The sequence below is a fragment of the Castor canadensis genome, chromosome 18, assembly GCF_047511655.1.
Source record: "Castor canadensis chromosome 18, mCasCan1.hap1v2, whole genome shotgun sequence".
NCBI classification, from domain to species: domain Eukaryota; kingdom Metazoa; phylum Chordata; class Mammalia; order Rodentia; family Castoridae; genus Castor; species Castor canadensis.
In genome coordinates this window covers 14,324,149-14,467,372 of record NC_133403.1, presented here as the reverse complement: position 1 = coordinate 14,467,372, position 143,224 = coordinate 14,324,149, and the positions used below count along the sequence as shown (strand labels likewise).

The 143,224-nt window shown below is 44.2% G+C and overlaps 4 protein-coding genes across 6 annotated transcripts; 3 read left to right on the top strand and 1 right to left on the bottom strand.

Moving 5' to 3' along the window:
• The first annotated feature begins 24,822 nt into the window (after window positions 1-24,822).
• LOC109684337 (PRAME nuclear receptor transcriptional regulator) lies at window positions 24,823-28,254 on the top strand. The gene is made up of 3 exons (XM_020160653.1): window positions 24,823-25,112; window positions 25,455-26,066; window positions 27,702-28,254. Exons 1-3 carry the CDS (start codon window positions 24,823-24,825, stop codon window positions 28,252-28,254), a joined length of 1,455 nt encoding a protein of 484 aa, XP_020016242.1.
• Window positions 28,255-51,650: 23,396 nt separating this feature from the next.
• Window positions 51,651-77,532, top strand: Top3b (DNA topoisomerase III beta). Of its 3 annotated transcripts, none has more exons than XM_020160769.2 (19): window positions 51,651-52,006; window positions 58,066-58,118; window positions 59,650-59,833; window positions 60,987-61,118; window positions 62,894-63,000; window positions 63,836-63,910; window positions 65,306-65,502; window positions 65,978-66,134; window positions 66,887-67,000; window positions 68,473-68,563; window positions 69,791-69,945; window positions 70,059-70,164; window positions 70,829-70,975; window positions 71,067-71,240; window positions 72,726-72,854; window positions 73,443-73,592; window positions 73,936-74,036; window positions 74,491-74,692; window positions 75,584-77,532. In XM_020160769.2, exons 3-19 carry the CDS (start codon window positions 59,764-59,766, stop codon window positions 76,063-76,065), a joined length of 2,589 nt encoding a protein of 862 aa, XP_020016358.1. In that variant the 5' UTR covers window positions 51,651-52,006; window positions 58,066-58,118; window positions 59,650-59,763; the 3' UTR covers window positions 76,066-77,532. The 3 variants fall into 3 exon arrangements, with proteins under 3 accessions (XP_020016358.1, XP_073917039.1, XP_020016359.1); XM_074060938.1 differs by having other exon boundaries at window positions 58,066-58,127; window positions 71,067-71,234; XM_020160770.2 differs by having other exon boundaries at window positions 58,066-58,127.
• A 2,506-nt stretch (window positions 77,533-80,038) lies between these two features.
• Window positions 80,039-110,744, top strand: Ppm1f (protein phosphatase, Mg2+/Mn2+ dependent 1F). The gene is made up of 9 exons (XM_020160767.2): window positions 80,039-80,119; window positions 80,542-80,672; window positions 86,319-86,588; window positions 91,450-91,592; window positions 96,252-96,454; window positions 97,495-97,683; window positions 100,184-100,327; window positions 105,757-105,850; window positions 106,613-110,744. Exons 3-9 carry the CDS (start codon window positions 86,419-86,421, stop codon window positions 106,918-106,920), a joined length of 1,251 nt encoding a protein of 416 aa, XP_020016356.1. The 5' UTR covers window positions 80,039-80,119; window positions 80,542-80,672; window positions 86,319-86,418; the 3' UTR covers window positions 106,921-110,744.
• A 6,627-nt stretch (window positions 110,745-117,371) lies between these two features.
• On the bottom strand, window positions 117,372-118,805 carry Babam1 (BRISC and BRCA1 A complex member 1). The gene has a single exon (XM_020160651.2). The coding sequence runs from the start codon at window positions 118,669-118,671 to the stop codon at window positions 117,673-117,675; it is 999 nt and encodes a 332-aa protein (XP_020016240.1). The 5' UTR covers window positions 118,672-118,805; the 3' UTR covers window positions 117,372-117,672.
• Between the last annotated feature and the right edge of the window lie 24,419 nt (window positions 118,806-143,224).

The window sequence follows — 143,224 nt, the reverse complement described above, 5'->3', positions numbered from 1 at the left end:
ACTATAGCTGTTTATGGTGTCTAAGAGTTTTTGGGTAGAGTTTTTTGGGTCTTTAAGGTATAGGATCATGTCATCTGCAAATAGGGATATTTTGACAGTTTCTTTACCTATTTGTATTCCTTTTATTTCTTCTTCTTGCCTAATTGCTCTGGCTAGGAATTCCAGTACTATGTTGAATAGGAGTGGAGATAGTGGGAATCCTTGTCTGGTTCCTGATTTTTGAAGGAATGGTTTCAGTTTTTCTCCATTAAGTATAATGTTGGCTGTAGGTTTGTTGTATCTAGCCTTTACAATGTTGAATTACTTTCCTTCTATTCCTAGTTTTCTCAGAGCTTTTATCATGAAGTGGTGTTGGATCTTATCAAAGGCTTTCTCTGCATCTATTGAGATGATCAAGTGGTTTTTGTCTTTGCTTCTATTGTGCTGTATTACATTTATTGATTTGTGTATGTTGAACCACCCCTGCATTGCTGGGATGAAGCCTCCTTGGTCATGATGGATGATCTTTCTGATGTGCTGTTGAATTCTGTTTGCCATTATTTTATTGAGTATTTTTACATCAATGTTCATTAAAGAGATTTGCCTATAGTTCTCCTTTTTGGAGGTGTCTTTGTCTGGTTTTGGGATGAGTGTAATATTAGCTTCATAAAATGAGTTAAGCAGTATTCCTTCCCTTTCTATTTTGTGGAACAGTTTAAGGAGGGTTGGTATTAGTTCTTCTTTAAATGTCTGATAGAATTCAGCAGAGAATCCACTGGTCCTGGACTTTTCTTTTTTGGGAGGCTCTTAATTGCTGCTTCAATTTCATTTTGTGTTATAGATCTATTCAGTTTATTAATATCTTCTTGGTTCAGTTTTGGATGGTCATGAGTATCGAGAAATCTGACCATTTCTTCACAATTTTCAAATTTGTTAGAATATAGGTTCTCAAAGTAGTCTCTGATGATTTCCTGGATTTCCATGGTATTTGTTGTTATCGCCCCTTTAGAATTTCTGATTTTACTGATTTGGGTTTATTTTTTTTCTCTCCTCATTTTAGTCAGGTTTGCCAGAGGTCTGTCAATCTTGGTTATTTTTTCAAAGAACCAACTTTTTGTTTCATTGATTCTTTATATTATTTTTTGTTGATGTTTCTATTTCATTGATTTCAGCTCTTATTTTTATTATTTCTCACCTGTTCATTTTGGGATTTGCTTGTTCTTGTTTTTCTAGGAGTTTGAGATGTAGCTTTAGGTCATTGATTTGAGATCTTTCTGTCCTTTTAATATATGCACTCATGGCTAAAAACTTTCTTCTCAGGACTGCCTTTGCTGTGTCCCATAGGGTCCAGTAGGTCATGTTTTCATTTTCATTAACTTCCAGGAAGCTTTTAATTTCTTCTTTTATTTTATCAATGACCCATTTGTCATTGAGCTATGTGTTGTTCAGCTTCCAATTGTTTGCATTTTTTTACTGCTGTTTTTGTTGTTGATTTCTAGTCTTAATGCATTGTGATCAGATAGAATGCATGGTATTATTTCTATTCTCTTATATTTGCTGAGGCTTGCTTTGTGCTTTAAGATATGATCAATTTTGGAGAAAGTTCCATGGGCTGCTGAGAAGAATGTATATTGTGCAGAAGTTGGATGAAATATTCTGTAGACATCAGCTAGGTCCATTTGATCTATGGTGTGATTTAGATCTAGGATTTCTTTAATGATTTTTTGTTTGGATGATCTATCTATTGGTGATAGGGGAGTATTAAAGTCTCCCACTACCACTGTGTTGGAGTTTATATATGTTTTTGAGTACTTCAGAGTATGTTTGATGAAATTGGGCGCATTGATGTTGGGTGCATATAGGTTGATAATTGTTACTTCCTTTTGGTGTATTTCCCATTATATTAGTATGGAATGTCCTTCTTTATCTCATTTGATCAATGTAGGTTTGAAATCTACTTTGTCTGAGATAAGTACTGCTACTCCTGCCTGTTTTCGGGGACCATTGGCTTGGTAAATCTTCTTCCAACCTTTCACCCTAACCAATGCTTGTTTCTATCGATGAGATGGGTCTCCTGTTAACCACAGATTGTTGGATCTTCCTTTTTAATCCAGTTTGTCAAACAGTGTCTTTTGATGGGGGAATTAATTCCATTCACATTCAGAGTTAGTGTTGATACATCTGTCGTGATTCTTGTCATTTAGTTGTCTATTGTTTAAGGGCTTGATTGTGTGCACCTAAATCAATGTTACTCTCTACTTTCTTGCCTTCTCTTCTCCTGTGGTTTGGTACTGCCTGTCCTTTCATGGTTCTGTATGCTTTCATTTTCTGAGTGCAGGATTCTTTGAAGAGTCTTTTGTAGTGGTGGCTTGGTGGTCACTTACTGTTTTAGCTTTTGCTTATCATGGAAGACTTTTATTGCTCCATCTATTTTGAATGATAGTTTTGCTAGGTAGAGAATCCTGGGGTTGAAGTTATTTTCATTCAGTGCCCGGAAGATCTCACCCCACGCTCTTCTTGCTTTTAATGTTTCTGTTGAGAAGTCTGCTGTGATTTTGATGGGTTTACCTTTGTATGTTATTTGTTTTTTCTCTCTTACAGCCTTCAATATTCTTTCCCTAGTTTCTGAACTTGTTGTTTTAATGATGATATGTTGTGGGTAGTTCTATTTTGATCTGGTCTGTTTGATATTCTGGAGGCTTCCTGTACTTGAATGGGCATAGTTTTCTCTAGATTTGGGAAATTTTCTGTTATTATTTTGTTGAATATATTACGAATTTCTTTTGCTTGCACCTCTTCTCCTTCTTCAATACCCATGATTCTCAACTTTGGTCTTTTGATGAAGTCAGTGAGTTCTTGCATATTCCTTTCACAGGTTTTGAATTGTTTGAGTAATAGTTCTTTGGTTTTTCCTTTAATTTCCATTTCTTCTTCAAGTTCTGAGATTCTGCCTTCTGCTTGTTCTAGTCTGCTGGAGTGGCCTTCCATTGTGTTTTGTATTTCTATTTCATTTTTTTTCTGAGATTTTCCATATCACATGGAGAGCAGCTCCTTGCTACTCCCCACTTCTCCAGTGCACTCAGAGCACCCTGCTCTCTCTGCTGCATGTCCTTTTCAGTTCCTTGTTTATTATTCAGTTTTTTGTTTGTTTGTTTGTTTTTTGCGGGGTGGGAATCAGTCTGTCCAGGGGTCTATGCTGGTTTATCCCAGGGATGGCTGTGAGAGTACAACGTGCTGCTTATTTGCTCACCTATTGGTCTGTGTCTCCCAAACAAGTTTGGAGCCAGTGTCTGGCGGTGCGGGAGCCCTCCGGGTTCCTCAGCATAACATGGCATGGAGAAGCTTTGTGCAGGCTGGGGGTTCAGGATGTCAGAGTTTTGCTTCTTCTTGGTGGTTTTTTTCCTGCCAAGTGTGGCTCCAGCATCTCAGCAAGGTTTTTGATTTGTGGAGCTCATGCTGTCTGCTTCCTTCCTCTAGTCGCCATCTTGGATCCTCCTCACAGACCGACTTCTTGAAGAATAAAGTTCAGAGTAGTTTTACAGTCTCTGATACACTTTCATGAAAATGATGCAATAAAGCAGATTGTTGTCCACAAGTTTTCTTTTAGTCCTTTTGAATATTGAGGTTTTGCCCCTTTTTGAAAGTGATTTAACTTTTTAACTTTACTAATCTCTTTTTAAGGTCAGATAGCCAGAGCCCAGAGGCTATCACCATGAGATGGAATCTTAGTGTTATTTTGATTTGTGTTTCCTTTATGGCCAGGGATGGTGAGCACTTTTTCATGTGGTTTTTAACCATTTGGATTTCTTCCTTTGAAAAAGTTCTGTTTAGTGCTGTTGCCTATTTCTTTATTGGTTCATTGATTTGGGGGGGAGTTAGTTTTTTGAGCTCCCTGTATATTCTGGTCATCAGCCCTTTGTCTGATGTATTGTTAGCAAAGATTTTCTCCCACTCTGTGGGTGGTCTCTTCAATATACAGACCGTTTCTTTTGTTGTGCAGAAGCTTTTTTATTTCATGTATTCCCATTTGTCCATTCTTTCTCTTAGTTGCTGACCCACTGTGTTCTGCTGAAGAAGTCCCTGCCTATGACTATTGCTTCCAGTGTATTCCTTGCTTTTTCCTGTACTACCTTCAAGGTTTCAGGTCTGATATTAAAGTCTGTACTCCACTTTGAGTTGATATTGGTACAGGGTGACAGACATGCATCTAGTTTTAGTTTTCTGCAGGCAGATATCCAGTTTTCCCAGCAACATTTGTTGGAGAGACTATCTTTTCTCCATTGCATGTTTTTGGAATCTTTGTCAAAAATTAGGTGGGTGTAGCACTGTGGATTCATATCTGGGTCCTCTATTCTGTTCCACTGGTCTTCATTTCCACTTTTGTGCCAGTACCATGCTGCTTTTATTGCTTTGGCCCTGTCGTATAGTTTGTAGTCAGGTATTGTGATACCTCCAGCGTTGCTCTTTTTGCTGAGTATTGCCTTAGCTCTTTGCAGTCTTTTGTGTTTCCAAATGATTTTAGAGTAGGTTTTTCAATCTCTGTGATGAATGCCATTGGAATTTGATGGGAATTGCATTAAACATGTAGATTGCTTTTAGTAGTATAGCCATTTTTACTATGTTGGTTCTGCCAATCCATGAGCATGGGAGATCTTTCCATCTTCTATAGTCTTCCTTAGTGTCTTTCTTCAATGGTTGCAGTTCTCCTTGTAGAGGTCATTTACATCCTTTGCTAATTATTCCTACATATTTGATTTTTTGAGGCTATTGTAAATGAAATTGTTTCCTATATTCTTTCTCAATATGTTCATTTTTGGTGTGTAGAAAGGCCATTGATTTTTGTGTACTGATTTTGTATCCTGCTACTTTGCTGAAGCTGTTTATGGTACCTATGACTTTTTTGGTGCAGTTTTTCAGATCTTTTAGGTATAAGATCATATCATCTGCAAATAGGCATAGTATGACTTCTTCTTTACCTGTTTGTATTCCTTTTATTTCTTCTTCCTACCTTATTGCTCGGGTGAGGAATTCCAAAACTATGTTGAATAGGAATGGGGAGAGTGGGCACCCTTGTCTCATTCTTGACTTTAGGGGAAATGGATTCTGTTTTTCCCCATTAGGTATGATGTTAGCTATAGGTTTGTTGTACATAGCCTTTATTATGTTGAAGTACATTCCCTCTACTCCTAGTTTCATCAATGCTTTTATCGTGAAATGGTGTTGAATTTTATTGAAGGCTTTCTCTGCTTCTATTGAGATGATATGGTGGTTTTTGTCTTTGCTTCTGTTAATATGCTGTATAACATTTAATGATTTGCATATGTTGAATTATCCCTGCATCCCTGTGATGAAGCCAACTTGGTTATGGTGAATGGTCTTTCTGATACATTGTTGGTTTCAGTTTACCATTATTTTAGTAAGGATTTTTGCATCAATATTCATTAAGGAGATTGACCTGTAGTTCTCTTTTTTTGGATGGGTCCTTGTTCAGTTTGGGGATGAGTACAATACTGGTTTCATAGAATGAGTTAGTGTCCCATTTCTTTCTATTTCATAGAAAAGTTTAAGGAGAGTTGGTATTAGTTCTTTTTTAAAGGTCTGGTAGAATTCAGCAGAGAATCCATCAGGTCCTAGCCTTTTCTTTTTGCGGATACCCTTTGTTGCTTCAATTTCATTACATGTTATAGATCTGCTCAGGTGATTAATATTCTCTTGGTTCAGTTTTGGATGGTTGTGTATATCTAGAAATTTGTCCCATTTCTTCAAGATTTTCAAATTTATTATAATATAGGTTCTCAAAGTAGTCCCTAATGATTCCCTGAATTTCCTTGGTGTTTGCTCTTATCTCCCTTTTTTGTTTCTGATTTTATTGAGTTGTTTCCCTTCTCATTTCAGTCAGATTTGCCAGAGGCTTGCCAATCTTTTCAGCTTTTTGTTTCATCAGTTCTTTGGGGGTTTAGTGTGTGTGTGTGTGTGTGTGTGTGTGTGTGTGTGTGTGTGTGTGTGTGTATGTGTGTCTACTTCATTGATTTTTGTCCTTATTTTTATTATTTCTCTCCTTCTACTTGTTTTGGGTTTTACTTGTTCTTGTTTTTCTAGGAGTTTGAGATGTAGTATTAGGATGTTCATTTGAGATTTTTCTGTGTTTTAAAGATACGCACTCATGGCTATAAACTTTCCTCTTAGGATTGCCTTTGCTGTATCCCATAGGTTTTTTTTTAATTAACATGTGCATACAATATTTGGGCCATTTCTCCCCTCTTTCCCCCACCCCCTCCCTTACCCCCCACCCCCTCCCTCTCCACCCATCCCCATGCTACCTGGCAGAAACTTTTTTGCCCTTATCTCTAATTTTGTTGAAGAGAGAGTATAAGCAATAATAGGAAGGACCAAGAGTTTTTGCTAGTTGGGGTAAGGATAACTATACAGGGAATTGTCTTCCATTGATTTCCTGTGCATGTGTGTTACCTACTAGGTTAATTTTTCTTGATCTAAACTTTTCTCTAGTTCGTGGTCCCCTTCCCCTATTGGCCTCAGTTGCTTTAAAGTATCTGCTTTAGTTTCTCTGCGTTAAGGGCAACAAATGCTATCTAGCTTTTTAGGTGTCTTTTTTGTGTGTGTGAGCAAATTTTATTTTCTTTTATTTTATTTTTATTGTTTTACTATATTTATTAGCATACATTAAAATAGTACAAGGGGGTTTCATTGTGATAATTCCATAGATGTGTACAGTGTACTTTGAACTTTGTTTTAATTGTTTTATTATTCATATATGTATACAATGCTTGGGTCATTTCTCCCCCCTGCCCCCACCCCCTCCCTTACCAAACACTCTCCCCCTCCCTCTCCCTCTCCCCCCCCACCCCTCAATACCCGGCAGAAACTATTTTGCCCTTATCTCTAATTTTGTTGAAAAGAGAGTATAAGCAATAATAGGAAGGAACAACGGTTTTTGCTAGTTGAGATAAGGATAGCTATACAGGGAGTTGACTCACATTAATTTCCTATGCATATGTCTTACCTTCTAGGTTAATTCTTTTTGATCTAACCTTTTCTCTAGTTCCTGGTCCCCTTTCCTATTGGCCTCAGTTGCTTTTAAGGTATCTGCTTTAGTTTCTCTGCGTTAAGGGCAACAAATGCTAGATAATTTTTTAGGTGTCTTACCCATCCTCACCCCTCCCTTGTGTGCTCTCGCTTTTATCATTTGCTCAAAGTCCAATCCCTTTGTTGTGCTTGCCCTTGATCTAATGTCCACATATGAGGGAGAACATATGATTTTTGGTCTTTTGGGCCAGGCTAACCTCACTCAGAATGATGTTCTCCAATTCCATCCATTTACCAGCGAATGATTACATTTCATTCTTCTTCATGGCTGCATAAAATTCCATTGTGTATAGATACCACATTTTCTTGATCCATTCGTCGGTAGTGGAGCATCTTGGATGCTTCCATAACTTGGCTATTGTGAATAGTGCTGCAATAAACATGGGTGTGCAGGTGCCTCTGGAATAACCTGTGTCACAGTCTTTTGGGTATATCCCCAAGAGTGGTATTGCTGGATCAAATGGTAGATCAATGTCAAGCTTTTTAAGTAGCCTCCAAATTTTTTTCCAGAGTGGTTGTACTAGTTTACATTCCCAGCAACAGTGTAAGAGGGTTCCTTTTTCCAGCATCCTCGCCAACACCTGTTGGTGGTGGTGTTGCTAATGATGGCTATTCTAACAGGGGTGAGGTGGAATCTTAGTGTGGTTTTATTTTGCATTTCCTTTATTGCTAGAGATGGTGAGCATTTTTTCATGTGTTTTTTGGCCATTTGATTTTATTCTTTTGAGAAAGTTCTGTTTAGTTCACTTGCCCATTTCTTTATTGGTTCATTAGTTTTGGGAGAATTTAGTTTTTTAAGTCCCCTATATACTCTGGCTATCAGTCCTTTGTCTGATGTGTCACGGGCAAATATTTTCTCTAACTCTATGGGTGTTCTCTTCAGTTTAGAGGCCATTTCTTTTGATGAACAGAAGCTTTTTAGTTTTATGAGGTCCCATTTATCTATGCTATCTCTTAGTTGCTGTGCTGCTGGGGTTCCATTGAGAAAGTTTTTACCTATACCTATTAATTCCAGAGTATTTCCTACTCTTTCCTGTACCAACTTTAGTGTTTGGTGACTGATATTAAGATCTTTCATCCATTTTGAGTTAATGTTGGTATAGGGTGATATACATGGATCTAGTTTCAGTTTTTTGCAGACTGCTAACCAGTTTTCCCAGCAGTTTTTGTTGAAGAGGCTGTCTTTTCTCCATCATGTATTTTTAGCACCTTTCTCAAAGACAAGTTGGTTATAGTTGTGTGGCTTCATATCTGGGTCCTCTATTCTGTTCCACTGGTCTTCATGTCTGTTTTTGTACCAGTACAATGCTGTTTTTATTGTTATTGCCTTGTAATATATTTGAAGTTGGGTATCATGATACCTCCACCATTGTTCTTTATACTGAGTATTGCCTTGACCTTTCATGGCCTCTTGTGTTTCCATATAAATTTAACAGTAGATTTTTCAATCTCTTTAATGAATGTTATTGGAATTTTGATGGGAATTGCATTAAACATGTAGATTACTTTTTGGAGTATCGACATTTTTACTATGTTGATTCTACCAATCCATGAGCATGGGAGATCTCTCCAATTTCTATACTCTTCCTCAGTCTCTTTCTTCCGAAGTTTATAGTTTTCCTTGTAGAGGTCGTTCACATCTTTTGTTAGGTTTACACCTAGGTATTTGATTTTTTTTGAGGCTATTGTAAATGGAATTGTTTTCATACATTCTTTCTCAGTTTGTTCATTATTAGTGTATAGAAATGCTAATGATTTTTCTATGTTGATTTTATATCCTGCTACCTTGCTATAGCTATTGATGGTGTCTAGGAGCTTTTGAGTAGAGTTTTTTGGGTCTTTAGGGTACAGGATCATGTCATCTGCAAATGGAAATATTTTGACAGTTTCTTTACCTATTTGTATTCCTTTTCTTCCTTCTTCTTGCCTAATTGCTCTGGCTAGGAATTCCAGTACTATGTTGAATAGGAGTGGAGATAGTGGACATCCTTGTCTAGTTCCTGATTTTAGAGGGAATGGTTTCAGTTTTTCTCCATTAAGTATAAGCTGGCTGTAGGTTTGTCATATATAGCTTTTATAATATTGAGGTACTTTCCTTCTATTCCTAGTTTTCTTAGAGCTTTTATCATAAAATGGTGTTGGATCTTATCAAAGGCTTTTTCTGCATCTATTGAGATGATCAAGTGGTTTTTGTCTTTGCTTCTGTTCATGTGGTTCATTACGTTTATTGATTTTCATATGTTGAACCACCTCTGCATTCCTGCGATGAAGACTACTTGGTCATAGTGAATGATCTTTTTGATGTGTTGTTGAATTCGGTTTGCCGTTATTTTATTGAGGATTTTTGCATCAATGTTCATTAAGGAGATTGGCCTATAGTTCTTCTTTTTGGAGGTGTCTGCCTGGTTTTGGGATAAGTGTAATACTGGCTTCATAAAATGTGTTAGGCAGTTTTCCTACCCTTTCTATTTCAAGGAACAGTTAAAGGAGGGTTGGTGTCAGTTCTTCTTTAAAGGTCTGATAGAATTCAGCAGAGAATCCATCAGGTCTTGGACTTTTCTTTTTGGAGAGACTCTTGATTGCTGCTTCAATTTCATTTTGTGTTATAGATCTATTCAGGTGATTAATTTCCTCTTGGTTCAGTTTTGGATGATCATATGTATCTAGAAATCTGTCCATTTCTTTAAGATTTTTGAATTTATTTGAATATAGGTTCTTGAAATAGTCTCTGATGATTTCCTGGACTTCCATGGTGTTTGTTGTTATCTCCTCTTTTGCATTCCTGATTCTACTAATTTGGGTTTTTTTCTCTCCTCATTTTAGTCAAGTTAGCCAGGGGTCTGTCAATCTTGTTTATTTTTTCAAAGAACCAACTTGTTTCATTAATTCTTTGTATGGTTTTTTTGGTTTCTATTTCATTCATTTCAGCTCTTATTTTTATTATTTCTCTCCTATTTGTTTTGGGATTTGCTTGTTCTTGTTTTTCTAGGAGTTTGAGATGTATCATTAGGTCATTGATTTGGGATCTTTCAGTCTTTTTAATATATGCACTCATGGCTATAAACTTTCCTCTCAGGACTGCCTTTGCTGTGTCCCGTAGGTTCCGGTAGGTTGTGTTTTCATTTTCATTGACTTCCAGGAACTTTTTAATTTCCTCTTTTATTTCATCAATGACCCATTGTTCATTAAGCAATGAGTTATTCAGTTTCCAACTGTTTGCATGTTTTTTGTCTTTACTTTTGCTGTTGAGTTCTAGTTTTATTGCATTGTGACCAGATAGAATGCATAGTATAATTTCTATTTTCTTATATTTGCTGAGGCTTGCTTTGTGCCATAGGATAAGATCTATTTTGGAGAAGTACCATGCCCTGCTGAGAAGAATGTATATTGTGTAGAAGTTGGATGAAATGTTCTGTAGGCATCAAGTAGGTCCATTTGATCTATTGTATATTTTAGATCTTGGATTTCTTTATTGATTTTTTGTTTGGATGACCTATCTATTGATGATAATGGGGTGTTAAATTCTCCCACAACCTCTGTGTTGGAGTTAATATATGCTTTTAGGTCCTTCAGGGTATGTTTGATGAAATTGGGTGTGTTGACATTGGGTGCATATAAGTTAATTGTTATTTCCTTTTGGTCTATTTCCCCTTTTATTAGTATGGAATGTCCTTCTTTATCTCGTTTGATCAATGTAAGTTTGAAGTCTACTTTGTCAGAGATAAGTATTGCTACTCTTGCCTGTTTTGGGGGGCCATTGGCTTGGTAAATCTTCTTCCAGCCTTTCATCTTAAGCCTATGCTTATTTCTGTTGGTGTGATGTGTCTCCTGTAAGCAACAAATTGTTGGATCTTCCTTTTTAATGCATTTCATCAAATGGTGCCTTTTGATGGGAATTAAGTCCATTAACATTAAGTGTTAGTACTGATAGGTATGTGGTGATTCCTGTCATTTAGTTGTCTTAGTCGTTTGAAGGTTTGATTGTGTGTACCTAAGTTGAGGTTACTCTCTACTTTCTTGCTTTTTCTTTTCTTGTAGTTTGGTGCTGCCTGCCCTTTCATGGTTAAGTTGGGTTTCACTTTCTGTGTGCAGAATCCCTTGAAGAATCTTTTGTAGTGGTGGCTTTGTGGTTACATATTGTTTGAGTTTCTGCTTATCATGGAAGACTTTTATTGCTCCATCTATTTTGAATGATAGTTTTGCTGGTTAGAGTATGCTGGGGTGAAGTTATTTTCATTCACTGCCTGGAAGATCTCACCCCAAGCTCTTCTTGCTTTTAATGTTTCTGTTGAATAGACTGCTGTGATTTTGATGGATTTACCTTTGTATGTTATTAGTTTTTTCTCTCTTACAGCCTTCAGTATTCTTTCTTGGGTCTCTGTTTTTGTTGTTTTAATGATAATATGCCATGGGGTAGAACTATTTTGATCTGGTCTGTGTGATGTTCTGGAGACCTCTTGCATCTGTATGGGAATAGATTTCTTTAGATTTGGGAAATTTTCTGTTATTATTTTGTTGAATATATTACTCATTCTATTTGCTTGCACCTCTTCTCCTTCAATGCCCATGATTCTCAGGTTTGGTCTTTTGATGGAGTCAGTGAGTTCTTGCATTTTCTTTTCACAGGTCTTGAGTTGTTTAACTAATAGTTCTTTGGTTTTTCCTTTAATTACCATTTCATCTTCGAGTTCTGAGATTCTGTCTTCTGTTTGTTCTTCTGCTGGATTGCCCTTCCATTTTGTTTTGCAATTCTGTTTTGTTCTTTTTTCTGAGGTTTTCCATATTCCTCTTTAATGTTGTCTATTTTTGTCCTGAGTTCATTTATCTGTTTATTAATCGTGTGCTTTGTTTCACTTTGGTGTTTATACAGTGCTTCTATAGTTTCTATTTTTTCCTCTTGTGCTTTTTCAAATTCTCTATTTTTGTTGTCTTGGAATTTCTTGAGTGTCCCCTGTACATTTTGGTTGACCATATCCAGTATCATCTCTATAAAATTCTCATTAATTACCTGTAGGATTTCTTCTTTTAGGTTATTCTTGTGGGCTTCATTGGGTCCTTTGGCATAGTTTATCTTCTTTTTGTTGGAGTCTGGATCTGAGTATGTGTTTTTTTCATTTCCCTCTAGTTCCTGTACTAATTTTTGGGTGTGGGGAAACTGGTTTCCCTGTTTTTTCTGTCTTCCTGTCATTGCCCTTGGTGTTATTATTGTCCCTGTACTGGGTGCAATTAAGTATTTTCTAGCTTGTAATAATAACAATGGTAATATTTAGAACGGAAGTGTGTAAGGAGATGGAAAGCAAAGAAGTTCAAGAAAAAGTGAAAAACAAAAAAAAAACAAGTAGAAAAAAACAAAACAAACAAACCAAAAAAAACTTTCAAAGATATAAACAGGGAGAGATAGTGTACTAATCAACAGTAAGCTGAATGGGCATTAGAGAGACAGAGAGAGGTTTGAAAAAAAATAAGTACATGAAAAAAAAATCTCCAAGTTCAAATGCAATAAAGTTTCAGTCTTAATAATTTTGGTGTTAGTCCCTAAGCCTCCAATCTTGGAGATGGTGTCTCAGAAGTAGTTCTGTCATTGTCTCATCAAAGGGGAGAAAAACCAAAAAAAAACAAAACAACACAAAACCAAAAAGAAACCCACAAAGTGTCCCAAGCTCAAATGCAATACAGTTTCAGTAAGTTTTTCAGCATGCAGGTGTAGTTCAGTTGTTGTCTCATCAAAGGAAGAGAGGGAAAAAAAGAGTCTGGAGACAGTTCTGTGAATGGCTATCTGAGGCTGCGGCTCACCTGCCCACTGCTGTCAGCCTGCTGCTGCTGGAGGCATTATTTATGCAGATCTCAGGAGTGAGCTTAACACTCGCCTATCCCCTCAGGCTTTGTTTACTCAGAGTTCTTCTGTGTGTGAGCCACTGCTACAAGCTTTCCCCTTTCCAAGCACACTGGGGGAGGTGACACTGCACCTGCTTTCTCAGGGCTGCATGTTTATTTACAGTTCACGTGGGAAGTGGGTGTTCCCCCACTCCTGTGGAGTTTTCCTCCCACTGCTGCTTTTACAAGTTTTCCCACACCTGGTTGCTGGGCATGTGCCGCCTCTCCTGCCTTCTCCAGCCAGCTTGTTGTGAGGGATTTCCCCTCCCCCTCCCATTCGGCACTCAGGGCACCCCGCCCTCTTTGCTACATGTCTTTTTTGTTGTTATTGCTTATTATTCAGGGTTTTTTTTCTTTTTTCCCTGGGTGGGGGTCAGTCTGTCCAGGGGGCTATGCTGATCTGGCCCAGGGTTGTCTTTGGGAGTACTGAGTGCTGCTTAGCTCACCTTGTGGTCAGTGTCTTCCCAAGCCATCTGGGTGCTGCCGTCTGGCGGTGGTGCAGGAGCCCTCCTGGTTTCTCTGTTTAATGTGAAGTGGAGATGCTATGTGCAAGCTGGAGGTGTGGAGGAGTCAAAGTTTTGCCTCTTCTTGGTGGTATTTCCTGTAAGGTGTATCTCCAGCGTCTCTCCAAGATTTTACTTCAGGAGCCACACTTTCTGCTTCCTCCCTCTAGCTGCCATTGGAATCTTCCCATAGGTTTTGATAGACTGTTTTCATTTGCATTAAATTCCAGGATCTTTTTTATTTCCTCCCTTATTTATTCTATGACTCACTAATCGTTGAGCAATGTATTGTTCAGCCTTCAATTGTTTGAGTATTTTCTACTGCTGCTTTTGTTGTTGAGTTCTAGTTTTATTGCATTGAGATCAGATAGGATGCAGTGGGTTAGTTCAATTTTCTTATATTTGTTGAGGCTTGCTTTGTGCCCTAAGATATGATCAATTTTGGAGAAAGTTCCATGGGCTGCTGAGAAGAATGTATATTGTGCTGTTGCAAGATGGAATACTCTGTAGATACCTGTCAGTTCCATTACATCTATGGTATCATTTAGTTCTAGCATATCTTTGTTGATTTTTTTGTCTTGTTGACCTATCTATTGTAGATAGAGGAGTATTAAAGTCTCCCACTACCACTGTGTTGAGGTCTTTATGTGGTTTTAAGTCCTTTAGTGTAAGTTTAATGAAGTTGGGTCCACTGACTTTGGGTGCATATAAATTGATCATTGTTATTTAATCTTGATGTATTTCTCCTTTTATTAGTATTAAGTGACATTTTTGGTCTCTTTTGAGTAATTTAAGTTTGATGTCCACTTTATTTGATATAAGTATTGCTACTCCATGTTTTCAGGGACCAGTAGCTTGGCAAATTGTCTTCCAGCCTTTCACCCTAAGCCAGTGTTTGTTTCTGCCAATAAGGTGGGTCTCTTGTAAACAACAGTTTGTTAGGTCTCCCTTTTTAATCCAGTTTGCCAAGTGCTGTCTTTTGATGGAGTCCATTAACATTCAGTGTTAGTATTGATAGGTATGTGGTGATTCCTGCATTTAGTTTTTGGTTTTTAAGGATTTGAGTGTATGCAGCTGATTCACTGCTACTCTCTGAATGTTTGTTCTTATGAGGCTTAATACTTCCTTTCATGGTTTGTTTGTTTTCATCTTCTGTGTGTAGGATTCCTTTCAGAATCTTCTGTAGTGGTGGTTTGGTTGTCATATATTGTTTTAGTTTCTGTCTATCATGGAAGACTTTCATTCCTCCATCAATTTTGAATGATAGTTTTGCTGGGTAGAGTATCCTAGGACTGAAATTGCTTTCTTTCAGTGCTCATAAAACCTCACTCTTGCTTTTAAGGTTTCAGTTAGAAGTCCACTGTTATTTTGATGGTTTACCTTTATATGTTATTTTGGGTTTTTTTTCTCTCTTACAGCTTTCAATATTCTTTCTCTGTTCTCTGTGCTAGTTGTTTTAATGATAATATGCCATAGAGAGGTTCTATTTTGGTCATGTCTGTTTGGTATCCTGGAGTCTTATGCCTGAATGGACAACTCTTTCTCGAGATTTGGGAAATTTTCTGCTGTTATTTTGTTAAATATATTACATAAACCTTTAATTTGCACCTCTTCTCCTTCTTCAATGTCTGTTATTTGCAGGTTTGGTCTTTTGATGGTTGCTGAGTTCTTGCACATTCCTTTCACAGCTTTTGAGTCTTTTGTCTAAGAGTTCTTCTGTTTTTTCTTTAACATCTATTTTTTCTTCAAGTCCTGAGATTCTGTATTCCACTTGTTCTAATGCTGGAGTGGCTTTCCTCTATATTTTTATTTGATTTAAGGAACTTTTTATTTCCAGTGTTTCTGCTTGGTTATTTTTTCTGAGGTTTTCCATATCTTTGTTAAATTCCTCTTTCATATCTTGTGTTGTCTTCTTTATTTCATATATCTCTTGTATAGTCTTCTTTGTTTCACTTTGGAATTTGTTGAAGTCCTTTCTGAGTTCATTTAGTTGTTTCTGTGTCTTCTCTAGTTTTTTTATTTGTGGTGTCTTAATATTTCTTGAGTGCATCTTGTACTTTCTTGTTAATCATGTCTTGTAGCTTCCCCGTGAGTTTCTCAGTGATCTCGTGCATAATTTCCTCTTTGAGAGATATTTTGTGGCATCACTGAGCTCATTGGTTATATTTATCATTGTTCTATTGGGGTCAGGAACTAGGTATTCACTTTCTTCATTTCTTACTAAATCCTCTTTTGAACTGTTGGTCTTTTGGGGGTTAGGATTTCCTGGCCTCTTTCTTCTCCCCATGCCTCTATGATGTGTTGTGCTTCTATGTTGTTAAGTGGCTAATTGGGGATTTTAATCACCTGTTATCTTCCCCCTGACTCAATTACAGTGCTATGACTGGCTTAGTCATTAGCTAGGTTGATGTACTATTTCTGTTCCCTGACTAGGCAGTATAAATCAGCAATAACAAATTCATTGATTTACAAAAATAACAAAAAGTTATTTACAAAATATGTAGCGAGCCTCTTGGTGATATTATCTATAAGCCATGGAGATTAGGGGGATACTGGTTGCTTGGGTAGAGGTGGATACTTAGCTATTGAAAGAGCTGGTGCTGGAGGAAGTGGCAGGAAGGGGGTATGAGGTGAGTGTGGAGAGGTGTGAGGTGTGGGGGGTCTAGGATACTAAGTCCTTAGTGTGTATCAAGGTATAGTTCAGTCGCTGTGGAAGAGGGTGCTGTTGTCTGGGACTGCCAAGGAATAGGAAGGATGGGGTAGTGTGTAAAGTTGGTATAACAGACTATTCAATGGGTGGTACATTTTGAAGAGGCTGAAGTAGTGAAGGGAGAGAGAGAAGGAGAGGAAGGTGAGGAGGGGGAGAAGATGGAAAGAGGTGAGAAACAAAACACTGGAGTAGAGAAAGGAAAGTGGGGCAATAGAGGGCTGAGTGGGTTAGTGTTAGGACAGAATGGAAAAGGGAGTTAGGTAACAATAAGATGGAAGAAAATATACGTTAAAATTAAAAATTTTTAAAATACAAAAAAGTAAAGTAAAGTAAAAAAGATTTTTTTTTCAGTTCAATGAATGTTCTGAACTCTTTCCTCTGATTTGAGGTTGAGGTGATGACACTTTTATTTTTCATAGGGACTTTGGCCATGACTGTCCTTTCTTTTTGTCTTTTTCTTTTTTTAGTGCTGGGATTGAACCCAGGACCTCATGCATGCTAGGCAAGCACTGTGCCACTGAGCTACATCCCAGCCCTATGACTGTCCTTTCTTAAGGTTGTTATGTTGGGTTGCATATGAGTGTTGCTTTTCCCTATCAGACAACTTTTGGGGAGCTCAGCTTTGGGTGTTTGAACCCGGGCTTCCTTAGTGGAGTGGGGCCTCCGGAGCAGTCAGTTTCTCAAAAGTGGTCCCATGAGAGGTTGGTAAGTGAGCAGTCACCAGCCCCTTCCACTCATGGGGCAAACCTGTGAGTTAAAAGTGAGCTTTTCTGTTAGACTGTCAGTTTCAGCTTGCTCCCAGTTTCTCCAAGGCAGTACTGTGTCTGGCTTTCCCCACAGTGGCTGCTGAGTCACTACTCCCCTGTACAGGCTTTTTCAGAAAAACATTCTGCCCCTTCCCCCGACCCCCAGCCAGGTAGAGGGGAAATGTTCCCTCCATGTATTTGGTCACAAATTTTGTCTATATGGGATGCAATAGGCTCTCCAGCTGTGCTAGAATATGAGGTACCCTCCCAAATAGTGTGTTGCACTCACCTGGTGGGTTAGCAGATTCATTTGGTTGAAAACAGATCAGCTACAGGGTAGCACAGGAAGACGGCAGACAGAGGTTTTGTGTCTCCTTGTGTTTGGTAATCCCAGTCTTCCCAGATGCTTGCAGCTGCTCTCTTTCTGCAGTTCTCTGCATTGCATTATTATTGGTGAGGTTGCAGACACACTAAGGCAGGTCTGTGCAGGTGGGTGACAATCGAAGAATCTGTATCTGCACGTATTATGGTGGTTCATATACTCCCAGATGCTTGCAAATCTCTGCCATTCTCTGTGTTGTGTTTTAGCCAATCCTTGCTGCCACAAAAATCTGGGGTAATTGTTTGAAATTGTGCAGGTCAAGGTCCCAGGGTGTGTCAGCTATCTGCCATCTTGATTTCTCTCTTAAGATTAGTATCTCTTGAGTATTAATGTCTTAGTTGTTCTTTTGCCATTTCTTCTAGATTAAAGCTACATATTTATTTAGACAGATTACTCAAAATTTCCTGACTACAGTAATATTTATATCTTTTCAATATTTGTTCATTCAATCCACTTACATGTGTGTCCTTTATTTTACTCTATTATATTAATATTTTGTTGTTCTTTTTCTGGTACTGGGGATTGAGCCCAGGGCCTTGCACATGCTAGGCAAGTACTCTACCACTAAACTATATCTGCAGCCCTTGTTTTGAGGTAGAGTCTTGCTATGTAGCCAAGGTCTTGAACTCTCAGTCCTGCTTCAGTCTCCCAAATGCTAGGGTTATAGGCATGTACCACTACACCTGGCAATATTTTGTTACTTTTAATACTGCTTCCACATATTTACCATTAATGTCATCCTTAGATGACGGAAAAGTGAGAGAGTATATAAGTCAGGGCTGCCATTATACATTTACTATTCAATTGTTGTTGGGCATGCTGTACATTTCTATATGGTTACATCAGTATAAATAGTCCCATTAGTCATGGAATTCTCCCCTATTTTATCTGTGTTTAAGCTTCTTAACATTTGAATACAATTTTCAGAAAAAGGTTAGAATCTTGACTTTTATAAAGATAGAAAAATGAACATATTTTAAAGCATTGATTTTGCTCATACACTGTGAAGTACAAGGCAGATGTTAAATCTGATCCAGAAGGAAAGTCTCAACAGGGATGTTGAGATCAATTGCAAATGGAGACAGATGGGTTTTTCTAAAGATGGATGTTGGGGGAAAATCACTACCAGATCAGAGGGAAATTTACATATCTGTCAGCTATCAACTATATATGCAACTATAAAGGGACCAATTGAACAATTTTCCTCTTAGGTGTATCCAATTGAAAATTTTTTCCCTGGATATTTGTACTAAAAACAAAAGTCAAAACACCCTATTAGTTAACAGGAAATTGTTCTGATATATGCAGTAAAGGGAAATTAAAATTTTCAAGTCAATCACATCTCATGTACTCAACCAAACATGATTCTACCAAATTGTAATGAGATCCTTTCAGAGGCTTGAACTTTGCTCTACATTTGTTCCAGTAGGACACCATGTTTCGGGAATGCACACAAAGAGGAAGCACAAAATGGAAGTGGTGATGGCTATTGTTAGCCTAGCCGTGTTGGAAACCAACATGATACCCACATGCATGTGATATGCACAGACCATGAATCAGAGTAAATAGTAGAACCAGACTGCAGCAAAGTCTAGACAGAATGATCACCAGCAATTTCCAAATAACCAATAGCTTATTAAAAAGTAGTATCTATGAGACCAAAAGCCCACATTTCAATCTCTGATGCATAGTCATGGTGATACTTGATTTTGTGGCTTAAACAGCATCTGTTGATTTGCAGATGCACTTCAAAGTATTGCTTTCCTACTTCACAACAGAAATTGTACATATTGAGCACAGAATGAGCTGTGACTTCCTTAGACCATAAAAATAAAAGATGAACCCACATTTTCAGTTCGTGACATGAAGAATATTTGAAGCATTAGCAATAACATGCAACAGTGTTTCTTGAGATAAATCTATACATTAGGATAAGTGAAATGAAAATTTTCTCAAAAATAAAACCGTGACTGTGCACAATGGCTCACACCTGTAATCCTAGCTACTCAGGAGCCAAGATTGGGAGGATCACAGTTCAAGGCCAGATAAGCAGGACCAAAACATTTGCAAGACCCCATCTTAACCAATAAAAAGCTAGGTGTGATGTTGCACACCTGTCATCCCAGCAGTGGTGAGAAGCATAAATACAAGGATCACAGTCCAGGCTGGCCCAGGCATAAATATGAGACCCTACTTGAAAAAATAACTAAAATCAAAAAAGGTTTGGAGGTGTGGATCAACAGGGAGAGTGTCCATCATCAAAACACCACTAACAACATGTGTTGGTGAGGATGTGGAGAAAAAGGAACCCTCATACACTGCTGGTGGGAATGCAAGCTGGTGCAACCACTCTGGAAAAAAATTTGGAGGCTTCTTAAAAATTTAAACATACATCTGCCATATGATCCAGCAATCCCACTCCTGGGGATACACCCAAAGGACTGCGACAGAGGTTACTCCAGAGGCACCTGCACACCCATGTTTATTGCAGTGCTATTCACAATAGCCAAGTTATGGAAACAGCCAAGAGGCCCCACTATTGACAAATAGATTAAGAAAATGTGGTATTTATACACAATGGAATTCTAATCAGCCATGAAAAAGAATGAAATCTTATCATTCGCAAGTAAATGGATGGAACTGGGGAACATCTTCCTGAGCGAGGTCAGCCAGGCTCAGGAGACCAAAAATCGTATGTTCTCCCTCCTACGCGGACTTCAGATCCAGGGCAAATGCAGCAACATTGTTGGACTTGGGTCACATGACAAGGGGAGAGCACTTACGGGAGGTATGAGGACAGGTAAGAAACCCAAAACATGAAAGTGTTTGATGTCCCCACTGCAGAGGAGCTAATACAGATACCTTAAAGTGACAGAGGTCAATATGGGAAGGTAATTGGGAACTAGTAAAAAAAGTCAGGTAGAGATGAATCAACTTGGGTTGTAACACATTTGTACATGGAAGCAATGCTAGGAATCTCTCTGTATAGCTGTCCTTAACAAGAAAAAACGCTTTGTCTTTCTTATTATTGCTTATGTCTTCTCCAACAAAATTAGGGATAAGGGAAGAACAGGTTCTGCCTAGATGTGAAGGGGGTGGGGGGGAAGGGGGAGTGGAGGGCAGTGGGGAGAAATGCCCCACACAGTGTATTCACTTGTGAATAAATGAATTTTAAAAAGAGGTAGAGTGTCTAGCTAGCAAGCACATTCCCTGAGTTCAAACCTAGTCCACAAAATAAATAAACAAAACCACTAAAAAGTTAAAATTTCACTTTAACCTGCAGGTGTTGATTACAACTGAGAAATTTGACTCATGGGGGAAAATTGTTCAATTAATTCTTATAAAGTTGCAAAATTGCTCAAAGGTAATAAGCAATGCTAAAATCTGTTGATCCAAAGGGTATATTATAGAGGATACATGGTTTTCTTCCACCTGGGAGAAAAAATAATACCCTTTCCTCACCTATCATGAGAATTATCATGGCTGAGGCCCTATAACAAAAGACAGATTAGGACCAGGCATGGTAGTTCCTTCCTGTAATCCCAGGTACACAGGAGATGGATTGAGTGCAATTCAAGGCCATTACAGGCAAAAAAGTTAATAAGGCCCAATCTCAAAGAATAAGTCAGGCATATTGGTTCATGACTGTAATCCCAGCTTCATGGGAGGAAAAGGTAGGAGAATCATGCTCTGGGCAAAAACTATAAGACCCTATCTGAAAAATAAACTAAAGCAAAAAAGAGCTGGATGTGTGGCTCAAGTGGTAGAGTGCTTACCTAGCAAATGCAAGACTCTTACCTAGCAAGTTCAAAGCTGGAGGTCTGACTGAAGTGGTAGAGCACCTACTTTCCAAGTTTAAAGCCCTGGGTTCAAACTCCAGTCCCACCAAAAAAAAAAAGTCTGAGTTCAAACTCCAGTACTGTCAAAAAGTAAAAACAAAAGGCATTAACAAGAGAAAAGAACAACAAATTTATGTAAACATAAAAATAAAGGTTTACATGGCACGGGAACTTTCAGAAGGGAAGACCCAAAGACTCAGGAAGAACTGTATTTTTATGCTTAGGTTCAATGAAGACACAGTCACGAAGAAGAAAAATTGGAATAGGTAAAGGGAAGGAAACCTAAAACTTGAATGTGGTTGATTAAAAAAAAAAGTTTGAACTAATGGGAATAAACTGAAAACTTGGTCCAAAGACTTAGTTCCAAGTTGTAACTTGATGCTACTCAAAAAGAGAAAAGTTTTATTTTTCCTTTGAGCCAAGACAGTTAACTTGTATGTCATACATTGTCTATGCCTACTTAGCTCAAAGGGCAAGACTTCCTTCTGTCTTTGCAATCCCTTTAGTGGACTGAGTACAATGTACATCACAGTCTGGCTTAATATTTATTCAATAATAAAATATTCATTCCTTTTTTCAATGTTTTTATTAGCATATAATAGTTGTACAGGGAGCTTCATTTCCATGTATGCATATAACATACCCCAGTTTGGTTCATCCCCTCCATTGTTCTCCCTCTTCCCCCTCCTCCTCCTTAAAATGGTTTCAACATTCCATATTCACACTTGTGTAGAAAATACATTGACCATATTCACTTTCCTTTACCCTTTTCATTTACCCTCCCCTGCCTGCAGGTACCCTCTCTTTAATATGACCTGTTTTACATTTCTGCCCTTCATTGTTTAAGTGTCTGTTCATTCTTCAGTGACATTTTTCCTTGGTATTTTACCTGTAAATACATTGTTCTTTAATCAGTTAACACCCACCTTTAACCTTTACCCCCTACCCCATATTGTTCAACAGTTTTCAGTGTGTTTCATCGTGTCTTATTCCTACACAGATGTGATGTATTTCATTATTATTCACTCTCTATCATTCTCTTCTTTTTTCCATCCTCCCTTAGTCTCCTCTAATAGTCCCACTTTTGGAAACATGTCTTGTATATATGTGTATATATGGTAATGCTTGCATTTGTATTGGATCTTTGTTCAACATATGAGAGACAACATGCAACCTTTGTCTTTCTGAACCTGGCTTATTCACTTGACATGATGTTCTCCAGTTCCAGCCATTTATCTGCAAATGATAAAAATTCATTCTTTATTGTTGAATAATATTTCATTTGTATGTATGCATCACATTTTCTGTTTTGCTTTTATTAGCATATATTCATTGTATAGGGGGAATTTATTGTGCCAATTCCTCCAAGTATAGAGAAATTACTTCTTGCATGAGAGTCTTATAATCTGCTACAAGGTAAGGTCAGAAAATCCTTTCCTGCACAGGCCATTTTTTAATTTCCTTCATCTTAAAATATTCAATATGCCATGTTGCTACATTTTTGGGTAGCATGTCCTAACACCATTAAGAGCCTGCTAGAAGCAGGCACCAAGATGGATACAAGGATGTCACTTGCAAAGGGGAATCACCCATTATGAGGGGAAATGGGGAGGAATTGGGGAAGACATGGAGAGTTGGCAGCCCTACATACCGCCAGGTAAAGCAGAGCTCAAGGGAAGGTTGATGGACATGGATACCCTGGAAGGTCCAGCAAGGCCCTTAGAGTCCTCAAGCCAAAGGGATTGTTAGTGAAATGACATCTCCCAGGACAGATCTGTCACAGCCAGTTATTGATGAGGACAGCACACAGGAGGTGTGGCCTGGGCTCCAAGGCTGCCATGGATTCCTAACAGCAACCATACTTCCTAAGTTGGAAGTACCGGGCTCATTCTCATGGTGTTCACACCATTGCTTTCTTGTTCTGACTTTAAAGGCAATGTTACAAATCACTACTATATGTCAGGTTCGAGAACTTCCCTTCCATTCTTCCTTTGATTTTCCTGAATCCATTGACTAATTACATTAATAATAATCCTAACATTAACCATTCTTGCATTTCTGATATTAGATGTACTCGATTACCTTTTTCCTTTATCTTTTTCTTTTTGTGATATTTTTTATAGATTTTATTTGCTACTATTTCACTATTTAGGTATTATGCATACAGCTTCAAAAATGAGATTGGTTAATCATTACCCTTGCCCAATATTGTTGCCAAAGCTATAATATCCCCTTAGAAATGGATTGCATAGCTTGTGAGAGTGTGAGTAAATGATTCTTATCTTGGACTTCTATAGATTCTAGACCTCAGCTGTCCATAAGTATAGCATCTAGCTACTTGCAGTTATTTAAAGTAACTGAAATTAAATAAAATGCAAAGTTAGGTCCTCAGTCACACTAGCCATATTTCAAATGCTCAGTAGCCACAAGTGGGTTGTGGCTTCCACATTGGACAGATCTAAAACATCCCTATCATTGCACAAAGTCCTGCTCTGTAAACTGCATGGACTACAGAGAGTGATGGAATGAGGCTACACTTCCCAATAAGAGTGGGGAAAGGAGGATCTTGGGCAGATGGAAGAATTCATAACTGACCCAGAACTGATGTTTTATAAGAGTTCAGAAAGACCTCCATTTCCTGTCACACTCAGCACATTCCATGGGGTGTGATAAGCTTAACTGTGCATTTCAACTTGTTCTTAAATGTACTTATAATATGCCTTGTTTGCCTAGCATACATCACACAGTATGTTTGTCATTCAGACTAGCAGTGATTAAAGCAGACACAGCTTTTTTTTCATGACACTTGCAAGTTAGCAGAGAGAATACAATTAGCAACTGTATATTGATGCATGTGTATGTGTATGTGTGCGTGTGTTTGAGGTAGAAACAGGCCAAAAGTAGTAATATAAGTGCTATAGATCAGGTTAGGATAGATAGAGACATTTTTAAGGGATGAAAGCTCTACCCTACATAGGTGGTCAGGGACAAAGTGACTTGAGTGAAGTGAGGGAACCAGCCATGAGGGTATCTGGGAGGAGACTTTTCTAAACAAAAGGAATAGTAAATACAAAGGCCCTGAGAATTGATATTGCTGAGTAGTTGTAGACTGGGGAGAGTGACAGGAGGCTATCTAGACTCCGGGAGGACTACCCCAGGGTAGCCTGTATTCAGAGCAAAAGTGAAGCCTGGGAGAGTTTTCAGCAGAAGAATGACATAATGTGACTTAGACTGCAGACAGCACAAGGCCAGGAGCAGGGAGACAAGTTTCAAGGCTATGATAGAAACAAGAAATATTGAGTTGTTGGTAAAAGCGGAAGTGATGAGAAGTGGTTGGAATCTAGACACATTTTGGAAAGTTAATATGCAGTTAGAGACAATGTGCTTAGTGAATGCTCATGGTGCTCTTGACAGTGAGGCAAAGAAGGAAAATTTGGCCCAGTTCAAAGCCTCTGAAGTCTAGCAAAGAATCTAAACTCCTGAGAGTCTGGGCTCCATCCCACAGATGTCAGCCTTGAAGGGTTCTAGAGTCTTAGGTTTTCAAGATCCAAATTGTGGGGTTTGGGTCATGAATGGAGGTGGAGCCAGTCTTTGGTCCTGTAATGGATGTGAAAGGCTGTGTCTTTGTTCTAGCCTGGGAGGGATGCTGAGGAGTTCTACCTTATCCTGCACCAGGTTTGTGAAGATGAGCAACCCAGCCCTACCCAAACTTTTGGAACTTGCAGCCCACAGTCTGCTCAGCAATGAGGTTTCAGCTATACCTGCCTTGGACGAGCTCACAGTCGACCTCTTCCCATCAATTCTCACTGCTGCCTTTTCCAAGGGGCACAAGAAAGCTCTGAAGGCCCTGGTGCAGGCCTGGCCCTTCCCTTTTCTCCGACTGGGCTCTCTGATAGTGCAGTGGCCCAACCAAGACAGCGTGCAGGCTGTGCTAGATGGACTAGAGACCTCCCCCATCCACAGGACCTGTGCCAGGTAAGGAGCACAGAGTTGTGAGGGGGGTATTAAAATCAGCTAGGGGTGCAAATGGGTGATCTGTGGGTTTCTGAGTTAAATAGCTGATGTTGCAGCTGAAGGGCATTATGGAGTAGGTCTTTCATCTTCTGGGGATCGTGGAACAGGTTTGGGAGGAATAGGAACTGAGAAGGAACCCAAGTGAGGAAGGAAAAGTCCATGTGAGAAGGGAGAAGGCATGGGCACATACTGGGGTCTGATGCTGGGATTCTGGGAGCCCAAGGCGGCTACTGCTCATCTCACCTGGCCCAAGATGGGCTTCTCCAGATGGCAACCTCTCATCACATCCCTCTCTCCCCACAGGAGGTCAGAACTGAGGGTGTTGGATTTGACCCTGGACTTTGAGCAGATCCAGATTAAAGGGGTTTCTGAGGCCTTGGCCAAGTTTCCATTTTGGTTACCATCAACAGTCAAGGTGCAGATGCCTCAGGCCATGGCCAGGCACAATCTAGAAGACACAAGAAAAGGACCAAAGCAGCCATGGGAACCAGTGGAACTACACATGAATCTTTTCCTACGAGGTCCCTTCAGGTTAAACACTTTCCTTTTGAGCCTCCTGACAAAAGTGGAAGAGAGCAGCGGGTCCCTGCGACTCTGCTGTAGGAAACTACATATTGAAGAAATGCCCTTTAACAGTCTGCTAGGGGTCCTGAAAACGCTGGAGCTGGACTTCATCCAGGAGCTCGAGGTGTTTGACTGGTTCCGGGCACTATCAGAGCAGAGACTCTTTGCCACACAGCTGGGGAGGATTTGCAACCTGCACAGTCTCAAGCTGGCCTACTACCACTGGTCCTTCTCCCCAGATGGCGAGCAGTCCTCCAGCTACTACCTCTCCCAGCTCAGCAAGCTGACACACCTCCAGAAGCTCCACCTGTCCTACTCCTACCTCTCAGGCAACTTACAGCAAGTACTCAGGTAAACAGGTGGGCAGCATGCTCCAGACGGTCCCCAGAACACCCCCAAGTCAAACCAAGACAGGGAGCAAGACAGGAAGAGGGATCCATTCCTATGGACTCCTGGATGCAGCCTAGGAACTATGATTGGGAGACAGATGGTGATTGGGATCTTTTCTGGAAGACAAATTTGTTAGGAAAAGATGCATATTGTTTTTAAAAATAACCAAAAAAATTAGTTTAAAGATATAATCAATTCATGAATTGATTAAAGAGCACTCTATAAAATGGAATGAGAGCTCCAATGAACTGAGCAGAGGATAACTTTATAGGCATGCCAAAGGGCTGCTGAAAGGAGAAAAAAGAAACAAAAAGGATTGTCCTTTCTTTTTTTGGGGGGGTGTTGTTTTTTTGTGAGACAGGGTTTCACTCTATAGCCCAGGCTGGCATCAAACTCTTGATCTTCCTGCCCCAGCCTCTCCAAGTGCTGGGATTATAGATATGAAGCACCATGTCTGCTTATGATTGGTGTTTTCAAAGTTCTTTTCCTTACATGGCTTAAGAGGGGGCTTCCTTATCATGCACGCTCAGGAAAATTGGGTCCTTTCTGATTAAATGCCGTGAATCTGTTGTTTTCTGGGAAACTAACCTCTCAAAATTCAGCTCAGTTACATGGCACTTAGCACCAGTGACTCCATTCTGGTTTGGTCTGCTCTACTGGGGCCTAGGGCAGGTGCTTAGTCCAAAACAATGACTGCCTAAGAATCTCATTTAGCAATATGTTTATCTACTCCACAAATCTCCTTGGGCAGGGTACCCCATGCTGGGCCCTAAGGAAAGAATCAAGACTCCCTGTTGGACCTACTGCTGCCCACATAACAAGTAGAGGACCCCGCAAGGCAATAATGTGAAGAAAGTATCTTACTCTATAAATGTTTGCTAGAAACTTCCTGGTGGGACATTCAGTATACTCAGGCTGGTCAAATGCAAGCCTGAGTAGAAGTTTTCCCAGAACCAAGCCTGAGTATATCAGGTTCATCCTATGAATTCCTTATCAACAAGCAAGCCTTTTCAAATGACTGTTCTCTACAGTTACATTGGGTGCATATAATGTAGGTCTGCATCTTACCAAAGAGAAACTTAGCCTTGGAGAGTATATTAGTCAACTTTCCATCACTGGAACAAAATTCCTGAGATAATCAACTTGAAGGAAAAAAGGTTTATTCTGACTCCCAGTTTCAGTCCATAACCTATGGCAAGGGAGCACATGGCAGAGCAGAGCTACCTACCTTACCATGGACAGGAAGCAAAGAAAGAGTAAGGAATGAGGCAAGGTCCAATATCTCCTTTAAGGGCATACCCTCAGTAACCTAACTTTCTTCTATTAAGCCCCACCTCTGAATAGTTCCACCACTTCCCAGTAGCACTACAGACTTGGTGAAGTCTTTGGATTTAAGATCCAAACCATAGCAGAGAGGTTGCTAGAGGGCCTGGTGGGTATGTTGAGAAAGAACCAGACCTTGAAACATGAAAAGACATAGAATTCTAAACCTCTTCTCAGATGAGGAAGTGATCTTAGTGCCCCTTGGTGGCAAGCAAGGTGTCCAAGGCAGAGGGCCAGTGACCTCCCCTGAGTCAGTGCACCTTCCTTTTTCAGCTGCCTGCAGGCCCCACTGCATGCCCTGGAGATCCGCTTTTGCACACTTCTGGACACCGACATCATCTACTTGTCTCACAGTCTTCACACCACCTGCCTGAAGAAGCTAGATCTGAGTGGCAACAACCTATCCTACATGGTCCCTGGACCCTTAGAGACCCTGCTGGGCAAGGTCTCAGGGACACTGCAGCACCTGACCCTGAACCACTGCCAACTGAAGGACGCCCACCTCAAAGCCATCCTGCCAGCCCTATGCTGCTGCTCCCAGCTCAGCTCCCTGGGTCTGTCTGACAATCCTGTCTCCAAGGCTGGCCTCCTGAGCCTACTGGAGCACACAGCAGGGCTGATGGAGTTAAAACAGGTGCTCTATCCCATCCCAGTCGAGTGCTGTGTGTACCTACATGGCCTGTCCTGGGGGCCTGTCAACAAAGGCAAGCTGTGTCAGGTACAGGCCGAGATACAGAAGTTCCTGCAGACTGTGCAGCGGGCTGACATGCAATGGACACCCCCACTACCCTTACCCTTGCCAGTGAGGCTGGTGCAGCTCGACTGAGGGGCAGAGCAAGGCCTGGAGATTGGTCAGAGAGGGCAGCCAGGGCTACAGACTTCCTGTCAAGCACATATGGTTTGCAGGGAACATAAAAGAATCTTCCACTGGAACTGCTTTCCACTCTTCTGCCTCACTCCCCTTCCTCAGCCCAAAGCCTCCCTGCTTCAAATGTTCATTCAGTCCACACATTATTGGGTGGCTCTAAAGCCAGATGCCAAGTATAGAAGGATATCAGAGGCTCAACTAGCCCTCCCCAGCAGGCACTCCCTGAACACAGGTCACTCTTCAGGCCACTCATGCTGTTTTTCTTTTCTGTCTTTTGCTTCTGGGTAGCATGAAATAAGGCCTTAGCTGACTTCTTCAACTTCCAGTCATCATCTGTGTACTGGAGGTCTGAGTAGAATAGGGGCTGCTGGGAGGCTGAAAGGAGGCACACACACAGCACTCGACACAGCCCACCCAGGCAGTCAACTGACCATTGTGGAACAAGTGTGGGTGTCAGGTTCTGCTGTCCTCAAACTGGGCATGCAGAGGGCCCAGGACACACTCACACAGACAGCAGGGTCACGAACATTTAGGAAGTCCCTATGACAGGGTAGTCAGGACAAGAATGGCTATCTAAGCAGGTCAGAGAAGGTAACTTTGGATAGGAGATATCTGGGCTGAGCTTGTCTCTGCTGCAGGGACACAGAGTAAGGCTACCTAGGAAAGGTGGATAACTATAGTGACTGAGCTGTGGGCTGTGTTTGACCAAGAGGACTAAGAGGCAAGTTCACAATGAGGTTAGAGTTTTGTGGGCTCAGGTCCCCAGCACCACATGGGTGAAATACAAAGGAGACAGGGGAAATTAGAGTGACCAAGATACCATGCAGGGACCAAAATATCTAGATCAAATGGACCCACAGAGCCAGGGAGAGCCAGAGAATGACAGCCTCTGGTTTATAGAGCAACAGGAAGCCTGCACAGTCTACTCCCAACAAGCTAGAGTATGAGCCTCCAATCTGTTCTCTTAGCCTGCTTTTTGCCATCTATTTCTTGTCCCCACTGAAGACCCATCTTAGGCATTCTGTCCGCACGCATGCAACCCCTATGTCCCAAATCAAGGATAATCAGGAAGGCACATTAGAAGAGAGGCCCTCTGTTAGTCTTCTGCCCAGGCGAGGAGCTCTCCTTCTTTCAGGGATCGTCTTATAGCAGGCTCGAATCTGCTGGCTCCTGACCCAGGTTGTGATAATGCTCAGTAGCTTTCTCCCAGGATTCCTACACAGTGGAGAGGGGCTTTTTTGAGACACAGCCATGGCAATCATTGTGCACCCACCCTGTCTTCTGTGTACCAGCTCAGAGAGGCACAGCCATTCCAAAGGCCTGCAAGTATGGTGGTTCTCACATTGTCCATTTCTTTAACAAGAACTTACTAAGTGCCTGCCTGGTGACAGATACTTTGGGATTTTAACTTTTGCCTTTTTTTTTTTTTTTGCACATACCAGGCAAGTACTACGACACTGAATTACATACCCAGCTTTGACAAGTACTTTTCCAAAGGTCGAGGATAGAGCTAAAAACACAAGCCCCTGCCCTGGCTGGCAGGTAAACAGTGTGATTTCAGGCTGTAGTAGGGCTGAGGCTGTGGGAAGGGGCCACAGGTGAGGTGGGTAGAAAAGGGGGCAATTGTGATCAAGTGTCAAGGAATGCATTTCTGGATAGAGAAGCTGTATCTAAGTAACAGCAATCTGGCCCACACGGGCATTTGAGCAGAGACCTGATTGCAGGGCAAACACTCTTGGCAGAGAAATTTAAAAGTGCATGTTGGAGGGATATTGGGATATAGAAACATGGGTTGGGGGCTTAACCTACTGTGATGTTCTTTGCTATGCTAAAAATCCAAGTGCTTCCCCAAACTTTAACTGTACAGACAGTCCCCAACTTACAATGTCTTAACTTACAATTTCAGGTATGTAGTCAGTAGAAATCATACTTTGAATTTTGAAATTTGACCCTTTCCTTGGCTATATAAATGTGCTAGACAACAATTCCTCGTGGTGCTGGACAGCAGCAGTGAGCTGCAACTCCCTGTCAGACACACATTCACAAGGGCAAACAGCCACACTTCATAGTGTATGTAGTTAACAGCCTCTGATACCTCTCAATTTTCCTTCTCTGATGTGGTCGCACTGACCTGTAAATACTGCTATTCCACCTGTAATTATCAGAGTATGTGAAATCTCATTGCCTCCTGTAGGTACCTTCTGGTGACATAGGTTTCTAACAGTGTCAGAGCAGCAGTGCTGCCTGGCCCAGTGGTCTGCCAGCCATGACTTCAGACTTGCTTCCCTGCTCACTTCCTCCTTGCCTGATCAGTGCTGCTATGTAGGATGCTTGCTTCTGGAAGTATCTGTGCCAAACTTCCTCGAGATTCAGCTCCTCCTGTTGCTGTACAGCCACTTGGGAGCTTGTTTGCAGGTTCCCTGATGTCAAGGCTGAGAACAAAATGTAGCATCAGGGTTAGGAGAGCTGACTCTGTAGTTTGCATGAACCCCTTGCCTCAGATTTCTTATGTCTGGAACTTAGGAATTTTGAGTCACAAAGTTAATTATCTTCCCTATCTCACAGGATTACACTTGTGTAAAATAAGTTATGTGCCTAGAAGGATTCCATGCTGAGAACACTGCCTGGTGTCTAGTGAACCTTGAGACTTTTCCAAGGTCCAATAGTGATCAAGTAGTGGTCAGTAGTGCCTAACTGGGGGCTGGGTGGAAGAACTCATAGAAATGGTCTACAGAAAACCTTCAGAGCAATGAATGTACATAGGTACTAGTAAGGGCTGGTTTCCTTCCCCATCTTGGTGCAGAGTGGACAAACCTTCCTGAGGAGCCCAAGAAAGAAGCAGGTGCATTGTGTGACAGCAAAGCCCATGTTAGGCCTCAATTGGGAGGGGGAAAAGGAAAAAGGAGAGAAAGTGTGGGAAAAGAAGGTGGGGAGTGAGTAAAACAAAAATTCAAGAAGACAGGAGAAAGAGAATGGCCCTCTGCTATTGCCGTATAGATGCAGGACTGTGGTCAGTGGTGTGATTCAGTCCAGGGCTATATTGGCTACTTGCCACAATATTCCCTGCTTCCAAATCATCCTCACCGCCTCAGCCTGCAGCAACCCATAGCCACCTCCACACCCATAGGCAGCCTGCACCCACCTGCCAGAGTCTCATAGCCAACCAACAGGTTACCTGTACCCCAGAACATCACTCACAGAGATGCTGTGGATCATCATTAAGGGTGTTCTCATACTCTTTTGGAATGAGAGGACCATGTTGCAAAGTCAGCCTGATTCTTGATGGCTTACTCTGTCACTCACTGTGCTGTGTGTTTTATATACAGTTTCTGAGATAAATATCACAGATAAATAGAAAGTAAACCCCAGGAGGGGAGGCATTTTGTCTTTTTCATTCAGTGCTGTATCTACAATGCCTGGCAATTCGTAAGTGCTCGGTATATATTGGCTGAATGTGAGAATGGGGGAAGACAAAAGTAGACAGGTTTTTCTGACTTGGCTGATATGGTAAGCTCTCCAAGGTGTTTCATCTGTCATTTCCACTAATCACATACCTCCTACTATCTCATATCTTGGGCTTTTGTAGTTTCCTAATAGCTGGTAGCATTTTAATTTTCCCATTCTCTACTCCTTCCTGACATTATTCTTATTAATTCTTCCACATGAAAGGCATGGTTTAATTTAGTCACATTCCAAAATTACCATTACAGAATACTTGTAATGGCAATAAATAATACTCTTCTCAAAAATTAGAACTTAAACCTAGGCCATTCATAATACAGTTTGCTTTTCTTTTAATTTCACTAGATTAAAAAATTATTATTTATATTGGTTCCTTGATTATCACTAAGTTATTCTTAGGTGTTTTAGCAGAGACAGGGAGATGGATTTTCTTGTGTAGAGAATTTACTTTTGTCCCATTTATTTACATGTCTTTTTAGTTGGTGTTAACAAAATATACTGGTGCATTCTAGAGGTTCCTCAGTTGTTTCTTTTATGCAGAAAGGAGCATGGAGACATGTTGAGACCAAGTCAGAAGAGAAAGCCCCAAGAGCTTTTTCTCAGAGACTCTATAATTCCTTTGGACTTCTGCACCACCCACATCTGAGGATGGCACCATGACAGAAGTCTGCTCAGACTAGGGAGAATGACAGCTTTCAGCACACAGCCTTAATGGCTTTCAATGTAGATTTTACTGAAACTTCAATAGTTTGAATATTTAAAGTTGAACCACTTTATTCAAACTGAAAAGTACTTTGAAGGTTTGCATAATATTTCATATCGGAGTAACACAATTTAAGAATTCTTCTAGTTCCATTCATTCTGACCCATGCTGTCTCAGTTACACATGGCAGCTGAGCAATGGTTCAAATTGAGATGTGACTAAGGCAAGAGAAAAAGAAAACACCAAATTTCAAAGATTTGGTATAAAAAAAAAAAAGAAAGTTAAAGAATTGGCTATCAGTATCTTTCATTTTGGTACACTATCCTCAAGCCTCAAGTCAGCCCAGGGCACATGGTTTGAGCTGGGACTGTTCCAACCTATTCATTCAGAGGGTGCCACCTCCCACTCTGTGAAAGCCTGGCCAGCCAGACACACAATGGAAGCCTGTCTTATGACAGCCTGCTCAGTCCTTCAGTCAGCTCTGATTTCAAGTCTCTGATCTGCACATCTCCCTTCCCGTCAGTTCATGTGGCCAAGCAGTGGGAAGCTGAGAGGAGCCTATATTTGGTATCAACCAACCAACATAGCAAGAACACTCACCAGTCTCGTAGGACAATCTGTTTTATCACATTATATCCTTCCTCTAGGAATGAGAGAAGCTGCTGTGCCAGTCAGCCTCACTCCCAGAGTGAGGATTCTATTGTTTTGTTTTGTTTTGGTTTTGCTCTTCAATGTAAACAGGTATGTATATACATATATATTATAAATAGCAAAGAAATTCTACATATATTCTAGGATGGAAAAATGAGGAGGGATAATGTATTAGGATGGAGTTGTTACTCCTCCCATTCCTCAGCTGCAGACAAAGAGGGGAGACATGGAGGTTTTCCCTTTTCCTGTGATTCCTTTTCTTTTTTCCCATTTACCAACCTAATGAAGAAGAACCTCCTGTTGATGATAAGTGATTAGAAAAGAAACCCAGAGAGAGATGAGTCTCAGGTGTTGATCACACGAAGAAAGACTTGGAGAGGACAGTTTGTTATCAGTTCAATGGCATTTAGTTTCCACAGAAAAAGTGTCACAGCTCTACTACATTGGTAGGGAGGGGTCCGAGGGGATCAGGAAGAGAGTTTGGCCTCACTCACTGTTATGGTTTGACTCTCAAATGTCTCTGAAAAGCTCACTTGTTGAAGGCTTGGTGCCAGCTAATGGTGTTTTGAGGTGATGGAAACTTTAGGAAGTGAGGCCTAATGGAAAGAAGTTAGATCATTGGAGGCATGCCCATAAAGGAAATATTGGGACCCTGGCCCCTCCTCTCTCCCTTTCCTTGCTTCTCAGCTGGAAAGTGAGCACCTTTGCTCTACCACACGTTCCTGCCATGATGTTCTGTCTCACCACAGACCTAGAGCAATGAGGCCAAGCAACTATGAACTTAAACCATAAGCCAAAATAAGTCTTTCCTGCTTATAAGTTGATTTCTCTCAGGTGTTTTGTCACAGTGACAGAAAGCAGACAATATACTCAAGAAACAATATTGGTTAATTCTTTCTTGAGACAAAAGGATTAGGGCTCTTCAGTGAACCCCTCAAAGCATGGTTAACATGATTATAAATTCCAATACCAGCATAGAAGAATTCAAAAGGCAATATTTTCTATGACATGCCCAGAACAGATTGGAAAGAAGTAGTGGCCAGCCTAGGTGCCTCCAATTATCCCTTGAGACTTACCCTTCCTATTATTACCTCTTTTAATATGACTCCTAGAAAATAAAAATTACAGATGTGGCTTTCATTTATTGTTCACATTATATTTGTATTGAACAACATTAAACTGTTTTCTAGGGGCTGGCAGAGTGACTGAAGTGGTAGAGGACTTGCTCAGCAAACACAAGGCCATGAGTTCAACCCTCCCCCCCAGTACTGCCAAAATAGAAATAAACTGTTTTCATCTTTATCATAGCATAGTAGTATAGTCCCAGCTACTTGGGAGGCTGAGATAGGAGGATCACTCCAGCTCACAAGTTCCAATCAACCTACAAGAGGCAGGCTAGTAACTGAAAAGAAAAAAAAAAAACCGGCCATGGGACTTTATCCTCTTCAGCAAAAGGTCACTCCATGATGAATTCCTCCTTGTCTCTGCCCAGTGCCGCCATCCTGTGGTCATTTTAGGATCAGGATTGCAGCTATAAATTCCTTTGCAGTTGTAAATTCCCCCCAAAATGACGGTGGAGTCTCTTGGCTGATTCAGACCAGAAAATGGCACATGCCTGATAAAGGGGAATCTATCCTCACAGTGACCTCTCAGGTAAACCTTCTACTTAAGACCTTATGAATATTGGTGGCATCTCATACATATAATTAAAGACCTGGGAATCAGCATGAGCACATTCACATAATGCCCCATGTCATATAATGAGACCTTGTCAACCACACCTAATTATCCTAGTCCCTACTGCAAAGACCGCCCAGATTTTCCCACTGTTTGCCCTTACAACTTATAAATTGCCCTTTAAACAAAGAGATCAGTGCTCCTGTGCCACCTGACCAGAACCATCACTCTCTCTTTTACAGTGCCTATACTTTCCTCTCCATTACAATAAAACTTTGCTACTACCTTGTAATCTCTGTCCAATTCTTTATTTGAGAGATGCAAGAAACTGAGATCTTCTCCACCAGGGTCTTCTGAGACCACCCTCCAGTAACATAAGTACATGGCAAGACCCTGTCTAAAAAAACAAAGCAAAACAAAAACCCTGTACACAGCTTTAATAAACCATAATTTGCCAAAATTCATCTTTATTGCCACTTCTGTTCTTTAAATTTTATTTCCCCCTTGGTCATGAGCTTATGGGTTCATTCCTTTGAGACATTAATATGATGAGTTAATTATAAATTCCTGATACTGAATTATGTTTTCATTTGTGGAAGGAAATTCACTTTCTGGCATGGGTTATACTTTTAATAGGCTGTTATCTAGTTCAAGCTTCATACATTTGCATTATTGAGCCAGCCACTGCAAAGATCTGTAGGTCTACAAAGAAGGGACCAGATTCCAGGTAACAGATGTTGCCTGTGGTACTTAGTGGCCCAATGGTCACATAGAAACATAGATATCTTCATTTGGCTTCCTGTCAGGATAGGTTCCTTTCTGTTCTCTGCCCTATGATTTTTAATGATCCTTCTTACTCTGGTGTTAAATGTCTTTTGAGGTAATATTGTCCAAAAACAATGTGTGCATTCTGTCATTTTTATATGAACTGCAGTAGAGTCATAAGAAACCTGCAGGCTTTTAGAAAACCCAACATAGCTTATGATCAAACTATAGCCATTTTTGCCCAAGATATTTGAAACATGGTTAAAGAGGCCCTACCAGACTTACCTGGGTTTTTTTCCCCGTTTGTACCCCCAATAACTATCTTATTCCTCCTGCTCTCTACGCCACACATCTTCAACTGTCCAGTCCCATTCCTAAGTAAAAGACTGGAAACCATAAAGTTACAAATCATAGTCACCCAGGGGTATGATCAAGCAATAACCAAATCTATTTAAGAGTAGCTAATAAGAGTTTTCACTCTTTTAATGGACCCTTAAATGACATGCAAATTCATCTCTAAGAAGTTATGCAATCCAGACCCTTGCCGTGAAGCACTCCTCACAAATGAAGAGTGAAAATAAGAGAGGGAGGATTTGTTACCCTGAGTACTGCATAGGTGACCTAGCTGAATTTCTACCTCAAAACATAACGTCTATCTTTGAGGACAGGATGCCTGTAGGCCAGAAGTTCCTCTTCAGACATGCTGAAACAGTGACTCTCAGACAATCTCATTATAATCCCATCTGCATGCTAAATCATACATCCTCCACTACCATGATAGTTGGCAATGGCCATGGTGACAAATAGAACCATAAAATGAACAAAGAAAGAGGCAGTGCCCAAATTCCTATAAAAATCTCACCTATTCCAAAAATAAAATACATGAATATTCCTGCCTTTTATTAGCCTGTCTTCCCCTTCATATCTTTTGCTCTGTATCTACAACTTTCTAGCCCTGAAGGGCCTAGAAGCTGATTTTCTAATTTATCTTTTTTTTTTTTTGGCAGTATGGGGTTTGAACTCAGGGTCTTGCACTTGCTAGGCAGGAGCTTATCACTTGAACCATGTCTTCAGCCCTTTCTGCTTTAGTTATTTTTCCGATAGGGTCTCACATTTTTGCTCAGGGCTGACCTCAGACTGCAATCTTCCTACCTACTACCTCCCTCATAGCGGGATAATGGGCATGAGTTACCATTCCAGCTTTCTACTGCTCCTATTTTTGGCCAAGAGTAAAATTTCCTTCACTAACTAGATAGATAGATAGATAGATAGTTATGCATTGCTTGGAAGAATTTCACCTTATTATGACATACTGTCTTTATAATGCTCTGTTGGCTTTATTTTGTTTAGTTTTGGATTTTATATATATATTTATTAGGTGATACAGCTAGTCCATAGATTTATATTAATCTCCCACATGATGGGAGATTTGTCAGTTCCTCCTTGTAGTTCTTTCAATTTCTGCTATGGGTGTGTGTATACATTTTATTGTGTACATATATGTTTATAATTGTCTTCTTGGTAAACTTTTCTGTAGACTGGACTAGAATCTGCCCTGCTCTTCCCAAGGTCGATTGGGGAGTTGGATTGTTTCTAGTAGGGATGAGTCTCAGAGCTGGAGGTGAGAGGCCTGCCCAGTACCTGGGGAGTCCAGGGGTTCCAACAATTCAACAGTTCTAAGGGTGGCCTCAGTGAATCACTTGAGACCTTGTCCCTTGTGTCCTACCTGGTGATCAAAGGCAGGACTTCTGATCCAAGTTTAACCAATTAGGATCCTACCCACGGTGCATGATGGACACAGTTGGAATTCACCTCTTGCTTCAGCCTGTAGGCCTTTGGAATCTTAGTTTAGTTCTAAGAGTTCTCCTAACCTCACATGCCTAGGCTCAGTTTTCATGGTTTTCCTGCAAGAGGTTATCACAGCTACAGGCAGAGGAAAAAGCCTCTAAATTCAGAGTGAGACCAAGGTTGATGCAGCTCAGCTTCCCCAGAGATGGCTGATGAGGATGGGGACAGGTGTGGTCTTCTTTGCCTGTCCTACAAGGGACAGTATGCATCATAAGTGTCCTCTCTGGAATTCTGCTTTATTCTGCTGCAGATTCCATCCTCACAAGGAACCCAGCTCCTTCCACGCTCTTGGAACTTGCAGTCTAAAGCATGCTGAGAGATAAGGCTTCAGTTCTTTACCATCTAGAACGGTCCCTAGAGGTTTCTTCCCACCACTGTTTCCTGCTTTTTCCAAGGGACATGTGTTAGCTTTCTGTCACTATAGCAAAATATCTGAGGTAATTAATTTGTCATAAGAAAAGGTTCATTTGGGCTCAGAGTTTTGGAGCCTCCAGTCCAAGATCAAGTGAGCTTTTTGCTTTGAATCTGTGGTGAAGATGCCAAATGGCAATCAGGGGGAATGTGTGTTGGAGCAAAATGCTCACTTCATGTCCACGAAGAAAAGAAAGAGGAAGTGGCCAGGGTCCCACACTCCCCTTCAAGGGTATGTCCCCCATGACTTAAGGACCTCGCATAAGGTCCCACCTCCTAAAGGTCCTAATCCCTCCCAATTGTGTTACCCTGGACCTTTGGAGGACACTTATCCAAACCATGGCAGATATAAGGAAAAAATGAAGGTTGTGGTGCTAATCTGGCCGTTCTCCATCTCCATCTAGTCTCCCTGTTGACCCAACAACCAAATCATGACAGCTGCAAGCATCTCTAGATAGTCTGAGATCCTTCCTGCCTCTAAGGCTTGTTCCAAGTGACATCAGGGCTGGGATGCAAGTAGAGGTAGTCAGAGTGTTAGAGTTACTTAGCGAAGGAGATGCTGAGATGGTACAAAGTCAATTGGGTCAAGTGTTAGTCAAGCTGAGGTTGATGAGTGAGGGACATTTCACCTCACATCTGGTGGTGATGTGGAAGAGTTCTAAGGATAGGAGTGAGGGAAGATCTGAGGAAGAAGAAAGATGGATGGGGTGCTGTGTGAGGGGAGCAAATAACAGAAGAATGTGAGAGGAGCAAATGACAGAAATAATTTTGTCTGCCAGGAGCTGGTGGCTCACGCCTGTAATCCTAGCTACTCAGGAGGCAGAGATCAGGAACATCGTGGTTCAAAGCCAGCCCAGGCAAATAGTTTTCAAGACCCTATCTTGAAAAAAACCCTTCACAAAAATAGGGTTGGTAAGTTGTTTCCGTAATGTAGTGGTTATCACGTTCACCTCACACAAAAATAGGGCTGGTGGAGTGGCTCAAGGTGAAGGCCCTGAGCTCAAGCCCCAATACCACAAAAAAAAAAAAAAAAGAAGTACTTTTGTGTTAGATAAGAAAGACAGGATGATATTCTTAAAAGTAAACATCTAAAGAGACATGAATATCAGGCCTCTCACCAAGATAATAAAATGCAGAAGTCTTTCACCTAGATAAAGGAAGCATCTTTGAAAACAAACACTCAAAGATGAGAAACAGGCTCCTCAAGGAAAATAAAACAGAAATATCTCACCAAGGTAGCAAAAGTTAACTATAAAATATAAATGATGGGCTCAAGGCCAGGACGAGCTGACCAGACACTCCTGGAATGTCCAGTTCAATAAGGGATGGGGAGGCTAGGTGATTGGGTAAGAAGTCAACTAACACAACATCCAGTCACAAACCAGTTTCAAAGTAAGATAGGAGCACCTTAGTCAGACAGAGCCCTGTATCATCTCCTAGATTTCAGCCATTCCTTGATTTAGCTCATTTCACTAAGCTGCTCCTGTGCAGGGAGCTTTACTATCATTGCAATAAACTCTGTGCTTGCTTACTCTTAACTCCTAGTCCAGGGTCTTCAATCATCAACTTCGCCAGGACACAACCTGGGATCAACAATCCAGTTTCACTGGCAGCAGGGACAGAGGCCTGAGGCCCAGGAGTCCTGCTCTTTCAGAATCTCCAGCTTCTAGTGGTCTTGTGTGGTGTTACACTGTCCTACAAGCCAACCTCTAAGGTCATCCTGTCCCATTCCCACAGTAGCTGATGCTGAAGATGTTGGGTTTGATTCAGGACTTGCAGCAGAATCCCAAGAACACATGCTCATTCTGTTCACAAGCAGCAGCCAGCCACGGCAGTCTAGTCAGGGCCCAGCCTGAGCCCATGCCAGGGGCAGCAGGAAGTGGTAAATATATATACAGGCCTTGTATTGTGCCCTTTCCTTTAGAAATACAGGTCCTTCTTTGTCTCCAAAACAAGGTGGGGCCAAGCCATGGCTCCCTGTGGTTGAGATTTATGAGATGCTCATTAAAGTGGCACTGCTGATGCTGGAGCCAGGGTTCCTCCAGGAGGGACTGGAGTTGGACTGCCATGCTGCTGCTATGACCACTGCCAACTGGTCATATGGCCCATGTCAACCTGCACAGAGCCAACCTGCTGGCCACCCACTGGCATCTCTCTAGGGAGGAGGGATAGGAACACAATCTCAATAATTTCATTGTTGTAAATGCTACAATTTACCCCCACCTAGCACAACAATAATAAAAAAAATTCATTGTACAGCTTAGTAGTTTGGGCTACTTTGAAATCAAAGTCAGCCTACAATAGAGATGTTGCACACCCATGTTTATCATGGCACTATTCACAATAGCCAGCTTATGGAATCAACCTAGGTGCACGTCAACCAGTGAATGGATAAAGTAAATGTGGTATATATACACCATGAAGTATTATTTAGCCATAAAGAAGAATGAATGATTTGCAGAAAAATGGGTGGAAGGGCCAGGTGGTGGCTCATGCTTGTAATCTCAGATAATTAGGAGGCAGAAATTGGAAGGATAACAGTTCAAGGCCAGCTCAGGCAAAAAGTTAGCAAGACTTCATTTCAACAAACAAGCCAGGTATGGTAGTTTATGTCTGTAATTCCAGCTGTACAGGAAGAAGAGGTACAGGAAGCTGAGAAGCTCAGGCCAGCCCAGGGGGTAGGAGGGAGCATGAAACCCTATGTGAAAAATAACTAAAGCAAAAAGAGTTGGGGGTATTACTCAAGCAGTAGAGCACTTGCCTAGAAAGCACTATGTCATGAATTCAAACCCCAGTACTGCCAACAAAAAAAAAAAGAAAGAAAGGGGGAAAAAATGGATAGAACTGAAGAGCATCATGTCAAATGGAATAAGCCAGACTCAGAAAGACAAGACTCATATGTTTTTTGGAATCTAAGAGAAAAAAAAAAGAAGGTATAGACATAAAAAGGGGAATATTAGGGAAGAGGAAGGGGGAGGGGGGAGGGGGATAGGGTCAGTTATGGGAGACGAGTATGTGATCAAAGTGCCTTGTATGCACATGAGAAAATGTTACAATGAAACCCATTATTTTGTATAATTAATATATACTAATTATATACACACACACACACACACACACACACACAAATAAGGGTGCTTCCTCAGGTGAGCAGGGGGCCAAAAATCCTCTCAATACTCCCAAAATATGTCCAAGGTCAGGGCTCAAGCCAGGCAGCAGCTGTTCACTGTCCACAAGCTTGTGGATAAAATCCTGGACTGGCTGAGAAGTACGAACTAATGCAATGCACAGAAGAAAGGTATAGCTAGAAAACAATATTTCATTCATTATTCCTCCTGCAAATGGGATAATGCTAGGTATGGAAGCTATAGAAGTCTTTGTGACAACCAAAGCCCTGCCCTCTGGGGGGTCCAGGTAAGATAAGGGAATCTGAAGAGAAGGCTTAGAGAGCGAGGGAAGGGATGATAGGGGAGTCCGCAGCTTCCAATGCTATATCTTGCCCAGGTCTCTGAGTTCTTGCCTGTATCCCAAAGCTCCCCTTAGCCCAGCTCTAACTCTGGACATTGTCTCAGAGAAAGCTGGTGGTAACCATTCCCCTGAGCCTATCCCTAATGTCAAAACTAATCAAGGTTTCCTCTACACTCAGCCCATTCATTAACCCTGACCTCCCTTAATCCTTGTAGTGATGTTAAGGTGGTGCCAAGAAAGAGATCTCTAACCACAAAAAGAAACCCCACAAAGAGATGTAAACAAGCCTATTAAGGCTCTGAGCTTTAAAGAAAACATATGTCAGAAAAGTCATTAAAAACATTAAGCTGTTCCCATGCAATATTAGTAAACAATTATAGTTCCCCAAGTTTGACCTCACCGTTTTGTCTTGTTTGGTTTTTGATGGTGCTGGGGTTTGAACTTTGGGCCTTGCATTTGCTAGGCAAGCACTCTTAGCACTTGAGCAACTCCACCAGCCCTGTTTTGTGTTGGGTATTATTGAGATAGGGTCTTGTAAACTATTTGCTGGGGGCTGGCTTCAAACCATGATTATCCTAATCTCTGCCTCCTGAGTAGCTAGAATTACAGGCATGAGCCACTTTTTGCTTTTAGTTTTTCAGATAGGGTCTCATGGTTTTGCCTGAGCCACACTCAGAGTGCAATCCTTCTACATCTGCCTCCCAAGTACCTGGGACCTCAGGTGTGCAGCACCACACCCAGTTTATTTAGAGATAGATTCTCACTTTTTGCCCAGGGCAGCCTTGAACTGTGAGCCTTTCATCTCCACTTCCCAAGTAGCTGGGATTAGAGGCATATACCACCATGCTCAGGTCCTTCTCACTGTTTAAAGACACATAGCATAAGGACAGAAATCATCAGATTGTACTCTAACAACAGGAACATCAGATGAAACTCTAGGAGTACAGTCTAAGTAAATAACTGAGTAGCTACCCCTATTCAAGAACCTCCTGCTGGAACTTCCTCAACCTGATAAAGGCCATCCGTGTAAAGTCACAGCTAACATGATAGTCAATGTTGCAAGATGGAAAGTTTTCCCCATAAAATCAGGAGCAAAAAGGGATGTCTACTCTCACCACTTCTACTCAACATTCTACTTGAGATTCTAGCCAAGGCAACTAGGCAAGAGAAAGAGATAGAGACAAAAGGCTTCCACACTGAAAAAGCTAGCAGAAACTGTCAAAACCAACTCTGTCAGAACTCTGGAAAGAACACCGCAAACACTGAACCAAGAAAAAGGCAACTTCAAAGCGGTAAAGTCTTTCTACTCATCCTTCCCCACCCCTTCCCCATTGCAGCAGCAGTCTTAAAGTCATGGCAGTCCACATTCCAAGAATGGGACCATGGTCCCTGGTTCTAAAGAAGCAAAGCAGACCTTATCCATAAATTATTGTGAATGTCTACCTTAATCTGAATTACTGACACAAGAATATCATTTCTAAGCTTGTCTATTTCTTTATATTTTTTTCTTTTGGCAGTAGTGGGGTTTGAACACAGGGCCTTGCACTTGCCAGGTAGGGGCTCTATTGCTTGAGCCGCACTCCCAGCCCTAAGTTTGTCTATTTCAAGCTAACTCAGAAATCTGGTTGGAAATAGTGGTCCTTACTCAGAAAGTAAATTAATGACCCACAAGGGAGGGAAAAGTCTATTGTCAAATCAAAGAATAGACCACCAGAGGCTTAGGAGCAAAAGCTGGGGAGAATTTCCTTGGGAAATGAGGAAATTCTAAAGCATCAAATTAAAAAGCTTCTGCACAGCAAAAGAAACAACAGAGTGAAAAGACAGTCAATAGTGATAGAGTAATAATGTCACCATTTTGTGAATCGGCGGCCATTTATTCTCAGGCCTCACTTCTTTGCCTCGTTAATTGCCGGAGCGTGCCACCATGACCGGGGACTCCCACACACGCACTAACTTCCTCAAGCTCCCTCTTCTATGAAAGCCACGCCATCTTTCCCCAGCCAGCCTGACAATTCGGGCCTGCCATTAAACCTTGCTCTTGGACCTGAGACTTTTCTCGTGAGCTTTCTTTTCCAGCTGCGTTTTTCCTAACAAATAGAATGGGAGAAAATCTTTGCCAGTTATTCATCAGAGAGAGGATTAATATCCAGAATATATAAAGAATTCAAAAATTAAACACCAAAAGAGAAAATAATCCAATCAATAAATGGGCAAAAGAACTGAACAGACACTTTTCAAATGAAAAACTACAAAGCCCAATAAATACATGAAAAATGCTTGATATCTTTAGCCTTCAGGGAAATGCAAAGCAAAGCTACATTAAGATTCCATCTCACCCCAGTCAGAATGACTATCATCAAGAAAACAAAAAATAACACATGTTGGCAAGATCTGGGGTAAAACACTGCTGATGGGAATGTAAATTAGTCCATCTATTACAGAAATGAGTTGGAGTTTCCTCCAAAACTGAAAAATAGAAATTCTATAGAGCTGGTAGAGTGGCTCAAATGGTACAGCACCTGCCTAGAAAGCATGAGGCCCTGAGTTCAATCTCCAGTACCACCAAAAAATAATAATAAAAAAATAGAACTTCCTTATGGTTCACTTCTGTATATATATACAAAAGAATCAGAGTTCACTTGCTATGGAGATACCTACATACCTATGTTTGTTGCTGCACTATTCACAATAGCTAGGTTATGTAATCAGCCTAGGTGCTCATCAACAAAGAAAGAGATAAATAAAATGTGGTATACATACACAACGGAGTTTTACTCAGTCTTAAAGAAGCAGGAAATGATATTGTTTGCAGTAAAATGAATGGAACTGGTGATCATTACATTAAGTGGCATAAGCCAGTCTCACAAAGACAAATATTATATGTTTTCTCTCATTTGTGGAATTAGGGAGGGAAGTCCACAAACCTACAAGGGAGACTATTAGGAATGCTGAAGAAGGAAGGGGGAGGGAAGGGTAAATAAGAAAGGGTAACAGAGGGAGTCAAAGTACATTATCTGCATCTATGGGAATGTCATCATGAAACCCTTTACTTTGTTCAATTAAATATAAATAAGCAGTAGTGTATATGGGCTACGTGCATTCCCAGAACATAGGTGCTTAGAAAAGACCTGAGAAGACATTAAGTTTTCAGGTTAGCCAGGCGCTGGTAGCTCACATCTGTAATCCTAGCTATTTAGGAGGCAGAGATCAGGAAGATAGCAGTTTGAAGCCAGCTGAGGCAAACAGTTTGCAAGACCCTATCTCGGAAAAAAACTTCACAAAAAAGGGCTCAAAGTGTAGGCCCTGAATTCAAATCCCAGTACTGCAAAAAAAGTTTTCAGCTTATTCTTATCCCTAACTTAACACAAGCAAATAATGGCACAGGTCTTTTGGTTTTTTCTTTTCATTCTCTTCTTTTCTTTCTTTTGTGTGTGTGTGTGTGTGTGTGTCTGTGAGAGAGAGTCTGGGATTTGAACTGAGGGCTTCATATTTGCAAAACACGTGCTCTATTGCTTAAGCCACACCCCAGTCCATTTTGCTCTAATTATTTTGGAGACGGGGGTCTTGCAAACTATTTGACTGGCCTCGAACCTGGATCCTCCCAATCTCAGCCTCCCAAGTAACTAGGATTACAAGCATGAGCCCCTAGCATCCAGCTGGCACAGGTGTTTTCATTTTGCTTTATTACTTGTTTTTTGTTTCTTTGTTTATTTTAATTCTTAGTGTTCTAGATGACTCTACCAAAGCACTAGCTGAATGTAAATTATGAAACAAAGATTTCAGTGGCTATACATGACAAGGACTAAGAGTCTTTGCAAAAATAGGGTAAGTCAGTAAACAAAGGGACTACAAACAGCCTTTGACAATCAAAACAAAACAGGAGCCCTTGAAGAGGACTCTGGTTTCCAGAATTATATTCAAATCTCCACTTTTCAACAACAAAAATATCACAATGCAAAGAAACAAGAAAGTACCAAAGTTCATTGCAAGACAGCATAAAAAGGTCAGGTGCCAGTGGCTCACAGCTGTAATCCTAGCTACTCAGGAGGTAGAGATTAGGAGAATCGCAGTTCAAAGCCAGTCTGGCAAACAGTTCTCCAGGCCCTATCTAAATATATCCAAAACCAAGAGAGTTGGAGAGGTGGCTAAAGTGCTAGAGCACCTGCCTAGCAAGTGTAAAACCCTAGGTTCAAACCCCAGTACCAGTACCACCAAAAAAGAAAAGAAAGCATAAAAGTTCCATCTGAAAGAACAAAGTAAGTTGACAGAAACCATCCTAAGTCCAGAAACTAGAATTACTAGACAAAGAACTATGAAATAAATGTTTTAAATATGTTTAAAGAGCTGACGAGTGCCAGGAATGGTGGTACACACCTGTAGTCCCAGCTACTCAGGAAAACAAGGCAGAAAGATCATGTGAGTTCAAGAGTTCAAGACCAACTTGAGCAACATAGTAAAACAAGGCTAAAAGAAAATATGGACAATGAACAAAAAAAGAAGAAAATGGTGTATGAACAAAATGAGTACCAATAAAAACACAGAAATTATATTTTTAAAACAACTAAACAGAAGTTTTAGGGCTGAACAGCTCTGACTTTATGATTCCAATGCAGCCATAAATGGCAGAAAAACCAGTCAGCTTAGCTGTATTTCAACAAAACTGTTCAACAAAACAAGCAGAGGAAAAGAGGAGACCCCCCAATCTATCTTCTGTAATCATGGGAAGTGTCTATAGTGTCTACATCTTCCTCCGCCTTTTTGAAGGGAGTAGGGTTTGGAAATGCTTCCACGTTTACAGAAGCCGCTTAATTCTATGACATTACCTGTGTGTCTCTATCAAGTTCCTACTCTCTCCTTGATCCTCGTGTTGACCGAAAAAACATTTTTAGCCAATTCTTGTGCAATCCGTATTTTCACAAAAACTTGTGTTAGATAAGCTCACTAATTTTCAAAGGAAGTAGAATATGGCTTCCTAAGCCGATTCTGTGCTCTTTTTATTATAAAATGGTCTTTGCACTGCGTAGAAAAATCATATGTAATTATTAGATGCATACTAACTCTTTTTTATTTCCTTGAGACAGGGTCTCACTACGTAGCCCAGGAGGCTACCCTGGAACTCATGACCCTCCTGCCTCTGACTCCCAAGTGTTGGGACTACAGATGAGTCCCACCACACCCAGCTCTTAATTCATTTTTATAGTGGGGGGAGAAGTGCTGGGATTTGAACTCAGAACCTCACGTTTGCTAGGCAGGCACTCTACCATTTGAGCCATGCCCCAGCCCTTTTCGCTTGAGCTCTTTCTCACATAAGTTCTGGCTTTTTTTGTCTGGGCCAGCAAGGACTGCGATTCTCCTATTTATGCCACTTGAGTAGCTTGCACCACTACGCCCAGTTTATTGGTTGAAATGGGATCTCACTAACTTTATGCCCAGGCTGGCCTTGAACTGCTATAACTCCCAATCTTCACCTCCTGAGTAGCTGGGATTATAGAGATGAGCTACCACACCCAGCCTCAGCTCTTAATCCTTAATTAATAAAGGTTTCAAAAATTTCCAACTCAATTTTTCACTTTCTGAGAATCACCTAATAGTTCTGACACACATTCCTAATTTCCAGAGAATTATTGGATTCTTGCATAATAGCATCAAATCTTCCTCACACGTTTCATCCACATGATGGTTTTGAGAGTAAATAAAATTTGATGGTCTAATCAAAATCTGGACATATAGAACTGAAGGTTCATGGTCTTTCAGTGGGACTAAGTTATCTATGAAGCCCAATATCAGGTTCCATCAATGTAATTTTTGTTTCTATAAACTCTGCTAGAATTTTTTATATTTCTTACTGAAAAGCAGAGAAATATGTTTGCATACTTTGAACCACAAAGTTAAACATTACAGAAATAATTTCAATATGTATTTTATTATTGTTTATATGCTAGAGAACTTGGGACATTCTGAATGAAATCAAAGTGCATTTCATAGAGGCATTTTTAGATGAGAAACTCACTAGAGAAATTCAATAACAGATTCAAGCAGGCAAAAGAAAAGATTCACCAACTTGAGATGGGTAGTTAAAATTATCAACTCTAAAGAGCAGAAAGAGAAAAATAGGGAAATGAACAAAACCTGAGGAACCTGTGGGAAACCATCAAAGGACAGAGATTTGCATATGAAAGTCCCAGGAGGAGAGGAGGACAGAAAGGAGCAGAAAGACTATTTGAAGAAATAATAGCCAAAAATAGATCAAAAATAAATCCCAGAACCTCAGTGAACTTGCTGTAGGATAAAATCAAAGAGACCAGCACTGATACACGTTATAATCAAACTGTCAAAAGCCAAAAACAGAGCATCCTGAAAGCAGAAAGAGAGAAGTGGCTAACCACTAAGAAGGGACTACCAATAGAGTAACTGCTTGTTTCTCATCAAAAAACATAGCCAGAAGACACTGGGATGGCTCATTTAAAGTGCCAAGGGAGGGGGGAACTGTCAACCAGGAACTCCACCTCTGGCAAAGCTGTCTCCAAAAGTGAAAGAGAGAGAGAGGGTTGAGCGGGAAAGATGACGAGAGTGACCTAACAATTGTACAATATAAGCCTAATCAGAAATGTCACTATGATCCCCCTATATAATGAACATATCCTAATAAAAAAATTTTATAAGAAAAAAAAGAGATTATCAGACCCCAAACTCTAAAGTTGGTACAGGAAAGAGTAGGAAACACTTTGGAAGTAATAGGCATAGGCAAGGACTTCCTCAATAGAACCCTAGCAGCTCAGCAACTAAGAGAAAGTATAGATAAATGGGACTTCATAAACTAAAAAGCTTCTGCTCAACAAAAGAAATGGTCTCTAAACTGAAGAGACCACCCATAGAGTGAGAGAAAATATTTGCCAGCTACACATCAGACAAAGGACTGATAACCAGAATATATAGGGAGCTCAAAAAACTAAATTCTCCCAAAATTAATGAACCAATAAAAAAATGGGCAAGTGAACTAAACAGAACTTTCTCAAAAAAAGAAATTCAAATTGACAAAAAACACATGAAAAAATGCTCACCATCTCTAGCATAAAGAAAATGCAAATCAAAACCACACTAAGATTCCACCTCACCCCTGTTAGAATAGCCATCATCAGCAACACCACCAACAACAGGTGTTGGTGAGGATGTGGGGAAAAAGGAACCCTCTTACACTGCTGGTGGGAATGTAAACTAGTACAACCACTCTGGAAAAAAACATGTTGGCTTCTTAAAAATCTGAACATTGATCTGCCATATGATCCATCAATCCCACTCCTGGTGATATACCCAAAGAAATGTGACACAGGTTACTCCAGAGGCACCTGCACACCCAGTTTATTGCAGCACTATTCACAATAGCCAAGTTATGGAAACAACCAAGACGCCCCACTACTGACGAATGGATTAAGAAAATGTGGTATTTATACACAATGGAATTCTACTCAACCATGAAGAAGAATGAAATCTTATCATTCACAAGTAAATGGATGGAACTGGAGAACATCAATGTGAGCAAGGTTAGCCAGGCTCAGAAGACCAAAAATTGTATGTTCTCCCTCATGTGCGGACTTTAGATCAAGGGCAAATACAGCAATATTGTAGGAATTGGGTCACATGACAAGGGGACAGCACATACAGGAGGTATGGGGATAGGTAAGAAACCCAAAAAATAATGATAGTATTTGATGTCCTTAATGCAGAGGAACTAATGCAGGAACTTTAAAGCAACAGAGGCCAATAGGAGAAGGGGATCAGGAACTAGAGAAAAGGTTAGTTCAAGAAGAATCAACTTAGAATGGAGCACATTTGTACATGGAAGCAATGTTAGGAATCTCTCTGTATAGCTATCCTTACTCAACTAGCAAAAATGCTTTGTCTTTCCTATTATTGCTTATGTCTTCTCTTCAACAAAATTAGAGATAAGGGCAGAACAGGTTCTGCCTGGAAGCGAGGTGTGGTGGGGAGGAGAGGGAGGGGGCAGGAGGTAGGGGAGAGAAATGACCCAAACAATATATGCACATATGAATAAATGAAAAAAGAGAGAAAGTAAACTAGTCCCATTCCCAAATAACAAAAGTTGAGGGAGTTTATTACCATTACACCAGCCTTACAAGTAATGTTAAAGGGAAATGAAATGAAAGGACCCTAGATTAACTAAGAGCCACATGAAGAAATAGAAGTCCCCAGAAAAAGTAAATACATGGGCAAATACAAAGCCCAATATTATTGAATTCTTGACTTATAACTCTACTTTTTTTAAACAGAACTTAAAATGTAAACACATAAAAATAATTATAAATCAATGTTATTAAGCACACTGTCTAATGATGTAATTTTTGACAGTAACAATATAAGGCAATTTAGGTATCCCACTGATGTTAGATTGGTACCTATTTGAACTACACTGTTATAAACTTAAGATATTAAGAAGCTGGATGCACTGGCTCATGCCTATAATTCCAGCTATTCAGGAAGCAGAGATCAAGAAGATCATGTTTCAAGGCCAACCCAGGCAAAAGGTTGGCAAGACCCCATCTTAATCAACAAGTTGGGTGCAGTGGTTCATGCCTATCCTCCCAGCTATGTAGGAAGCTAGGAGGACTGCAGACTGAAGCTGACCCTGGGCAAAAAATGTGAGACCCTATCTGAAAAATAAATTTAAAATAAAAGCAAAATAAAAGGACTGGGGGGTGTGCCTACCTAGTAAGCATGAGACCCTAAAATTCAAAACCCCAGTACTACCAAAATAAAATAATAAAATTAATTTAATTTAAATAAATAAACAATAGTAATTCTTTTTTTTTGGCTTACTTGGATTTGAACTCAGGGCCTCACACTTGCTAAGCATGCACACTACCTCTTGAACCATGCCTCCAGCCCAATAAACAAATAATAGAAGAACCATGCTGCTGACAACAAAAAGAAAAACTTACCCAACAGCCAAGGTTACCAGTGTACTAAAGAAATTAATGAATCCTTTCTTTTGCCTGCTTGTTTGAGTCTCACTCCCTTTGGAGTTTGAAGCTAACAGTGGTGTCATGAAACTGCCATCTTCATCTCGACCTGGAACCCCTGATGTTAGGAAGACTGTATTGCCTGACTTAGAACTGAGAACTAAGTCAGGAGCCTCTGAAGCCAACTGTTATTTTTGTAGACCAGGACACTGGAGACTTAGGCTGGCAAATGATAATCATCATTATTGTCTTCCCTGGGTGGGGAATGCCACCAAGTGTGGGAGAAGGGGGTTCCCTCAGCTTCCTAGTTTGCATGCAAAATCACCAAAACTTGAGATTCACACTTGAAAAGCATTTCAAGGTGTCTCACAACAAGGAGTTGCAGGAGGTAGGAGTTTTCACAAGGATTTATTTTACCCAGATAAAGCAGGGAGAAGTGGGAGAAAAGAGGAAAAACATTTCCTGGCCCCATGCAGAAAATGGAGTAAAGTCTCAAAATGAGCCCACGCCAATGGCTCACACCTGTAATCCTAACTACTCAGGAGGCAGATTTCAGGAGGATCGAGGTTTGAAGCCAGCCTGGGCAAATAGTTGGCAATGACCCTCTCTTGGAAAAAAAAAAAAAATCACAAAAAAAGGGCTGGTGGAGTTGCTCAAGGTGTAGGCCTGAGTTCAAACTCCAGCACCAAAAAAATAATAATAAAAAGACGCAAAAACGATGGTTCTAACCACACGTGGTCACGTCTACTAGCAATCCCTAATCATTACACAATGCATCTGGGTGCTCAAGATGTGGGCTGCTTATTATTTAAAAACATGGAGATGTGATCTAGACTTACCCCAAAATACAAGAACATCAGATAAATTTTAGAATTTCCCTTTGCCACACATCTTTCATTTTCTTGTCTCTCTACCCATTTAAGGAGACTTGCAGCTTTTTTTTTTTACATCCCAAAGGGGAAAGCAAATCTCTCTATTTTTGTAACTTAACATCTAAAAGGAGAAGGTGATGGGAGAGGAGCTTCCTGCTCCCCCCCCCTTTTTTTTTTTCCTTTAACTGTTTTTAATATCTGAGTGTGACCCTTTTAATATTCATTTAAAATAATATGATTTGCCTATCTCCTCATCTACCCAGCCTATGGAAGAATGTAGGTGAAGGGTTTGTAGGTGGAGGGTTTGGGGAGCCCATACGGACTGTAAAAGGGAAAGGCTAGGGTGAAGTCTTGGGGTCCCCTAAGATAGCAAGCCGAGGGATGAGGAGGTGGTAACCCTGCAGATCCCAAGAACTGGAGCCTGCCCCAGCCTCTGCTCCCGGAACACAGCAACCTCGGAACTCGCGGGCACGAACCTGCGGGTATCGGAAGGCAAACGCTAGCACGCCAGCCGCGGGACACCAGAAGCGGCCGGACCGGAAGTAGGGGCTGCAGGAGGCCGCCCCGAGCCAAGGCGGGATCGGGAGCCTCGGTGGGGCTGTGGGCTTTCCCGTGGACGCGGAAAGCGCGGGTCCTTCTCCAGGCGTGTTTCCCAAATAGTAGCGGGGTGCAGACCCAGGTCGGGGTGCGGACTTGGGGAAGAGTCCGGGGTGGCTCTGCGTCCCTACCACCTCGCAGCCAGCGTGACCCTCTCCGCCGAGCTTGCTGCGGGAACTCGGGGAGGTGGTGGTAGGCCGACTCTTGGCCCGTGTCTGGAGGGAGCATGCACTGCTGTTAAGACTCTTCTTCATCGGACCCTCCCACGGCTCGTTGAGGTGAGGTCTGTTTTCCCAGTCTCACAGGTAGGGAAGGCTGGACAGCTGTCTGAAGTCCAGGTCAGCACTGTCATCGCCAGTCAGGTTCCACCCACGCCTCCTGGGCTCCGTCTTGAGGACATCCCGGTTCTCAGATTTGTGCTCTGTAGATTAGGGAGAAAACTTGTGAGCAAATTATCTGGAATTAAGGTACAGTAACTTCTAGCAGAAGTGAAAGGGAAGATGATGGTCTTTTCTTCCCTGTCACCTGAAAACAGGACTGGGAGAGGCCAGCCCAACTAGGCTTGATGTCCAGTGAGCACTGGGATTCCTTTACCAAGGTCACCTGTCAATAGTCTGAATTATTCTGAGCCTCAGTTTACTCATGGTTTAAAAAAAAATTACACCTGCTTTCTAGAGCTGTTAGTAGATTGAATAAAGCAGTATTTGTGGCAATAGCCTGCCTAACACCGAGGAGGAGCTCAAGAACTGGCGATTGTTTTCCTGATTCTGTGGGCATTTGGTAAAGTTACTGAAGTGAGAAATCCTAGGATTCTCAATGCTGTTCAGACACTCTCTAGGCCTCCCCTGAACACTAAATCCACTGCTCCTAAGACACTGACATGAAAGGAAATCTCTATATTTATAATGTCTCTCAAAGGTTGTTTCGACTGGGTTTGGGAGTGAGAGTTGACCGTATGCTACTCAGGCTACTCTGCTACTCCATTTTTAACTCACCTTCATTCTTCCTAATTACAGTTCCAACTTGGGTGTTTTTGGCACCTGGTTAGCACTTGCTTATCTGCCTGGAATAGAACAAACTGCAGTCTCAGATGTTTTCCTGGCAACAAGATAGGACTTGATGTAACATGTAGGTTCCTATAAAGAGCCTGTATATTGCTGGGCATTGTTGGCTCATGTCTGTAATCCTAGCTACTTGGGAGGATTAGATCCCGGGGAAATCAAGGTTTGAGGCCAGCTAGAGCAAATCATTCTTGAAACCCCCATCTCCTATTTTGGAGATGAGAGGCTGAGATCAGAAGGACTGAATTTCAAGACACAGTCCAGGGAAATAGTTCGGAAGACTCCAACTCCGAATAACCAGAGTAAAATGGACTTGAGGTGTGGCTCAAGCTATAGAATGCCTGCTTTGCAAGCACAGAGTTCAAACTCTGTTCTCACAAAAAAAAAAAAAGAGCCTATATATTAAAGCTTTTTAAATGCAAAAAATTAAGTGGATAGTAATGCTCATAAGTCAACAATGTGAAGATAGTGTCATTTGTGAAAGCTAGGGGAAACAAAACAACTAAGGTCATGAAAGTAAAAGGGGGGATTAGTAGGGAGTGGAAGGGAAAAGGGGAGGTAGGAGTAATAGAGGAGGTGAGTATGATCAAAGTACAAGCATGCATGTATAAGTGATCCATTACATTCAGGTTTACTCATTGGTTTCCATTTTGAAATGGGAGATGTGAGTTAATAGAAAAATAGGAATCACTGAAGATAATCACAGAAAATTAATCACAGTTAAGACTGCAGAAATCTCTTAAGAAATAGAACCTGGTGCAGGTAAAGAAATGTGTACTGGGCTGAAAGTAAGAAAGCATGAGTTTTGACCCACCGTAACAAACTTCATAGGTAATGTTTGGTAAATCATTTTCTCTGAGACTTCCTTGTCTTCCTTGTGATAGTTGGACCAGATGACCACCAAGGCCCCTTTTCCAGGATTCCATATTCTTAAAGGAAAGGATGTTTGTTTGTTTGAAACAGGCTCTCACTATGCAGTAGCCCAGGCTGGCCCTGAACTCATGCTCCTCTTGCCTCAGCCTCCTGAGTACTGGGACTACAAATGTGCCCCACAATTCCCAGCACTAGGAAGAGACTTCCCCCCTCAATAAAACAGTGATACTCAGAACATTACAGAGTCCTCATGCAGTACTGAAATATAAAATGTTGAACTAAAACTTTTTTTTTTTTTTTGCACAGAGTATTGAACTCAGGGCCTCACACTTGTGAGACAGGTGTTCTACCACTTGAGCCACACCACCAGCCCTGTTTCCTTTCTCTTTTGGGATAGCATCTTAATTTTTTTCTCTGGGTTGGCCTGGACCTTGAGCCTCCTGTTTGTGCTAACCATGTAGCTAGTATGACAGGTGTACCACTACACCCAGCTGTTGGTTGAAATGGGGATCTCACTAACTTTTCGCCTGGGCTGACCTCAAACTGCAGTCTTCCTGATCTCTGTTTCCCAAGTAGCTGGGATTGCAGGCGTAAGCCACTATACCTGGCTAGAACTTGATTTCTTTAGAATTAAAGCTACCTAAGGCAGGTGCATATCCAGCATAAATAGCAGTTGTACAGTCTGACAGGTGGATAAGCAGTCTGAAATTGGGATGTGTCACATGCTTTTGTGGGTACTGCCAAATTTTATCCCTTTTCCTGGATAAATGAGGTAAACCCTTTAAGACACTAAGGCAAAATGTTTCTCTCTGAAGAGATTTGTCAATCTGATAGTTATTTGTTGAAAAACCTCCGATCTTAGGTGTGAAAGGGAGTAGTGGAGATGTAAAATTCCCAGAACTTTAACACCATGGGGAAAAGAACATTGAAAAGCACAGTGTTTGCAGTATACTTGTGGACTTACAGTCAGTTTTTAAATTTTAGAGCTCTAAAAGCATTTTATTATATACAGGGAAAATAACTTTTATATATCCAGGCATTTATTTAATCATTGTTTGTTCACCATCTACTACTTACCACTAGAATGAACCAGGCAAAACCCTGCTCTCCCGAAACTTAATTTTTTTGTTCCAAGAGCTGTAAGACAAGAACCTAATAAGTAGAATCTCTATCAGGTTTAGTGATAAGTGAAACAGGGCTGCTGTTCCATTCAGGATTCTCATAGAGGCAGACAGGATAAAGGTTCAGGTTCTAGAGCAAACAGATCCAGCTTCAGGTCCAAGTGCTACCACTTGAACTCTGGTTTTCCTAATCCTGCATTCCCATTATAGGGAACTGCAGTGGCAGCACCTCCTCCCAAGGACACTGGCAGGACTTCCAGGTACCAAGCATATCTTCACTATACCACACTGCTGGCTACCGCAACAAAGACATGAGAAAAATCTGAGGGACTGCTTTAGGACAAAACTTTTTCCTACTTTGAAAGAGGCAGGAAACAAACACCTTCACAGAGAGATTTCCCTCCACTGCCAGTTTTCCCTTCTGGCCTCTGGCTTCTTTGACAGGAAGACGAGGGAATCCCTGGGTCTGTTTTAAACCTCATTTATGAGCCTCTGACTTTCATAAAACCAAAACTTCCTCAGAATGGAGAGCAGAGTCATAGTTGCTCCAATCATTCATTCATTGAACAAACATTCAGATTGCACTGGCTGCTGGAGAGAGACACAGCAGTGAAATAGACACAACTCATGTGGGAGACAAACCTGTAGCCCCAGGTGCAGTTTTCAGGATGGGAGGGACAGGAAGTCAGAGCAAGTGGACTAATGGGAAAAGTTTTATTCTGGAGAAGATTTAATTTCACTGTGGTCCTAAATCAAGGGCTGGGGTTAACAGCCCAGGGCAGACCTCGGGCTGTATCTGCACATAATGAGGAGTAACAGAAAAGCCCCTTAGTGAAGGGAGATTCATTGGTATCCTTTCTGAACAATGCCCTTTCTGGCCCTCTTAGTTTTCTGGTTTGATTTTATTTTTAAATCCATTGTCTTTGTTCTTTTGATCGGTCAACATATATGCACAGCACCAAATGTACAAGGTACAGAAAGGACTGGTGAGCAGAAGGCTCCCCACCCCTGACCTTCAGACTCTAATACCCGCTTTTCCAGGCTACTGCTTCTAAGTTCCACCCAGACACATCTTCCTTTTGTAAGTAGGCATGTGCCCATGTTCACCATCTACAGAGATCACAGGTGGCAGCAGTGCTCCTACATAGCGGTTGAATGCCTAGTTTTCCTTATAAGAGTGATCGTAGCAATCTGATTCACATTAGTATTTACAGGGCAGATTTATTCCTTTTTTACTGCTGTGGGTACTCATTGTAAACTGCTAATTTTATAGATATGTGATACTTTTATTTAACCAGTTCCCTGTTGACATATACTAGGTCATTTCTAATATTTTGTTTGGAGTGCTGGGGATGGAACCCAGGGTCTCACGCATGCTAGGCAAGTGCTCTACCATAAAGCTACACCCCAGCTCATTTCTAATCTTTTGTTATGAATGATAATGCTGCAGAGAATTCCTAATGGTGTATTTTGTCATAAGTGGTGCCTTTTCCAGCCTCGTCACTGTCTTGCCTCTCAGCAACTCATTGTCCACATGGACAGTCTCACTAGCACCTACCACTCACTTTCTCTAGTCAGCACTCAGTGCCCAAGCCCCTCCGTAATACCCACTCAAGCATCTTTTCACTTGACAGTTGCTTCCTCTGACTCCCACTCCCCTCCCTAGTACCTTGCTTCCTACAGTTCTTAGAGCCTATAGAGCACAGATGGTATAGACCTTCACCATGCACTCTCCTCCCTGCTTTCCCTCCTTAGAGTCAGGTCTCTTGTGACCATGCACCATCAACCCCTGCCCTCTCCTCTCATACTCACCTGGAAGATCTTAACTAAATCCCAGGCTTCCCTGCTGTGAGTCTACCCCAGTGCCACCTCCTGTCCTCTCTCTACTTCCTCCTACACAATCCTGTCTTACCCCCACACTGACTGGACACCACTGCCCTCCTCCTGTCCGCTGCTTTGGCTGATGGCCTCTCACCCCTTCACCCACTCCAGCAGGTCCCTCCTCTTGCATCTTTTTCCTTGTTTACTGAACCATTGGACAAACATAGTGTCATGTCCTTCTTTAAGCAAAATGGAGAAGTGTGCTGTCCCCTCTACTTTCCTGGGCTTTCTTGAACTTACCCCACTCATATATCACCTCTGTTTCTCAACAAATGGTTCCCATCAAGGTCAGGTGATGTCACTCAAATTGACCATGGTCAGGTCTTAGCTGCCACATCACTAAGCTTGTTTTTGACATGGCAGTGGTTCCTCTGAAGTGCTCTTTCTCTTGCTTTTCAGGGCTCTTCATCTCTCCTACCCCCAGCCTGGGATCCTCCCACATTCTCACTGCTGCTGCTTCCTTCACAGTCACCTACCTGGTCTGTCATGCAGGCAGGTCATACTTAACTAACTAACACACTGTTCCTGAGTCCTTGTCCCAGACTGCTTCCTTGGTGTTTCTCCATAAGAATTGCTTCTTTAGTTTTCTAAGCCAAAAGTCTGGGATCATTCATTCTGTCCCTCATCCCATATCCCACCCATCCCAGTTTTGTCCAGACTCCGACTTGCCCCTAGGGCCCAGTTATTCCCTTCTTCACACAGGGTCCCTTTCACACTTGAGGTCAGATCACCCCCACTCCTGGGCTAGCCCTCCCAATTCCTCATTGGCCTCCTCACTGTCCCTCTGACGTGCCCACCCATCTCTCTCGGAGCCTTACCTTCCCTGATCCTTCTGCCTAAAACTCCTATCCCAGATACTCCTAGTCTTGACTGTCCCTTCCCTTCCCACCTGTGAATGCCCCAGACCCCCAGGAAAACAGGATCTAGTGTTGCTCTGTGCCTTATCTCCTGCACCCAGGACTGAGCCAAGCATATGGTTGGGTACTCAATAAATAGCTGGAGTAATTGAGTTCATTCCTAGAAGTGGGAATGTGCACTTGTAGTTTTCAGAGGTATTGTCAGACTGTTCCATGTGGAGACCACTCTGATTTAGCTGCCTCCACACCTTCATCAGGTACATGCTCAGACTTTGGGTTGGGTCTTTGCTGTGGCTTAGCTTTCTTTAATGAGTATTGTTGGACATCATATCACAAGGTTCTAATTGTCTTATTGTGTAACTCCTAAAAATAGGAAAACAGCAATCCAACTGAAAAAGACTGGGTGAAAATGTAAACAAACAGTTGACACAAAAGGAAAACAGATATTTTTTAATGTGCTTCTGAGTTTTCAGGATGTGGGGGTTTTTTCCTTCATACTGAGATTACTTAAATTTCACACTTTCTTGTATTTTTCTGATTGCAGTTTTTACTTAGATCTTTGCTGGATCTGGAACCTGTGCTGGTGGAAGTTACAAGGTATGTGAGGTATGAGTCGAACTTTTATCTTTTTCCCAAGGTTGCGCAGTTGTGTCAATATAAGTCTTTGGGTTTTGTTTTTTCTTTTAAATACATACAATGCTATATTTATAAATATCAATTCTATATAAGGATTGAAAAGATAGAAAGAGGGGCTAACGGTGTAGCTCAGTGGTAGAGGACTTGCCTAGCATGCACAGGGCCCTGGGTTTAATACCCAACACTGTGGGGAGAAAAAAAGGAAAAAAAAAGGAGGGTTCATGTGTGATGTTTGTTTGTTCATTCTCATCCAGCAGATATTAAGTGATATATCAGGTTCAGAAAGCTATGGCAGATGCCAGCAGTGATTCAGGCATGTAATCTCCCATGTCCTCTTAGGAAACAAGTGGTAACTGACCATGGCGCTACGTATGATGAGCTAAGATACAAGTCTAGCCCAAGAGCCACAAGGCACAGGAAGAAACAATTCATCTTGTCAATGAGTGCTGGAAGAGCTCTTCCAAAAAGACTTCCATAGGACGGGGATGTGACTCAGTGACAGACTGCTCGCCTAGCTTGTGCAAAGCCCTGAGTTCAATCTCTAGTACCACCAAAAAAATAAAATAAAAAAAGAATTCAAGCCAGAGGTGTAACTCAGTGGCAGAACATTTGCCTGGCATACTCAAAGCCCTGGGTTTTATCTCCAGCACCAAAAATAAGTAAAATAACAGAGTTCACATTTAGCTGGGCCTGTGAACTGTCAGACTGCTTTCTCCATGCTTGACAGGACATTCCACACAAGGGAACACAGGCATAGAGATTCCAAATTGATTTTTTTTTCTTTAGATGATGGGGTCCAATTTGGCAAAGATGACAGGTGGTGGGAAAGTAGATGTGAAGAGCTTCTTGAGCTAGTGGGTCTTAGGCCCTATCATGAATCAGTAGTAACTGGAGAGTCTGGCCTGGGCATCTGCATTTTGTGAAGTGCGTCCCTTAGCAGCCACTGCTCAGCCAAGGTGGAGGTGCCACTCTCCATCTGGGAGCAAACAAAACTGATGCATGGGAGGAGAGGACGTGATTGTTCCTCTCCCCTCCAAGACATGAGTGCCCTGGCAGAAGAGCCAGGCATCCACCCTGCCGCAGCCTGTGAATCCAGGTCTGTAGGTTCCAGCATCTTCCTAGGTGTGGATTTATCAATCAAATTGCCCTGGGGCTATTTCAGCTTCCCCCACCTGAAGCCAAATTTCTGCTTCCTTTGGCATGGACAGTTGTTTATACACCAGATGTCTTCTTGTTTCCCTAACTTTTCTTTCCCTTGCCTCGGGTTTTTTTATATTTTGATTTATTTTTCAAAAGTTTCCAAAAGTTCAAAAGTTTCCAGCTCAGTAGTATAGCATTTTCCTCATAGGCTCGAGGCCCTGGGTTCAATCCCAGCAAAAAAAAAAGAAAAGAAAAAGAAAGAAAGGAAAGAAAAGAAAAGGTAAGTTTCCTTATTAGTGGAATAGGCCTGTTAGAAGCATTACTATTTTCTGAGTGTTTTTCTTCCCTTTAGGAGTCAGTGTTGACAATTGTACTGAGCCACAGAAGAGCAGTTTCTGAACTTTGTCATTGCTGTTGTCCTGAATCTGGGTGTGAAGAGCTGAGGGGCCCTGACATTGGAGCCAGGATGAAGACTGTACTCATGGTTGCAGAGAAACCATCCCTAGCTCAGTCCATTGCCAAAATCCTCTCCCGAGGTAGGAAAGACCAACACTAAAATCTGTTGCCTTTGACTGTAAGCACAGTTATTCTTACTTTTAGGGTGTTTCTTTCTTTTTCCAAGGTGTGATTCCACCCTCACTGAGGTAGGCTCAGGTCGAGTCTGCAGGCATTAATGAAGTAGTTTTAGTAGTAGGCATACTATGATGTGTTTGCTTCCATACCCGTTGTGCATCAGGATTGTTGCTTCCAGAAAGACCAGGGCATAGTGAGGAAGAAATTGCAGTCATTGTCAGACGTCTGGGCCAATCAAGGACATTGACCATTGATCACAAGCAACAGAAAAACCCTAAGAAGGAGGTAGACACAGCAGGAATACACCTCAGTCTAAGTCTAAGAAGGCCATGCCATGGGCATCGTCACTGCTGGATACCTGCCATTGCTGCTGGGCCCTTGACTTGGTTGCAGATGCAACCCCTGCACCCCATGTCCCTCAAGAATGGCTGATACGGGCTGAGCCTTGGCAACAGTCCTCCAGCAACATCAAGGAGGTCGAGGAGACCACCTACCTCTGTGCCCTGCTCTAGCTACTGAACCAGTAGCCTATCTTTGAATTCCTATCTTTGAATTCCCTTTAAATAGGAAGAGTATTTGGAAGCTGGGTACCCAGCAATGATAGACATCCACCTTGATCTCCAGCACTCAAGGGAGTAAGAGCCCCTAGTACAACTAAGAAGGTGTGGGCCAAAAGTCTAAAGGGATCCAGGAGATGGCATCATCCTTCAAGGCTGATGGCTCTCAGGCCGTCAGTGGACAGTGTGAAATGACACTAGAGGGAGAGTTGATAATCAGGAGGTCTGTGGTGACCTTAGAATAAAGTTTGAATAAAATGAGGCAGAAGTTGAAAAGTGAAAAGCAGACATGCAAATAAAGGGCCTGAGAGTGTCCACCTGTGGCTCTCAGCCAACCTGGGCATCTGCATCATGAGCCACGGTGTTAGCTGTTTACAGATGCTTTTGTCCCTGAGCAGCACTAAACCGCTCAGTACCTAGTCACCTGCGGTGACCTGAGGAATGTTATCACTGCCTGTTCTGGGAAAGATAATTCTAGCCCTCTGAGAACTGGTGGCCTTTGGCCTCAGGGTCTCCACAGCTCAGCCACAGCAACTATTTATGTGTTTCTCCTACTCAGGCAACATGTCCTCGCACAAAGGGCTGAATGGGGCATGCTCAGTTCATGAGTACACAGGAACCTTCACTGGCCAGCAGGTCCGATTCAAGATGACATCTGTCTGTGGTCACGTGATGACTCTGGATTTCCTGGGTGAGACCCCACCCAACCTGCCTCTACCCTGCCAAGGGGACCAGACATAGCTCTACCCAGGGTCCAGTTAGAGCCTACCTCCAGCAGCTCATGGAGTAGGGACTGGGAATTCTTCAGGTGAGGTGCCTACCCATTGCTACATGATGGTATCCTACCATCTTCCCAGAATTGTGACAGTTGCAGAGGTCTGGCCTTTGGAACTTGAAGTGTGACTCATTGTCACCATAGTTGTGGTTTGCTGGAAAATACAAGTGGGACAAGGTGAACTCTGCAGATTTTGGAGCTTGGCACCCCTGCATTAGCATCCCAGCAGCACTCCTTAGACATTGCATGTTCTGTGTGCCTTACCATTTATATAATGTGGTATATACTTCAGGACGGGCCTGGCCCATGCAGGTATTCAGAAGAGAGCTTGCTGAACTGACTGTTTCCATCAGTCACTTGGTGGCTGTCATTATCATCTTTATGCCATTATTATCCATTTCCTTAGGAAGGCCAGCATTCCCAAGACTAGAGAGTCCAACAGGGCTCTGACTTGCTGTAGTAGTGTGTTTTGCAGAATGTCTGGTACAGGCTAACTTTCTAAAGAAAGCACCATAGTGCTGGGGACTAAAAGTCCAAACAGCATAGCACTAGGTCTGGTGAGGATGTGGCAGATCACAGTGTCAAAAGTGCGCTCAAGAGGCACTTGGTGAGGCAGGGAGCAGAGGGAGATTTAGGAGTAGCTTTGTTCTTATAACAACTTGCTCTCACAAAAACGACCTCAATCCCTTCTGAGGACAGTGTCTTCAGTGACCTAACCATCTCCCACTAGCCTTTGCTTCTTAAAAGTTCTATACCATTTCCCAATACTACCACCCCTATGGTCAAGTTTCAAACATATGAGCCCTCTCAGACCCTCAGGCCACAGCCCCCATGCTTCGCCAGCTCTGTGACTGAGGACTGGAACTGTCCCTGGGCGTGTGTGAGTTGTCATTTCTCATATGCGAAATGAACAATGATGTCATCCATTTCCCAGGATTGCTGACAAAGAAGGCAGAGACAAACACAACACCAAACCTGGTACAAGGCAAAGGCTCAATAGTTTTTCTTGCTGCTCGTGAGGATAGCAGTGATAACGAGAGTGACTAAGTTGTACAGCCAAGCATTTGAACCCTAGGCTTTATCTCCAGCCAGTAGGTGGGGAGCCAAGAGTTCAACTTGGCTCCATTTGACCTCACTCTCCCAGGATGCAAGAAATGGGGCCTAAAAGAAAGCTAGATGGCTGAGCATAAAAGATCCATAGAGAAGTAGGTTAGAGGTACTGAACACGAGGCCCAGAGAAACTGACCCTCCAAGAGAAACAACTTAGTTTCTGCTGTGTGCTGTGTGAAGGCAGAGGGTTACAGAAATCCAGGAAATGATAGCATGAGTGGTGTGTTACAAGGCTTTGACAAAGCAAGCAGTCTTAAGGAATGGTGTTGCCAGCCACAGGGAAAATCCTGGAAGCAAGGCCAGAGCAGCATCCCTGTTGAGAGTTTGCTTGGTTCCTATGGGTGGCTGAGACATGGCATCAACCTAACAGCCCAGAAGGAAGGACAAGTGGGTGGGGGTTACCCAATAAACGCACATCCAAGTGCTGCCTCCGATACCTGGTGACCCTGGGTCAGTTGTTTTCCAAATCTCCTCCTCACATGTGCCATAAGACTACTGTCCTTCTGGGGTTATGACAGCTGTGGAGGCCGAGCCTTTGTGGCTATGAAGTGTGATCCAGTGTCACTGACTGTGGTTTGTAGGAAAGTACAACAAGTGGGACAAGGTGGACCCTGCAGAGCTGTTCAGCCAAGCTCCCACAGAGAAGAAAGAAGCTAACCCCAAGCTGAATATGGTGAAGTTCCTGCAGGTATGTGAGAGGTTTTTTCCCCATTTTAAAACAAATGCACACATATTATGAAAAAATAGAGAAAAATATAGATAAATATAAAGGAGAAAAAATTATTTTAACCACATGACCCAAGATAACCACTGTTAACATTTAGGATTATTTCATTTCAACTCTAGTACTATTTAGTTTTTAGCATTAAGAGCATACTGCAGGAAGAGGAAGGGAAGCAGCAGGAGTGAGGTAAAGAGATGGTAATAGGGGAGCGAATATGATCAAAGTACATTATATGCATGTATGAAAATGTCACCAGAAACTCAGTAACTCCTCCTCAATCTTCTGTCGACCTCTACATGTTATAGAGTATGTGCCATATTCTGTGACCATGTAATTAAAGTAGAAATAAACAACAAAAAAGATCATATTACAATTATAATTTGGGAGCTGGAGGGTCAAAAAAACAGCAGTTTTCTACTTAGGAGACAGAGATAAGGAGGATCGCAGTTTAAAGCCAGCCTGTGCAAGTAGTTCAAGAGATCCTATCTCAAAAATATCCAACACAAAAAAGGGCTGGTGAAGTGACTCAAGTGGTAGACCATCTGCCTAGCAAGTGCGAGGCCCTGAGTTCAAACCCTAGTACTGCCAAAAAGAAATAAATAACAGCAATTCTGAACCAAATTCATTACTGAGTGGCTGAGCAAGTCTTACTGCAGTTAGCTCCTTGCTTAGCCCTGGCACCAGTCCTAACCACGGGTCAGGCCTCTAGGACCCAGGCCTTAACCTCCTTCCTGTCCCCCGCAGGGAGAGTAGCAGGACTGGGCTATGTAAACGCATGTTGATGTTTTCTGTGTGGCAGGTGGAGGGCAGAGGATGTGACTACATTGTTCTGTGGCTAGACTGTGACAAGGAAGGGGAGAACATTTGCTTTGAGGTGAGTGCAGCACCCACTTTGGTTCACTTTGTACTTTCTGCCACCCGTTCTAACTGACATTCATAGTCACACCATCCCTGAGGCCAAAGTGAGAAGTATAGTGGTTTAGAAATGCCTTTCCCTATGTCCTTTATTTTGGAAGTCCTATAAATACTCTTAAACACTTGCTGGGTGTACATGGTACAAGCAAGCGTAAGAAAGGGCAGAACTTTCTAGGTGGATGCAAGTTTCAGAATAGAGCAAAGTGGTGCTCCGTGTCCTGGGCCCAGCTCAGTGGCTATCAGGAACCTTCAGTTGATGTGGTTGACCAGCCTGATCTTACATTCTTTTCCCAAGCCTCATTCTTCTCACTTCCTACCTTCACACATCCTCTGCCCCCCTCAAAAACCCTCCACCTCCCACCACCCCAGCCCAGGAGCCCTCCTGCAGAGAAGTAGGTGGCAGCTCCCCATGCCCCTGCCTCGTGCTTACCTTGGAAATGGCACCCTCATGCTGCTGGTTGTGGCTGCTGGGCTCACTGGTGCCCTTATGCTGTGGCTTTATACAGGTTCCTTCAGTATCCCTGTATACCACCTGACCCACCTCAGGTGGTATAGGTGCAGAAGATAGCTCCAGTGACACAGGAGCTTGGGGCACCTGACATTCCTGTGTACCATCCTTAACAAACCCAATTTCATATGTACTTGGCACCCTCCTCAACCCCTCCCCACAGGGCTGCCCTTCCCAGGGGCCTTTGCATCTGCTCATGGATCTTCTCCCTTCACAAACAAAGCCCCACATACCCTATCAGGACACTGCTTAGCCAGACTCCAGTAGTGACTTCCCTCTCCCTGCACTGCCTTCCTAGTGAGTCTCAACTCCAGAACCCCACCAAGCCAGGTCCCACCCACAAGCTGGGCACACCTGAAGCCTTCCTACTCTTGCCATTTCGACTTCCTTTTCATTCATTTTTCCTTTTCCGTGTTTCCTCCAGTCACTTAAAAGTTCCACCCACTTCTCACAGTACTGCCCCCTTCCAAGACGGGAAGCAGGCCAAGTCAAGTAGATTTGAGACCCATGCAGTCCTTCCAGTTTTTGGCAGTAGCATTTCCTGGTTGGGTGGGGATGAGAGCAGAAAAGAAGAGGAGGGAGGGCAGCACTTGCAGGGCAGCTGTAAAAAGGGGGGATGTGGGCATGTTTGTAGCCAGAAGGAAAGGAACAATGTGGCAAGGGTTTTGTGGAGTAACTGAGGCTTCTGGAAAGGCAGAGAGAGATGGAGGAGGGTCTGGTAGGGGTGAGAGAGGTGTCTCATTCAGGCCTGACAGTGGAAGTATGGAGCAGGAGGCAGAGATCACAACTGGGAGTCAATCACAACTGGGCTGGGAGTCAATCACAACTGGGCTGCCTTCCTCTCAGGTCCTTGATGCTGTTCTGCCTGTCATGAATAAGGCCCACAGTGGTGAGAAGACAGTGTTCCGGGCCAGGTTCAGCTCTATCACTGACACAGACATCTGTAATGCCATGGCCCGCCTGGGTGAGCCAGATCACAATGAAGCGCTCTCAGTGGATGCCCGCCAGGAGCTGGACCTGCGCATTGGCTGTGCTTTCACCAGGTGCTGTGTGCACACACATACACACACCCCCAACCTGCAGCCAGAAGGTCTGCGTTTGTGGTCCCTGGGCCTCTGGGAGCCCAAATAAGCAATAGGCAATGTTCACATTTTTTAAACGCTGATGAAAATTCCATACATAAATCATACCGACTACCACTTAAACTGTGATCATCCACCCTCGGGGTCCTGAGAACAGTGTGCAGTGGATGGAATGTAATAGAAGAACTCCCTGGTCTGAGACATAAGAGCCGCTCTCTCCCTCACTCACTTGCTCCATCACATGCACACACACAACTCCTCTGTGACAGCCACACACTTGGCCACTTAGGATGACTTCTAAGTGGGGGCAGCCACCTTATGCCACCTCTCTGCACATGGCTCAACTCAAAACTGGACTTCACAGGGGTGGAATGCCAGTGTCGAATGAATTCTAGGACAGCTATCTTTCTCTCTCCCACCCTACCACTCCCTCTAGGTTTCAGACGAAGTATTTCCAAGGGAAATATGGCGATTTAGACAGTTCTCTCATCTCCTTTGGGCCATGTCAGACTCCTACCCTGGGATTCTGCGTGGAGAGACATGATAAAATCCAGTCCTTCAAACCAGAGACCTACTGGGTGCTACAGGCCAAGGTTCTTTTCCCTTCTCTCTTACCACTGTGTGGATCCAGGTTGGGATGTGGGTTCTGAGCATTTTCCTCCATTGTGGTCATTGTCTCATCATGGGTCTCAGCCCCAGCTAAGAGTACACATGTGAATAGCTGCACCCATGAGGGTCTTTGATGCTCAGGAGAAGAGCCCCAGCCTTCAGGGGTGGGGGTGGGGCTAGGCTGGACCTGGATGTAGATTGGAGAGGTGGGAATGAGTTCCACTCTGGTTGTACAGGGTAAAGTCATCCCTCAGGGGCCACTGGCTACAGTGGTCAAGTACAAGCCCTAGACTGAGGCAATGGCCTTTCAAATTTTTGGAAGTCTGTAGAGCTTTTTTTTTTGAGTGAAAGCTTTCTGAAGTGTGACATAAGATTTAAAACATAACACAGAGTTGCTCTGGTTGACCTAGAGCTGGTAATGTGGGCAGGGGGAGAGGGGGAAGAGGACACTCCTAGGTACTGGCAGTGAGCAGGGATGCAGGGAGGGGTAGAGGCTCAGATGCTTCTTAAGGACACAGCCTCAGCTCCAGACCACTGGCTGAGACCACCTGCCTGAATTCTCACAGAGGGGAATGGTTGGGTGCCAGTTTGGGTATCATAGGTGCAGCTATGAGATGTTAGAGCTGGGACTATTTTGCTCCAAGACAAAGATCAGCTTCCTCTGCCTCAATTCTCTTCTCTGGCAGTGGGCTCACCTGGAAACTTCTCCCATGTTCTCTTTTTATTATTCCTGCAGGTTAATGTTGATAAAGACAAATTTCTCCTTTTGGACTGGGACCGAGTGAGAGTGTTTGACCGGGAGATCGCACAGATGTTTTTAAACATGACAAAGCTGGAAAAGGAAGCCCAGGTGCACCTGCTCTGCCCACACCCATCACACTTGACTTGGGTGGAAGTCTCCCTCAAGCATCTGGCAAGAGGATAGGCTACATCTTTCTTCCTCCCTTCTGAAACACAGATATCTTTTTTGGAAAAATGAATGGTTATTCATGCATACACTCCTAAGACATTTCTGCCAATGCAGTAGCTACAAAGTACTGCATGCCCACTCCATAGCAGGCGCTGAATACACCTGTAATCTGTCTAGGCCCCTTCCACTGTCCCATTCCACCAGACCCAGTGGGCAGTATCTCCTTTGGCAGGACTTCATTTCATACAGACACCCCTTATAATATAGAAGCTAACAACCGTAGAGGGACCTGTGTGCATATTGATGAACATATCCAAGGTCGTACAGCTAGCAGGAAATAAGATCCCAGTCTCAGTCAGCTTTCACACCTTTCTGTTGTTGCAATTTTTAACTCAGGTTTTTTCTGAACTAGCAGGACATGCTGCCTAGTTGTTGGGAAGAGGGTGATGCGGCCTGGCACAGGAATGTTGGCACAAGGTGGAGCAGGTCTACAGCCATATCAGCAAATGCCCTGCAGCTCTGACAGCTACCAGAGTTACTGAGGCACAGCTTGGCCCTCTTCAGCCACTTTCTACTTACATCCCATTTTGCCTAGCCTTCAGTTGTCTCAGGCTTCTGAAACTTCTTGTGAAGCAGCTCCATGCTGGTAGCATCAATGACATTCCTGTAGAGCCACCATCTCTACTTCCAGGCCCCCTCCCTCATGTCACCAGCTTCCACTGCCACACATACACAGTTGTCCTCAGCATTAGCACCCACATTTGTCTGTCTGGAATCCAGAATGTGCTGCCCTGGCCAGTCCAAATGAGATCAGCAGAGACGGGCTGGAGCTGAGTTGTTTGAATTGTTTTTGCTGAAGGCAAAACAAAGAGTCATCTCTTTTGAAAATCATGCCATCCAGGGGTGGGAAATGGTAGCTTGTCAACCAAGCACAGCCCACAGATGTCTTTCATTTAACCAGCACAGTGTCTACAAAAAAGTCCAAAATAATTACTATTTAAAATTTGTGATATTTCACATGAAAATCTGACATAAAGCTTCCCTTGAAAAATTGGAAGCCATAGCAATGCTAGTGGCCCAGTCATCAGCATTCACACAGCAAGTAGCAGCCCCTGAGATGAGCCCACAAGCTCTCTCTGTGGCCTGGCTGACACTGGTTTCTGTGGGATTTACACCTGTAGCTCCTCCAACTCTTCCCATTCCTCCAGGTATTTTCTTTCCCTAGAAAAGAATTTTCATTATTTTTCCTTTCCAAGTCTAGTAAATATTCAGTCCAGTCTTCAGACTACTGGGAAGAATGAATTTCAGAAGAGGGAGACCGAATGAATCCAGACCCTTTGCCCACACATCTTGATACCCTCTATTATGGCCTCTTTCCTTCCCACAAGATCACTCTTTTTCCTATCTTCCAGGTGGAGGCCACAAGCAGGAAAGAAAAGGCTAAGCAGAGGCCGCTGGCCTTGAACACTGTAGAGATGCTGCGTGTAGCCAGCTCTGCTCTGGGTATGTAGGACCATTTGTTTAAAACCTCCAAAGGCATCCTACAGGCATATGGCAACCTGCCCTGTAAAGCTCTAGTGCAGGTAGTGCCAACATCCTCACCTTTGTTAGGCTCCTCTCATGCCCTGAGGCCTGGGACTCAAAGGTCCCAGACTCATTTCTGTAAATCCTGGAATCATTCTTTAGTATTGTTCCTTAAGACCCAACTGCTTCTTTGAACTTATGTGGGGAAAATTAAACAAGACCATTTCTTAGTATTCAGTATTTCAGTATTTGCTACCAGGGCTTAGCACATGAAGACTACATCAAAGCAGGGCCCTCATATGTCCCAGGGTCCGTGGAGGCCCCTCCGGAGGCATTGTACCCTGTAGGTGCAGCTGTAGAGCCAAATTCTAATCCAAATCCCCCCTTGACGACTTCCTTGTCCTGAGCCTCAGTTTCCTCATGAGAAAATGGAGCAATCCATCTCTTTGGGTTGCTATAGAGATTAAATATGTGAAATAGCACATTTTAACAATGGCGATGGTAAGATTAACCACTACAGGAGAGGGACGTCCTAATGTTAGGTTCTCTAAGCAGCTTTTGCAAGAGAGTCTCAGCCAGCTAGAAACAGGTATGAGCATCTTCTATCTGAGCCTTGTTTTCTCAGTTGTGAAAGGCTGCAGGTTAACAGTCTGACAGCTGGCAACTTCTAGGCACTGGTGTCCCACTGTGGGAAGCCATGGGCAATATCCTCATAGCAACACCTCCAAGGTCCTCAGAGGTCATTGATGCCATCAAGTGATCACTAGCTGAGAGCCATCCTGCACTGGTTAGGGAGCAGAAGGACAAGCCGTCCCTCCTCTCAACACCATGAGGACAGAGAATATGTACTTTGTTCTAGTTGTCTCAGCAGCCCCAAGGCCTGGTTACAGCTCCATGGCCAAAGTGAGGGAGAGAGATGCCCCCAAAGCCACGTCACCACTGCCATGAGCACTCTGCTTATGGAGCAGAGTGAGTGGTATTTCCCATTGGGCTCACCTCCCAGGTTTAGGATTTCAGCCTTGGTCAGCTATGTGGCACAGGCACCCACCTGGCCACTAGCTTCAAGCTCCTGCCATAACCCACTCAATGACCCTCACCCTTTAGGAGGTGCTGCCCATCTTGGGAATAGCCAGAGTGTCGAGGTCTATGGTCAGACACCTGGCTATCCCCACGTTCCAGGCTAGATGAGCCTCCTGTCTTTCACAGGTATGGGACCACAGCATGCCATGCAAACAGCCGAGCGGCTGTACACACAGGGCTATATCAGCTACCCACGGACAGAGACCACCCACTACCCCGAGAACTTTGACCTGAAGGGCTCTCTTCGGCAGCAGGCCAACCACCCGTACTGGGCGGACACAGTGAGTGAAATAGGCCCTGCCCTATACAAACCTGTCGCTGAGGCTCAGGCACCTTGGGCACCCAGGACTGGTGGGAGGCAGCCATGCCCAGATAACTGCCCTCTCTTCCTCAGGTGAAGCGATTGTTAGCGGAAGGTATCAACCGCCCTCGGAAAGGTCATGATGCTGGTGACCATCCTCCCATCACCCCCATGAAGTCTGCCACAGAGGCCGAATTAGGTATTGGGCACTCCCCCCACCTTCCTGACACACACACTCACTGCATACGCACCTCCAGCTTCCAGGGTGGGACGGACAAGATGCTATTGTGACAGGTCCCCTTTAGACAGGGTCCCCCCTGTCAATATGGAGGCTTCTTCTGCACCCACCTGTCTCTGGCTTGTTGAGGGGTTCACCTGAAAGTTTTGCTTGGATCTAGAGTGGGAGTGAAGTGGTGGCAGCAGTCAGTATGCAACAGCCTAAGGGAAGTAAGAGAGTGATGGGGCTCAATGACAGCACCTCCTGCCTCCCACCTGGGCTGAGGCTATGTTGGTCACCCACATGCCAGAAGAAGACGGGCAGGGAAGGGAAGGCAGTGTTAAGTGGAGACAGGAACCACTGTGCACACTCTTGAGTATGAAGCAAGGGTGGCATGTTACTAGATGGTGGAAAGAAAGGCTAGCGCCTGGAGAGCAGCCCTACTGGAAACAGGTCAGGGTTATGCAGCTGCAGTTATGAAAGAGCCACCCAGGCACTAAGCAGACTTTCCCTTGCTGTGTGTTTTTCCTTCCTCCCTTGGGCTTTGGAGCTGGCAATCTCTGGCATCTCTGCTGAAGCCCAGCTGCTGGAGGAAAAGTACTATGGATCTGGCCAGCCAGGGTGACTGGCTCTGGGTCTTTTGCAGGGGGTGATGCATGGCGGCTATATGAGTACATCACCAGGCACTTCATTGCTACAGTTAGTCACGACTGCAAGTACCTCCAGAGCACCATCTCCTTCAGGATCGGGCCTGAGCTCTTCACCTGCTCAGGGAAAACTGTCATCTCCCCAGGTAAAATGGCCAGTCCTGGGGTCCTTCTCACCTCATCCATAGATACTGGACCTAGGGTGGGAGGCCCAGAGAGTCAATGCTGTCTCCTCAGGCTTCACAGAGATCATGCCCTGGCAAAGTGTGCCCCTGGAGGAGAGCCTGCCTACCTGCCAGAGAGGTGACACCTTTGCTGTGGGCGAGGTGAAGATGCTAGAGAAGCAGACGAACCCACCTGACTACCTGACTGAGGCTGAGCTCATCACGCTCATGGAGAAGCATGGTATCGGTGGGTGAACCTGCCTGCACCCCAGAACTGGGGTTCCTACCTCCAGACCCCAGGCCAAGAGGCTGTACTTGCAAAGCTGCCCAGTGACCCCTATACACCCAGCCCAGCACTAGTCCACTAATCCATTGTCTAGTAACTAGTGGCATATTGTGTGACCAGTCAATTCAGACAGGCCTATAGTACAAACCTGCTTACAAGGCTTTCCGATCAGGACCTGGCCAAGATCCGTCCTCCTGCACCGCCAGCCAGCAGATGCTGACTAGCACCCACTGGGCTCCCGGGTTGGTCCAGAGTGCCAAAGGATTCATAGGTTAGATCAGCAGCTTCCCCAGTCCACACAGCCTGTGCTGGAAACAGGTTTTGGGTCTGCTTCTCCCCAGAGAAGCACAGTATTGCTTGGGCAATATTGTGGGTCCTGACAAGCAGCTCTCAGCCTGCTGTGGAATGTGGATGCTGATTTCCCCAGCATCCTCCACACCTTCCTGTTGATCAAACAGCCTTGCTGTGACTTATAAACCCTTTCATGTCTTGGCTTCCATAGTCATACATGAGATAGTGGTCTAGACCACAACAAGCTGCAGTTTGTAAGCAGTAAAGAAGTCTTTTGTGTGACCTTCTGAACAGGAAAGTGGGCAAGGTGGCCTTGTTGACTGAGGCCCACAGGGCTGTATTAAAAGGGCCTGACTAGAGCAGCCACCAAGGGCTGTGGTGCGAACAAGCCAGGGACACACAGTGCTACATGAGCATGGTGCCTCACACAGTCTGCCACAGTGGGGTTCAGCATTTGTAAGCTTTAGGACCTTAACAGGCTCCTTAGCCTCTGGATATCAGTTTCTTCACATGTGGAATTCTCACTGAGAGTTGCCTTGGAAAAATGCATGTTGCCAATCGGCACAGGCAGGTGTGCAGTCAGTATGAGTTCCCCTTCTGCTCCTCTGACCAACAAATGCAGTCAGAGGAATCACCCTCATCTTAGCATTTTCTGTCAAAAAAGGTTCCATGTCAGAGGGAGCCATATATCCCTGGAACCTTCCTTAGGGATCCTTAGGAGCCTTAGAGACGGAGTGAGCAGAAGACAGGAAATGGGTAAAGCCAACCTGGTTTAGCAGTGGACTTGTAAACTCCCCTCGAGAGGGGTGGGCCCTCCTGGCTTCAGGAGAGGTGAGTGATAGTTTCCAGGTAGGAGAGACCATTGGGGGCACATTTAACACTGTGACCTTAGCAGAGTCCCTTAACCCCTCTGAGTCTGTCCTCAGCTGTAAAGCTAGAATAAGCATCCCATGAGGATCCTTGGTTCACAAAGGCACTCAGTGTGGTTTCCAGCACAACACAGGGCTCTGGGGGCACCCAGCCCTCCCTCCCGGGGTTGCTGAGAGGGCAAGAAACAGGGTCCCCTTGACAGGTGAGAGTGAAGCTGGAGTGCACAGTCCAGTGGATCATGTTGAGGCAGGCTGAAAACACCTGGGGCCTTGCTGTGTGTTTCAGGGACAGATGCCAGTATACCTGTGCACATCAACAATATCTGCCAGCGCAATTATGTCACTGTGGAGAGTGGCCGCCGGCTCAAGCCCACTAACCTTGGCATCGTCCTAGTGCATGGCTACTACAAGATTGGTGAGTCCCTCAGTCCTCTCAGCTTCCCCCAGGTGGGCCCTAGCCTGGCAGCAGCCCAATCCCTTCATGCACTCCCCTGACTCCCACTGCACAGGTGGTGCCCAAGAGCCCAGAATAGGGACTTGGGGCCTGTTTGATGGATGAACAAGACATGTAATAGAGTCTAAAAGGGGGTGTAGCTTAGTGGTTAAGTATTTGTCTAGCATGAGGCTCTGGGTTCCATGCCCAATACTACCAAAAGTCTCAAAGGCCCCTTTCTTGGAGGTGCCCCCTAGCCTGTGGGAGATTGAGAAGCACAGAACAGACATGGCCTACAGACAGCCATAAGCACATGTGATGCGCTGCTAGACACAAGATGTACCTGGCCCCTCTGCACAAGGTTTCCCAGTGGAAAATTGGGAAAGGCCTAGGGGTAATAGGAGCCAGTCTGTGCCCCCAACTCTGAGGACAGGCAACTCAGGGAGAGGCTGGGAGGACCAGCTGGAGCTAGAGAGGTGAGCAGGGCAGCAACCCTTGCCCTGCCTCTTGGGGATGGCTGGGCCCTGGGTGCCAGTGCTCACAGCAGTATCTACACACACCAATCTGTAGATGCAGAGCTGGTGCTCCCCACCATCCGCAGTGCAGTGGAAAAGCAGCTGAATCTGATTGCCCAGGGTAAAGCCGACTACCGCCAGGTCCTGGGCCACACCCTGGATGTCTTCAAGAGAAAGTTCCACTACTTTGTTGACTCCATCGCTGGTAAGCCTTTCCTCTTCCTGCCCCTCTGTCAGGGCACCCACGTAAAACCCACTCAGAACCAGGCTTTAGGCCTCTGCAGGTCCTAATGAAGATGCCTCCTAGTTGGGTACTATCAGGATTAAAGAGCAGATGAATTAACACCACACACAGCTCTGGAAACATGGACCTGTTGAATGGTGCTGCAGATATGGTGCTCTGTCACTGACAGGGACACGTTCACGCTCAGATCCTTGACTGTGTGGTGTCTCCCTCAAGCCCACCTACTTCAACCAAGCCTCCTGTCAGAGGGTGGGCTGCCAGAGACTGGGAAAAGCTGACTTTCCTATACTCTGCTTGCTCTCAGGCATGGACGAGTTGATGGAGGTGTCTTTCTCACCCCTGGCGGCCACAGGCAAGCCCCTTTCACGCTGTGGGAAGTGCCACCGGTTTATGAAGTACATCCAGGTAAGTGGAGGTGAAGGACTGCACTGCTCCTGACCACAGTGCCCTTGTGCACTGACTCAAGCAAGTCACGTCACCTCCTAGGCCTCTGTTTTGTCATTAGTCACATAAAAATCATGCTCTTTGTCTTGGTTGTCACACAGAATGATGGAAAGGCCTAAATCAGCACCAATAAACACCCACAACTGACCCCACAAACACATATGCCATTAGGCCATGTTAATTCATACTGTCCATTTCTGCCTAACACCACATCTCTTCCAACATGCCAGGGGTTTAAAACCCCCTGCCTTAATGATAGAGCAGGTGTCCCAAGGCTGTGGCCAAGGCTTGGCAGGTGCTTGTCTGGCACCATGACGTATGTGACAGATAAGGTATTCTGTATTGTGAGGGGAAGGAGGGCAGGCAGGAAAGTCAGTCCCTGGTAGTTCTCATGCCCCTCTTGGTTCCACCATAGGCCAAGCCCAGCCGCCTGCACTGCTCTCACTGTGATGAGACTTACACCCTGCCCCAAAATGGCACCATCAAGCTCTACAAGGAGCTACGGTGCCCACTGGACGACTTTGAGTTGGTCCTGTGGTCCTCAGGTTCCCGGGGCAAGAGCTACCCATTGTGCCCCTACTGCTACAATCACCCGCCCTTCCGAGACATGAAGAAAGGTGAGTGTGGTGCCCAGCCCCCCAGCCTGGCCCTGCTGGGGGATCTCCAGTCTTTGTTTAGCCCTAGCCTCACACCATGCCAGACTCTGAGGGGACCCCTTACCCCAACCTTTCTCAAGTTCAGTGGTGCTGAGGTGGCAACCCCAGGGTATATTTGGGGTACTTCTGAGAAAACTCTTGGCCCATCTGCTGCTCTCTGCCTGGGTCATAATTGGGCAGGGAGTTCTAGGCAGGATCCAAGCAAGGGATGAGCAGTGCCCCCGTCCATGGGCTGGGGTGAGGGAGCAGGAGGCGGAGCCACCTAGCAAACAGGGCACCCTTGGCCGTGTATGTCCTTTTGTTTATTACTAGAAAAAGGGGAGCTTGTGTCCAGGCTAGTCAGAAAGCCCTGAGGCAAGAGTCATAAGGCACTTTGGACCTAGCACACATACCCATGCTGCACATTCAAGTGTCACCATCCCCTACCACAGACTAGGGACCAGTGGGAGAAGCATTTGTCCACTGTAGGGAACGCTCTAGGTCTCAGTCTTTATCCATGCTGCCTGGGTAGTGAAATCCCATGTGACTTAGTGACATGAGTATCACATGGAGCTGCCAATAATGAGCTGAAGTAAAAGGAAACAATGGCCTTGGCTGGAATCTGCCAGGAAGGTATTAGCTTGGGGGCTCTTAAAGATTGAGAAGACTTTAGATAAGCACAAGCAAGGGATGATGGCAGTTGTGGACCTCAGGAGCCCAGGGCCTGTGTGAGCAAGGTTGTTACCAAGAGCAAGGCTGAGAGGAGCATTTTGTGCTAGGACAGAGGTGCAGAGTTTGAGGCACTGAGAGGAGGGCCAGGGAGCTGCAGGTGGGCGGGCAGGTGTGCATCACAGTGCTCCTCTCTCCCCCCAGGCATGGGCTGCAACGAGTGCACACACCCCACCTGCCAGCACTCACTGAGCATGCTGGGAATTGGCCAGTGCGTGGAATGCGAGAGTGGGGTCCTGGTGCTGGACCCCACTTCAGGGCCCAAGTGGAAGGTGGCCTGCAACAAGTGCAATGTGGTGGCCCACTGCTTCGAGAACGCCCACCGTGTACGGGTATCTGCTGACACTTGCAACACCTGCGAGGCTGCCCTACTGGACGTGGACTTCAACAAGGCCAAGTCCCCCCTCCCTGGCAACGAAACACAGCACACAGGCTGTGTCTTCTGTGACCCTGTCTTCCAGGAGCTAGTGGAGCTAAAGCATGCAGCCTCCTGTCACCCCATGCACCGTGGTGGGCCTGGAAGAAGGCAGGGCCGAGGGCGGGCCCGGGGCCGGCGGCCCCCAGGTAAGCCCAACCCCAGGCGGCCAAAGGACAAAATGTCAGCTCTGGCTGCCTACTTTGTTTGACACCCCTGTCATCCGTCACTCCAGCTACAGTTTGATGCAGACACATCAAGATGGTTGGTTTTCAGCCACTGAAGCTATTAAAATGCTTTTTGTCTTCTACGGAGCAAGAAGTTTGGGGCCTTTTGCTGGTGAAGTAATGTCAGAGAATTCTTGGGGACCTGTGGGGCTCTCCCCCTTCATTCTGTTCATGTCCAAAGTGTTCCCTGCTCTGCCCTGTGGGGAAGCCACCAAGCCTGGAGCCAGGTGAACAGAGCCAGTCTGCTCGTATGCCACCTCAGTACATGTACAATAACAGCAACTGTGTACAAGCAAAAAGGAGACCTGACGCCATGAGGAAGTGGGCATCATCAGTCCAGCAGGTGTCCTAGGAGAGAGGCCAGGTGGACAAGCAGGGCTGGGAGAAGTCCTCTCAGCCCAGCTTATGCATCTCCTTGACCCGTGGTTTCAGCCCACTTGCTTGGGCCCACCATTCTGACCCCACAGTTGCATGCTTGGCACTACTAACTCAGCAACTCCAAGCAAACATGGCACGTACTGCCTATGAGGGACTCTGGCTGCTTCTCGGAGCCTGTTCTGATTCTTTTTCTCATAAATGAGCCCACATTGTGTCAGACAGAGGCAGCGGTCATGTGCCAGGTTTACATAAGCCAAACTGCCCTGTGGCAGCCAAATGCTAGCTGTAGACCACCACTCTGACAGTGGCTCCTTCCTGTGCCCCACTCTCCAGCTGCCCAACAAGAGATCCTGTGTAAGGTCTATTGTGTGGTGAAGACTTCCTCCACCTCTGATCATGCCTCACTGTGTGGTGGGCAGGAATTCAGCAAACCATCTTTTCTAGACTGTTCTGTAGGATACTTGTTAGAGTGACAAGACCCCTCCCTCTGCAGTAGAGTTAACAGTTTGTACCAGGACAGATGAGGCACTGAAAGAACCATAGAGAAATCCACAGTTAATGCAACAGTCCACATGGGCATTCCCCACCTGAAACACAGGTGGGAAATCCCCTTTAGAAGTTGACAGAAAGTAGGCAGTGAGGAGGAGCATTGTCTCTTTGGGAGGGACAACTGCCTCTGCTGCTGAGGACAACTGCCTGGGAATCTGTGCAGCAGATGTCTTAGAGGTATAAGTTACAGGAAGAAAGGGACATTCAAAACCTGTTTCTTCCCCCAGTCACTACAGTCAGATTCTGCATCCTTAACAAGGCCACATCTCTTGGTGGACAGGGTCACTGACACAGAGCCAGGACTTGGCTCTTCCATCACATGTCCCAGTCACATAGAGTATGGACCTGTGGCCTCTCCACAGGAAGGCAACCTGGCCACCTGATGCTTCAGCACCCTTCCAGGGAGGCAGCTCAGTTACAGTTTAGTTTGGGCTTAAACTCAGACCACCCATTCTATCCTTACCATAATTCTTCCTTGAGATTTCTACCACAAGCAGGATTAATAAAAGTGTTATTTCACTTTCTCTGTGGCTGTCCTTATGCATGGAACCAAGGAGGCCCTTAGGTTGCTGAAGCTTCATTGTGCATTCTGGTCATTCTGTGTGACCAACCCCACTATCTGCTAGCCGTGACTCTAGGAGCAATGAAGACAAGGAAGAAAGGAGGTCTGGTTTAGGCCAGAACTGTCTCCCAAGCAGCCACGCTCCTTAGGACCATCCCTTCTGTCCGGAAGCTATAGAGGTCTGTGACTGCAGGGCAGCCTGCTAGGGGTGAGGGGGGTGGAGGGTGTATAGGCAGGATCTTCCAAACTAGCCCTCTTCATCCTTACACATGGCTCCCAGTGGCAGAGCATGGTTGAGCATACTTCTGGAATGGGACATTTGGGAGCTGGGAGAAAGTTCAGTCAGGGAAGACAGGTAGGAGGAAGACCTGGAGCAGAGCACTCTGAGAGCCCCTAGTTCTCCCCCTAGCCAGGGAAGTGGCCTTGCTACAGAAGCATGGGCTTGGTGGCCTGTTGGAGTGGGTGATACTGAGGTTCATTTCACAAGAAAGAGAGCCAAGAGCTGAGGCGTGGTGGAATGTAGACAGGGAGGCGTTGACAGATGCCACAGGGCACAAGTACTTGCATAAGCACATCCTTGGCCTAGAGCCCGGCAAGGGCAAGTCCTGGTGCATAGCACTGCCATCTACCTACCTACCTCAAGTGGAATCGCTCAACAGTAGCACAGCTCCTATGGAGGAAGCCTGCAGGCATGTTGGCTTTCGTTAGCACTGCACTTTACACTGTAGAAGGAGCTGCCATATATATCATTTTGCCTAGACTACAGTTCTCAAACTTCACAGCCATTTTGATGTAGGTGGCCCAGGTACTTTTGAGAAGCACTGGCTTGGGGTCTCACAACAGCCCTACAACAGGTTGTTTGCTATTATGCCCATTTTTCTGGTAAGGAAACAGGCTCTGTCTGTCCAAGGTCACAGGTTATAAGAAATAGCCCCAGCCTTGCTCAGGGTCACTGCTTTGACAGGGATCTAGAAATGGGGTGGGTTAGAAAGGGGTGAACCAGGACCTCACTTGCTCCAACCCCTGCCTGGTAGATCCACCCCCACCCTAGATGGTTTCCTTTAGATCAGCCAGTTTTAGTTCTCCAGATTCACGACTTACTGAAACCCTTCTGTCAGTGAAGCATCCTAGAGACCTTCCTGGGAAGGACTGTGTAGACTTGAAGATCAGATGGGCAGGGCCACAGTAAGGCTTGACGGCTTGTTCTCCATTAAAAACCTACAATTACAGCCAGTAATTATAGGTTCATATGTATAATCCTAGCTACTAAGGAGGCAGAGATCAAAAGGATCAGGGTTCAAAGCCAACCCAATAGTTCATGAGACCCTCCCCCATGTTGAAAATACCCAACACAAAACGGCTGGCAGAGTGGCTCATGTGGTAAAATGCCTGCCTAGCAAATATGAGACCCCGAGTTCAAATCCCAGAACCACCACAAAATCTAATTACACCTTACACCTGAGCTGGTGTGAAGATGAATATACTAATACTAGACATTAAAAATATTTTCCTTAGCCAGGAGCCAGTGGCTCACTCACTACTAGCTGATATGTAGTAGTAGCTAGTAGTAGCTAGTAGTAGCTAGCTACTCAGGAGGCATAGATCAGAAGGATCAAGGTTCAAAACCAGCCCAAGCAAATAGTTCTCAAGACCCTATCTCAAAATACCAACAGAAAAAAGGGCTAGTGGAGTGCCTCAAGTGGTAGAGCACCTGGCTAACAAACATAAGACCCTGAGTTCAAACCCTAGTACCGCCAAAAAAACTTTTTAAACTATTTTCCTTGGCCTGGGCTGGGCATAGTAGTGGAACACGCCTATAATCCCAGCTACTTGGGAGGCGAAGATAGAAATATCACGGTCTGAGTCCTGCGTGGGCAAAAGTGAGACCTTCTGAAAAACTAAAAGCAAAAGGACTAGCAGTGCGACCCAAGTGGTAGAGCAAATGCTGCAAGCACAAGGCTCTGAGTTTGATCCCCAGTACTGCCAAATATATATATATATATCTTTCTTCCTTGCTCTAAAAGTATATATTTTCTATTTTTCAAAGAAAACGTTTTTGTGAGCCTCTATGGTGTCAGAAAAATGCCCATCTCCCCCAAAAAAATGTCTGTGTCCAACATACATTTGAAAAAAGACAGCCTCTTTTTCCCAGCTTTGTGAAAACTAACACACAGGCCCCGGGGTATTGTGCCTCTTGCCCCTGATGGATGGGCCAGCCTTGGGAAGTCTTGGTTTGCATCCCTGCCCTGCCGCTTACCACCTATTGACCGGACAGAAAGTGCTTAATTTCTAGGCGCTGTGAGGTAGAAATTGCTGTTCGCCATCTAGCCATCCACCCAAGGCTGAAGAGAAGCAGTTTGCCAGTGCTTTGGAGCACAGGTGTCGGCGCAAAATGAAAGAGCCACGAGACCGCCAGGGGGCAGCATATGTCCGGCCCCGCCCGCCCTGAGATCCGACTACGCCTGCGCGGCCCCCGCGGCGGCCCGGGACGGGAAGTGGGCGGGGCCAGCGAGCAGCCGCTCTTGGGGCGCAGAGCGGCGGGGTGGCAGGTGAGGCCCGCAGGGACCTGGGGGTAAGGAAGCCCCGGGGGGCGATATTGAGAGAGTGACGGGGCTGGGACGAGGTCAGGTGAAGGCCCAAAGTGCACAAGGATGAAATGGGGCTGCGGAACCCTGGTTGCAGAATAAGGGGGCTGAGAAGGCAAGAAAAGGCCAAGACGAGGCTCAGATGGAGGGATGCAAAGGGTGGAGGGGTTGAATGGGAAACTGAGGAACAGGGAGAGCAACTGAGGATCTGAGGAACCCGAAGCGAAGAATGAGGGGCTGGTGAGACAAGGGCGTGAAACTGGGGGGCCCATTGACCCGGCGGGGGGTGTGGCCAGCCAAGGGCTAGTGGGGACCCGGGGCTGTGAGGCAGACTAGGGTGCCAAAGGATGACACGTTCCCTTTTTCACGGATCCAACCCATCCCAGCTCATCCCACCTCTCAGGAACATGTGGGCGAGACCCACTGCCCTGTGTCGTACCCCACCAGCACAGTCACCTTCGTGGGACCACATCTCTGCTGAATGCACCCGTTCCAGGGCCTCCCACGTCTGTTGAAGGTAAGTGTTTCAGTTAAAGCAGTGCTTAGGCTGCAGCTGCTTCAGCTGGATTGTGTTAGAGTTTCAGGCATGGAGGCCTTGGGCTTACCACTGCAGCGTGTGAGCTCAGTCAAGCCCCTTAACCTCGCTGTGTAATAGGAAGAAATGACACCCACAATAGGGGGTTTTACATAGGGCCTAACACTCAATGGATGGGGATGTACTCCACCAAAGCCTACTATGCTGAGGTCCTCTGAGTGACATATATTCTCATGGCATTCCCTGGGGTGAGTTCTGTGAGCCAAACTCCTCCTACCTCGGGGTGTGGAAAGTGAGGCTGGAAGGCACTCTGAGGCCACCTCTAGCTCATTGCTGGCTTGTATGCTCAACCCTGCCATTGACAAATTTCACTCTTTTCCTCCCACAACTGAGGTGCAAGTGGCAAAATCACCTGGCATCAGAAGATTGAGTCCTACTTTGCCACTTACCTCCTGTGTGACCTTAGACAAGTGCATATCCTCCCCAGTCTATTTCTTTCTCTGTAATGTGACCTGACAGTATGTACTTACCAGCATAGTTGTGAGAGGTAAAGCAAAACGATGCCTTAAACCTCCCACTAAAGTTTATTTGTGGGAAACCAACCCTGTCTTTAAGGCCTGTCCTTGCTACCCACTGTGCTAAGAGGAGTGTTTTAGTTTCCTCTTTAAAGCTGCCAGGTCTCAGACTTCATACTCAGCCCATGATGGCCACTCAGCTCTTCCCTCTGTTATCACACTTGCCACCTGCTGAGGACAAATGGTCAGGGTGGGCTCTCTGACCACAAGGTTCCATCAAGAGCCATAGGCTGGTGGCTCACACCTGTAATCCTAGCTAATCAGGAGGCAGAGATGAGGAGGATCATTGTTTGACACCAGCCCTGGGTAAATAGCTCATGAGACCCTATCTTGAAAAAACCCATCACAAAAATGGGCTGGCAGAGTGGCGCCTGCCTAGCAAGTGTGAGGACCTATGTTCAAACCCCAGTGCTGCCAATAAATAAATAAATAATGAGCAAGATGAGCTGGAGATGCGCCTCAAGTTGTAGCATAGCTGTTTTGCAAGCCCTGAGTTCAAACTTCATTCCCACACACACACACAAAAAAAACAGCCTGTAAAAAGAAAAGTGTTTTCACAACAATATAAATCTGTTTAATGTCACAGAACTCTACATTTAAAATAGTTAAAGGAAGGAGTGGGTATGGTGGTATGGCTTAGGGGGTAGAGTGTATGCTTGTGCTTATCATGCACGAGACCCGGAGTTTAATCCCAACACCAAAAAAGATGATTAAAGTGAGTGACAAATGTTATTTTGTGCATATTTTGCCACCATATATATAGTGAAATAAACATATAAATGTAAATCCATAAAGTATTTCCACATATATGCAGGGAAAGATCTGGTTAAGATCTAGAAGGATTTGCACCCAATTATTTCTGATAGTTATTTATGAATTAAAGAAATATGTTTCTCCATTGGTAGAAAAAAATGAACAGTGAGTACACTACTTTCACAACAATAGTAACACAGTTTCCTTTTCTAAAGATTGCTGTTTTGTCATTTCCCAGGATCTGAAGTTAAGCAAGATTCAAGTATTTTGTCTGTAACACCTAGAAAAAACTGCAGTTATACATATATATATTAGTTGAGCTTTTAAGTCCAAACCAGTAAACTAGAGGAAGATAAATAGTTCAAAAAAAATTTTTTTAAAAGAAAACTTTTATGTCAGTTGCCATCAAAAGGGCCATAGAGCCATGGAAGAGAGTGTATTGGACCCCAAAGGTAGAAAGAGGTCAGCAGAACCTGATAGGATCAGAGCGATGGGGGAAAAGCACTGGAGCAGAAAGACTTCGGATTTAGTTCAGGAAAAGGAAGTGAAGGGGCTGTCCTGGGGCTGCAGCACAGAAATGAAAGAGGCCATGAGAGAGCCAACTTCCAGAATTAGTGACCAGTGAGGGGTGGGTCAGTGACAGGAAGGAGTCAGAATGACTTTGAAATGAGGGGCTGATTCCCCATCGTAAGCCCCAGCCAGGCAGTGACTTTGGGCAAGTCACTTAGCCTTTATGCTGCAGCCAGCACCTGTAAAGTGGAGAGGATCACAACAAGGTTGTCAGGAGATTAGAAGGAATGACAAGAGATCAAGCCGATGTCAGCTGGCAGCACCCTGGTCCCACTGCTGAAGCTGTCAGCTAACGAGAAAAGCCAGGAAGAACCAGCTGAGGGTCATGTTTGGCAAGACTGATCAAAGCAGGTGACACTGAGGGTAAGGGGTCCAGTGTCCCTTCTCCTCCCCTAGGTTTTTGGTGACTTGTACAGACTTATGCACACATCCCTCCCACTCTGAGCCCTTTATTTGTGTGGGGACACTGCAAAGTCCAAACAACCCTATACAACTACCTCTGGTACTTCTCCAGCCCCGTCTCCTCCCCAACTGCCTTGTTCAACTGTTGCCTACCTGCCAGCCTTCATCTTTCTCCTAAGACTGTCTCCTCCAGTGATCTCAAAAGAACTCAGAGTACTGGCACTGTCCCTTTACCTGTCTAGGTACTGCCTCTGTTTCCCACTTCAAGATCAGAATTTCCCTCCTGCTGCTGTCTGTGTACCTTTCTCTCTAGGTCATGAGCTTCCCAGGGCAGGGATTATTCTCCTGTCCATATGGCATGTATCAGATTTAGGAGTTTATAAGAAGTTATTATTCTTGTCCTTTACCCCAGCTGGGGCCCCAAAAAGGAAAACTGTAGCCTGGTTCTTTTCCTCCCCTCTGACCTAAGCCAGGCAATGCAGAAACACATCTAGGTGGTACCCAGCAAGCAGGGTGGCTCTGGGCACTGTGCCTTTCTAACAAAAGTAGGCAGTTGATGCAGACCCTGAGAATAAGCCAGTCCCACCCCTCTGCAGATACAGACCTTCTCGCATGAGCATAATGGCTGCTTCACCCGCCCAGACCCCACTCAGCATTCATGGTACAAATGGTCATTAGGGCTCATGCCAAGTCCTGGGCTCAGGGCAGTGGGCACAAGCCACAGAGAGCAGGCAGTGCTGCAGGGCAGAGAGGAGGAGCCAGACTCGGAAGAGGGGCTCCAGGCACAGGAAACAGCCCAGGGGTAGAGGTAAGAAAAAAGCACCTGGACCAAAAGGTCCAGCAGACAAGGCTCTAGCAAGTGGGGTCAAAGATGGAGGGTCTTGAATTCTGTGGAAGTGGGGTCTTTATGCTGTGAGCCAGGGTTTCGCCAACTGGAACCCTTTTGTGTATTTCAAATGAAAGGAGCATACAGTCTTTTCACTTGACTCTAATGAGAAATTTACACAAACACATTTAGCACTTCTGAAGGTTTCAGTGCCTCTGTTGGGGATCCAAGCATATACCAAATGCTGGCAGTTGCTTGAGGGCAGCTCTGCATTATTCACAATTCCCTCTCTAACCAGGTGAGAGCAGTTCATAGCAGAGAAGGGGATTTGGCCTCTTCCTCTGCCCACGGGCTCTGAACTTGCCAGGAAATTCATGCCATCTCCTTGATGCCTTCTTGTGGGCTTAATCTTCATACTCTGCAGCTCTGCTATACTGTGCTGACAGGTCCTCTGTTGCCCTCCTCCCACCCTTACCCAGGGCTCCCTGCCTGTTCTCATTTCTCCATTTCATAAACTTAGTAATCATAAAAAAGGACAACCCTTCCATAAGTAGGGTTCTTTAGCCACTAGCTTCCTTCATCTCTTCTTGTTTTCAGCTGTAGTCATCCTTCAACTTCAGACCCTTACCCTCAGCTTCTCTTTTGGCAGTTTAGAGGCATCATCTATAGATATTTTAAGACTAATGATTCTGGAAGATTCTTGCCTGTAGTCTGCCTGCTCCATTCAGTGGTTAGAACCTGAAAAGCTTCAGGAAGGGGATGAACTAAGAGAGGTATGGGCTAGAAAGCTCCTTCTTAGATTCTCCCACCTAGAACTTGGGGTATTCTTCAGAATCTTATGTCAATTTATCACCTTAAAAGATCCCTGGTAGTAAATGCACAGTTCTCTTTCCTGAAGAACATTTCCAAACCTAAGTGTTAATTGGAGACTTCAGGGGTGCCACAGCCATAGGAGGGCTGGAGGAAGCAAGCCCTGGGGTACATGTGTCTAGAAGGGGCAAGAAAGAGTAGGGCTGGAAGAGTCCAGGCTACAGCACCAAGAAGAGCAAATGGGAGGATGGAGCAGAAGCAGATCACACAGGTAGGAAGACGGAAGAGGCTGGGAGTATGGTTCAGTGGTAGAGCACTCACCTAGTATGCACAAGGCCCTGAGTTTGATCCCCAGTACTAAGGGGAGAAAAAAAAGAGACGATTGAAGCAAGAGTTATTTCATTGATATGTGGATGGCTATGAAAAAGAGGCAGGAGTCCAGGTAGAACCTCAGATGTCTAATGTAACAGACTAGGGGCCAGAACCAGTCTGCAAAGACTAGGTGTGAGTGTGGAAAGGGCTTGCTGACCTTGGCTGTGACTAGGTGGATCTAAACAGGAGAGACGTGCTAAAGGCCCTCCTTGGGGAGGAAGCACTTTGAGGCCCTTGGGCACTATTGTGCCTCTCTCAGATGTGAGAGGAGCAGTGTGGGGTGGTGACAAGCTCAGGTGCCCATATCCCTCCTGGGTTCCATTGTCCATCCTGAGACCTCTAGTAATGGACTCTCATCTGTGAAATGGGGACTTGACCTGGCTCCTACTGTGTCAGGGGCACATGAGCCTGGCAGCTACTAAACCCTTAGCATTCCTAAGGATGTGAGAAAGAAGAGGCTGGAGCCTGTGCCTCTGGTGGAGTCAGCAGCGTTGGGGCATCTGCGGTATCCCTCCTCCAGCCGAGCCGTAAGAAGACTGAGTCGTTCTAAGCTCATGACCCACTCTTCCTGTTAGAGAGCATTGAAGAGGACTGACCACATCTCAAAGTACCCCCAGCCCAAGTTAACTCTCTACTTCACTCCTACCCACCCCTCAGGCAGCCCAGTGGCCTCTGAGGATCCCTTCCTGCTCTCACTTTGGTCCATCTCCCAGTCCTGGGCTGACTGCTCCTGAGTGTTGGTTCTTTCTTTCTCTAAACCATCTCTGGAGCCCAGTGCACGTCCCTTCTCCCATCAGGTCACTACTTCCAAGCACACAGACCTGATGGCCTCACATCCTCACCTTGAAGCCCCCTAGCGGTTGATGTCCTGGGCTCAAATGGAACCTTTTTGCCTGCCTCAATGACCTAGCTCTGGTGTTCCTTTTCTACCCGCCATTAGCCATGCCTCTCTCTGCTGGGAACATAAGTTATTCTGTTACTTTTTTTTTTTTTTTCCCAGTACCGGGGCCTCACACTTGCAAGGCTGATGCTCTTTCCTCTTGAGCCACTCCACCAGCCCTCCTTCTGTCACTTCTCCATGATGTCCTTAAGGTCTCTATTCCCACCATCCAAAGGCTGCTTCTCAGGGTACCCATGTGTCCACTTGGACCCATGTTGGGATACTGGCTGGGGTCTTGCTATACTTGCTGTGCTCCCTAAACTATGAGGTCTCTGCTGTGCATTGCTTGCAGGTGATGGACACAAAGCAGGACACCTGCAGTTTGGGTTGCAGGGTGCATCTACCCTGTGATATTGCTAATTCTGCCATCTCTTCCCCAGAGTGAAGACTGACGGAAGACCATCTCACCCCCAAGCCTGGCTGCAAGCCTCCCGGGATGCTCTGGGCTTGGCGTCTGGAGCCCAACAGAACAGCAGCCAGATGGCCTGTGGCACAGAGATTCCAGACTTCTTGGATGCATTCCTCCAAGACTTCCCAGTCCCACTGAGCCCAGAGAGCCCTTTGCCATGGAAGGCCCCGGGGGCCATGCTGAGCCAAGAGGAGGTAGAAGGCGAGCTGGCTGAGCTGGCGATAGGCTTCCTGGGCAGCAGGTAGGCCAAAGGGGAGAAGACTGGACTGAGCAAGTCACAGAAGTGTTGTGTGTCTGCCGTGTGCTGACCTTGACACTACCTAAGCCCCATGATGGCGTTATTCAGTTGTCTCCCCTTATCCACATCTCAAACCCTCAGTAGAGGCCTGAGACCATGGATAGTACTGAACCCTATAATTTGATACCTTTCTCTCTTAGCTAAGCACTTACCACACATGCACTGTAACTTCTGCAGTCTAAAGTGCAACAAAAAACCAGCACAAATTTCTCGCCTTTCACAGTTTCACCAAAGATTCATTCTTGTGACAGATCTTAGCAACTTCAGCATTGGAATTTTTTCCTTTCCTTATTAAAAGTTGAGAACTTTCACCTGTTCACTTAAAGAAAATACTTTGGTATATCCAAATTGCCAGCCTCACTACTTTTGGGCTTTGGGCCATTACTAAGTAAAATAAGGGTTACTTGAGCCCTGCAAAACCAAGATGGTCAATCTGATAACCAACACAGCTAGTAAGTGACTAAGGGTCAGGGAGCATATACAGCTAGGATATGCTGGACAAAAACCACTTTGTGTTCCAAGCAGAACAGAGCAGGGTGGTACAAGTTTTCATCAGGCCACTCAGAACAGTACACAGTTTAAAAGTTATAAGTTGTTTATTTCTGAAATTTTCTATTTAATATTTTCAGACCATTACAAGTAATTAAAATGACAGAAAACAAAACTGGATAAGATGGGGTGGGAGGGTGGCATTATATTGCTTTCCAGTGGCTGCTTTAACAAGGTATCACAAACTGGGCAGCTTATTACAACAGAAATTTGTCCTCTTATAATTCTGGGGGTCAGCAGTCCAAGATCAAGGACTTGTTGGCAGGACCTTTCTCTTTCAAGGGCCATAGGGGAAAATATGTTCTAGGCCTTTCTCTTAGCATCTGGTAGCAACTTCTTAGTGTTCCTTGGCTTGTAGACTCACCCCTCTGATCTCCCCTTTATCATTACATGGTGTTCTGTATAGCCTCACTTTTTGTGCGACACCAATCATATTGAGTTAGAAGCCACCCTACTGTAGTGTGACCACCTCTTACTGTAAACTACATTTGCAAAGAACGTAATTCCAGATAAGGTCATATTCTGAGCCACTGTGAGTTAGGATTTCAACATACTTGGGGTGGGGGGGGTGGCACAATTAAACTCACACCAGGTGCTGAATGGTAAATCCTGTTTCTGTCCCATCATACTGACAAAAAGGCAGAGGTAAGTGGATTAAGGGACTAGCCCAAGGCCACATGCTCTCCTTCTCTACCCGCCCCCAGCCACCACAATCTACAAGATAGTTAGTGATATCCCCATTTCACAGGTGAGGAAGCACCAAGGGGTGGCAGAGCCACCTCTGTAGACTTCAGGGAAGGTGAAGAGTAGTGGGACCTGTAGCAGCCTGCAAGGTTGTCTCCTAGGCTGACCTCAGGTCTCTTCCTCAGAAGAAGTATACTTGGTCCTTGTAGCCTTTCCCCTTTCATTTATTTATTCATCCATTCTAGAAGTATTTGTCCCATGAAACTATGAAGGACAAGATCTCTTTTCTGACCCTCTCTGCTCAGTTCTAAAGCTGTAGGAGGTAGAACAGAGCTCCCCAGGGGCCTGCTTAGACTCCCCTACATTGTGATGGATTTAAGGAATTTTTGTTCTTTCCTAGTATTTTCTCTCTTAGGCAGATATGGGTCATCAGTTGGGGTCTGAGCCTCATGTGTATCCTGGACCATGTACAACTGTCCACGAGCACCCACATATGCACATTTGTGCATGTCTGGTGACTTACACCTGACCTATCAGGTGTAAGGAGACCTACCTCCTTCATGTTCTGCTTCCCATCCCCAACTTGAGACTCAGGTATAAATGGCTTTGAGTATAGTGGTCCAATGGGCTTTTTTTTCAGATTTTAATTTTATCCTCTCTGAAGTCGTCCAAACTCTGGTCTGCTCATTTTAGGTCTTATCTTTCCCTCTTGTTGCTCACAGTTTTATTGTCAAATCTTTGGGTTCTCAAGCCAGTGCATATCTTACACTGTAATTATTTAGATGTAGTTTTCATCTCTCTTGTTAGACTATAAACTCCTTGTAAATCCCTTTCCACCCTTCCTCCACCTCCCCTCCAGGTGGGTGGTCTGGTATTTCTTTGGTTCCTGGATGGTTCCCTGGAACATCCTCTGACCAAATTTAGGAGCCCCATCCCCCAGGCCTGAATCAGAGTTAGATTTCATGGTACAGTGACCCAGCCCTGAGGGCCTGCAGGGTTTAGCCATAGGCGAGACCCTTGGATGCAGTAGAAGCCCTGTCCAGGAAAGGGATGCCAGTGGCCCAGCGCCAGGCATTGTCTGGGTCCCCATGGCCGGAAGCTGCCTCCCTGTCCCCAATAGCAGTAGGAGCAACAGCAGCAAGGGGTGGGCAGGAAGCTGAAGCATGACCTCACCCAGGCCTAGGAAAACAGTAGGGCCCTTCTGCTGGGAAAAGGGAAAACCCAGCAGTTGGCAGGAAATGCTCAAATGGTGGAAGAACTCATTTCTCATGTCTTGGCTTGCTTTCCCACTCTTATTTTTCTTTTTTTCTTTTCCTCTGTCCTCCTCCCCCTTTCCTCCCCCTTCCTTTTTTTCAGTGTTGGGGAATCAAACCTAGAGCCGCAAGCATGCAAGGCAAGCATTCTAATCCTGAACCACACCCATCCTGCTGGTTGTTTGTCAAAAGCAGTTCCAGAGGATTCTCCCCTGTCACCTTCTTATTTTAAAAAAAATCAAGAATCCCGGTAGACTCCAAAGACCATCAGTAGAGGCCTCAAGTTCCCAGTCCCCACCAGACATGATCCATTGGCCACACTATAGGCAGGTCTTTATCCTCTGGTTAAAGCAGGAGTGTCAGCCCCACAAAGAGTCATGGGGCTGCCCCCAAGCAGCACCTCCCCCCCAAGAACAGACACGTAGTTCAACTCACTGGGCCAGAAGGTAGAATCTGGAGGGTCAAGATGCATCCTAAGGGCCCCAGGAGGACTGTCCCATTCTGCCCAGATTGCCAGGGAGGGCTTCTATGGATATGGAATTTGAGCAGGGCTTCCCAAAGCATGAAGCCCACATGGGGGTGTGGGACAGAGCCCATGTGGAAGGGCAGGGCAGAGCCTGTGTGTAGGAGCATGGCAGGCATGGATAGATCCTTGGCTACAGCAGGCTTCAGTCTCTTGATCCCCAGAACTCTTCCCTTGATCTGCCACTTGTGCCCCTTTTGCATTGCCTGCCTGCCAAAGGCCCCCAACACAAAATTGGCATTTCCTTTCCTCCACTTGTCTTCAGCATACAGTAACACCTCTCTACCCCACCTGTACCTACTCGACTCTTCAGCTCTGTTCTGGGACTTTCAAAGGGGTCAACCAAGTCTCACTTCTCAGAATTATTCCTCCATGGTCTTGTGGAAGACACCTGTCGGATCATTTTCCACTTCTCCAGCTGTTGCCTGGCGGTTATGGGTGGGTAAAGCTCCTCATTTATCCTGCAGTTCCATCTCTTGCCAGACCATGTACCCTTAGCTCCCCAAGCCTCTTGAATTCAGCAGAACCTGAGAACCAGTGGAGACAGAACCCATCACTTTGTCCTAGGCAAATTAATTAATGGTGTCAGTGTTCCCCCAATTGCTCAGAACAGAAACCTTGACTTTGTCTCTGTTCTTTCCTCACCCCAACCAGCCTCCCCTAATACTGCTCTTCCATACCAAGGTCAGTCATGCCATGTCTCTCTTCAAAACAGACCAAAGTCAGTAGCTCCCTACGGCCAAAAATCCCGGCCCACCTTTTGCTCCTGTCACCCCTACCCCAGCTGCCCTGTTGGCTGCTGCCCAGGGACCCTGTAAGCCGTGCATAGTCGCCGTCTCTACCAGGCCATGTATGGCTCTTCCCAAAATGCCGCACCTGGGTCCCATGCTCCCTGGATCAGCTTCCTGGGGTGGTTGTACCAAAGCATCACAAACCAGGTAGCTTAAACAACAAATATATTGTTTCATAGTTCTGGTGGTGAGGTGTCTGAGGTGAAGGTATTGTCAGGACTGGTTCTTCTGGTGGTTTACCAGTAATCCTTGACATTCCTTAGTGTGTTGGCTCACCATCAACCCATAGCTGGCTCATGTTCACATGGCTTTCTCCCCATATGGGTGTCTGTGTCCACATTTTCCCTTTATTATAAAGACAGTCATATTGAAGTAGGGGCTAGGGCATGATTCAAATGACAGAGCACTTGCCTGGCAATTATAAGGCCCTGAGTTTAGTCCCCACTACCGCCAAACAAATGAATAAACAAACTTGGTTCTTACTTGAAATAAGGGCCCATCCTACTCTAGTGTGACCTCATTTTAACTAATTCTATCTATTGAGCCTATTTCCATGTACAATCCCGTTCTGAGGTACTGGGAGTTACAGCTTCAACATGTGAATTTGAGGGAGGAGCACTATTTGGCCTCATAATGTCCCTGACCCCTGCCTCCAGGGGCCCTCAGCTAGCACTGGTAACCCTCTCCCCTTCTGTGGCACATGGACCAGGAACTATCATCATCTTGAATGTCAGGGAAGTTTTCCCAGCCACCAAGGCTCATATACCTTAGTGACACCCTCATCTAAGCAGGTCCCATTAGATGGTGTGTGTCTGCCTCTGGATATTGTGTGAATATCCGTCCCAGCACCCTGAGGGAAGAGGTCACCTTGCTCATCTTTACCCCACAGGATAATGATGTGAGCTATGATCTCCACCTCTGGAAGATCCTCCAGGTTGGGGAATGCTAGGCATGGGCTTCTACTGGGAGCTGCTCTAGCCTCACTTCTCATTTCTCATCCCTAGGAATGCTCCATCACCACTTGCTGCAGCTCTGACCCATGAGGCAATTTCCCAGCTGCTACGAACAGATCTGTCTGAATTTAGGAAGTTACCCAGGCAGGAGGAAGAGGATGATAACGAGGAAGAAGAGAAGGCTCCTGTGATCTGTGAGTTCTCTTCCCTCTCAGGTGGCCCTGGGACTGCTTAGCAAGTGATAAAGATGACATTGTAGACAGCATGTTGATCAAAGGGGTTGGCACCAGGGTACTCGCCTATGACGGTGGCAAGATGAAGGCGCAGAGAAAGCATAACACAGCAGCATGGAGCCAGCAAGGAGGCATGTGGCAATTAGTGCCCAGCTCATAGATATCCAACAAGACAGGGTATCTGGAGGGTGGTAGGTACTCTCCTAGGTCCTACATCACTTAAGCTTCAGAACAGCCGTTGGGAATGATGCCTATCCTGTTTTATATGAGAGGAACACAAGATTCTAACTGACAGTCAGGATGCCAGATCAAATACACTTGCTATTTTCCCTCAGCTAACACAAAGTCAGTCAGCAGAGTGACAAATCATCTAGTCTACAGGGACAGCATCGTGATCCAGATGGTAGAAAACACCAGTGTGCAGGCTCCATGCAGACTCATCTGAAGTGGGACCATTAGGTGGAGGCGCTCAGTGCTATCCATGATTCCATGGGGAGGCAGCAGTGGAGGTTCACCTGTCAGTGCTTCTGTCAGCCATCAGTGAGGCCAAGCTGTGGAATAGCATGGCATGACCACAGGAACCTCAAAACTGAGAGGCCTACAAAGCCATTTGACAGAGAATCTGCTTATTAAAATATAGGGCTCTTATTCTACCTAACTTTCTTTCCTAGTAATTGGTTTTATTGTATGTCACCAAGGTGTTGGTTTGCATTGAACCAAAACTATAGGGAGGGAAAGTGGCAGGCTTCAGGGGAGCTGCCACCAGGGGCCTTTGAGGCTTGTTTTCTAGTTGGAAATTCACTTCTGCACCAGCATCCAAGCAGTGAGAAGCAGAGTTTTCATCATCTGTCATTTCCTTTCTAATTGTATTATTTAAACTCAGCACTAGTCCATGCACAGAGGGAAGAGCAAGGAATAAGGTGGATGAAAAGAGAAAAGAAAAATACATGAGGTCTCTAGCTTCATGGGTGCCAGGTCTTTGTTCTCTTTTCTTTCTCGTCCCCTCATCCTTGGCTCCCTGCCCATGTTCCATCCAAGCACAGCCTTGTCTCCTGGACTGGGAAACCGCCATCCTCAGCAACAGGCAGCCATTGTTCTCTGCAAAGCCAGTAGGCTTCCAGCAGTGGCAGCTGCCACCACTGGGCCCCACAAAGGGAACATCTCCACCTCCCACCCCACCCTACTCTGCCTGTTTCCTCTGTCCATCCAGACAGGAGACAGTGTCACCTGCTGGTGGGAACGAGAACTGACATAGCTGAGCCCTATATCTGGGGTCTGTGAAGGAGGGAAGAGCACTGACAGAAGGAAATCACAGCTTCCCCTGCCCTGCCTCTCTGTCCTATAACAGTTTCATGCAGGCCTAGGCTAACAGCCATGATCACTCAAGGAAGCAGAACATAACAAGGTCTATAGTCTCCAAGCCATTTTTGCACAATTGCATCAGAGCAAGCATTGCTAGGTTCACTGCCAAAGGGCAGAGATGTACCTGAAGCACCTCTGTGCCTGCCAGCCAGCCTCTCCCCAGTGATAGTTATAAAAACAGACTTCCAGTTTCCTGAGGCTCCAGGACTGCAGCCCTTGACCAGAGGAGCAGACCAAGGCTCCAGAAGGCTGAGATCTGGGCATCACTGCAGAAGCTTCTTGTCCTCATTTGTAACTGCTAGGCAAGCACCCTACCACTGAGCTACATCCCCAGCCCTTGTAACTGTCCTTTACCTGAGCAAGATGCAAGTCCAAACACGTGAATGGAAGTTGCAACAAGAGAGGAAAAGACAGCCTATGACTGGGGACCCACTGTGTGCTTCAGAGCTGATAAGTGCCAGCGATTGCCAGAAGGCAGCTTTCCAAGCAGTTTTCTGAGCACAGCCTTTTGTAGGGGAGGTCTGGGAAGCAGCACCATGAGAATTGGTCAAAAGAGCCTCATAATCAGCAGGGGAAATGAGCCAAATGCATATGGAGCTGCTATACTTCCACTGCCTTCTGTAGACAGAGCCCTTCAGCCTGGACCTGCTAGTCCTATGGTTCATACCAAGTGCTTGAATGGGCCCCTGTCCTGGATACAGTGGCAACAACCAGTGCTATACCTCATCCCCTGCCCTGAAACAGGGTTTCCCTTGGACTCCTCCTTCTGTGGCTTTCTGTGCTCTTGGGCCATGCCTTTTGGCTTTTCCTCTGTGGCTCCCTCTGCCCTCAGCTCTTCTTCTTCAGCCATGCCTCTGTCTGGGAGCACTTTTTTCTCCCAGTTCCCCATGTCCTTTGGTTGTAGCCTATGTCACTTGGACTCTGCCCTGTTTTGTTACTTGACTTGAACTCCCCTCTTAGGAGACAAGCTCTGACTCACCTGTACCTGCCATGTGCACCTGCCTGGCAGGAGCCAGAGTCCTAGGAGGAGTTTGTGCATTGAATGAAAGTGACCCCTGAAGTCTCCTTTGGACTTCTTTAGAAGTGAGGCTTCAGTAAGATTTTATTTTCCTTGAAAATGAGCATTATAGGGTGTATTTATTTGTTGTTACATAATAAATTGCTCCCAAATTTAGTGACTTAAAACAAGTCATTTATGTCCCAGTTTCCATGGGTCTGGAATTTGAGAGCCCTGAGGATAAGTGGATAGGATAACCAGGATCTCATGAAGTTGTAGTCACACAGATTGCCACTGCCTGACCCCAAAGCACAACCCTCCTGAGATGGTGTAGTCACAGAAATGAGAGCATACATGCAAGCTGGAAGCTACAGTGCCTCTTATGAAATAGTGTCAGAAACCTTACATGGTCACTTCCACTTTACTGCATTCATCAGAAGCAGCTCATACGAAGTCCTACATTCAAGGGGAAAGAGCTGAGCTACATCTCATGCAAGAGTTCATGGATATATTTTAAAGCTGTCACATAGGACAAACACTTGTAATGGAAGCCTGAGAAAATATTTAATATTAAGTATACATAAGGGGCAAAAATTGATCATAGAACCAGCCTTACAGACATCCACTGCTGCCATCTTGGTTGTGCACCATTTCTGCCCGTTTTCTCTGGGTCTAAGTGGTTTTTCTTTGTTTTTGTACTGGGGTTGCGCTTGCTAGGTAGGCACTTTACCAGTTGATTGTTCATGTACTTGTGATTGTTTAAACCATATATGTACTTCTCTGTCCTTCTGTCATGTAAAATTATGACATAAAAGTTTTACTTGCTTGAAAACTCTGTAAAAGTCCATTTCTGTTTTGCTGCTTAATTTTTTTAATTTTTTTGTTTTGAGATAATCATAACTGCACATGTAAAATAATGAAGAGATCGTATGTACACATTACTCCATTTCTTCCCCAGGGTAAAAGGAAGCACTTTACCACTTGAGCCATGCCCCCAGCCCTTTTTTTTGCTTTAGTTATTTTTCAGATAGGGTATCTTCCTTTTGCCCAGACCAGTCTTGAACTGCATTCCTCCTACATCTGCTTCCTGCATAGCTGGGACTAGTGGTGAACACCACCACATCCAGCTTGTTCTTTGAAATAAAGTCTCACTGTTTGTCCAGGGTGGTCTCAAACCATGATCCTCATATCTCTGCTTCCCAAGTAGGTAGGATTACAGGTATGAGCCATTGCTCCTGGCCAGGAGTAACATCTTATCATAAGCAGGATCTTAACATAGTCAAATACAGAACAGTTCCTTTGACACACGGATCCTTCATGTTACCCTCTCATGGCCACCTCACACTGCCACCCTTCACCTACCCAGGTCTCTAACTACTGGCAATTACTAATCTCCATTTCTATAATTTTATCATTTCAAGAATGCATACCAATGGAGACATACAATATGTAGCTTTGGGAGATTGTCTTTTGCACTCAGTATAATTCTATGGAGAATAACCTAAATTGTTCCACATATCAGTAATTCTCTGTGTTCTGTTGCCAAGTTGTACTCCAAGGTCTGGGTGGACTGCTGCTTGTTTAGCTAGTTGTGTTGAAGGATTCCAGATTTTGGCTGATATGTTAAAGCCACTATGAATATTTGTGTGCAAGTTTTTAGGTGAACAGACTTCATTTTTCTGGGATTAGTGCCCAGGAGTACAATTGCTGGGTCATAGTGTAGTTGCATGTTAGTTGTGAAAATCATTTTTAATAGAAGCTTAATTCCTTATCAACAAAATAGACCAGTATTTAATTGTTCTTCTGTCATTGGATATATAGTGTTTCTAGTTAGTGGGCAATTATAAATAATTCTGTACTTTACCTTTAAACTATTTTAGCATTTCTGATGATCTCCTTGCAGAGGGTCCCATGAATGGACTTAAGTTCATTGTGGCCTAGGAGACTTCTTGTTACATACTGTCAAGAAAAGCATTTCTAATTTGGGCTGGGGATATGGCTCAAGTGGTAGAGTGTTTGCTAGCATGTGTGAGTCCCTGGGTTCAATCCCCAGTACCACAAAAAAAAAAAATTAATATGCTTAAGACAGGCTGTCATGCACAGTTTAGTAGGCTGGCATGTTCAGTATGCCCTGGGAGGTGACTGGCTGGTGGGAGCTATCTGTAAAACTGGGGATGGCAGGGAAAGGATTTGGGGAAGCCAGTGAAGCTGCTGTTGTATGATTTGTACTTCTCTAACCATTCCTTTGTCCTTCCCAACAGTGCTAGATGCCAAAGGCCTAGCACGGAGTTTCTTTAACAAACTCTGGGAAGTATGCAGCATGTGGCAGAAGCAGTTACCATTGATGGCCCGGACACCACAGCAGCAGTGGCTGGTCTCCATCCATGCCATCAGGAACACTCGCCGCAAAATGGAGGACCGGCATGTGTCCCTTCCTGCCTTCAATCACCTCTTTGGCTTGTCTGTGAGTGTTCCACCTTCATGGCCCAGGGGCAGGCAGTGTCCACCACTGGAACAGCATAGGGGAACTTAAGCAGGAGGTGGGGGACCCTGTAGGTCAAGAAGAGCAACTAAAGCCAAGCCAGAAGAAACACTTCTCAGCTGCTATCTCAAGACTGAGGTGCTGGGTGGCTCTCACAGTATTTCCCTGGGGAGTCTGGGAGGCCTAATTCATAGCACCAGCACCTTTGGGCTAGGCTGCCAAGCTCCCTGCTTTCCTCTGCAAAGAACTGAAAAAAGGGTAGCAGTTGGCCTATGTCTGTTATAAGGGGAGGCTCCAGTGCCATGTTCAGACTTGTATTGCTGAGCACAGCTCAGCCTTCTGCACTGGGAGACCCTGGTACATCTTACTTCATTTTATGCTTGTACAGCATACATTCTATGCTGGTACAGGTGGTGAAACTGAGGCTCCAAGGGCTGTACTTTTCCAAATCTCCCAGCTCATAAGTACTTGAACCAAGTTTATTGGTGTGATGGTAAATGCCAGGCTGATTCTTCCAGACCCTGCCTGTCTCAATCTGATTTCCATTGCTGTATCAGATTACCTGAGACTGGGTAATTTACAAAGAAATGAAGATTCTACTGTGTGTTCTGGAGACCAAGAGGACCAAGGTCAAGGAGCCTCATCTGGCAAGGGCCTTCGTGCTGATGGGGATTCTGTGCAGAGTCCTAAGGTAGCACAGGGGATTGCGTGGTGAGACAGAACAACTTCACCAAAGAGAGCTTGCTTTCATAAAAAACCACTCCTTCAATAACCCATTAATCCATGAATAGATTCATTCCAATTACTTCCCAAAGGTCCCACCTCCAAGTAACATTAATGTAAGACTTTGGGGATTAAGTTTCTGACACACAAATTCTGGGGTACATACATTGAAACTGAAGCACTGCCCTATTCAGTACATAGGCTCACTGCCCCACAAGATGAGAGCAGCTACCCAGGGCCCCAGCCTCAGTCAAGTGCAAGGCCGGCGGGTCTGTGACCACCACTGTATTTTCCATCAGGACTCTATAGATCGTGCCTACTTTGCTGTGTTTGATGGTCACGGAGGCGTGGATGCTGCACGATATGCTGCTGTCCATGTGCATGTCAACGCTGCTCAGCGGCCAGAGCTGTCCACAGACCCTGCCAGAGCCCTCAAACAAGCCTTTCAGCACACCGATGAAATGTTTCTCTGGAAAGCCAAGCGAGAGGTAAAGAACCGACAGCCAGGTCTCAAGCGCCACTTAGGGTCCGTTAGCATCAGAGGGAAAGAAACCAAAGTGGTTGGTGGTGTGGAAGACCTTTCCTAAACATTGCCAGAGATCGTGCCATTTCATTCTTACAGGAAGATGGCTCGTTTTTATTTGAATGAAAGCAGCACAAATCTCACCCTTTGAATTACTCTGGTTTCCTGTTACTACAACAAAATGCCTGAGGCTGGGTAACTTTATAAAGATGAGCTTTATTTTGGCTCTTGGTTCTGGAGGACCTCACCTGATAATGTTCTTGCTGGCAGAATCTCTAAGTGGCTCAGCATATCTCATAGTAAGAGACAGGGAGTATATGTGTGTATTTATGTATCTTCTGGCCTCCCTTCTTCCACATAAAGCCACCAGGACTCAACCAAGATGGCTCCATTCCCAGAGGCACCCCCTTTAAATACCAGAGTTGAGTTGAGTTTCCACCCTGTTGGTACCCTACAATGGGGATTAAATTTCAACACATGAAGCCTTGGAAGACACTCAAACCATCTGTGTACCACAGCATCTCTGATCCAGCATGCTGGGCCTCCAGCAGCATACACGTATAGACTGTCTTCAGGCCATGGGAGTAAGGGCCACCTGTTTTAAAATATACCTGGGACTTTTGTTTTAATCAAGTATAGTAAGGTGACAGACAAGTGCTTTGAAAGAAGTTTATTGCTTAGAGCTCCCAAGAGGAGGAAGTACACCACGCCACACAAAAAGCACCTGGGTGCCAGGGTCAGTCAGAAGAGAGGCAAGCACGGCCTCTGGGGAAGGTCCAGGCAAGGCCAGGCAGGCAAGTCCCAGCAACTCAGGATTGGATAGCTTGAATAACCTCAGTTTGTGCTGAACTACAAGGGTAGCCACCAGCTGTCCATCACCTGACCTGAATCCACACAGGGCAGGGGAAACTTTGGCCCAATAGATGATAAAGGAAGTGTTTGGGAGTACAAGGTACAGACAAGTAGACTTGCCCATGGAAGGTGTACACTCAGGGCAGGTATTTCCTGGCTCTAGGAATGATTTAGCCCTGGGAAAGGCAGTGTCTCCAAGATCAACAGTGCCCCAGATTGTCAGTTTATCATAACATACAGAAAATGCAAACCATGGTCAGGTGCAGTGGTACACACCTGTAATCTAACCTACTTGGGAGGCAGAGATCAGGAGGATTGCAATTTGAGACTAACCCAGGCAAAAAAAAAAAAAGTTAGTGAGACCCCATCTCATCCAACAGGCTGGGCACAGTGGTACACATCTGTAATCCCAGTTACATAGGAGGCTGTAAATAGGAGGATCACAGTCCAAGGTTAGCTCTGGCCAAAAACACCAGCCCCAATCTGAAAAACAACTAATAGCAAAAAGGACTAGGTACATGTCTCAAGTGGTAGAGTACCTGCTTAGCAAGTGCAAGGCCCTGAGTCCAAACACCAGTTCTCAAAAAAAAGAGAAAAGGATTAATACACTGTCCCACCTACCTCGGTTTAGCCTGGTCTCAGCAGGCTGCTGGTATCCAGTGGGAACCTTCTGTCACGTGTAGGGATGAAGCATTTATTTCAGAAAGAAAACACTGGGCCTCTCCTCTGCGAACTTAACCATAGCGAACTTTACTTCTGTGGGCCCTCACAGCACCCCAAAGTTGGATTCTAATATTGTGTCCATTTTAGACATTGGGAAACTGAGGCTCAGACTGCTTAAAAGACCTACCTAGAGGGAGGCACTCTGTTATCACACGTTGTTACCACAGACAGTGGGATTCAGCAGAGCCAGACTTTACATCTCAATAGAAAGCCATAGAGCATCTAAAACCATATGGTGGGGAGCCTGATGGAAAACTGACACACCTCCTCTCCTGGCTACCGTCATCCCCAGCAGGTGAAAAAGACCTGTGAGCTCAGGGCTGCTTCAGAATAGAGAAAGGAGTCTCTAGAGTAGGTGCTTATTAATGTGGTTTTTTTTTTTGTCTTTGTGTTGCTGGGGATCAAACCCAGGTCCTCACATGTGTTAGATAAGTTCTCTACCAGTGAGCTACCTCTTCCACCCCTGTTATTTTCTTTAAACAGTTTTATTGAGATATAACTGACATACAATAAATTGCACATATTTAAAGTATAAAATTGAATACTTTTTGACTTATATACACACACCCATGAAACTTCTACTCCAGTAGTGGGACATAGAATCATCACACCCAAAAGCTCCTTCCTGCCCTGTGTCATCCCTGTCCTCCTTCCCTTCCGTGCCTCCTCCCTAGACTCACTCTTTTGCTTCCTGCAGTGTAGACAAGTTTGCAGTTCACAAGTATAAACTGGATCCCTCCTGCACAGTGTAACCCTGAGTATTGTCCTGGCCATTGTGGAATTGTGTAGTCCGCCTTCCTTCTCACTGAGTGCTATTCTAGTGGTGGTGCAGTTGTATTGCACAGGCACCAGGTCATACTTCACCCCACGTGGGTTCTCTCTCCCTGCAGCGCCTGCAGAGTGGTACCACAGGTGTGTGTGCGCTCATTGCTGGAACGACACTGCACATTGCCTGGCTCGGGGACTCCCAGGTCATCCTGGTGCAGCAGGGACAGGTGGTGAAGCTGATGGAGCCACACAAACCTGAGCGACAGGTAAGAAGCTCCTTCTGCTCAAGCCCAGGACATTCCCAGGTTCCCATCATGTTGGGTCCATGTAGGAGGCCCAAGCTTGGGATCTCATAGAGAAGGAGAATATTAGGAGGCCCCAACTAGGTATTTGTTGCAGCAGGTTAGGAAGCACAGGACGCCCTGTAAATTCCTGGTGCTCATTCAGAAAGAGACCTGAGTAATCAAGGGATTCCAAGTGAGCCCTTCCTGAGAGCTCTGTGGATCACAATGACATGGAGCCCAGAGTTCCAGGTGAGAGTGAGGCCCTGTCCCTCAACAGGCAGCCCAGGCAGGAGTCAGCTCAGCCCAGCACAGAGTTTCATGGTGCACTCAGGCAAAGAACAGCCAACCACAGGTTGAGAGCAAGGAAGTGACCCTGCACCGGCTGGGCAGGAAGCAACCAGTCTTGGGGCTTCAGTAAGTGAAGCTACACTGGGATCCTGGAACTTGGATCTCACTTATCAATTTGAGCCTCGGGTCCTTATCTGGAAATGAAAATGACATTGCTGCTCAGACCATACCTCACAAATGTGTCTTGTCTGTCTATCTGTCTTCTGAAGTCAGAGAGAGAACACTTGGATGTCAAGGAATGCATATATACTTTCCACACCGCTCCACACTGGCCTTTTTTTATTTTTTTTCCCCCATGATATCTATTTACTTCCCACACAGTTGACTCATCACCGTAGTTCGTGTGCCCATGTTAGCACACCTCACTGTGTGGAGAGCTGTGGTTGCCAGTTGTGCCCCTTCTACTGGCTATCTGCACACACACGATACTGCCTCTACTCACACAGTGATGCCTCTACTGCCGTCACAAAACTGCAGATGGTTTGAGGACACCTGAGCTTGCCTCTCTCCCCAGAGCTGAGCAAGACCACAGGTACGTCTGCAGTGGCCACACTTCCTGGATGGACCTTCCTTCCCTGGAAGCAGCTCTGTTAACCATTTCAGGGTCCCCTACCCTGAAACAGAAGGGGAGGACCCCAGGCTTATTAGACACCCATGAGTTCAAGGACATCTGCACTGACTTTTTTCGCTTAACTGTACCTAGTGGGCCATTCCTGAATATCAGCACATCCAGTCCCTGTGGTTAAACACTGAGAGCTTCAGTGTTGCAATGCTGAAAACATTGTGGCAGTACATAAACTTTGTACGTTACATCGTCCAGGGTCAAGTAGATCTGTAGATCTGTAGAACAAAATTCTAGAAGTGGAGGTACAGTGTCAGAGTAGACACACATATTGTCTTGGTAGATTAGTCCATCTGAGTTGTTTAGTTTGCTTTTCTCTTACAGAACATGTTTGAACATCTTTCCAAAGTTTAAGATCCTTTATATTGCCTTTCCTTTGAGGGCTCTGACCCTGCCCTTTGCCTGTTTCTCTTACTGATTTGTAGGTACCTTAGATATGTCAAGGAAGTTGGCTCCTGTCAGATGGTTTGCAAATTTTTTCAATACTTGTTCCTTTTTTGTCTTGTTTGCAGGCTTTTTGCCATGTAGGAGTGTTGGGTTTTCTGCAGTAGTGTCAAGAGTCTTTTCTTTTTGTGGCTTATAGATTGGGAAAGCAGGACAGAGACTATCAGGTGTTGCTTATAGTAGCAGTCAGGGATAACAGTGTTCCTTGGCCTCCCACTGCAGGTCATGGTCTGGGCGACATTAAGCAGAGGAGAGAATTGAGACTCAGAGGTTCTATTAGTTGCCCAGAGCATATCTGCCACTCTGTTGGTACTAGCACTGTGGGGGAGTGGCACCCACTCCCTGGTGGTCCCTCCACCAGCAGGTGAAATGCAGCCAGGTCTAGATGAGATGTGAACCTGTGCTAGAGCACTGGGTCCACTCTCACCCACTGCCTGCACCCCTACCAGCTTGTGTCCAATACCTCTGAAGTCCAGTGGGGACCTTGTCCAAACAGTGCCTGATCCCCACAGGTTTGCTGTGGCAGAGCATAGACAGGTGGCCCTGATTCCACCTCTCCCGAATCTCAGGTTCCATATCTGTTGGGAGAAAGGGACTTGAGTAAGTATTGAGTGACCGGTCCCTAAAATCATTGCCCCCATGGCACAGGACTGTCATACCCAAGTGTCAAGAGTCTTCTGACCCATAGCCTGCAGGGGCCCGAGACTAGATCCCACCTTCCTCTGCCCCTGACAACTACTGCAGTGGCTGCACAGATTACATGGGGTCCTATGTCACTATCTTGTCCTGCCACTGGAGTCAGTTCAGGCCAGTAGACATTTAGCACCTACTCTGTACAAGATACATTGCTGAGACAGCAGGATAAGACAGGACCCATGTCCTGCTTCCCCAGAGTTATCTGTCTAATGGAGGACAAGGTGTAGCAGGTGAGACTGCAGAGTGCTGGGGAGAATGTGGCAGAGAGAAAACAATGAGAGTGAGGGATGGCGTGACCTCAGCAGGCCAGTGGCAGCTTTAGCAGGAAACAGCAGGTTATACCAGAACCAGCCTCAAGAGACTCAGAGGCCACTAACCACTGCTCCTCCTTCCAGAGCTGCCCTGAGCCAGGACGAATTCCACAAGGAATCACTGGAAGCTTCCATAATGTCCAGACCACCAGAGGGAAAGCTGAGGGCTGGGTCAGAAATGAGAGAGGCCCAGAGAGTTGCAGGAATCATTTGTAGTTAAAGTTTATGACAAGTTCACAATGGGGAGGACCTGCCTGGCAAGGTAGTCTCAAGAGAGGCAAAGGGAGAAGCCCGGGCTTTGGTGAGACAGGCATGGAAAGGGCATGAGGACTCCAAGAGGATGGTGATGCTGTGGGTGGCTGGCACTGGAGCAGAGTGAAGCTCAATCACAGGGAAAAGGAGATGTGGCTGTTAATGGGAACTGCTAGGCTCTAGCTTAGGGTTTGACCTGGGAGAGACCGTTTCAGAAAAGTGGGGAGAATGAAGGAGGAGGAACAGAAAGAAGAGCCACTAGAGAGAGCCAGGCACCAATGGCTCATGCCTGTAATCCTAGCTACTCAGGAGGCAGAGATCAGAAGGATCGCGGTTCAAGGCCAGCCCTGGCAAATAATTTGTGAAACCCTATCTTGAAAATACCCAACACAAAAAAAAGTTGGCAGAGTGGCTCAAGTGGTAAAGCACCTGCCTAGCAAGCATGAGGCCCTGCATTCAATAACCACCAAAAAAAAAAAAACCCACTAAAGAAGGATTTCTGAGGAGACAGGAGGCAAAGATAGAAGTGTCTTGAGCCCAAGGACCCTGTAAGAAAAAGCTAAGCAAGCCAGCACAGGGATAGGACATGGGTGCTAAATAGTGAAAACCAAGTGGGAGCCACAGGAGGAGAGAAGACCTCAGGTGCAAGAACAGGGTTACAGAGCCACCCTCAGCGAGATGGACCTGCTCAGCACTGGTTCCAGAGCCTGGGCAGCCTGCACAGACAAGGTTGGCCTATTGGCAAAGGGGACCCAGCTAGGAGTTTCCAAATTGCACAGCTGTCAAGGTAGGGGGTCTCAGGCCTAAGTTCCCAGCTCAGCTCTATCCTCACAACCTCTATCTGGGGCCTGGGGTTTCAGGAAGAAGGGTTCTGTAGCTTAGAAAGCTCAAACTCCCTGCTGCCTCTCCCTGAAAGTCAAAGGTAGATGGGTGTGGTTTGTGCACCCCCATCTCCAGGGGTCTCTGGGAGCAGCTTGTAGTTCACCCTTAGTCACCCCTCCTCACTGTCCCCACCTCACAGGCATTGAGGATTTGAGGTGGGCTAGAGCACGTGGGAGACAAGTAGAGAAAGACTGACAATTCTAAACTGTCTTCCCATGGATGTAGGCTAAAGGTGGGCTCACCCCCCCCACCACCACCAAAGGAAAGCCTCCAAGGCAGGGGGTGCTCCCATCCACAGTTCCTCACTGGTCTCTAGGCCTCTGTACTTGTGAATGTGCACACGTGTGTGTGAACATGTGTGTGGACCTGCATGTGTAATGTTTGCCCCTCCTTCCCGCTTCTTTCTCACCATCTATTCAACTCTTCCTGCCCTCCTGGCCCTCCTTGCACTTCTGGCCCTGCTTAGACCACAGAAGGAAGGGAGCCTCAGACCTGAGGTCCCCTAGTCCTGCCTCTTTCGCAGGTTAATAATCATCCCCTCCCCCTCCCCGGCTAAGATTCCCAGCCTACAAGGCACGCATCCTGCCACTGTGCAGACCTGTAGCAGCACAGGAGGATCAGGGAGCCTGGCATTCCCACTGTGACACCTTGGCGGGGAGAACTGCGTAAGGAAGCCTAGTCCTTTGTGCCAGCATGCAGACAGAGGCCAGTTCCCCAGACCTCCCTCACTGGGTCCCGTCCTAAACAAAGGTGGGGAGGAAGAAGGAAGACCAGGCCAACATCCCAGTCTTTCCAGCCAACACTCTCCCCTGGGGCACCAGGGTTCTCCTGCTGAGCCGGTGCTGTGCTCTGGGCCCACCGTGAGTGTGCCATGAGGTCAGGAGGTTTTCCTGACAAATAAAACAGGGCTAAAGGATGCCGTCCCTCCCCCGGTGACATGCACAGAGCTCCCATGCGGCACGTGGGGTGCACTCAACAACAGGCTCGTGTTCTCTTGGGGAAATTGATAGGACCAAAGAGGTTTTCCAAGAGACTTGGGTCTAGACCAAGCCTCTGTCCTGTCCCCTGGGAGGCAGTTAGGGTTGGAGTACTGTGGTCCTCTGGCAAGGGGAGACAGTGCCTGGAGGTAAGCTTGGTAGGAAAGATGAGAAAGGAGTGGGCTCAGGGCATCCCCCAGGACCTGACTCAGGCTTCTTGAGCCCTGCCATGTGGCTACACATAATGTCACACATTTCATCTCATCCCAGTTACTTTCACATTAGAGACAGCAGCCCAAGTAAAAGATGAGGAAGCAGAGGGGGCCACCATCCAAGTCTAGGCTGGCATCTTTCTGCTGCTTCCCGAGCACCTCCTTAGTTCTGAAATTCTGCTTAGGGACATGGTCATGACCTTTTGGCCCCAAGCGGTCCCTTTGTGTTTGCACCATCCCACTTAGGTTATTTGTAGTTCTCACTGTTTTGTTTGGTGGGGAGGGGGTTGGTGGTATAGGATTTGAACTCAGGGCCCTGTGCTTGCTAGGTAAATGCCTTACCACTTGAGCCACACACCCCCGCCCTCCCGCTTGTTATTGAGACGGAGTCTCACTTAATTTTTTTGGCCAGACTGGCCTGGCACTATGAACCTCTCATCTCTACCTCCCTCGTAGTTGGGATTACAGGCATATGCCACCACACCTGGCCCTTATAGTTCTCACTGTATTTTTAATGTCTAATTTGGGTACATTCTAAACCTCCTGAACTGATGTAAGCGCTGTGGCCTTAAATGCATCTTAGAAGCCAGCTCAATGTCTTGGCTTGTGTAGTGGTGTTGGAGCGCCCCCCTACTCAGCCCTGACTCTTATCACTGTCTCCCCACAGGATGAAAAGGCACGCATTGAAGCTCTGGGTGGCTTTGTGTCTTTTATGGACTGCTGGAGAGTCAATGGGACCCTGGCTGTCTCCAGAGCCATCGGTAAGGGGGAGCAGAACCTGGCACAGAGCATAGGAAAGCTGATGGGAACTTAGGCCTCAGACTGTAGCCACAGATCCACCCAGTGGTTTAGGACAGAGTGTAATGAACCTAAAAAAATCTGCAGTATATAAATGCTCCTCAACTCATGTTGGGGGGGGGGAGTGGGAGGGGGCATTGACCACCAAATAAACCCCTGGAAATATTGTAAATCCAAAATGTAATTAGACCACCTAACCTAGCAAGCATCCTAGCTTAGCTTCAGTCTACTGTAGGCTCCTTACTATTTTCCCTCAGGATGGTGGGCTGACTGGGAGCTGCCACTGTCACTGCCTATCACTGAGAGAGAATTAGACCTTGAATCTCTAGCCCAGGAAAACATCAAGGAAGACCAAAGCCACCACTGCCCATCTCCCTCTCCTGAGGGGTCCTGTTCTCAGCTTCTTCCTTACAGCCTGTCTTATGCTGCTGCCACCACTTTATCTTTGGATACACCAGGAGGGAGGCCGACAAGGGTGGGGGCAGCAAGAGCTGGAGTGAGAGCCCTCTCCAAATGGAGATTGTGGAATGGGCTCACAGGCCACCATCAAGAAGGTGCCACTCCAAGGGGGTGAGAAGTAGTAGGTGGGTTTGAATAGGGGGCCTACAGATAGCGGATTGGGCTTAGGGGAGCTTAGGGGTGGTAACAGGTAGTAAAGTCAGGGCCTGGGTAGGTGAGGAAGAAGCACATCCACTAACACAAAGGCTCTTCCATCCTCTGCCCAGGGGATGTCTTCCAGAAGCCCTACGTGTCTGGAGAGGCAGATGCAGCCTCACGGGAGTTGACAGGCACCGAGGACTACCTGCTGCTCGCCTGTGATGGCTTCTTTGATGTTGTCCCTCACCAGGAAGTCACCAGCCTTGTCCGCAGCCACCTACTCAAGCAGAAGGGTAATGGGCTCCACGTCGCTGAGGAGCTGGTGGCTGCAGCCCGGGAACGGGGCTCCCACGACAACATCACAGTCATGGTGGTCTTCCTCAGGGACCCACAAGAGCTGCTGGAGAGTGGGGTCTTGGGGGCAGGGGACTCCTAGACAGATATGAGAAGTTAGGTGGCACAGTCCCCTCCACCCTTTAAGCCCCCTCCCCACCCTTGTGACTGTCCCCTTCAGAGGCCTTAGGACCTGACAGGCAGTAGTGGGCAGGGGGTGCCCACTCATACAGCACTTCCCCCAGCACCCCACGCCATTCATGGTGCTTGCCACAGCCTGTCCTGGTGACTGCAGAACTGTCAGGCAGCAGGTAGATCTCAGAAGCATAGGAAAAAGACCTCACCAAAGAGAAGGTAGCCCTGGAAGTGAACCAACTCTTGCTCCCGCCTTCCATCAGGCAGGGTTGAGACTAGAGACCATAGCCACTTTGTGGCACCTGACTTATGTGTGGATCCGTGGGGTGTGTCCATGTGGAACCCTCAGGCAGGCCCAGGAGCCCCAGGCACCTTCAAGCACATTGTGGGGTTAGGACCAGCAAGCAGTGTCCAACACAGCTTTGTCCTGGCTTTTCACAGTAGCCTGGCCTTGGCTGGGGAGGGTTCATATTGACAGATAAGCTCAGCAGGTCCCGGTTGACCATGCTGGCTCCCCAAAGAGGAGAGAGTGGCCTCATCTGAAGTAGGGAAGCCCACAGCTGCCACCCAGCTGCATGCCAGCTGCATGAGATTTAATTATTTGCGGGGCCACCAGACTCTGGGCTTCTCTCATCCCTGGACACCCCGGGGAGGTGAAGCTCAGAATCCACAATGACACGATGATGTGTCTTTTGTTTGTGTTTAGATTTATTCCAGGGAAAAGTCTAATTCAAAAGCAGTATTTCAGGTTTTATCTTTGTTTTTTCAGTGCCAAGATGACCCATGGTGTCATATAATTTAAGGAGAGCTGAGCATTTATTTTATTCCTTAGAAAACTTAAGTATTTCCTTTTTTTTTTTTTAACCGTTTTCTTGTGGAAACCTTTTTTTGCAGTATTACTGTTTTTTTTTCTAAATCAGGATTGAAACAGAAATTTTCCAGGTGGTGTTAATAAGCCGCTTAAGTGCCTTAAACTGCTTTGGAGGAGAGGAGAGGAGAACCGCCTGCTGGGCCTGTGGATCCCAATAGGCGTATTGAAGGTCTCACAAAATCAGCATTTATGTTGTTAGAAATGCATGACGGGTTAGGAATCTTTCAGGAAGAGTTCTTTTGCCTCTGTGATGTCTGACAACCTCTGGAGCTTCCCTGAGGTGTTTAGCAGGAGCCATAGCTGTAGTGGGCTGGGACCTGGGCCCAAACGTAGGGCTCTGAGTATCTGAGGTGACATACGCCTCCTTACCCACCCTCTGGGCTCTGCCATGCATATCTCTGGCCAGATCCCAGGCAGTGAGACCATACTGCTATTTGACTGGAATGTTCCAGAGTGTCTGTTTTAATCACATTGCTTTCACTGGGGAAAATGCTTAATTAAGAGTCTCTGGCAAGCCCAGAGGCAGACCAGTGTCTCCAGTTTTGCCCAGAGACAGCAGGGATGCCACTGGCATTCTGACAACACCAGCCACAATCCCTTGTCTGGCTCCTCTAGCTAGTGTCCCCTGCTGGGCTCTGCCCTGTAGCCTGACCAGCCTCAAGAGACACTGGGAAGGTGATGCTTAGGAGCCTCAAAGGGTTCACATAACCTGTGAAGAGTTAAAAGTGCCAAGACAAATAAGGAAGCCAGACAGAGGACAGGGACACCGAGTGACAGAAGGACCCAGGAGGCCCCTGGGAGCAGCTTCAGAAGGAGGGTCCAAGCAGCAGCAGGGCTGTACAGAGGCTGGCCGGTCCAGAGGGCAATGAGTGGCTTAGCAGAGGGGAGGGAAGACAGCTTGGCTGTGAGGTCCCCATGGATATGATCAAGTCTACCTGTAGACAGCAGGGCCCCAGTAAGGGCTGCAGAGCTTTGCTTCTAGCACCTTGGGCCTCAGCTCACAGACAGGGCAGGTACACGAGTGCACCTATCCCAAGGTGAGTCCACTGTCCAGCAGGAAGGGAGGGAGCCAGCCTTTGATGAGGCATGCCAGCTGCATACTTGGGTTCTGCCCTTATTTCCACTGCAGGGATGAAGGATTTGAGACCCTGTGGTCTATCCCCTGCTCAAGGTCTCCTGATAGAAAACATCTTAAACACAGTTAGAGAATGATTGGCCACCAACAATGATCAGGTATCACTTAGCTTAACTTGAATGCCCTGCTGCCTCCTTAGGGTCAGAAACCAGGGCCCCTGGTGCCATCTCAGCACAGGGCTGGGCAAGACACAGAAACATGGCTCCACCTTTCACTGGCAACCCATCCTGACTGTGGCAATGACCTTGACAGAGAGGGAGGTGTTGGCTTCTGTTTTTCTCTTTTCTTTGCTAATCTTAATTGTGCTCATTGCTGCTGAGAGTGGAGTTTCTGAGTGGGAGGTCTGGATAACACTATTTGGTGGTGGGATTCACACCCTAATGTGAGGTTCTCAGGCCTCAAAGTAGAGGGAAGCCCTTCCCCAAGCTCATCAGAGCACCTCCCCTGACCCCTGAACTGGCAGCTGCTGTGGGGAGGACCAAGCTCCTGCCTGGCAGAGGTCTGGGGCCAGCAGTAAAAGCAGCTCCACCCTTAATTTGTGGTGGAGGGAGCCCTCTTTCTCCCATGAGGACTGGCCTATGCTAGCTCGTAGATACAGAGGAGGGCCCTTCATCTGAACCAGGCGCCACCATGTACTTCCAGCTTCCAAGACTCCTGGGCCACCTTCTTCTCATGGTCCCAAAAGAGCCCCTAGCCAGGGATACTGGTCTGGAAATCTGACTCCCCTTCTCAAGTCCCAGCTTTGCCACAAGCTCATTGAATGAGCTGAGCACATCATACACCTCTGTGGGCCTCAGTTTCCTTTTCATAAGGCACGAGAGTTGCACAGCGTTTGTAGCAGCTCCAATCTGGAATTCTGGAGGTGCAGGGGCTACTCGAGGTAAGCTTGGCACGTCCTATGGAGATGCTGCCAGGCAAGGAGGCCCCTCCTCCACCGCCCCACGGAGGGGTGATTAAGTATTATTAGTGTCTATTCTTAAAATTAAGTGGGTTGGAAAAGAATCTAGTTACAGATGCCAGCGCCTTATATGGAATACAAAAGCCAGAGCAATCAGACCCTGCTTTCACAGGTACAGCTGACTCCCAGCTGAGGCCGGCAGGGGTAGGAGGGGGGGGGGGGGCACAGCCAGGCTATGGTGAGTTTCCATTTAGAATCCAGGATAGGTGATGGGTGTGTCTTAAGGAGGATAGGGACATGGTGTTGGCAGCATAGCCATTAGGGTCTCAGGCTCCATGGGGAAAGCATGGGCCTTGAGTCAGTCTTGGGCAAGCCCCTGCCATTAACTGTGTTCTAACTCCTGCCCTCTTAGGGGCCAGCATGCAGCCCCAGTCCACGTCCCCTTCCCTGGCATGGTGAGTTCCGACATGGGCATCCTGGCTACCTCATCAGTATTCCCAGGGCTAGAAGGACGGCTTTCGCCATTCCTAGGCCTGGCCTAACCTCCACCCAAGCTACATGGAAGCCAGGTTGATCTATGTAAAATAAGCTGTGTTTCCAGTTTGATTCTGCCTCCATAGCCCAAGGGGCAGCCCGTGGAGTCCTGTGCTTTCACCAAGGCTCCACAGCTTTGCCAAATGTGCCAAGCTTTGCCATTCACTTGCCATGTGGGCCTTGCCAAGGATTTTTCTGTGCATGCCTCAGTGGGCTTCCTGGGAGTCATGTTCCAAGACATGATGACTGATCCCCCTGGTCTTACAGACAAACCCCAAGGTGAAGGGGCCAGAAAGGCAGTCTCCTAGCAGAGGCCCACTGTGCTAATGTGTCAATAAACCACAATTTCTGAGATTCACCTGAGTCCTGCTTTCTTCTCTCACCTCTAAGCACCTGGTCCCTGGGATGTCAAGGCTATATCTGGAAGCAGCTAAGATGCTGGACCATCTATGAAATCTTGCTGAGTCTAACCAACTGATTTTTGCCCCAGGGCTCTGAACCCACCACCAGCAGCCCCAGGAGGGTGCCAGGAGAGGAATAGGGCTTCAGGAGTATCTGAGGTGCCTCCTTCAGCCAGGAGCCTGAAGTGCCCCAGGTATCTTGCTACTGAGCCTGACACACTTCACAGCCAGACTTGGACCCACCTTGTAGACATAAGCCCTCACAATAGCTCCCGAAATACGTTAAAATCAAAGCACTATGTGTTTCTTCTGTCGCCATTCCTGTCACCTGCCTGGCATTCTGCCCTTATTCCACACAAGGCTGTGCTCACCACCCAACCCAAGACAAGCAGCCTGCAGGATTAGGACAAGGGCAAAAAAACCTTAGGCAAACCTGGGCACACAGTGGGGAGCTCAGCTTGCTGCTGGGGCTTAAGAGAGAAAAGGCCTAGAAGTGAATCCACTAAAATTTCACTGCTGGTAATTCCTAAGGACCAGGATTGTGGGCTATTCTTTCCCCCTTTTAAGTTTTCCTCTAAATTCTAGTGAACATGCTTTTAAAATGTCTTTACAAAGACCCATGTAGGCCTGGTGCACTGGAGTCCAGGAAAGGTGCATTGGCAAGGCATGCATTTGGTGACTGTAGGGATTCACTAGCCCTGAGAGGGGCAGTGTCTCCAGGATCAACAAGGCCCCAGATGTCAGCGTATCATAAAATACTGAAAATGCAAACCATGACTGGGCACAATGGTGCAAATGTATAATCACAACTACTCAGGAGGATCGAGGTTCAGGACCAGCCCAGCAAAAAAGTTGGTGAGACTCTGTCTCAACCAACAAGCTGGGCACTGTGGTGTTTGCCTATAACCCCCGCTATGAGGGAGGTCATTAATAGGAAGATAATGGCCCAAGGCAAAAACTCAAGACCCTATCCAAAAAATAACTAAAAGCAAAAAGGGCTGGAAGCATGGCTCAAGTTCCTGCCTAGGAAGCATGAGGCTCCCATTTCACCATTCCGCGCCCTCCGCCCCCGTCAACACACACACACAAGACAAGGAGATCAGCCAGCAACAAAGCCAATGATAAGACCAGGGTCTTGGTACAGACCTGAGAGTAACCAGGGGAGCCAGGGTAAGGGGGTAGAGGGCAAATTCTTGTGCAGCCCCCTCCCCATGTGGCTTCACATGGTAGGCAGGACTTCACTGGTAGGCAAGGACAACAATTCCTGGTAAAAAGGCCTGGGCCCGCAGGTTCCTTTGTGGCCAGAGGTTCTAGCCCCTCAAAGTTGCCTGGACAGGTATCGAACCTGCCTCAGGACCTTTACAACTGATAGACTTTAAGGAAGACCCTGAAGAGCCCACGTTTTGCTCCAGACCTGTAGCCCCAACAATGATCTCCAGCCCAGCCCCCTATTAACCTTGCCCACCTCAAGGTCCACAGCAGCAGGATGTGCCCTAGCTAGTGGCTTAGCAGCCTAGACGACCAGGAGGGCTTGCTCCCACCCCCAGACCCACACATGCCTAGTCCTGTGAAGCTGTGACTCCCAGTGTGCAAGAACTTGATATGTGAGACAGTCTTGCTTGTCATTTCAAGTTCAAATGACCAAGAAGTAACCAGTCATGAGATTCAGTCATCCAGTCCTGTAGCAGACATTGGCCTGGCATCCCAGCCACCAAGTCCCCATAAGGTAAAGCAGGATTCGGCTTAACACGCAGGGATCTAATGCCCTCTAGGCCTCAGGGCTAGTGCAGGTCAACCTTTGGGAATGAGCACTTTTCAGAGTTCCTGACTCTGAGGCTCCTGTCATTTGGTAAGTGGTTCCTTTCTCAAGCAACGATAGGGGAAAGCAGGTCAGCAGCCTTCTGTGTTCCAGACCTGCTCATGCCTCATGGGAGCACAGAAGACATCAAAGATGCCTCCATGCAGGACAGCCCCTGAATGCTGCCCTGGGCTAGTCCCCAGAACACGGGAGAGTCACGGGAGAGTCACGCAGGCCTTCAGGCTCATTGAGGCCTGGGTCTGCGGTGCTCCTCCCTCTCTCCCCCAGCCCTGTGCCACACCCAAGCCCTTATTCTCTTTTCCTTTGTCCGTGAGTCTCCTCTCTCCCGTTCTCCAGACTTGTCTCCCTCATTTCTCCTAGTCATTTCCAAACCTCCTGGAGTGTCCCCTCTTGCTCCAGGCAGCACCTGCTACCCAGAGCTGAGGTCTCCATCCCTACAAACCATGCTGCAAGGAAAGCAGCTTTATCTACCTCCATCTGTCACAGAGGACATCCTTGGGAAAGTGAGGAAACAAGCTCAGAAGGAGATCTGCTGGGATGCAAGCTGGGGCTCCCAGTCAGGCCCAGCCCCCAACCACCCACTCATCCATCTGTCCTCCCCCTCCCCCCACCCACTCAGCTCCTCTGAAGCTCCTGGTAGATTCTCCTTAGTATATGCTGTCTTATTGTTCCCTTATGAATTGTCTCATGTGTCTGAATTTCCAGATGGTGTCTCGAGCTTTCCCTCTGTCCGAAACTTGGAGCCTAAAGCCCTTTCTCAGAGCCAGAGAGAGAGCCTCAAGCTTCCCAGCAGCTGGAGGTGATTCACACAGGCAACCAGGCTACATGATAGGGGAGAGGGAGACATGTGTTACTCTCTCTGCGAAGTCCAGAACAGAGAACTGAGGCCACAGGGTCTGCTGGAGCAGCTGGGACTAGAATATGTACAACAAATGAGAGCATCAGTCTGGAGAAGGGAACCCAAAATCTAGATCCCTCAGGCTATGGTTGGAATGGGGATACAGCCGGGGAAAGAAAGGCAGGAATCCCAATTAGGGGGGCTAATGCCTGGCCTGCACCCCTCAAGAAGACCCCCAGCTTCTTCCTTCTAGTCCTGCATACTTCTTTCGGTCTCCATTGGCTGGTCTGATGCAGTCAAGGACAGGTTAAGGAGGGGGATTCAGCTGAGAACCCTTGACACACAAGTCAGCTTAGTTCCTGGGACTCAGGTTGTCAGAGTCCTGGACTTCTGGGTAGCTCAGAGCCAAGGAGTGGTTCCAGCACTCGGGAGCCAGTCCTGAGGATTTATTCAACTCCAGTAGATAGTCCTGGGCAGATGCCAGCTTGGGGTGGGGGGGGGAGGGGTGCAGGGGTGCCGTGGTGGCCCTGCAGCCCATTCCAGGAAGGCCCCTCCTCAGATTGCTTTCCTGTTCAGTCATTTTGCCTGTAGGGGAGCCTCCTCCTCACTCATCCTCCAGCACCCACAGGCCCCAAACTCCCTGCCCTTCCCCAGGACTTATCTGCTTCAGGTCACTTCTAGTCCCAGGAACTAGACAGCTTCTGTCTACACTTGTGAAATCCACATATAGTCCAGCACCAAGGGGTAATCCCTGAAAGCATTACTTGGACAATTACTACATGAATATTTGCAGTGATTAAAATACACTCTGCACTGGGTATAGTGGCTGCCCTCATCCCCACCCAATGAAATCATGCAAGAGGCAGCCCAGTGTCAGTGTGGAATCTTCACCATCACTTGGAACCACCAGACTTTTAAGTTTCTGTCAATATAGTAAGAGTTAAAAGGCATCTTCTGGTTTCAATTTTTTTGTGTGTGTGGTACTAAGGTTTGAACTGAGTACCACACCTTGAGCCACTCCACCAACTCTTGTTTGTAATGTTTTTTTTTTTCAAGATAGGGTCTCACAAACTATTTGCCAGGGCTGGCTTTGAGCTGCAATCCTCCTGATCTCTGACTACTGAGTAGCTATGATTATAGGCGTGAGCTACTGGCACTTGGCTCAATTTTCTTTCTTTCGTTGCTTGTGAGATATCTGCATCTGTTTTGTGTTGCTAGATGCTAGGTATTTTATAAGAAAACGAGGTGTGCTTGGCTCATAATTCTGGAAGTCCAACAGCATGGCACTGGATCTGGCAAAGGTCCTGTGGCAGTATCACAACACAACGGAGAAGCAGAAGTGGAAGTGGGCATGTGCAAAACAGATGGTGCATTATTATAACAACCTATTCTTATGGTAAATAACCATAAGAATCCTAACCTGCTCCCTGGAGATGTACATTAATCCCTTCCAAGGGTGGTGCCCCATGACCTAATTATATACTACAAAGGCCCCATCACCTCAGTACCATTATATTGGGGAACTAAGCCTCAACATGAGTTTCCATAAGAACAAACCACACGTCCAAACCATAGCCGATAGTGAGCAACTTGTGTGTATATTGAGTGTTGAGTGACTTATTTTTTAAGAACATGGACAGTATTATCTCTAGTTTTGTTCTTGTGTCTTAAAAACCACATGGAAGTCTGATCACGGTGGTGCACATTTGTAATCCCAACTACTAGGGAAGCAGAGGCAGGAGGACTGTGATTGGAAGTGAGCACTGACAGAAAGTATGAGACCTTGTCTGAAAATCAAACTGAAAAAAAAAAAAGATCTTAGGGTATGGATCAAGGAGTAGGGTGTTTGCCTAGCAAGCACAAGGCCCTGAGCTCAATCCCAATTACCACCAAAAAAAAAAAAAAAGAAACCAGGCATGGTAGTACACACCTGTATATTAGCTACTTGAGTGGTAGGAGGGCCTTGACTTCCATTCTAGCCTGGGCAAAGTTGGTGAGACCTGTCTCGAAAACAAAATAAAGCTGGGGTGTGGCTCAAGTGATAGACTTCCTGCCTAGCAATCAGAAGGCCCTGAGTTCAAACCCCAGTTCAAACCAAGCTTTGGGGATTGCAACTCTAAGCCCCAGGTCTTTTCTCTGTCAATGGAAGGGGTGGACCTACAATTTACTGTCCACTAACAAGCAGCAGAACTGCCAAGACAGAGGACTGTAGGAAGAAAAGATACATCCTACCGAGCTAGAACTCTGGCTGAGATGGTCAACATGTGCCTCATTTTTTTTCACTAAGGTATAATTTACACAACACGATGTTTTGATGATGAGCATCTGAGACCTATCAGATGGTTAAGGGCAAGACCCTGATAAATTCTTAGAAATTATAATCTTCCTCCTCTTGCCCCTAGCCTGTGATGACCTGACAACAGGAATCATTGAAATATTTGGGATGGCTTCTTCCCTTGAGCTGCCAAGATGCCAGTCCCAATCCCACACCAATGACCTCCAGTGGGTGAGGACCACATTTCCTGCTGCCTCCTGGACAATGTGTTTTGAAAGTCATGTGGACACCTCTGACTCTAAAATTCACTAGCCTCTCCCCAAGTACCTCCTCATCCCAGGTATTGGCGTCACCACTAGAAACTGCCGCCATCCACTTCCCGTGACCCACTATTCAGTATCTTCCTTGTATCCCTCCAAATTCTTTTTTTGAAGAAAGTCCATGTAATTTACTGTCCAAATTATGACATCTTGGGAGAGTGAGCAAAGGCACTATTAATGATTGAACTGGGACAACAGGCAAACATCAGGACATCTGGTCACAGTGAATAACAGGAGACAAAGACAGTGAATGATGATGATCACTAGGCCCTGCTATGGTTGCCAAAAATGCAACATAGCCTAAGTGTTCACCAGCAGGAGCCATTCAAAGGATGGAATTGCAATTATTTATTTTCTAAATAATTTTAGAAAATTTAAGTAGAAAAAAATAGGAAATTTACATAAATAGAATTTTTTAAATTTGGAAAAATAGGGAAAAACTTAAGATAAATGATGCTAAATGACAAAAGCAAAATGTGACACATATGAAAGTATATGTCTGATTATAAACATAAATGTACAAATATGGGTAGAAATTTGTACACTCCACATACACAAAAAAGACTAAAAGGCATGACAGTAGTCTCTCCTTATCCAGATTCAGGTACATGCAATCAACGGCAATCCAAAAAGATTAAATGGAAATTTCCAGGAATAAGCAATTTATAACTTTTAAACTGAATGTTCTGAGTAGCATGATGAAATCTTGCACTTTCCCTCCTCATCTCAGTCGTGAACCATCCCCTTGTCCAGCTGTATACGCTACCTGCCCCTTAGTCACTTAACCATCTTGGTTATCCAATGACTACTGTAGTACTGCAATGCTTGTAACCCTTATTTTACTTAATAATGAGCCAGAGGCAGGAGGATCATAAGTTCAAGGCCAGCCTAGGGACAAAGGAAGACTTAGTCTCAAAGAAAAAAAGGAATTTTTGTTAATAGCCCAAAGCACAAGAGAATTGGTTTAAAAAAAAAAAAAAGGAGCTGTCAGACTATAAAACATGGAAGGACAGATTAACTCTGTTGCTATATAGCAACAATTCAGGGAATCTAGGGAAAAAAATATAGTAGACTATGGGTACCATCTAGGGCCTTGGAGTATATCCTTCCTAGCATAAGAGGTAGTTATGTTCTACTACAACTGAAATCATAATTACCCTGAGTGGCTGGATTTCTATTTGAGTGTTATATTACTATTTTTGTAATTTTTAATTTTTTTCCTATTATAATTATTACTGGGGCTGGGGATTGAGCCCAGGGCCTCACTCTTGCCAAGAACATGCTCTACCACTGAGCTGTACTCCCAGCCCTTCATTTTCCACATTTTTAATAACGAGTTTTACATTTTTTTTTTTTTAGGGATTCTCAAATTTTATTTTGATGACAAAAATCACACAGGGGGTAACAATTACAGTGGACAAAGTAGGAGTAGATGTGGCCTAGGAAAAATGGAGGATGGATGCCCAGAACTCCTGGAAGGCCTCCTGGAATTCTGGCCCTCCTCCCAGAGCCCTCCAGGCACCCTGAGCGCCTCCTGGAACCCCCAGAGGCCCCACAGAGCTCAGCTTGAGAACTGGTACTCTAGACCACGGGTTCCCTTGAACAAGGAGGTTGAGATACCAGGACATTTTAGACTGTGGCCTCGCCCTCACCAGCGGCTTCCTCATCTTCTTCCAGCAGGCTGTAGGAGGCGTGGCTCTGGCAGGGTCGCTGCAGCGGGTGAGCCAAAAGCTTCGCCATGCAGTTGTGCAACTCCAAAGCCGGTCCAGCTAGCGCCACCTCGTACTTGTAGCTGGTACCCTTGGTATCCAGGCTGCCCATGAAGGCAAACATGTCCTTCCAGCTCATCTCTTCCTCCTTCTCGTCGGCGCCGTTGTGGATGTAAACAACGTCAAAGAAGAAATACGGACATTGGAACATTTTCTTCATGGGTTCGGTCAGGGCGAACTGGGGCTGGCAGGGCGGGCGGCTGTAGACAAGGATGGTGCGGACCACGTATGGAGGCGGAATGGTCTGCACGTTCTCTGTGACTGGCAGCTCAGTCTTCTGCTGGATGAGGCTGAAGAGACCTTCCAGGTTGAAGGTGGTGCAGGACGCGGTCTCCAGGTCATAGAGGCAGCTGCAGAGCTCCCGGGGGTCGGAGGTCAAGCCAGACAGCCAGGCCGAGTCGTCGTTCACCACGACCAGCGCAAACTCGTGGCTCTTGTCGATCTTATGTTTGGTCCGCACGAACATCTCGATCATTTTCTGGGAGACATTGAGGGCATTGGTCTTGGAGCCATTGAACGACTCCAGCTTCGGCAGCGACATTTCCTCGGACAGGTCCAGGCAGATGATCACCTTCTCTGGACAATTGACTCTTGGTGTTCGAATCTGGACCTCGGGGGCTGGCGGAGGCACCTGCCAGGGCTTGGGGACCACTCCTGCTGGGTTAGGGGTCCCATCGTCAGCACTGGCCGCCTCACCCTCACCTTCACTGCGGCTGCCCACACTGGCCTGTGCCCCCAGTGCCCGATCCTCGGCCCCCTCAGGGTTGGAGCGCGTTCGAGGACGAGGCTCAGCGGATTGCTCTTCCTCCTCCTCTTCTTCCTCCTCTTCGGTGTGACTGCTGGGCTCTGTCACTTCCATGCCTCCTGTGTAGCCGAATGGAGCAGGGTTGGGAGACGCCAGGATTCTCCCGGTAGCCGAACCGCCCTCCAAGTCAGCCACCGCTTCTCTAGGAAGCCGCCATTTTCTAACCGGAAGTTGTGTGACGCTGTCGCAACGCCTCCTGGGAAATGTAGTTCCGCAGACCTCCGGACGCGTAGAGCTGTGAACCAGAGGAGCCTGGAGAGGACTTGAAAGTTGAGTTTTCTTTAAAAATCAGGAAGAAAAAAAAATTTTTTTCAAGAAACGAAAATATATTTATTCATTCACAAGTGTTTGTTGAAGCCTATTTCGTTCTCTTTTTTTTGTTCTTTTTTTTTTTTTTTTTTTTTTGTCAGCACTAGGGTTTGAACTTAGGGCATCATGCTTGCTAGGCAGGCACTTTACCACTTGAGCCACTCCGCCAGCCCTTGAAGCCTATTTCGGATCATACACTGGCTTAGACAGAGGTCCCTTCCAGGGCTTGGCCTCTGTCATTAGGCATTAGGGAGTGAGCAGGAAGAACAGGGGAACCAGGAGGACTTGCAGCTTGGCCAGATCTGATCGGAAGGAGGTAGGCTGTCCCCTGGACTCTTGAGAGCTCAGGGACAATGGCCTGGGGCTGCAGAGGGAGGCATTGTACAGATCATAGGGCTCATGTAAGTGAGCCTGGAACCTGGTGAACAAATCTGGGCTGGAGACTGGCTAAATAATGCTTTTCAGGGTTTCCTCTGTCTGCTATTCAAGAATGAGAGGTGGAGCCGGGCGACAGTGGCTCACGCCTGTAATCCCAGCTACTCAGGAGGCAGAATTCAGGAGGATCGTGGTTCGAAGCCAGCCCAGCCAAATAGTTCATGAAGACCCTATATGAAAAACCTAACACAAAAAAACGCGCTGGTGGAGTGGCTCAAAGCGTAGGCCCTGAGTTGTAGCCCCGGTAACACACACACAAAAAAAGGAATGAGAGGTGATGCTGGGACAAGGAGCTAGGGGTTCAAGGTGGGTCTGGCTGAGATAAGAGGTGCACTTAGGAGTCACAAATGGACTCTAGCTGGGGACAGTAGATCTTCTGTCCATTCACTTAACAAATGTCCTTGCTGGGCGCTGGTGGCTCACTCCTGTAATCCTAGCTACTTGGGAGGCAGAGATCAGGAGGATCACAGTTTGAAGCCAGCAAGGGCAAATAGTTCATTTCAAATGTCTCGAAAAATACCCACACACCCCCTCCAAAAAAAGGGGGGGAGGCTGGCAGAATGGCTTAAGTGGTAGAGTGCCTGCCTAGCAAGGATAAGGCCCTGAATTCAAACCCCACTACCGCCAAAAAAACCAAATGTCCTTTCATAACAAGCCTGTAGATAAGATCTGAGATGGATACAAGAAACTAACATCCCAGGAAAAGCAAGGGGTCAGGACCATGAGTGGAACTGTTCAATCTTTGCTGAGAAATGGAGCTGAAACAACACCCTGAGCAGAAGGAACAGCAGCCAAAAGCTAGTGCAGAAGGGAGATACAGCTTGCTACCCTCCTGTTCTCTTGTGGTTGGGACACCACATTCCATGAAACTCTATCTTAGGATCTATATGTCTGCAGCTTAGATTTTCCTGGCAGCTGCAGAGAAGCCTGGGGAAGGAACTGAGGGGATTTCATGTGTTGATTTTCTGGGGATATTGGAAACCTTCTATATCTTGGTGACACAGATAGGTGTGTACGTTTGTCCAAATTCATTACATGATACACACAGGATCAGTACGGTTCATTGTATATGAATTGCACCTTGATAAAAAAATTAAAAAGTGCTGGTTGTGGTGATCATGTCTATAATCCCAGCACTCAGGAGGCTTATGAGTTCAAGGTCTGTCTGGGCTACATAGAGAGACTTTGTGTCAAAATAAATAAAATAAAATAGCTCAGGCCAGACTCTAGTAGCACAAGCAGTGGAGTTGCTGTGCCCTGCAGCCACAGGAAGAGCTATGAGGTGATGGTGCCTGAGGGTAGTCAGTAGGCCAGTGGCTGTCACAGGCAAAGTTTAGAAGTCATGGCTACTGCCCAAATTCCTGCACTTACTGAGGTCTACTGTGTGCTCAGGCCAGTAGACCTGGACAGGCTGAGACTCATTCAATTTTCCCTGCAACCCTATAGTCATCATGATTGCTGGGCAGAGAAAACTCAAGGTCATGGGACTCATGTAGCAAAACTCAGGCTGCCTCCTTCCAGAGAGTCAGAACTGAATGTTCCATCCTGTGGTCATCATTTGCTGTAGCTGGGAAACCACACATGACTGTGTGTGTGTGTGTGTGTGTGTGTGTGTGTGTGTGTGTGCGCGCGCGCGCGCGCGCGCGCGCCAGCTAGCAGTTAGTCTTCAGCATGCTTTTCTGAAACCTTGCGAGATGATCAGTTGCTCAGTTTAGAAAGTAAATACAGAGCAGCACAAAGAGCATGCAGCAGAGCATGTGGTGTGAGGCAGGCCGGGGGCCTTGCACGCTGCAGCTGAGGGTTTGTTCTCTGCTCTGTGAGAATCACAACCCCCTTTGGCTCTGTGGGGGGAGCAGGTCAGTAACTGCACTCCTATGTTAGAAGAGCCCTCTGTGGTCTGTGTATCTGCCTGACATGGTGTGTATAAGAGTGCGTACATACTGTCTTTACACACCTGCACTTGTCCTATATGCTTTTTAGACAGCATGCAAATAGAATCATCTAAGCTTAACAAAGGGACTATTGACAGTTGTCCTCTCCTTAATCTGCAAGAAACACATTCCAAGTTCCCCGGCAGATGTCTGAAACCAAGGAACCAAGGATAGTAACAAAACCACAAATTTAATGCTTTTTTCCATCTTAACTAAGGACTTAACCACACGTTGTAGCTATAAGTTTTGCAATTTGAGGTGACACAGGAAAATTAGCATAAATTTCCTTTTCTTTCTTCATAATTTCATGGATAGAAAATTCATTTTTACTGTAGATCTTAGCAAATCAACATGATTTTATTTTTATCTCACCTTTTCACCTTTTCACTTAAAAGAAGTACTTTACAGCTTCTCTTTGGCATATCTGAATTGCCATCATCACTACACTTGTGCCTTATGACCATTACTAGGTAAAATAAAGGTCATTCAAACACAAGAGCTGTGATACTGCAAGTCAACTTGAGAACCAAGACAGCTAGTGTGACTAACAGTTGGGTAACATATACAGTGGGGATACAGTGGACAAAGAGATGATTCACATCTTGATACTGCAAGATTTCATCACCCTACTCAGAAAAGCACACAATTTAAAATATACAAATTGTTTATTTCTGAAATTTTTCATTTAATATTTTCAGACCACAGTTGACCACAGGTAATAGAAATCACTGTGGATAAGGGGGGACCTCTGAACCCAGGTGCTATAAAAGTGTCAGGAAACCACAAGGCATAGTGCAGGCCAGAAAAAAAAGCTGGGTACTATTGCCCTACCTAGGCGTGAAGGTGTAAGAGGAGGACTTTGTGAAGAGGGTCACCTACAGGAACTATATCCTTCAACCTTAACCTTCAGGAGAGTTACAGGCAGATAAGTGTAACCCTGCAGGCAAGAAGTAAGGGAATAAATACCCTGAACTCATTCTCCTTTACCTTCCAATCTCCTGCCAGCCTCACCTGGCTAGGCCCATCTGAAAGCCAGCCATAGATGCAGAGCAAGGTTCTGAGGGGGACTGGCTGTAAAGGGCATTGGCACAAATAGCAGTGACTCCGTACATGGTCTGTAGGTAAAAGGATAGATAATGGCATATTCTATGAAGAATTCCTGTGTGAGTGTTTTAGGGGGTTATTTTATTTTGCTTTGTTTTGGCAGTACTAGGATTTGAACTGAGGGCTTTGAGCTTGCCAGGCAGATACTCTACCACATGAGCCACACCTCAAGCCATCCTATGTGACTGTTTAAAATATTGGCCAGGCTCCAGTGGCTCACGCCTATAATCCTAGCTCTTTAGGAAGTGGAGATCTAAAAAATACCCAACACAAGCTGGGTGCAAGTAGTTCACACCTGTAATCCTAGCAACTAAGGAGGCAGAGATCAGGAGGATCATGGTTTGAAGCCAGCCTGGGGAAACAGTTTGTGAGACCCAATCTAGAAAATATCCAACAAAAAAAAGGGCTGGCAGAGTGGCTCAAATGGTAGTGTGCCTACCTAGCAAGCATGAGGGCTTGAGTTCAAATCCCAGTACTGCAAATAAAAAATATTATGGGAGATATATTATGCCTAGACCTGGGTGGAGGGGGAAAATTAAATAAAACTATCCTATTTTAATATTAAAAATTATATAAATATGGGTGTGTTCTGAAAAGCATAGGAAAGAAATCTGGTTATCTTATGGAATTGCCATGGTGGCATGGATAGGTGGCAGTGAATTTTCATACTGTGTGTTGCATGCATGACATTAAGTTTGTAAAAAATGACCATGAATATTTTTCTAGTAAAAAAGTACAAAAGGGCTGATGGTGTGGCTCAAGTGATAGAGCACTTGCCTAGTAAGTGCAAAACCCTGAGTTCAAACCCCAGTATTCTCCCCTCCCCCCAAAAAAGAGAGAAACTCTCTTGGAAGCCAGGACTTAATAGGCTAAAGAAGAGTCTGATGCAGGGAGAGCCAAGAAGGCTGCTTGACAGAGAGAGGACAGGCAGGCAGTGGTCAAGGAACTGACAAGGGCAAAGGCAGTAAAGATAGTGTGGAGGACTGGGCACTGGTGGCTCATGCCTGTAATCCTAGCTACTCAAGGAGGCAGAAATCAGGTGGATCACAGTTTGAAGTCAGTCCTGGGCAAATAGTTCATGAGACTCTGTCTACAAAAAAAAAAAAAAAAAAAGAAAAGAAAAAGAATCCATCACAAAAAAAGGCCGGCAGAATGGCTCAAGCGGTAAGAGCACCTGCTTAGCCTGTATGAGTCCCTCCCTGCGTTCAAACCCCAGTGCTGAAAAAAAAAAAGGCATGGAGGGCTGGGCTACAGAATGTTTCAGACCCTCCTCCTCCTATCCCTCCTCCTCTCCCTCTGTCTTCCCTTTGGAGAATGCGGTATGGATTGAAGCCAAGGATGCAGCTGATGTGGTCAGAAAATCAAGCAAATATATAGAAAATAATAGAAGCCAGGATTCTCACTGTTGAAGAGAATTACAAATACACAAAAAAAGAGGGCTATCAAGAACCCTAAGAAATCAGAGATGAACTCTTTATGTACAAGTATGTTTTAGTCAGTTTTCCACCACTGTGACAAATACCTATGATAATCAACTTCATAGGAGAAAACATTTAGTTTGGCTCATGGTTTCAGAGGTTTCAGTTCTTGATGACTTTGCTCCATTGTTTTTGGGCCTACAGTAAGGCAGAACATCAAGACAGAACGTGTGGTGGAACAAAGCTGTTGACCTCATGGTGGCTCAGAAGCAGAGAAACAGGGAGAAAAGGAGAGAGAAAGAGAGAGAGACAACTCTATTTATATACATGTAAAAACTCTCTTTGTAAAGATATATATGAATTCTCTCTAGATGTAAACTCTCTATATAACTATATATGTGTGTGTGTGTGTGAATTCTCTGTGTACATATGTGTGTATATGTGTGAACTCTCTCTACATATGTGGATCTGTAGATAGATAGATAGATGATAGAAAGATAAGATATAGGGGCAAGCCTGAAAGGGTTCTCCTTAAACAAGTCTGGAATAATTTGGAACATCAAAATAAAAATGGCAAGAAACTACAAACTACTGAATTATATAGGTGTTCATGAGTCCATATTGATAAAAGAGAAGGAAAAGACCAGCATGATAGTGGTGGGTTGATTCAGGCAGAAAAATCATGGATTCATGGATACAAAGGCTGGTGTGTGGAGATTTAAAAAAGAACAGAATATTGCAAAATATAAAGGGCATTTTCCAGAATTGGGAAGGGGAGTATTACTGGCATTTCTACTAAGGGCCTTGCACTTGTTAGGCAAGCACTCTACCAATTGAGATATCAGAATTGGTTTCAACAACATCTCCCACCCACACATGCACTCTCCTGCCCAACTCTATCTAAGTGAGCTTAGTTCTCCTTCCCTTGAATATGAGTGGACCTTAGCAACTTGCTCATAACCAACAGAACACAGCAGAGGAAATGTCTTTCCCTGACTCCTCTCCTGTCCCCGAGCTTCCTGGCTGTCATGAGAGGAACAGATCTGCTCCTTCATACCCTGCTACCATGATGTTCTCCATCACCACAAGCCCATGAACGATAGATCCAGCCAATCATGAACTGTAACCTCTGAAACGGTGAGCCAAAATAAGTCCTTCCTTACGTTGTTATCTCAGGTACTTGGTGGCAGTGACAGAAAACTTACCAAAATATAAAGTCACACTTTTCTGACCAGAAGACTGAAAAAGGCAACTCCAAGGAACTGGAAAGGACCAGAAAGATTGCAAAGTTGTTTGGGAACTCTTAGACTCATCTCAAAGATGTATATTGTACACCTAACTCTAAACAGATACCATAAACTAAGAAATGTATGGGGCTCACCAACACTCAGGTTCCAGACTGGCCACTTGGTGGTGCACCTTGAGGACAGTTGAATGGTACTACAAAGGCTTTGAAAATGAAACTGATGTTGAAACCACGACCACAGAAGACTGGTCAGAACTTGCAGCCTCAACCCAAGAAACACAATGTCTGCTTAAACAAATATAACATTTTTTAATAGGATGCAATCTCATGACATACTAATTTACATGTCCACATTATAGTCTGCTATACACTATGTCCACTCAAAATTTATATGTTGAGCTGGTGGAGTGGCTCAAGTGGTAGAGTGCTTGCTTAGCAAGTGTGAGGCCCTGACTTCTAACCCCAGTATCACCAAAAGAATTAGTAAATACATAAAAAACAAAACCTAAAAAAAATTTTAATATGTTGAATCCTAATCCCCATTGTGATAATATTTGGAAATAGGAGGGATTAAGTCATGAGGGTGACTCTCTCATTTAATAGGATTAAGGTCCTTATAAAAAAAAAAGACACCCCGGAGATCTCTCTCACCCTTCTGCCATGCGAGGACATAGGAAAAAAAAAAAAGACAGCCATCCATGAACCAGAAATCAGACACAAAATCTGCTACCATCTTTGTCTTGAATTTCTCAACCTCCAAAACAGTGAGAAATAAGTTTCTGTTGTTTATAAATCACCTAATCTATGCTATTTTGTGATAGCAGCCCAAATGGACTAAGACATAATCCAATAAATAATGGGTAAATAATGAGTATGTGTTTTTAAGTATACAAAGGGCAGGGAAATATCAACTTGACTAAGAAGAAATAATCAACGGATGTCAATCCTGACATAATACGGATGTTGAAATTATCTGACAGAGACGTAGAAGCAGCTACTATAGAAGATGCAGAGGATAATATTCTTGAAACTAATATAAGAAAATTTTAGCAAAGAAATGGAAAACATAACAAAGAGCCAAATGGAAGTAAAATTGAAAAATACAATAACTGAAAGAAAAAAAAAACTCATGGGATGATTTCAATATCAAAATGGTGATGATATGGAGTCAGTGAACTTGAAGATAGAAAAATAGAAATTACACATTCAGATCACAGAAAAAATTCAAAAACAATGAAAAGAGTCGAGATGCTGTGAGTCAAAACTGAAAATTCTAACATTTATTTTTTACTTTTTGAAAAGTCTAACATTTCTGTGACTGAAATTCCAGAAAAGAAAGTAAATAATGTAGTGCAGAAAAAATATGAAGAAATGCTAATTGAAAATGTCTCACATTTGGTAAAAGACACACCTAGAGATTCAAGAGGCTCAGTGAACCCAAAATAGAATAATCCAATATAAACTTGTACTTGAATATGTCATAATCAAGCTCCTGAAAACTGAAAACAAATTTTTAAAAATCTTGAAAACAGCTAGAGAAAAATAATGTATTATTTAAATAGTAACAGCAATTAAAATGACAGCAGATTTCTCATTAGAAAACATAGAGGACAAGACAGGAAATAATATTTTTTTAAGTACTGGGGGACAAAAAGCAACTATTAACCCAGAATTCTGTGTTCAGTGCAACTTTCCTTCAGGAATGAAAGCAAAATGTATTTTCTGATAAAGAAAGCTAAAAGAGTTGATTGTTAGCAGAAGGAAATTAGTACCAGAAAGAAACTTGGGACATCAGAAACAAAGGAAGAGCAACAGAATATATTAAACTATTCTTCTCCTCTTGTATTCTTTAAAACATGTTTTTTGGTTGAAAGTAATATGTAAAGCATTGTCTGAAGAAGTTTCAATGTGTCAAGACATAATATTTAAGATAACTACAATACAAAGATAGGAATATAAAGAAATCTATATGCTAGAGAGGTTTCTACATTCCATTAAAGTGACAAAATAATTTATTTTAAGTAGATTGTAACAAGTCAAGTATGTATGTCATAATCCTCAGTGAAACCAATAAAAACCTATATAAAGAGGTACAGGTAGATGAATTAAAATGGAAAAATTAAACTGTTCTAAAGTGAAAGAAAGCAGGAAAGGGGAAACACAGGAAAAGAAGAAAAAAGAAGGAAAAAGAAAGGAAGGAAAGAAAGGAGAGAAGAAAAGAAGATAAAACAAAATAATAAAATTATAAACCTAAATCCATGTGTATCACCAATAATATCAAATAAAAATTATCTAAGCACACAATTAGAAGACAAGGACATCAGGCACTGGTGGTTCACACTTGTAATCCTAGCTACTTGGGAGGATGAGGTCTGTAGGATCAGGGTTCAAGGTCAGCCTGGGCAAATAGTTCACAAGACACCATCTCCAAAATAACCAGAGCAAAATGGACTGGAGTTTTGGCTCAAGCATTAGAGTGCCTGCTTTTCAAGCAATAAGCCCTGAGTTTAAACCCCAGTACCACAAAGAGAGAGAGGGAGAGGGAAAGGGAGAGGAGAGGACACACAGAGAGAGAAGCTGTGTGTGGTATCTCACTCCTATAATCCCAGTTACTCAAGAGGCAGATGTCAGGAGGATTGTGCTTCAAGGCCAGCTGAGCAAAAAGTTAGCAAGACCCCATCTCAATCAGTAAGTGAGGCATGGTGGTGCACTGTGTGACCCCAGCTACATGGAAGGCTGTAGGTGGAAGGATCACTGTCCAGGACCAGCCCTGGGCAAAACTCAAGACCCTATCTGAAAAACAGCTGAAGCAAAAATGGACTGGGGGCATGGCTCAAGTGGTATAGCACCTACCTAAGCAAGAATGAGGCCCTGAGTTTGAACCCCAGTACCACTGGAGAGGGGGGATATGTCAGGCATGGTGGCATGAGCCTGTAATCCTAGCACCCAGGAGGATGAGGTAGGAGAATCATTACAAGTTTGGGGGAAGCCTAGGCTACATACAAAGACCCTCTCTCAAAAAACTAAGGACTACTAAATCACTGAAGAAACAAACAGAAGAAGACATCAGAAGATGGAAAGGCATCCCATACTCATGGATCAGCAGAATCAATATTGTGAAAATTGATATACTACTGAAAGCAATCTATATGTTCAATGCCATCCTCATCAAATTTCAATGACATTCTTTTTTTTTTTTTTTTGACAATACTGAGGTTTGAACTCAAGGCCTCACATTTGCAAGGCAGGCATCCTACCACTTGAGCTACTCCAATGAAATTCTTCACAGAGATAGAAAAATATGGAAGCACAAAAATCCTTGAATAGCCAAAGCAATCCTGAGCAAAAAGAGCAACACTGGATGTATTGCAATACCTGACTTCAAAGTATACTACAGAGCCATAGTAATTAAAAAAAAAAAAAAAAGCATGGTACTGGAAGAAAATACAAACATGAAGACCAGTGGAACAGAGCATAAGACTCAGACATTAACCCACACAGCTAAGCCATTCTTTTTTTTTTTTTACAAAGGAGCCCAAAACATGTGTTGGAGAAAAGACAGCCTCTTCAACAAATAGTACTGGGAAAACTGGATATCTATTTGTAGAAGACAAACTAGATCCCAGTCTCTCACCCTACACTAGTATCAACTCCAAGGGGATCAAAGATCTTAATACAAGATCTGAAACTATGAAACTATTACAGAGAATAATAGGGAAAACATCAGAACATATAGACATAAGCAATAACTTTCTAAGTGGAACTCCAATAGCTTAGCAATTAAGAGAAATAATTGACAAATGGGACTATATCAAACTAAAAAGCTTCTGCACAGCAAATAGTCACTAGACTGAAGAGACAGATTACAGAATGGGAGAAAATTCTTGCCAAGTATACACCTGACAATGGATTCATAATCAGAATATACAGGCAATATACATCTGTGTCTTCACCTAGAAAAACATTGCACTGGCAAATGTGGGTGAAGTAACTGTTTTGGAACTCTGGAGTCTAAAGAATATTTCTTAGTACTATTGTAACAAAGATGTGTGGCTCCCTTTATGTTTTCTACATAATGTATAAAGGTGTAACTCTGTAACACCAAAAACTGAAAAGGGCAGGACATAGCTGTTAAAGGAACAGAGTTTTATATGAAGCAGGTATAATTTCAAATTAGAATATTATAATTTTGGATGTTAATGTAATACAGTGGTAACCACAAATAAAATAGCTAAAGACAATATACCAAAAAAATAAGAAATGAATATAAATATTTTATGAGAACAACAAAAAACAACTAAACTCAAAAGAATACAATAATGCAGAAAAAGAAGGACAAAAAGAAGGTAAATATCTGAGCATGGTGGCTCACGCCTGTAATCCTAGCTACTCAGGAGGCAGAGATCAGAATTACAGTTCAAAGCCAGCCAGGCAAATAGTTCATGAGGGCCTATCTCAAAAAAAACTCATTCACAAAAAAGGGCTGGTGGAGTGGCTCAAGGTATAGGCCCTGAGTTCAAACCCCAGTACCACACACACACACACACACACACACACACACACACACAAACAGAAAGGAGAAAATAAATACATAAATATACTTGGAGATTTCAACACTCCTGTCTTAGTAATTGTTAGAACGCAGAAAATTATAAAGATTATAGAACTATTAACTAACCATAAACTGACTGTATCTAATTAATATTTATAGAATGTTCTACCTAACAACAGAATATAATTTCTTTTCAAGTGCACACAAAGTTTTCAACAAAAATGGCTGTATCATTCATCACTATAAAAACCTTAACAAAACTGGGCATAGGTGTGTGTCTGTGATTCCAGCATATTGAAGCCGGAAGGCCAGCATGGGCCTTAAACTCTTGTTTGAGACTAGACTGCTACCTAATAAGACTCTATCTAAAAAAAAAAAAAAACCTTAATGGATATGAATAAAAATAATAGAAAGGAAAAATAAAGGAAGAAATGAAGTTGACTCAATTTGCAAATAGCAGGATTGTCTACATTAAAAGTACCAAAAGTCTATACCCTTCACAAACAAAACCTATAAAAACTTACCCATTAGGTAATATCTACTCTGCTCTCAAACCAGATAGAGACTGTCTCTGAATTTTCCTGTTGTAGATACCTCATATAAGTGGAATCATAAATTGTTCTTTTGTGACTGGCGTATTTCACTTAGCATAATGTTGAAAGATTCATTCCTTTTTATGTTGATCGACTTTTGGGTTGTTTCCACAATCCAATCCAGTGATGCAATCCAGTCAGCTTTGCATCACTATAACAAAATAAATGATACGGGATACTTCTGAAGAAGTCCAAATGGGATGTGCAGGCTCTATGGTAAAGGATGCCCCATGCCTCATAGCAGATGGCAACAGCAGGAATACATGCAGGAGCAAGTAGCAAGATAGTTTTCCCCTAACACTGGAAACAAGCAAAGGATATACACATTTCTAGCTCTTATTGGGTGCAATAGGAGATTTCAGGGTGGAGGAGACAGGGAAGTTATTATCAAATGAGTATGTTTTAAATAGGGTTTCTGGGTGGAGGGGAGATTTCAGGGATTTGTGAAGGGGAGAGCAACACTGGGTTTGAATTCTGGCCTTGTGCTTGCTAGGCAAACACTCTGTCACTGCAGCCATGTCCCTGGCTCTTTTTGCTTTAATTTATTTTTCTTTTTTTTGCCTGGGACTGGCCTCAGACACAATTCTCCTACCATCTTCCCCACAGCCAGAATTACAAGTATGTACCACCACACCCAGCTTGTTTTTGAGATGGGAGACTTGCTAACATTTTCCTGGGCTGGCCTCAAACTGAGATCCTCCCATCTCTGTCTCCTGAGAAGCTAGGATTACAGACATGCACCACTACACCTGACCTGGGATTTTAAATGTAGACATTCGTGTTATCTGCAAATTTACACAATTTTATTTCTTCCTTTCTGATCTGCATTCCTTTATTTTTCCTGTCTTTTTGTACTATCTAGGGCTTCCATTATAACATCAAATAGGAACCATGAATGTGGCTTTTTCCCAAAATGCCATCGGAAAAGTATTTACTCTTATATTTTGAACCAGAAGCACAGGGAGCTGGGTAGGGCCAATCTAAAGCTTTTATAACAACCCTCTCATGAGAATGATCAAGGAATCCCACAGGAACTTCTTTCCAAGAGCATACTCCCAAAAACCTATGGACCTCCCAGTAAGTCCCACTTCTTAAAGATCTCCAAGTCTTTTTTTTTTTTTTTTTTTGACAGTTCTGGGGTTTCAACTCAGGGCCTCACACTTGCTAGACAGGCGCTTTACCACTTGAGTCCTCCACCAGCCCTGTTTTGTGTTGGATTTTTTCAAAATAGGGTCTCGGGAACTATTTGATGTAACTGGTTTCCAAGCACCATCTTCCTGATCTCTGCCACCTGAGTAGTTAGCATTACAGGCGTGAGCCTCCAGTGCCTGGCTCCCCAAACCCTTTAACCTTTGAGGAACACAATTTAACCATAACCATATCAAAGCATACACTTCAGCAATGATGAATACTGCTGTGAATACTGAGTCCCTGTTACAAAATATTTAGGTGTATGGGTAGGAATGAATTTGCTGAGTCTTAGGGTAATCCGATGTTTAACTTCTTGAGAAACTACTGAACTGTTTTCCATAGTAGCTGCATGATTTTATATTCCCACGAGCAATGTGTGAGCATTCAGTCTCCCCTCCTTTTTCCGAGTGCCATGTGCCACCGGTGTGTCTTCTCTGGAGGAATGTCTACTAAAGTCCTTTGGTCATTTTCTAATTGGGTTGTCTTTCTGTGGAGTTATAAGAGTTCTTTTTTTTTGTACAAAATGGATGTAGTTAGGGGTAGAGCACTTGCCTAGCATGTGAGACACCCTGGGTTCAATTCCTAAGCCCCAAAATGTGTACACCATTTGTACAATTTCTAAGGGCACATACAGTGACATTGAGTTCACTCATATTGTTGTGCACCATCAGAATGACAGATCTCCAGAACTTTGTCATCATCTCCAACTGAAACTCTGTCTCCATTAAACAGTAACTCCATATTCCCCTTTTCTAACCTCTTGGTCAACTGTTTCTCTCTGAATTTGACTATTCTAAATACCTCATACCAATGGAATAATAAAACATTTGCCATTTGTGTCTGACTTATCCCATTAAGTATGATATATTCAATATCTACCCATATTGTAACACATATCAAATTTTCATTTTTTTGTGTGTGTGTGGCAGCACTGAGGTTTGAACTCAGGGCCCGTGCTTGCTAGGCAGGTGTTCTACCACTTGAGCCATGCCACAGACCGAATTTTCATTTCTTTTTTTTGTTTGTTTGTTTGTTTATTTATTCATTTATTCATATGTGCATACATTGTTTGGGCCATTTCTCCCCGCTGCTCCAGGCCTCCTCCCTCTCCTCCGACCTGCTTCGCTTCCAGGCAGAACCTGTTCTGCCCCCTTCTCCAATTTTGTTGAAGAGAAGACACAAGCAATAATAAGAAAGACAAAGCATTTTTGCTAGTTGAGATAAGGATAGCTATACAGAGAGATTCCTAGCATTGCTTCCATGCACAAGTGTGTTACATCCCAAATTGATTCATCTCTACCAGACCTCTTCACTACTTCCCGGTCACCTTGCCATATTGACCTCTGTCAGTTTAAGGTTACGTTATTAGCTGCTCTACAGTGGGCACATCAAACACTTTCAAGTTTCAGGTTTCCTACCTTTCCTTATTCCTCCTGTATGTGTTTTCCCCTTAGCATGTGACCCATGTCCAATAATATTACTGCATTTGTTATAGGTTTAAAGTCTGATTTTTGGCCTTCTGAGCCTGGCTAACTTCACTTAAGATGATGTTCTTCTGTTCCATCCATTTACTTGCAAATGACAAGATTTCAGTCTTCTTCATGGCTGAGTAGAATTCCATTGTGTATAAATACCACATTTTCTTAATCCATTCATGGGTAGTGGGGAATCTTGGCTGTTTCCATAACTTGGCTACTGTGAATAGTGCTGCAATAAACATGGGTGTCCAGGTGCCTTTGCAGTAACCTGAGTCTCATTCCTTTGGGTGTATCCCCAGGAGTGGGATTGCTGGATCATATGGCAGATCTATGTTTATTTTTTTAAGAAGCGTCCATATTGTTTTCCAAAGTGGTTGTACTAGGTTGCATTTCCACTAGCATTGTACGAAGGTTCCTTTTCCCCCACATCCTCTGCAACGTTTGCTGTTGGTGGTGTTTTTGATGATGGCTATTCTAACAGTGGTGAGGTAGAATCTTAGTGTGTTTTTGATTTGCATTTCCTGTGTTTTTTGGCCATTTGAATTTCTTCCTTTGAAAAAGTTCTGTCCAGTTCAGTTGCCTATTTCTTTATTGGTTCATTGATTTTGGGGGAGTTTAGTTTTTCGAGCTCCCTGTATATTCTGGTTATCAGTCCTTTGTCTGATGTATAGCGGGCAAATATTTTCTCCCACTCTGTGGGTGGTCTCTTCAGCTTACAGACCATTTCTTCTGTTGTGCAGAAGCTTTTAAATTTCATGTAGTCCCACTTGTCCATCCTTTCTCTTAGTTGCTGGGCTGCTGGGGTTCTATTGAGGAAGTCCTTGCCTATACCTATTGCTTCCAGAGTATTCCCTGCTGTTTCCTGTACCAGCTTCAGAGTCTTGGGTCTGATATTAAGGTCCCTGATCCATTTTGAGTTGATATTAGAACAGGGTGATAAACATGGATCTAGTTTCAGTTTTTTGCAGACTGATATCCACTTTTCCTAGCAACATTTTGTGGAAGAGGCTGTTTATTTTCCATTGTATGTTTCTGGCACCTTTGTCAAAAATGAGGTGGGCATAGCTGTGTGGATTCATATTCGGGTCCTCTATTCTGTTCCACTGGTCTTCATGTCTGTTTTTGTGCCAGTACCATGCTGTTTTTATTGCTATTGCTTTGTAATATAGTTTGAAGTCAGGTATTGTGATACCTCCAGCATTGCTCTTTTTGCTGAATATTGCCTTGGCTATTCGTGGTCTCTTGTGTTTCCAAATGAACTTTAGGGTAGATTTTTCAATCTCTGAGATGAAAGTCATTGGGATTTTGATGGGAATTGCGTTAAACATCTAGATTGCTTTTGGTAGTATAGCCATTTTTACTATGTTGATTCTACCAATCCATGAGCATGGGAGATTTTTCCATCTTCTGTAGTCTTCCTCGATCTCTTTTTTCAGGGGTTTGTAGTTCTCCTTGTAGAGGTCATTCACATCCTATGTTAAGTTTACTCCTAGGTATTTGATTTTTTTTGAGGCTATTGTGAATGGAATTATTTCCATATATTCTTTCTCAATTTGTTCATTGTTGGTGTATAGAAAAGCTAATGATTTTTGTAAGTTGATTTTGTATCCTGCCACATTGCTGAAGCGGTTTATGGTGTCTAGGCATTTTTGGAGAGAGTTTTTTGGGTCTTTGAGGTATAGGATTATGTCATCTGCAAATAGGGATATTTTGACAGTTTCTTTACCTATTTGTATTCTTTTTATTTCTTCTTCTTGCCTTACTGATCTGGCTAAGAATTCCAGTACTATGTTGAATAGGAGTGGGGATAGTGGGCACCCTTGTCTTGTTCCTGATTTTAGAGGGAATGGTTTCAGTTTTTTACTGTTAAGTATGATGCTGGCTATAGGTTTGTCATATACAGCCTTTATAGTGTTGAGGTACATTCCTTCTATTCCTAGTTTTCTTAGAGCTTTTATCATGAAATGATGTTGGATCTTGTCAAAGGCTTTTTCTGCATCTATTGAGATGATCAGTGGTTTTCGTCTTTGCTTCTATTAATGTGCTATATTATATTTATGGATTTGCATATGTTGAATCACCCCTGCATCCCTGGGATGAAGCCAACTTGGTCATGGTGAATGATCTTTCTGATATGTTGATGGATTCGGTTTGCCATTATTTTATTAAGGGTTTTTGCATCGATGTTCATTAAGGAGACTGTCCTATAGTTCTCCTTTTTGGATGTCTTTGTCTGGCTTTGGGATGAGTTTAATACTGGCTTCATAGAATGAAGCCCTTTCTATTTCATGGAAAATTTGAAGGAAAGTTGGTATTTAGTTCTTCTTGAAAGGTCTGATAAAATTAAGCAGAGAATCCATCAGGTCCTGTTCTTTTCTTTTTTTGGGAGACTCTGTATTGCTGCTTCAATTTCATTTTGTGTTATAGATCTATTTATGTGGTTACAATCCTCTTGGTTCAGTTTTGGATGGTCGTAAGTATCTAAAAATTTGCCCATTTCTTCAAGATTTTCAAATTTATTGGAATATAGGTTCTCAAAGTAATCTCTGATGAGTCCCTGGATTTTCATGGTGTTTGTTTTTATCTCCCCTTTTGCGTTTCTGATTTTACTGATTTGGGTTTTTTCTCTCCTCATTTTAGTCAGATTTTTCAGGGGTCTATCAATCTTGTTTATTTTTTCAAAGAACCAGCTTTTTGTTTCATTGATTCTTTGTATATATTTTTTCTCAATTTCATTAATTTCAGCCCTTATTTTTATTATTTGTGTCCTTTTACTTGTTTTGGGTTTTGCTTATTCTTGTTTTTCTAGGCATTTGAGATGTAGCTTTAGGTCATTGATTTGAGATCTTTCTGTCCTTTTAATATATGCACTCATGGCCATAAACTTTCCTCTCAGGAATGTCTTTGCTGTATCCCATAGATTCTGGTAAGTAGTGTTTTCATTTTCATTAACTTCCAGGAACATTTTAATTTCCTCTTTTGTTTCATCAATGACCCACTGATCATTGATCAATGTGTTGTTCAGCTTATAATTGTTTCCGTATTTTCTGCTGTTGTTTTTGTTGTTGAGTTCTAATTTTAATGCATTGTGATCAGATAGAATGCGTGGTATTATTTCTATTTTCTTATATTTGCTGAGGCTTACTTTGTGCCCTAAGATATGATCTATTTTGGAGAAAGTTCCATGGGCTGCTGAGAAGAATTTATATTGTGCAGAAGTTGGATGAAATATTCTGTAGCCATCAGCTAAGTCCATTTGATCTATGGTGTGATTTAGTTCTAAAATTTCTTTATGGATTTTTTGTTTGGATGACCTATCTATTGGTGATGGGGGGTATTAAAGTCTCCCACTATCACTGTTTTGGAGTCTATATGTGCTTTTAAGTCCTATAAAGTATGTTTGATGAAGTTGGGTGCACTGACATTGGATGCATATAGGTTGATATTGTTATTTCCTTTTGGTCTATTTCCTCTTTAATTAGCATGGAATGTCCTCCTTTATCTCATTTGATCAATGTAAGTTTGAAGTCTACTTTGTCTGAGATAAGTATTGCTACTCCTGCCTGTTTTCGGGGGGGCCATTGGCTTGGTAAATCTTCTTCCAGCCTTTCACCCTAAGCCAGTGCTTGTTTCTGTCAATGAGATGGGTCTCCTGTAAGCAACAGATTATTGGATCTTCCTTTTTAATCCAGTTTGCCAAACAGTGTCTTTTGGTGCAGGAGTTGAGTCTCCCCCATTAACATTCAGTGTTAATATTGATAGGTATGTGGTGATTCCTGTCATTTAGTTGTTTTTGTTGTTTAAGGGTTTGATTTTGTGTAGCTGAATCAATGTTACTCTCCGATTCCTTGTCTTTTCTTCTCCTGTAGTTTGGTGTTGCCTGCCCTTTCATGGTTATTTGGGTTTCACTTTCTGTGTGCAGAATTCCTTGGAGAATCTTTTGTAGTGGTGACTTGGTGGTCATATATTGTTTTAGCTTCTGCTTATTGTGGAAGACTTTTATTGCTCCATCTATTTTAAAAGATAGTTTTGCTGGGTAGAATATCTTAGGGTTGAAGTTTTTTTAATTCAGTGCCTGGAATACCTCATGCCCTTCTTGCTTTTAGGTTTTCCGTTGCTAAATCTTCTGTGATTTTGATGGGTTTACCTTTATATGTTATTTGTTTTTTCTCTCTTACAGCCTTCAGTACTCTTTCTGTATTCTCTGTGATTGTTGTTTTAATGATAATATGTTGTGGGGCAGTTCTATTTTGGTTAAGTCTGTTTGGTGTTCTGGAAGCTTCCTGTACCTAAATGGGCATGACTTTCTCTAGATTTGGGAAATTTTCTGTTATTATTTTATTGAATATATTATGCATCCCTTTTACTTTTACCTCTTTTCCTTCTTCAATGCCCATGATTCTCTTGTTTGGTCTTTTGATGGAGTCAATGAGTTCTTGTATATTCCTTTCACAGGTCTTGACTTGTTTGACTAACAGTACTTCCCCAAAAAATAATTTAATACAGGAGTCAAAGGGAAATGAAGAAAATGGATACCCAGTTCCTGACTCCAACAAAACAAAGATAAATGACACCAAGGAACCCAGGATGCCCACAAAAACACCCTCAAAGAAGAATCCTGCCAAGTAATCACTGAAAATTTCAGGGAGAAGATACTAGACATGGTCAACCAAAATGTACAAGATGCACTCAAGAAATTTCAAGACACCAAAAATAAAGAATACAAGAAGACACAAAAAGAAATAAATGAACTCATAGGAGCCCTAACTAAACACCAAAGTGAACCAGAGAACACTATAAGTAGAGAGATAAATGAATGAAACATGAAAGATAGAAAATATTAAGGAGGAAGTTACCCATGATTTGGAAAACCTCAGCAAGAAAAACCAAACAAAAACACAAAACACAGTGTAAGGCCACTCCAGCAGACTAAAGCAAGCAAAAGACAGAATCTCAGAACTTGAAGATAAAATAGAATTTAAAGGAAAAACTGAAGGACTGTTAGTCAAACAATTCATTTCTTTTTAAGGTTAAATAATATTTGACTGTATGTATATACCAAGTTTTCCTTTCTTGTTCATATCACTGGGAAGTTGTTTGTCTCACACTTGTAGCTATAATAAATAATGCTGTTATGAACATAGGTATATAAATATTTTTGAGACCCTATTTTCAATTCTTTTAGGTATACCCAGATAAGGAGTTGCCAGATTATATGGTAATTCTATTTTTAATCTTTTGAGGAATCACCATATATTTTTCCACAATGGCTGCACCATTTTTACATTCCCAATCACAGTTCAGGAGGGCTCAAGTTTCTCCACATCCTTGCCAGGCTTATTATTTTCTGCTTTTGTTGTTTATTTCTTGTTTGTCTGTTGTTGTTTTTTAAGAAATGGAGTCTTATTATATTGCCCAGGTTGACCTTGAAATCCTACGCTAAGTGATTACCTTGCTTCAGATTCCTAAGTGAGCTGGGACTACAGATGTGCACCACCATACCTGATTTGCTCCTTGTATTTTATAGTTGCATCCTAATAGGTGCATTTACTATTTTACTGTAATTTTCCTTTGCAGTTCCCTAATGACTTAATTTCCCTAATGATGTTGAACATCTTTTTGTGTGTTTATTGATCATTCTCTATCTTTAGAGAAATTCCATTTGGGACCTTTGCCCACTTCTTGCTTTTTTTTTTTTTTGGTGCTGGAGATTGAATCCAAGGCCTCATGTATTTTAGGCAAGCACTCTACCACTGAACCCATTTCTAAATTGAGTTTTTGGGTATTTATTCTTCACTTGCAGGCATTCACTCTATACATCACAGACATTAATTCCATAGGAGGTATATGATTTGCAAAAATTTCCTCCCATCATGTGAGTTGCCCCCCCTCCAAAGACACCATCTCACTAGGCAGCCCAGCCTGGCCTCAAACTTGCAATCCTTCTTCCTCATTCTCTTGAGTGCTGGAATTACAGATGTGCACCACCACATTTGCCTTTTCACTTTCGTAGTAGTGTCCTTGATACATAAAAGGTTTTGATTTTGTTGATGTGCAATCTGCTTAATTTTTCTTTTGTTACCTGTGAGTTGGTGTCATGTCCAGAAAACTATTGCCAAATCCAATGTCAGGAAGCCTCTCCTCTACATTTTCTTCTAGTAGTTTTATAATTACTCTTAATTGTAGGTTTCTTGTGCGTTTTCAGGCCATTTCAATACATAGTCCATGATAGAGGTCCAATATCATTTTTGACAAGTTGTTATCTAGTTTTTCCAGCACCATTTGTTACAGAGACTATCCTTTCCCCTATTGAGTAGTCTTGGCACCCTCATAAAGAAAATCATTTGATCAAGGGTTGGTAATGTAGCTCAATGGTAGAGCACATGCATGATGAGAGCCTGGATTGAATCCCCAGCACCACACCAAGAAAAAGCATTTGATCAAGGGATGGTGGAGGGACTCAAGTGATAGAACACCTGCTTAGTAAGCCTGAGGCCCTGAGTTCAAACCCCAGTGCTGCCAAAAACAAAATAAAACAAAAAAGTGAATTTGATCATATATGCAAGAGTTTGTTTCTGGGCTCTCTATTCAATTCCATTGGACCAAGTGTCTGTCTTCATGCCAGTAAAACAATGTTTTGATTACTGCAACATTGTAGTAAATTCTAAAACCAGGATATGTGTATCCTCCACCTATATTCTCTGTCACAATTTCTTGACTATTCAGGGTTCCTTGAAATTCCATATGAATTTTAGGATGGACTTTTGCATTGCCACAAAAACTGCCATTTGGATTTTGACAGGGATTGCAATGAATCTGTAGGTCACTTTGGGCAGTATTGACAACAGTAAGTCTTAAAATCCATAAACTCAAAATGTCTTCCCATTTGTGTCTCTTACTTAATTTTTTTCAGGAATATTTTGTAGTTTTTAGTGCATAAACCTTTAGCCTAATTGGTGAAGTTTAGTCCTAAGTATTTTATTATTTTGGATGTTACTGCAAATGGAATTGTTTTCTTAATTTTCTTTTTAAATTGATTGTGGTTAGTATATAAAAATGCAAATGAAGCTGGGTGCTAGTGGCTCACACCTGTCGTTCGAAGCCAGCTGGGCAACTAGTTCATGAGACCCTATCTCAAAAAAAAACCATCACAAAAAAAGAGCTGGTGGAGTGGCTCAAGGTGTAGGTCCTGAGTTCAAACTCCAGTACCACAAAAAATAAAATAGCAAATAATTTTTGCATGTTGATTTTGCATTCCACTATTATGCTGAATTCATTTCTTAGTTCTAGTAGCTTTGTGTGTGTGTGTGTGTGTGTGTGTGTGTGTGTGTGTGTGTGTGTGTGATCTTTACGGTTTTAAACATCTAAGGTGATATCTTTTCTTATTTTTTTAATTATTCATTTATTTACATGTGCATACATTGTTTGGGTCATTTCTCCCACCTGCCCCTCATCCCCTACCCTCTTCTCCCCTTCCCCCTCACTTCCAGGCAGAACCTGTTCTGCCCATCTCTCTAATTTTGTTGAAGAAAAGACATAAGCATAATAAGGAAGACAAAGCATTTTTGCTAGTTGAGTTAAGGATAGCTATACAGAGAGATTCCTAGCATTGCTTTTGTGTACACATGTGTTACAATCCATGTTGATTCATCTCTAACTGATGTTTACACTGGTTACTGATCCTCTTCTCATGATAACATCTGTCACTTTAAGGTTTCTATATTAGTTCCTCTGGAGTGGGAGCATCAAACACTTTCATGTTTTGGGTTTTCTACCTATTCCTATATCTCCCATATGTGCTCTCCCCTTGTCATGTGATCCAAGTCCAACAACATTGCTGCATTTGTCCTAGATCTAAAGTCCGCATATGAAGGAGAACATATGATATTTGGTCTTTTGAGCCTGCCTAACCTTGCTCAGAATGATATTCTCCAGTTCCACCCATTTACTTGCAAATGATAAGATTTCATTCTTCTTCATGGCTGAGTAAAATTCCACTGTGAACAAGTACCACATTTTCTTGATCCATTCATCAGTAGCGGGGCATCTTGGTTGTTTCCATAACTTGGCTATTGTGAATAGTGCTGCAATAAACATGGGAGTGCGGGTGCCTCTGGAGTAACCTGTGTCACATTCCTTTGGGTATATATCCAGGAGTGGGATTGCTGGATCATATGGCAGGTCTATGTTTACATTTTTATGAAGTCTCCAAATTTTTTTCCAGAGTGGTTGCACCAGCTTGCATTCCCACCACCAGTGTACCAGGGTTCCTTTTTCCCCACATCCTCAGCAACATTTGTTGTTGATGGTGTTTTGATGATAGTTATTCTAACCAGGCTGAAGTGGAATCTTAGTGTGGTTTCAATTTGCATTTCCTTTATGGCCAGGAATGGGGAGCAATTTTTCCTGTATTTTTTGGCCATTTGAATTTCTTCTTTTGATAAAGTTCTGCCCAGTTCAGTTGCCCATTTCTTTATTGGTTCATTGGTTTTAGGAGAGTTTAGTTTCTTAAGTTCCCCATATATTCAGATTATCAGTCTCTTGTCTGATGTATAGCTGGCAAATATTTTCTCCCACTCTGTGGGTGGTCTCTTCAGTTTAGAGACCATTTCTTTTGTTGTGCAGAAGCTTTTAAATTTCATGTGGTCCCATTTGTCCATCCTTTCTCTTAGTTGCTGGGCTGCTGGGGTTCTATTGAGGAAGTCTTTGCCTATACCTATTAGTTCCAAAGTGTTTCCTGCTCTTTTCTAGATTCAGAGTTTTGGGCCTGATATTAAGGTCCTTGATCCATTTTGAGTGATACTAGCACAAGGTGATAGACATGGATCTAGTTTCAGTTTCTTGCAGACAGGCAACCACTTTTCCCAGCAACATTTGTTAAAGAGGCTGTCTTCTCTCTATCACATATTTTTGACACCTTTGTCAAAAATGAAGTGAGTATAGTTGTGTGGATTCATATCCAGGTCCTCTATTCTGTTCCACTGGTCTTCATGTCTGTTTTTGTGCCAGTACCATGCTGTTTTTATTGCTATTGCTTTGTAATATAGTTTGAAGTCAGGTATTGTGATACCTCCAGCATTGCTCTTTTTGCTGAATATTGCCTTGGCTATTCGCAGTCTCTTGTGTTTCCAAATGAACTTTAGGGTAGATTTTTCAATCTCTGTGATGAAAGTCATTGGGATTTTGATGGGAATTGCATTAAACATCTAGATTGCTTTTAGTCATATAGCCATTTTTACTATGTTGATTCTACCAATCCATGAACACAGAAGATTTTTCCATCTTCTATAGTCTTCCCCGATCTCTTTCTTCAGGAGTTTATAATTCTCCTTGTAGAGGTCATTCACATCCTTTGTTAAATTTACTTCTAGGTATTTGATTTTTTTTTGAGGGTATTGTGAATGGAATTGTTTCCATATATTCCTTCTCAGTTTGTTCGTTGTTGGTGTATAGAAAAGCTAATGATTTTTGTAAGTTGATTTTGTATCCTACCACCCTACTGTAGCTGTTTATGGTGTCTAAGGGTTTTTTGGGTCTTTAAGGTATAGGAGTGTATTGTCTGCAAATAGGGATAGTTTGACAGTTTCTTTACCTATTTGTATTTCTTTTATTCCTTCTTCTTGCCTAATTGCTCTGGCTAGGAATTCCAGTACTATGTTGAGTAGGAGTGGAGATAGTGTGCATCCTTGTCTAGTTCCTGATTTTAGAGGGAAATGGTTTCAGTTTTTCACTGTTAAGTATAATGTTGGCTGTATGTTTGTCATATCTAGCCTTTACAATGTTGAGGTACATTCCTTCTATTCCTAGTTTTCTTAGAGCTTTTATCATGAAGTGGTGTTGGATCTTGTTGAAGGCTTTTTCTGCATCTATTGAGATGATCAGTGGTTTTTGTCTTTACTTCTATTGATGTGCTGCATTACAGTTATATATTTACGTGTGTTGAACCACCCCTGCATCCCTGGGATGGACTTGGTCATGGTGTATGATCTTTCTGATGTTTTGTTGGATTTGGTTTGCCATTATTTTATTAAGGATTTTTGCATTGATATTCATTAAGGAAATTGGCCTGTACTCCTCCTTTTTGGAGGTGTCTTTGCATTCCACTACTATGCTGAATTCGTTTCTTAGTTCTAGTAGCTTTTGTGTATGTGTGTGTGTGTGTGTGTGTGTGTGTGCGTGTGTGTGTGTGTGTGTGTGTGTGTGTTGTGTGTGTAGAATCTTTAGGGTTTTAAACATCTAAGATGATATCTATAAACAGAGATTTTACTTCTCCCTTTCCAATTCAGCTGGTTTTTCTTTTTTTGCTAAATTTTTCAGGCTATAAGTTACAGTACTATGTTGAGTAGAATA

Bases quoted from the DNA above. Each gene is read 5' to 3' on its own strand.
- Ppm1f (XM_020160767.2), top strand. From the start codon at position 86,419: ATGGCCTGTGGCACAGAGATTCCAGACTTCTTGGATGCATTCCTCCAA. The intron at 86,589-91,449 runs GTAGGCCAAAGG...TCTCATCCCTAG, and splicing joins ATAGGCTTCCTGGGCAGCAG to GAATGCTCCATCACCACTTG. The intron at 105,851-106,612 runs GTAAGGGGGAGC...TCCTCTGCCCAG, and splicing joins GGCTGTCTCCAGAGCCATCG to GGGATGTCTTCCAGAAGCCC.
- Top3b (XM_020160769.2), top strand. From the start codon at position 59,764: ATGAAGACTGTACTCATGGTTGCAGAGAAACCATCCCTAGCTCAGTCC. The intron at 65,503-65,977 runs GTGCTGTGTGCA...CACTCCCTCTAG, and splicing joins ATTGGCTGTGCTTTCACCAG to GTTTCAGACGAAGTATTTCC. The intron at 66,135-66,886 runs GTTCTTTTCCCT...TTATTCCTGCAG, and splicing joins ACTGGGTGCTACAGGCCAAG to GTTAATGTTGATAAAGACAA.
- Babam1 (XM_020160651.2), bottom strand. From the start codon at position 118,671: ATGGAAGTGACAGAGCCCAGCAGTCACACCGAAGAGGAGGAAGAAGAG.
- LOC109684337 (XM_020160653.1), top strand. From the start codon at position 24,823: ATGAGCAACCCAGCCCTACCCAAACTTTTGGAACTTGCAGCCCACAGT. The intron at 25,113-25,454 runs GTAAGGAGCACA...CTCTCCCCACAG, and splicing joins ATCCACAGGACCTGTGCCAG to GAGGTCAGAACTGAGGGTGT. The intron at 26,067-27,701 runs GTAAACAGGTGG...TTCCTTTTTCAG, and splicing joins AACTTACAGCAAGTACTCAG to CTGCCTGCAGGCCCCACTGC.